Source organism: Xyrauchen texanus, chromosome 17 (genome assembly GCF_025860055.1).
Source record: "Xyrauchen texanus isolate HMW12.3.18 chromosome 17, RBS_HiC_50CHRs, whole genome shotgun sequence".
NCBI lineage: Eukaryota > Metazoa > Chordata > Actinopteri > Cypriniformes > Catostomidae > Xyrauchen > Xyrauchen texanus.
The window spans coordinates 36,268,311-36,377,958 of record NC_068292.1 but is presented as its reverse complement, the minus strand read 5'-3'; the positions used below and the strand labels follow the sequence as shown (position 1 = coordinate 36,377,958).

The 109,648-nt window shown below is 37.4% G+C and overlaps 5 protein-coding genes, 1 long non-coding RNA gene and 2 other non-coding genes across 10 annotated transcripts; 3 read left to right on the top strand and 5 right to left on the bottom strand.

Annotated features, from left to right (window-relative positions):
* Positions 1-6,529: 6,529 nt before the first annotated feature.
* On the bottom strand, positions 6,530-7,800 carry LOC127657513 (beta-1 adrenergic receptor-like). Its single transcript, XM_052146332.1, has one exon. The coding sequence runs from the start codon at positions 7,798-7,800 to the stop codon at positions 6,799-6,801; it is 1,002 nt and encodes a 333-aa protein (XP_052002292.1). The 3' UTR covers positions 6,530-6,798.
* A 1,851-nt stretch (positions 7,801-9,651) lies between these two features.
* LOC127658394 (pleckstrin homology domain-containing family F member 2-like) lies at positions 9,652-30,425 on the top strand. Of its 2 annotated transcripts, XM_052147664.1 has the most exons (3): positions 9,652-9,809; positions 25,269-25,329; positions 26,176-30,425. In XM_052147664.1, the coding sequence occupies exon 3, from the start codon at positions 26,176-26,178 to the stop codon at positions 26,917-26,919; it is 744 nt and encodes a 247-aa protein (XP_052003624.1). In that variant the 5' UTR covers positions 9,652-9,809; positions 25,269-25,329; the 3' UTR covers positions 26,920-30,425. The 2 variants fall into 2 exon arrangements, with proteins under 2 accessions (XP_052003624.1, XP_052003623.1); XM_052147663.1 differs by lacking the exon at positions 25,269-25,329.
* A 19,950-nt stretch (positions 30,426-50,375) lies between these two features.
* Positions 50,376-65,490, top strand: LOC127657447 (uncharacterized). Of its 2 annotated transcripts, none has more exons than XM_052146205.1 (9): positions 50,376-50,503; positions 51,914-51,982; positions 54,493-54,783; positions 55,532-55,597; positions 55,697-55,834; positions 58,128-58,244; positions 59,313-59,456; positions 60,802-60,915; positions 61,953-65,490. In XM_052146205.1, exons 1-9 carry the CDS (start codon positions 50,452-50,454, stop codon positions 62,060-62,062), a joined length of 1,101 nt encoding a protein of 366 aa, XP_052002165.1. In that variant the 5' UTR covers positions 50,376-50,451; the 3' UTR covers positions 62,063-65,490. The 2 variants fall into 2 exon arrangements, with proteins under 2 accessions (XP_052002165.1, XP_052002164.1); XM_052146204.1 differs by having other exon boundaries at positions 50,397-50,503; positions 51,911-51,982.
* A 2,378-nt stretch (positions 65,491-67,868) lies between these two features.
* trnas-aga (transfer RNA serine (anticodon AGA)) lies at positions 67,869-67,950 on the bottom strand. Its single transcript has one exon. It is a non-coding gene; the product is annotated as a tRNA-Ser (tRNA).
* Positions 67,951-68,177: 227 nt separating this feature from the next.
* trnae-cuc (transfer RNA glutamic acid (anticodon CUC)) lies at positions 68,178-68,249 on the bottom strand. The gene has a single exon. It is a non-coding gene; the product is annotated as a tRNA-Glu (tRNA).
* Positions 68,250-68,345: 96 nt separating this feature from the next.
* LOC127657448 (tRNA N(3)-methylcytidine methyltransferase METTL6-like) lies at positions 68,346-70,711 on the bottom strand. Its single transcript, XM_052146206.1, has 5 exons — positions 70,216-70,711; positions 69,955-70,089; positions 68,989-69,159; positions 68,748-68,889; positions 68,346-68,649 (listed from the first exon to the last, which is right to left on the bottom strand). The coding sequence occupies exons 1-5, from the start codon at positions 70,480-70,482 to the stop codon at positions 68,510-68,512; spliced, it is 855 nt and encodes a 284-aa protein (XP_052002166.1). The 5' UTR covers positions 70,483-70,711; the 3' UTR covers positions 68,346-68,509.
* Positions 70,712-72,280: 1,569 nt separating this feature from the next.
* Positions 72,281-90,881, bottom strand: LOC127658249 (R-spondin-3-like). The gene is made up of 6 exons (XM_052147450.1): positions 90,394-90,881; positions 85,303-85,497; positions 85,011-85,154; positions 84,416-84,562; positions 84,146-84,325; positions 72,281-73,164 (listed from the first exon to the last, which is right to left on the bottom strand). The coding sequence occupies exons 1-6, from the start codon at positions 90,485-90,487 to the stop codon at positions 73,043-73,045; spliced, it is 882 nt and encodes a 293-aa protein (XP_052003410.1). The 5' UTR covers positions 90,488-90,881; the 3' UTR covers positions 72,281-73,042.
* Positions 90,882-92,068: 1,187 nt separating this feature from the next.
* On the top strand, positions 92,069-98,144 carry LOC127657608 (uncharacterized). Its single transcript, XR_007972311.1, has 3 exons — positions 92,069-92,192; positions 93,031-93,087; positions 97,987-98,144. It is a non-coding gene; the product is annotated as an uncharacterized LOC127657608 (long non-coding RNA).
* Positions 98,145-109,648: the final 11,504 nt, after the last annotated feature.

The following is a 109,648-nucleotide window of genomic DNA, read 5'->3' as shown; positions in this document are numbered from 1 at the left end:
AAAACCTTTTGCAAATAATTCCTGTCTTCACACAGAAATGTCAGGGTCATCCTGAATAATTTTTTTAATTTATAAAACCATTCTTCAAACCAAGACCAAACATAGTGACCTTATCCAGACATGTGCTTTTAAGGGCCAAGTTTCTACTTTGTCAGATTACTATTTTGGAAGCTTATCCAATGGTTTATAGTGATGTTCCAAAGTGTTTCACTTAAATGAGTGTGTTAATTGTAAAAAAAAAAAAAAAATACACCACGATTTTAAATTGGACATCAAGTGGTGGCCCAAACCTTGAAAAAGGCTGATTTCCAAAACGTTGGTAAAAAAAATAAAAGAGCCTTTATTTTGAGTTGTGCAGTTATACTTTCTTGTTTCAAAAGGCCCAATTACCAAAATTGTACACTCAGTGATGACTTTATTAGGTACACCTACTTATTCATGCGATTATCTAATCAGCCGATCGTATCATGCAGATACAGATCAGGAGCTTCAGTTAATGTTCACATCAACCATCAAAATGGGTAAAAATGTAATCTCAGTGATTTTGAATATGGAATAATTTTTGTACCAGTTGGGTTGGTATGAGTATAACAGTTTACTCAGAATGGTGCCAAAAACAAAAAACATCCAGTGAGGGGCAGTTCTGCAGACAAAAACACCTTGCTGATGACAAATTTAAATTACACAGAATCAACTTTTAACAATTATGTGCCCCACCCACCACCCAACATACATCCCAGTGGTCAAACATTAAAAAAACAACAGACACACATATAAACAAACAGTCCAAAGAAAATTAATGACATAATAAAAAACATATACAATTAACCAACATAAAAGAAAAATAGTTCCACATCATTTTAATTATCCTCGTCCCTCTCCACTGCTCCTCTCTGGCAACCTTCTAAGAAGGCCAAATAAGTGCCCCACTTCTTCCCATATGCACCCAAACTGCCCAGCCGTCTATGTGACATCTCTTCACACACTGTCACTCTGCCCAGCTCAGTACACCACTCATGAAATGAGGGTGCATCAGATGACTTCCATCCCCTTAGCGTTGCCTTCCTGCCGATCCTCACGCTGGTAAGGACCCAGTTTTTTATATGTTAATTCATTATATGAATACCTGCCCCATCACCCAAAATTCAAAGTCTGGGGCAAAATAAAAATCTGAGTGCTCAAGACCTGACAAATAAAATTCTGAACCTTCGACCAAAACTATTATTTCTTTGTACAGAACCAAAAAACATAGGCTATGTCCCCTTAGGTGTAGTAGGTGTGACTTTAAGGCCAAGCCTATACAATGTGGAGGGAGTCCAATAAAAACGATGCAGAATCTTAAATTGAATGAGGCGCACCCTTGCATCTCTAGATACAGACTTGACATTTTTTTAAATCTTACCCCATTCTTCATCTTCCAGTACTAAATTCAAGTCTCTCTCCCATAACTTATTAAAGGATGTTAAAACCCTGTCCCTTAAATGCTGAATTAGCTAGGAATAGTACACTGAAGCCTCCTGACCCTTTCCAAAAGCAGCAAGCACCATCTCAAGAGTGTCTGCCGCTTTAGGGGTCTGCGTACTACACCCAAAGATGGTGCAAAGTATCCCAAACCGCTGTATAATATTTTCAAAAGATCTCAATGCTCCCAGCAGAGCAACTCGGGTCACTCAGCATTGTAACTCCCTTCTCAATCCATTCTGTCCAGCAGTAAGGGACTTGTTAATGCACAATTTAGGTTTAACCAAATACTTGCGGCAACGTTCAGGTAAATGTCCGAATTGAACACGTGGGAAACTTTTGTCCACACTAAATGCATGTGCGAGATAACGGGATGTGTCTTTACTTCTCCGGGAAGCTTGGTAGATAGACTTTGCAATGGCAAGATTGGAACAATGACCGCCTGTTCAATAAAGAGCCAGGGAGGGGCTCTCTCAGGTGACCAACACGCCAAATGCTTGAGACCAAAAGCATAATAGTAAAATAAAATCTTGGGGAGAGCTAATCCACCTTTGTCAATTGGCCTGTGTAACTTGTTAAAATGCATCTGAGGATGTTTACTAAAATATTTAGCTATACTATCTGTTTAGATATACTATCAAATAGCTTAAAATAAAAGAGGGGAACTTCAATGGGGAGAGACTGTAGTAGGTAGATGAATTTTGGTATACAATTAATTTTTATAACATTAACCTTCCCAATCATATATAAATGTAGTGAAGCCTACCTGCCCACATCACTTGAAACCCTTTTTTATTAAAATGTCAAAATGAACTCACATAGATTTGCTGGGAATAAAATACCCAAATACTTAATGCGCTGTTTGGGCCATTGAAAGGCACCCGGCTGAAAAGCTGTTACCGGTCAGTATGCTGTCAGAGCTAAAGCTTCGCATTTAGACCAATTAACTCTATATACCGAGAACTTAGAAAATTCAACACATTGTTTGAGTTCGCATTTTGTAATATTTTATGTTTTATTTATGTACAGTCGTTTAATTTGCTCACCTGAATTTGAGACATTGCCTTCCTTGCCTACTCTAAGAAATCTAAGAAAGATTAAGTTAGAGCATAGTGTTTGGTTGTATGCATGCATGCACAGCCTTTGACAGCAACAACAATATATATGTAAAGTATTTTCCTTCCCTTTTAAAAGTTGATCTATAAGGAGTTATCTATAACTATATTTTTCTTAAATATGCACAATTTTCTCATGCTGTCTGCAACCCTATCAGAACAGACCTGCGACCACTTTTTGGGTCACCACCAACCAGTTGAGAACCACCGCATTAGAGAATGGAGAAGTTCTTACCAGGAAGACAGGTTATTATTCAATTGTTTAGCTTTTTCTGGCCAGTGGAGATGTGATGCATTTTGAAAACAGTTTCTAATTGATGCACGGCACCTCTAAAATGTATCTGACAGCTTCTGTATTCAAAGCTAAACACTGTGCTCTTATCTGCTTTCAAATAAAGCTCAAATGCCTTGGTTGCCAGGGTAAATTAAGAAGTTTATTTGACTTATATGATGTTGAAAAATTTGCATGTTATTTATAAAGTGGCAAAAGCTATTCATCAACTAAATAAATAATTGGCTTAAGATAAACAAGTTGATATCAAAAACATGTCAAAAATTATCAAAAGTCCATCCACACCTTGTATGCTTGTGTTTGCTATCTCTGTTCTAATTAAGTGTTTCATTGAGACTGAATAACATTGGACAAAATTCCATTTGCGCTGTCAAATATTGGTTAAAGTGAATGTAAACCTTTCAGAATGAGCAGAAACTCTTTTCTTTGACCATTGATTTTCTTAATTGTTGAGCTCCAGCAGCTACAGTGGCAAGCTATTTTGATTTTGTGAACATCCCTTTTTTTCTGAATCTGCCTGCACTTAAAAAAGGCAAAGTTGACCTGTATGAAAAGGAAACAAATTATAATTAGTGTGAGAGATGTTAAGAATCTCATTGGCAATCTGTATACTACAGAATCACAATAAACAAAGGATCTGGAACCAATGGCTCCAGCTCCACAGCTGCTAATTGAATCCACTGAGCTCTCGCATTCAGCAGTAGGCTACTCATCTTGTTCTTCAAAGAATGTATCTAAAAGCTCACTATAACTATAGCCCACTCTTGGCAGTGGTTCTTCACAAGCTAAATCATCTCAGAACAGAGAATGAGTGTTATCTTAGAAGCCCAGAGTGTTTGAGGCTGTGACCAAAGAACAGCTCTGACTTATCAGTACTCCGATGAACTATGCCATACAATTAAAGAGACAGATCACCCAAAAAATGAAAGCTGTCATTATTTACTCACACTCATGTTGTTCTAAACCTGCATGATTTTCTTTTTTCCATGGAACACAGTCCCTAACATTTTGCCTAACATCTCATTCTTCCATAGGAATCAAACTCATTACTTTGACAATGCTAATGTCATGCATCACCAGTTGAGGTACACAAACTACTTACTGCTACCAACTCTTCATACTCGTATAAAGCCCTTAGTTATGTTCTTCTGCTCTGTGACCAACAAAGGCTCATTTTCATTAAATGACTTTGGCACTACTGCTGAGCCCATCTGCATTTTTACCAACCCGAATCAATGCTGAATATCCACCACTTCAGGCTTTTTGTTCTTTCAGGCACTTTTATGCTATTAGATTACTGTCATATGAATCCATTGAATGCATTTCATCCCCGGTATCTCTTCCATATGTAATGAGGGGTATTTTGTCACTGATCTACTGTTCTGACATTTGCTGTCATTACTCATTTTCGCATGGATTCCGTCGCAGTTATGTATGTAGGGTAATTTTCTTCAAGCAGGGACAGACCTGTAAAAAGTGGCAATGATTGCACAAATAGAGCAATTATGAAATCTGAAAAATGAAAAGACTAATTTCACTGGATTTAGTCATTGCACCACTTTTGTGTAGCTTTATATAATTATATATTTTTTGGTTATATTTGAAATACGTTTTAAATAAATGTTTACCAAAATAAAGATTTTTCATGTTTGTATGATCACAAACAGAACAATGTCACAGAATAAACCTATACATTATGCATGTATGTTCCATGGCACCATAAAGCCAACAGCAAAGAGAAATTAGTGTAATGCAACCTTCCTCCTAGTATAATGGGCCAGTTATTTTGTTATTTTGAGAGTTGTAAATGGACAACCAAGAATTTAGGATTAAAGAAAAACACTTCAGGCCGTCATTTTCTTCCTAAAAATGTACTGTTTTATATGCTCTTCATTGGGGTAAAATAAGGAACAAAATAAGATAAACTAGAGTGCTACAAATTCCGATTTAAGGGCTTTGTATTTTGTTAATACAATCTAAAAGGGAATTGTTTAGCATATCACAGAAACAGACCTTATAATCTTGCTCTAGCCAGCCAAAAACCTTTACGCAAGGGTATTTGAGCTATTCTTTGACCATAAAGTGAGAGCTGAACACAAACCCAATGGCCTCCTGCACAGACACGTGAATGGCATGCTGTCCAGAGGGTTCAAAACATGTGTATTGAAAAAAAAAAAATAAAAATGAAACACACTGTTTACCAGACGCCCTAGGAGTAAGGCAGCTGCCATATTTTGTTGTGATGAATAACACTCATGCTATTGCTCCTCAAAAATGCCATAGTGAAAAAAAAAAATGCTAAAGCCAGGCCATCTGCCCTCCTCTTGAGATCTTATGGGAATTGGACAGTCCTTGGGTTCAAAACTGGACCCTTCAGGCTTGTCAAATCTAGGAGACGAATGATTTGAGATTCATCAGACATTAATCTCTGAAACAAGATTACAAAAAAAAAATCAGATTTAAGATTAATGTCTGCAACATTTGCCTGCTCTGCTGGATCTTCAGATGCATGAGTAGTTGTTGCGTCATGCATGGATGAGTGGGTTTGCATGAGAGATTGTCTTTGACAGGTTTTCCATTTGAGCCAGCTAAAGGCACGTGTGAAACATTGAGATTGAGCTGCTCAATATAATTCATAATAAAATATGTATGTTTTATGCAATTATTAAAATAGGCAGATATGGATAATAGTTCAAGACAAAGAGGTTTTATAGTTTACCAAAACTTGATATATAGAAAATTAAGTACATGTTCATGCTCAAAGATGCACTTAAAAAAAACACCATAATTGAGATTCATTTCAATTTTCAATGTGATTAGATACAATTACATCAACATTTTTACAGAAAATAAATTAATAGTCTCTGAATGTCAACTATGGTATAGCTGGTATAATGTGTTGGCCCTTCTGCATTAGGAACTACAATATTATGTTTAAAATAGGCATAGGTAATGCATATGATGCAATATAATGAATGTGAATACACTGATAAGCAAATGTATTTGTCTTAGATGTCACCCCTTTGGCACTGTTATTGCATCTTTGCTCTTATGAAAAATCACTGCAGCCAAATACAATAAACCCCTATAATGGTTTGCTCTTTATCACCAGCAAGTGTTTATATTGGTCTTTTGTAAAGGTATCAACTCTTATCGTGTGTATTTCTTTTTAAAAAGAAATACTGAAATATTGAAGTCACAAAATATTTAAAATGATATCCGTGCTTCACAATAAAAAGACGCAATAAAAGCGAATCAATACCCAACACATGCATTGATGTACAAATATGTATCAAGATATTCAGCTTTATAGGTCCATACAATGCAAGTGAATGGGTGGCAACATTTTGAAGCTCCAAAATCCACATAAAGAGAGCATAAAAGTAGTTAATATGACCCCATTGGTTAAATCCATGTGTTCAGATGCAGTAGGTGTGGGTGAGAAATATCAATATTTAAGTAATTTTGGTCATAAATTCTCCTCCCTACCCAATAGGGGGTGATATGCACAGATAATGTGAATCACCAAAAAAAAATGTTATCTGTTTCTCAGCCACACCTATCACATCACTTCAGAAGTTAGCATTTTAACCACCAGAGTTTTCTGGAGTACTTTTATGTTGCCCTTATATAATTTTTGGATCTTCAAAATGTTGGCACCCATTCACTTGCATTGTATGGACCTGCAGAGCTGAAATATTGTTCTAAAATTGTTCATTTGTGTTCTGCTGAATAAAGAAAGCCATACACATCTTGGATGACACGAGGGTGAGTAAAGGATGAGATCATTTTCATTTTGGGGCGAACTATGCCTTTATCTTCAGGTTTATCCAGTGGGGTTGTCCCTGTAATATACTGTTGCGCGTCAGCTAAATGACGCTTAAATAATAAGACGCAGGTTTGTGTGAATTTTTCCCCCCAATTTTGTGTTCAGCTTTTTGGCGCATTCTTCAAGTGTGCGGATATGAGCATATGATTTGCGCGGTTTCTAAACTTCTGGTCTCTCACACCATATATAATAACATTACAACAGCTGTTTGTGGTCAAAATCCAAAAGGCAAAAAACGAAAAAGTGCACCATTCGTTTCCAAACACATTTCCAACAACAAACACGGCAATAGGAGTGAAAGACATGGTGAAAGCCAGTGTCAGTGTCCCTATCGTTTTGGCAGCCTTGATGTCGGAGAAGGTTGGTTTCGTTGCGCTTTGGCTGTCGGTCTCAGCGAGGTGCTTTCTTCTTTTTGAGTGCTGGCGAATTGTTGTGAGGGATATGATATTGATGACAATAGTGCCGCCGAGGAGGGTAAAGTCAAATGCAGGGAAGAGTAAGAGAATGTGCCAAGCCTGGGATGGGAAGTCGGTGCTTCCCAATGCGTAATTGCACATTCTACTGCAAGGATTGTACTCCAGAGTGATTTCATTGCTGAAAACTATCGGGGAAGTTGCCAAGAAAAAGCTCCCCATCCATGAAAAGACGATTAGTATGCTTGTTCTTTTTTTGGTAATGACAGATTCCTTGTGGAGCGGCTTCAAAACGGCGATGCTCCTTTCAATGGTCAGGAGGAAAATGGTTGTGATGGAAACCAAAGTGCATCCGGCAAACACCGGTCCGATAAATCTGCAAGGGTGAAAAGTTGTATTATTGGAATTGCGCACTGTCCACTCCGGTTTCGAATTGTGGATCATGAGAGATATTTCTGCGTAAACGGACACAGGAACAACGAAAATTCCCACCGCCAGGTCTGCCACAGCCAGCGAGGCTTTTAAATAACCCTGTGGGGTATGGAAGTGTTTAGTTCCAAAGACCACTGCCAATGTCAGAGTGTTTCCAAAAAGTATGGCAATTATGAGCGATATCATGAAGACCACCATGAATATCTTATTGGTCATGGTACAGCAACACAAATTGCAGGTTGCAAGCTCATCTGGCATCCTTGTTCAGCGGTACGTAAAATTCCTGTCAGTCGCACAGTGAAATTTCTCCTCTTGGCTCGGAGGCAAGACACGACAACCTAGTCATGTTCCAATGGAGAAATTCACGCCTGGCAAAAAAGAAAGAAAGAAAAAAAAAACAAACAAACAAAAAAAACCAAACAAACAAACAACGTTTGAGTTGAAATCACTGTTTGATCAAGATCTCTAAATGGCACTTGGAAAGCCAGAAAATGCGATAAGCGCAAAGGAAAATTATTGAAAACATGGGAAGCATCAAGCTGAACGTGTATGTGTATGCGTTGTTATGGACATACCTTAGACCGAAAATCAATTTCTCCAACTTCCTGGCGTCTTTCAACAAAACTGAGAATATATTCTGTTCTAGTCCGGAAAACCGATATAATGCAAAGATTTCTTTTTAATACAACCCTTTTTGATTAACTTTGTATGATTTGGAGAAATGATGAGATGTCCACTGAAGCTGCCTTCCTCTGACTGCGCGTATGCGCACGCTTTTAAATTGCGCGTATAGGAACATCATTGCGCGCGGACAGTGATGCCAGTCCAGACTGACGTGCACATTCAGCTGCATTCACTAGATTTCCCAATGGCTATTGTTTACATTTATACTGACCATGAACAACAAGCAATATGCTATGCCACCCTTGTGTCAATGATGTGATATGCATATGAAACTGATATATAAAACCACACATACAGTATGATGCAATAGTTTGTATCCAACCTATCAAGGGGTGGCAGGACTGCATCGGCTACCTTTGAGTTCACACAGTCAGGCACCTGGGGGCAGCAAAGAGTTACACGGAAATTTGTCCAATAAATAATACAATCTTCCATCTGATCTGTTATAATATATATATATATATATATATATCTCAGACGCTGCAAATGTCCCGCCCCTTACTGAAACGGAAAATATGATTGTTTTGCAAATATCCAATCGCGTCTGAAACGAACGTTCTGATTGGTGGAGTCCTACTGTCTGTCTTGCCAGTGCTGCCCGGCAGTGCATCTCCCTGCACGTTTGGAGAATGTCTGTACATTTTTTTTTAAATAATAATAAAACACAATTCAATCAACCGTGCTGCGGCATCGCGTTATTAGATTGAAAAAGTTCCGGGTCAAAAGCTTGTAGTATGGTTGTTCTGGGGGCCACACTCATCACTTATTTCAGGTGGGCATACGCAAAATCCTAAAAAAGATAGGATGGCATACGACGTATGCCTGCGTATGCCCTATAAGTTAACACCAGAAACTGTTTCTCTGATTTTCTATCATTACCTCTACAAGGCACTGATCTGTCTCGTTTGAATGAGTCTTGTGACGGCGCACGCGCTTGTCTGCTTGTGTTTTTCAGCATTTATGAATGCTAAGATGAGTGGAAGAAGAAACAGTTACAATCCTGCACAAGTATTTGCTAATATAGCCTAATCCATTTTATTTCACTTTGAAGCTTATGCTTATTATTCGTGGTAACCAAATAATAATGTCCCTAGTTAAAAAAAAAAAAATAATTCAGAATCTATATTTTTGTGTGAGGATCGATATTTTTGACATCAGTATCGGAAGTATCGAAACTTTTAGGATCGATCCGCCCATCTTTAACTCAAAGACACAACTAGAAGTATCGTTACATAGTGTTGTTGTTCAACAAGCACTGACACATAACCGAGGCGGCTCCTTATAAACAAGAAAGAGCAAGTTTACACCACGCTATGTATAAGGATGATTAGTGTTTATCCAGTTAAGTCCCTGCCCCTTTTCCCACACCAACCCCAACCCGGAGTCACGCCAGTGACGCTTACATTCCCTGCTCCTTCCCTCAGCCATATTGAAACTGTACTTTCCTACTTTGGCTGCCCGGGAAGAAAGAACTTTCAACGGTCGCTTTTTCAGATTTGGAATTTAAATAATTTGCCCGCGGGAAAAGTTACCATTGACTCGGGGCTTCTTGGCTTCTGCAGCCGTTGGTCTGTTGCGTTGAGGTAAGTGCGCGCGTGCCTTTTTCTCAATTTGCGGAGCGCTCATGAATCGTCTAGTTTAGTCAGGGCTAGTTTGTGGTGCATTCGACGAACAAGTACGCTGGTTTATTGTCTAATTATTTGGTTTAAATTAATGGCATTAAAATGTGTTTTAGTCAAATATGTTAAAGTTCGTCAAAATTCATACAACTGTTCGTGCCGTCTGGGAACTGAAATTGTCATGTTAGCTTTTAGCAGCATGCTAGCGTGAGGGGAAACTTTGACAACCATTTAAAACTAACTAGCAGCAACTTAAGAGATTTCCTGCTGGGAAATGTCTCTTAAACATCTCATTTAAACTTATGTAATTCTGCCAGAATCCAATTTATTAACGTATCTTTAACAAACAATATGAGTTTGGAGTTCGCTAGTTGAGTTTGAGTCTGGAGATCATAGAATAAAAGTTAAAGTTAACTAAGTTAAGTACAAAAAAGCCCAAATGTTGATCATCTGAAAAGAAAAAAAAGAAAAAACTGTTAGTATTATAGGCTTGTCATACTTTGGTAAACCTGTTTGACAGCCAGTGACGAAGGCAGTGGTGCACCTAAACTGCATAGTGAAAACCACCCAATCCTGTCTTTAGTAGCAGTCATATGGGGAAACCAAGGAGCAGCATTTTCCCCTAAGTAATTGCCTAAGGCAATTTCCAATAACAGGAAAGAACGTACTAAACAAATATTATATTAAGGATGCAGCCCAGGTCTGTGTTTTATCTGGATACAGAGCACGTTAGGTTAGTCCTACTTTTCTTTTGCTACATTTACTTATGTTAATTTGCTTTACTGTAGACATGCATGCACAACCATTTAGCTATTCATGAGTGACACTATTGAGCATTCATTTTAGAGCTGTCATATTAAGACCTAAGAGATTTTTACATTTAGGCCTATATCATGGAAGTTTCACTTCTACATTCAGTAGAGCTGTTTGATTTATTCGCACCTGCACTTACGAAAATATAACTGCATTCTGTTGTTTCACTTGGAGGCCTTCTTACATTCATGGGTGTGCGTGAATGATACTCTCCTAAGGAAATCCAAATTTGTTTCTGTATTTATGCTTCAGTGCTGCGTGGCAGTCTATGCAAAGCTAATAAAAGTGCATTTAGTGAATACACATACATTTCAGGATGAGAACAACAGATGTTAACCCTGTGCATTCCTTCGTGTAGCCATATTGCTTATCTTTAGTGCCATTTGTCCAACTTTGCACAAATGGCATAATAATAATTGAAAATGATTGTCTTTCTTTATTAGTTCTACTGGATACCTTCTACTTATTTTGAACTTATATTAAATGTGATATGACCTAATTGTCCTTGCAAAGTCCATATAGTTAAAACTTTCTTTAACACAGTTAACATGTAGTTGAGTTGAGTGCCTTAAAGCTTCATTCTGTCAGATTTAATAGGTTTTTTTTTTTTTTTAATTGCAGTCTTTGCCATTGGCCCCAGCTTGTCTGGTGCATTAGAATGATGTTGCTCAAAAATATTAAGGCCATCAATTATCTTCATGCAAACACGTTGTAGACGATAAGTCAGCCATTCAAAATATTCTGAATGAATCTTGCAGAGAATAATCCAATTATTTTTGTACATGCAAGGGGCAGCCAGTGCTAATGCAAGACTGTCTCAGTTGTCAAAGTAGAGGGATTTGAAATTTTGCTGACCTAGTCATGTCTGTAATAATGGGTTCAAACATATGGTAAAGTAGCAGCCTTGTGTCAGCACGACATTAAAGAAAGGAAGAAAAGTCAAATTAAAAAGTCTGTGGGAATGCTTTATTTTCAGTCATTCACTGAAGTTTGTCCTGTTGATGTGTATGTAAGAAGCAGCCATTTTTGTGATTGTGATCCTCACTTCAACTTATTGTTTTGTATTCTGCACAGATTCTTTTCATTTGCTTCAAAGGATGAAATTGGACCCCTCAGGATAATAAATGTGCTTACCACTTTTTGTCCTCCATTCAGGTTATTGGCTATTTAGGTCACTTGGTCACAGCGCAGAGTGGAACAACTCTTATTTGGTTTGAATATTTGCATATTAAAATATAGACCAGCAGATAGAAGTCTGACAAGCACATATTTAATCCCACCCATTTCAAGCTGTTCACAGTTTAAATTTAGTTTTTGTAGAGTTTAAAGTGTTGTAAAATCTGCTGTTTGAGAATTTTCCAAATTTGAGGCTCAGTTTGTCACAAAGATATCAAGTCCAATAAATTATGGCAAGCCATCAAAACATAGCCCTAACTCTTGGGGACTGTAAACATAGAACAGGTCTAGTGATTATTTGTAGGTTTCTGACTTAGCTCTTCATCTTAACAAAGTACCTGGAAACAACGTTTGTCGTCATTCCTAAACCCGGCTTACTCAAATGTCTTTGCAGCAGACATTGCATGTTGGGCTGGATTCCAAAGCTCTCTAGTAAACTATGTGTGAGCTGCACAAGGCTTAATCTTGTTTTGTGGGCTGAAATGCTTCATTTGGAGATGGTACACGCCTGGTTTATATCTTTATATAAAGTTGATGAAGAGAAACTAAAAGATTTGAAACTAATCATAGTTTTATCAGTTAAAAATATTCTATGGTGTAGCTGAAAATAGTACTGCTTTATATTTACTGAAAGGCATCATTTAACCGGATTTACTTTGCCCAGAAATTCACTATTCAGTAGTTTAGTTGATGCATTACAGTAAGGTCTGGCAAAGTGACATCATATCAGTAGTTATATTGTAAATGTAGCTATGGTTTTAGCATGATCACAGATGCTTTTGACAGGTTTGTTGAGTTATCTTGCCCTTTGGTGTACAAAAATGAAAATTCTCTAATTATTTACTTACCCTCATGAGGTGTATAACTTTCTTTCTTCACCAGAACACAGCTGAAGAAAATTGGAAAAATATCTTGGCTCCGTAAGTCCTTCAAATTCTAGTGGATGGTGATCTGATTTTTGAAGCTCCAAAAATGACAGACGTTATCAATACGACTCCAGCGGTTAAATGAATATCTTATTCATAGAATTAAAGTCACAGCATTTGCACTTTAATCTCAGATCAGCTTTATTTATATCACATTTAATACAACAGAGTTGACCAAAGTGCTTCACAGTAATACAAGTTAAAACATAACATTTCAAAATTTTACATAAACAAACACCATTAATCTAAAATACAAACACACCAAAACTGTCCTACATTCCAATTGTCAGACTCAAAGGTCAGTGTAAAGAGACGAGATTTCATACGTGACTTAGATGTCTTCAATAGACCTTTTTCACAGACTGTGATGATACGTTTCCCCTTATTTAGCAGCATAAATCTTGCAGATTTTTGCATAAATTTTTTAATCCTTGAGTGCAAAGTTAGAACATTTTTCTTTGTTATATTACCCTGGAAGTTATTAGCTTTAACCTTGGAGGAAATGTAGGTGTGTTTGCCGATGTTATACATGTTCATTTGAGAATGTAGAATGGCATAGTTTATTTCATATCACGATCTTCACACATGTCCTCGCTGGGTACCTCGTGGCCCTATTGGGTTGCTCCGTAACCAAAGTTTTGGCTTAGGTACGAAACCAGCCCTGGTACCTCAGTATCGATACTGAATCGATACTATAATCAACAGATAAAAAGACTCAGATTTTTTTATGAAATTACACAGAAAATGATGATTCAATTAACTGCATAATAGGGCTGGGACAAAATACGTCGACGCAAAATATGCGCGTCGATTCGTCAGACCCAAAACAAAGATGGCGTCGCCAGAGATTAGTAGCAACACGAGTGGCTCCTCAGACTATCAGAAGTGCAAGGCGGCACGCACTCGTTCCTCTAAAGTATGGGAATTATTTAATTTAAAAGGAAAAAAATTCCGTGATATGTCGTCTTTGCAAAATAGAGATGGCATTCCGTTCTAGCACCACGGCAATGCACCAGCACCTGAAGAGGCGCAACCCGGGAGCAGCTGCATGTTGAAATGCTCATATTCCTCCACTCCAATATATGACTGTACTTTTTTTTGAATGAGACACACACACACACACACACAGTATTCTTAAGGTGAAAGGAAAGTGTCAGAGTGTAAGTTGTTATTTGCATGTGAATGAAGATGCTTTTTTCAGTAAGGTAGGCCTATGTTCAACATAAATGTTGAATTCTGAATGTTTATTTTCATTATTAATTTTTTGTTGGAAAAGCACTTTCTGTATTAGCTTAAAGCCCCCAAGTTTACAATAGTTACTGTATTCTTTCAATAGCTCTAAGAAAGGGTGGCTGGGTGACCTTTTTATTTTTTTTATTGAATGCTAGACATCAGAATGCATTATTTTGCTCTTGTACACTTTTACTTGAATTTTATTTTTGAATTTTGAGTTTAAGAAAAAGGTGAGTGGCAGAGTGTATTACTATATGTTGTTGTTATTTTTATGTGAATGAAGAATTAAAAGATGCACTTTTTTCAGTAAGCTAGGCCTGTGTGTTTTCAAGGCTTCAAGGTTTTATTGAATGCTACCTCTGACTAAGAATGCATTACTTTGCACTTGTATAGTCTTTTATTTTGGAATTTTAAGAGCAATAAACATACATTGCAATGTTAAGGATTTCATGTTTTTTTTTTTCATTCAGATATGTAAATCAACATGTATAAATTGCTATTAGTCAATTAATCGATGCATCGAAAAAATAATCGCTAGATTAATCGTTTAAAAAATAATCGTTTATCCCAGCCCTATAAAGTCAGTTTAAAATTATTCATTTTCTGTTTGATTTTTTCTGGATTCCATGTTAAATGTTTAATTAAATGTTATGATCAAATGGTGTTTGATCAAATTGATATATACAGTTTTAATAAAATAAAAATATCATATATATATATATATAATTAAAAAAATTCAATTTTATTTTTGGTAAAATAAAATGCTGCACAAAAGAGCTTCACAGTATTAATGAAAACATTAATGAATAAAAAAAAAATCTGATTACCTGTGGCACAAGGCTGCTTGCATTTTTGACATTGCTTAAAGATAATAATAATAATAATACATCCAATTTGGATGACAATTGCTATTATGAGTATTATTGCAACTTTGAATATTACATTTTTATACAGTAGTTTTATTTTTCTGTCTTCAATTTCACACATTCATTTGAATAGAGCTTTCATGTGAGGGACTTTTATTTTGACAGTCCTTTGAGTTCTTCCTGTTTTTATGGTTTAGATATATAAAGCTTCCCATTAATGCTGGAATACTCCCATCACGACTCGCAAGCTGAAATCTCCTAGCAGCATCCGAGGAGTTAATTTAAGTGTTAACAGCTATTTATACTCTGAAAATTAAGCACCAACAGCGTGTTGCCTTTGTGTGAGTGTGCACTCGCGTGTGCACCTGTGTGTGTAGGAATCACATGACCGAGCACTTGGCCATATCCAGAGGATTTTATTTTCAAATTGTCATTGATTTCACCTAAAATTTGTCACATCTCATATAAATATGCTAATGACAGCATACTGTAATATGGTACTGATATTAACAACAAGATGATATCGTACCCTTTAATTATTTTAATTTTTTTATATCGTGGTACTTTGTTAGTACCGGTAAGCCACGCAACCCTAGTCCCAATATTTAACAGTGCACTGAGTAAGTTTTTAAAGTATGTCGAAGTGACGTAAATTGGCTTACATCTAGTGGCTTGGAAGCTGCATCATTCAGACACTAGTTTTCCGTTATCAATGCTATTGTAGATATTCACTATGCACAGTAAACCAGGATTAATTGAATCCATGAATGAACCTGTCCAATAACAGGGCAGTTACTGAGATTAAGCAAGTGTTATTCAAAAAGTATGATTCATTAATCAATTTGAATGGAGTAATGGACCTGGGCTGTACGCTAACAATTTTGTTTAGGAGCACTTAAAAATAAAACAATTGTGGCATGGTCAAACATTTAGAGGCACAGTTAAAGGAGAAAAAAAAAGAGAAAATGTAACGTTACTGTGTCACAATCCAATATATGCATTAGCAGGTGCTGAAAAACTGAATTACGAATTACTACAAAAATCAGAAAGATAATATATAGGCCTATACTGGATAAATTACAGCACATTGGACAACTTCATGGCTAAACTTTTTCAGGTTTATATTGTTCACATCACACTCACCATTGAAAAACAGCAGACAAGGCTGTTCACCTTATGAGCATCTCCCTTTCAAAGAAATCGAAACTAGCCGCAAACTTGACACGAATTTGCCGTCATTTTCACATGCAAATGAGCTTGTGATTCACCGCAAATGTTTGCCAGAAGTTTGCAGCTCAATTTGCTGCAAAGCTCATTTGCTTGTGAAAATTATCTTTGGCGAGTTGCCGGCAAATTTGCAGTTAACGCTTGATTTTTGAAAGGGTTGTCAAATAAGAGATGTCTTTATGCTGTGATTTAATCTGACTAAGGCAGGCTCGACGCTAGTGGTTGACCGATATTATGCCGAGGACGATAAATCGCCTGTGTGTACTGTTATTTCCTTCTTACTAATGTATTAATTTCTTCATGCAAATTATTTACAACATTTTTATGACTAACCGAAATCAGAAGAAACTGCTATCTTCCATTTAAATAAAAAAACTTTTTATAAAGATAATTTTGTGAAATTTAGTAAATATAGTGCTAAATAAGAGTTTATTTTTTATAAATGTTATGTTTGTTATTTACTAACTTAAATTGTGTGATATTAAATTGTGTGAGACCTTGCTCTCTGGACATTGGCATTGGCCATTTAAAAACCCATATCGTATGACTCTACGCTAAGGATTTTTTTAATGACACAGTAATTAAAAATAGCTGTTTTTACCATAATGGCTTTAAAATAATGTTTCCAAAGCTTTTTTTTTTTATATTGGCTATTTATTTCATTTCAAGTTCAAGTCAATTTCCTCCAAAATTTATCATATTTATAATTTTTCAAGATAGGATTTATGCCACATAAAAGCATTTTACAGATATACATTCATAAATACAACATATTAAACTCGACAGAATGCCGTTCTGTCATTCACACTTGTTTTTTAGCTAAGAGTTCTGTGGAGCAAATGATGGGGTTTTCGCTCACCCGTTTAGTCATGCTGTTAACTTTTGGGCCATGTGTATTGATCAAAAGCAGGATTTAGTCACTGAGTTAAAGATTTCTTTCATTGGCTTAATATAATAAAACATGAATTCATAATACAGGAGACCTTGCTACTAAATCAGTTGTGACGTGTACAGTAGGCAGATATCAGGCCTAAACTAGATTAAAAGTGTGGCTATAAACATAAAATTAGACAACCCAAATAAGACCGAAAATGACTGCTACTCAAAGCACAAAAAGAAAATGTATACATGCTTTAGAAATGAGAAATATACAGGTGTGTAATCAGGATGACTGTTTTAAGTAGTCACCTAGTCCTAGCTTACAGCTAGCTTTGAAAATTACAATAGCCATAGTGATTTTGCTTCTTTTCATATCAAATGTCATTATCATGTTGAATTAATGATTATGTTTTGAAACATCACTTAGGCTAATTAAATGTATTCTTACATTTTGGATACTGAGCAGCTCATGATTTCCAGCCATGTGGATAACCGGGGTTTAACAATGTTTATTAGGTTTCATTCAGCACTTCTTCTCTTAAGGCGAAATAATGAAAGATAATGTTTGTTTTTGTGTACTGTGGGAACGTTATTTGTGCTCTGTCCCTTTGCATGTGCTTGTGCACATTAAACAGTGTCTAAGCTGCATGGCGAGAGATAGACAGTCCAACAGAAAAAAACTGTTGATTTCTTGTGTACAAATGTGTGGATTACTAATTTTCACCAATATGTGCACATTGGTAATTGGAAAAGGGTCAGGACAGTTCTAGTAGTCTGCGCTCTATGTCTGCATGCTCTTGTGCACTCACGCGACTGTATCTTATGCGCTCGCACGTCTTTGCCTGCTATATATAATGGCACTCTCTTGTCTCTGAATGCTTGGTTGGAATAATGCTTGTGTTTTTTGTGTTCTCTCGCTAGTTGTTTGCTAGCACTAACATTATAAATGCGACCAGGCCAGTGACAATTCTTGCAACTGTCCCGAACATCTCTCGCACTGGTCCCAGGCCATCGGGCAGTCCTTATTGATGAGTCCTGTAAGGTGAAGGCTTTGATGATGAATATTGATTGTTATGTAAAGCAATGTTATGTCTTGACGTACGGGGTGATATGTCTGCTGAATGGTCAGTAGTCAGTAGTCATAGCATACTTAGAGCTAATTTGTGTCACACTGAGACACGCTGTGTTTGGAGTCTTAAACATGTCCTAATAAACTCAAGTAACAACTTGAAAAAGGTCAAGATGGTGGCACACTGATATTGTCATTTCCTCGACTGCACACAGTTGTGATTTGTTCAAATATTCAAATAAAATTTGCATCAGAGAATGCTGTCAAATTCCCATTATAGACCCATTTGTGTTTGCTCCGGCAGATGGACTATCAAGTTGCTTGGTTTCTGGAGGCCCAGGTGTTGGCTGTTAGACCTGCAATGTGTTAGCATTCTGCAGAAAAAGAGAGAGGTCTGGTTTGCACCTGCTGCTTCTCTTCAATCTCCAGTACAAGGCCATGAATGTGCCAAGATGCAATTTTCATAACAGCTGATGTACAGCACAGCATCTTCGTGAAATAATGGAGGAAGAACACATGACACCCACAATATATGCACTTTAATGTTTAAAAGTATTTGCTGGATATTTTGTTAATACAAGTCATGGAAATGATTGTTAAACAAAGAGGTAGAATATATATATATATATATATGACAAACCCTTTTCACCACTCCTTGATAAACATTCTGTTTGGGTTCTGCCGGCTGAATGGTGAAAGGGCTTTTGGAGGGGTTGAGTACTGGGTGAATTGGAGGCTACAGCCAATGCTGTAGTGACTCATACTGGAGAGTCTAATTATGGAGTTGGGCACACATCCATCAGACTCTGTCATGAAGGCTCACAGAATTAGAATGACATTTCTCTACACAGCCAGTGTATCTCCAGCATTGGCCTTCCAGGCCTCTCTTCCAGATCAGATTCAGTTAATCATTGCCAGAAGGCCATTTTGGCAAATTCGGTCAGGGACTTAATTGCAATTATAGCTTAAGGAATCTGTTGTGGTTTGAGAGGCTACAGTGTTTGATAGAGACTTGCAAGCATATTGCATTTATTATGATCTTTGCAACTAGAACATCTTTTTTCACATTTTGCACCAGTTTATCATAGTTTAAAATTTCAGACACAACAGAAAACCGTGTTTACGCGACTCATATAAAATACTTAATCTATTTCAATAGCCAAATTTGACACTAAATTCCACTGAAAGGCATCCTTTTAAAAATTTTAAGCCAAACATGAATGTGTAAACTACACTACCGGTCAAAAGTTTTGAAACACTCATTCTTTATTATACATTTTTCTTCACATTTTAGAATAATAGTAAAGTCATCAAAACTATGGGATAACATAAATGGAACTATGGGAATTGTGTTTTGACTAAACAAAATTTAAAATAAATCAAAACTGTGTTATATTTTAGCATCTTCAAAGTAGTCACCCTTTGCCTAGAATTTGCAGTCATGTACTCTTGACATTTTCTCAACCAACTTCTTGAGGTTTCACCCTGGGATGCATTTTAAACCGTAATGAATGATTTCACCATCTATTTTGGGCTCTTATTAGCTGCTTTTATTTATTATTTGGTCCAAGTCATCAATTTCAAAACCTTTTTTTATGAAGTAAATTTAGTTTTCAAATTAAATAAATTCATGTGGTGGCACAATTATATTTTTGTCTACAAAACGAATTAAAAAAAATTAAGCATACACCTACAGATAAAAAGATTTTTAAGATCATGTGAAACATTTCAGTCAAGTGTTTCAAAGGTTTTGACCAGTAGTGTATGTTAAACCGATTCATGGAAACATTTTCATCATGATACGATCTTGAATGGATTCTCTTGGCCTGCGATCAGATTTTTGCAGATACTTCAAAGTCTGCCGTGATACGATTCGATTCAGGGGCCTGCGATCGATATTCCTGTATTATGTGCCTGTTTTACACAATCAATTACATAAAAAAAAAATTTGCCCTCAAATGCAAGCAAAATATAATTTTATTCAGCTCTCTGTATACACATTGGGACATCCACAACAGAGTAAGGTACTTCAGATGTTGAAAAGATAATGTGTGTGTATGTGTATGTATGTATGTATAAAGTCACACATGTGATCATCACTTGTTTGATGATAGCTAATTTTTCAGTTTAGTTAAAAATAGGCTACTTACATACCCATGACTTGTTTCCAACAATCCGTAGTTTTCTTGACTACAACTTCCACAGTTGTAATGAAAAATTATGTTACAGTTAACTGGGATAAATGTTAGTAAGGTTGTTGATGTGTAAGTCTTATAACGGATGCTGGAGCTGAGCAGGTGATTTCTCTTTCCCTCATTAGTGCTGTTCAAAATGTTGGCGTTGTCAAGATGTTTCACATTCATGTTGAAATGCTCCATGGTACTTTAAAATAGCAAATGCCCATGTAAAATTCAAACGAGTCGCATGCGCAACTATATCGATGGAAATCCGAATTAATTGTGCATGTGAGCCGCTCTGCGTTTGTCACGAGAGCTGGCATTTGAAGAAGTGCCTGGTTGAGTGCACGCCGTATGGATAGTAGTGCACAATTTGGCTTCAAAGACCCTGCGCACATCTGTGTCCCACATGTAAAGCCTATTTTTTTTTTTTTTTTTTACCTTTATTTTACCAGGAAGTCTCATTGAGATGAAAATCTCTTTTACAAGAGAGACCTGGCCAAGGTAGCAGCCATACATAAACACAACATATTAAAAAAAAATAAAAAATTTTAAAAAAAAAGTTATACATATATACATACATACATACATACATACATACCTACAATCGTGTAAAATAAAAAATCATTCAAACACAATGGCCTCTCAAGAAAAACAAGCACATGTCTCCTTTACCACATTCTGTATTATGCTCTTAAATTTATTAATTGATATACTTAGCACTTATAAATTCAAATTAATGTAATAAGGTTGCTTCATTGCCTGACGGAAATGCCTACGGACGTGGCTGACATGAGGTGATTAAAATAAAGGTACATCTTAAAAAAAATGTAAAAAAAATTCTGTATCAATATTTGCGCTTTGTATCGATCACATTGGATCGTTGGTCATTGGATCGATGCATTGTTATACCCCTACTGTATATGCGCTCTGCACGGGCAGGTTCAGACATCGATAAGGGAGCGAATGCAAATGTTATGATGTGCCTTGAGTCACACTGCAGCAGTTAAATATCCTCTTTGGGCACTCTATGCCGTGAAGGACTGAAATCCTGCAGCGCCCCCAAGGTCCCCCTGCTCAAGAAAGCACATGTACAGTCTGAAGTTTGCCAATGAACATCTGGATGATTCAGAGGAGAACTGGGTGAAAGTGTTGTGGTCAGATAAGACCAAAATCAAGCTCTTTAGCATCAACTCAACTTGCCATGTTTGGAGGAGGAGGAATGCTTCCTATGACCCCAAGAACACCATCCCCACATCAAACATGGAAGTGGAAACATTATGCTTTGGGGGTGTTTTTCTGCTAAGGGGCAGGACAACTTCACCGCAGCAAATGGACCAAGGACGGGGCCATGTACCATCAAATCTTGTGTGAGAACCTCCTTCCCTCAGCCAGGGCATTGAAAATGGGTCGTGGATGGGTATTCCAGCATGACAATGACCCAAAACACACGGCCAAGGCAACAAAGTAGTGGCTCAAGAAGAAGCACATTAAGGTCCTGGAGTGGCCTAGCCAGTCTCCAAACCTTAATCCCATAGAAAATCTGTGGAGGGAGCTGAAGGTTTGAGCTGCCAAACGTCAGCCTCAAAACCTTAATGACTCGAAGAAGATCTGCAAAGAGGAGTGGGACAAAATCTATCCTGAGATGTGTGCAAACCTGGTGGCCAACTACAATAATCGTCTGACCGCTGTGATTGCTAAGTCATGTGTTGCAGAGGGGTCGAATACTTATTTCCCTCATTAAAATGCAATTCAATTTATAACATTTTTGATATGCGTTTTTCTGGATTTTTTTGTTGTTATTCTGTCTCTCACTTTTCAAATTAACCTACCATTAAAATTATAGACTGATCATTTGTTTGTCAGTGGGCAATATCATACAATATCAGCAGGGGACCAAATACTTTTTTTACCTCACTGTAACTTTGTTTCCTGTCCAGTATTTTGACAAGTGATCTTTAAATTAGGTCTCTCTTTTTAGCAATCAAATAGAACACAGATTACGAAGTCCAGGTTGTGCATTTGGAAGGTTATTGTGGTGTGGACAACTACTGTGGAAACATGTAAAACAGAGTTTCTACTCCTCAAAGAAACACTAGTTTGCACTGTTAAATTCAAATACTATGTTTGGCTTTTGTATGTTACCCTCCACATACAGTACATACAATGTGTGTGGAATGCCCTTGCAGTAGTTTTCATTTTATGTGAAAGGAGGAAGTGAGTCAGGAAAGTGCAGCTGTGTAAGAGGTGGTGGTGTCCTTTCAGAGAGCCATGCACACAGGCCTCAGAAACACAAAGCTTCTCTACTGCCCCTCACATTATTAAATGTAATAATTCTTTATTTTTAGCCTTGCAATAAAGAAAATAAATGTTCTTGCTTTTATTTAGAATTGTTCTTACAATGAGCAAAAGAGGTCCCGTTTCTAAAAACTCAGTTGACTCAGTTGACTAGCGCTCCAGTTTTGTGGCTTAAAGCATTTGGTGTAGAATAGAAATGGGCACACTACTCCAAAATGACAACAGTGATTAGTCAGTCACAAAAATGATGCCACCAACTTTTTCAACCTAAAAATCAAATGTTTTACTTTGTGGTTGATTTCAAAAGCATATTGGGTAATAACTTTCAGTCTAATTGGTTGGACAACAACTTGAATCATGTACACTGTGACTTTCATTCCAGGGCAGCAACAGCGTTTTAAGCAAAGCACACACTTGCCGTTGGTGCCCTGCAATGCACAGTCTTGTTTTCTGTCATGTTGGTGCGCACACTACATGACTGATTATTTGTTCCCCAATTAAACAGTGATCACAAAATTAATTCACAAACTCACGCACATACCAACGGGAAGTTTATTCATTATACATGTCATCAAACAACATGAAAGAAGCACTTGCACCCATTATTTTATTTTCTAATTATTTTTTGTCATCTCTTTTGTTTTCTCAATGTAATGCTCTCCTACTACGCGCTCTCTGTATTTCATTCGCTGTTGCTCATTGCTGATCTATCACTCGTCAGAAAAGGGTGCACACCTGATGACTCTTCAGCCAAAGTTGCATGATTGCGCACACTACACGACTATTGTTCGTGCGTTCTTGGACTACTAGTTATTGGTCAACCGATATATTTCCGAGGCCGATAAACCGGCTGATATTCTGACTTTTTTTAGTATCGCATCGGCTGATAAATGTTCCTGTTTGGCCGATTTGTTTGTTTAGGGTGCCGAAAATTGCCTGCTTGCATGTGAAGCATCTGAGACATGTAAATGACCAGTCACGATTAGTTTTGTTGTTGGTGCCATCGTGTTACTACAATAATAGACCTGTGTGCAACAGTCTCATTCATCAGACACGGCAGATGCGTTTGAACTCATAATGTTAAAGTGCTCGCCTGTTTCATTCTCCATCTCCTCATCAGTTTAACTTGTAATTTGTAACTGTCTTGTCTAATGATAAAAAGGCAAATATCATAAAAAAAATTGCATATACCATCTGCCAATATGCACATATCTCATTTTAACAGATGTAATAAACAAACCTCACAAAAGTTGAGCCAATCCAGCATCCTGTGGAGCGCTCATTTATTTACCTCCTAATGCACATGTTCTATCAGCCTCTCCTCAGCAGTTCCCTGTCACTTGTAACTTTCTTTTCTAATGTTAAAAGGCAAATGTCAATAAATCTTCTATTATAGACTGTTTGAAAATATGAGAAAGAAAATATAATAGATATCTCATTTAAACAGACGTAATACACAAACCTCACAAAAATCCAGCATTTTACTAATGCTAGTCGCCGACTCAAAACATCAAAGAAGGCGAATATTTCAAAATGAGATCTGGACCTTGATTAAGTAAAGAGCAAATACTGATAATGAAAAATAGCACCTGATTAATTGGCTTGGATGATATATTCATTTATCACTGGTAGTAACCACAGCTGATGAAGTTTAGCTGTGTGGGGAGGTTTCCTGCATAGGTGGGTTGTATGCTTGGAAAAGATTGCATTAGATAAATATGTGGTTTGTGTGTAATGTTGTAAACATACAGGCTTGGTTTTTCAACGTTGAGGTCAAAGTGTAGGATGTATTAAATATCATGGTGTTCCTCTTTTGGTGAAGGGGCTTGTTTTGTAAGACATACCAGCCAATTACTGATCATTTTGGACACAGAACTGGGGTTTGCATGATTCATGACATGATGAAAATGGATAAAATGCACAGTAGTGTTTTCTGATCTCTTAATCCCCCGGTGTATAGCTGATCAAATGAAGATCTCATGTGATTTTGCCATTGGTGGGTTCAGTATGCTTTACATTGACCCGATTTTCTTCTCCTAGGCCACTTTAGACCACATATTCTCCATATTCAAGCTCTCTGAATCTTGGATACACTGTCAATGTGAAGCTGACACCTTGCCGTTTGTAATATTTTTTTATTCATTCAGAGGAAACAATGTGATACCAGAGTTGTGAATTGTATATTGGTAGGTACTCATTGTATGTATAAACAAAACACCCTGCGGATGGAGTCCAAACATTAGAACATTTTCATTCTAAAGTTATTCTGCTGTTTAGATCGAAAAATGAACTTGTTACAGACCTGCCACTACATTCTGTTGGAACTCTGTTAACGGAAACTCACAATTCAGAAATGTAGTAGTGCTATTAAAATTATAAACTGCCTAGGTCCACCAATATGCAAAATAATTAAAATTATGAATTCAGATTTCACTGTGTTTATCATGTTTGTTGATCTCCTCTGCCATCTGAGCTGCCTCAGTGCAAAGCCCTGAATTGCGTATAATTTGTTTTGCAGGCTACTGAATAAACAAGGGTGGCACTATAACACAGGCTTGATTTTAGCAACTGCTTATTAAATGAATCAGTAATATTATGAGGCATTTATCATTTGCTCCCAAATTATTCTGAGTTGTGAATTGCACAGTTTCGTTTTTTAGACCTGCACAGATGCGACTAAAAAGGTGCACATACAGGATGTAATGTGAGAACCATCAGATCCTGTTGAATAGCTAATGTAGGTCTGTTTCTCTCTAAAGCACTGTGAAAGGTTACAGCTGTGTGGTGATGGAATCTACAGTTTGAGAATTTATAGAAAAGGTAACTAACCATGTCATTTTTTTCTGTTGCATTTTACCCTGTGTTCTCTCTCCCTCTACATGCCGTGCGCGCGCACATACACACACACACACACACACACACACACAGTTCTGTAAAAAAGTCTTATGCACAAAGATGTTTCACAAAAACATTTGTCTTAAGCTAAAGTTATAAATAACCATCTTTAGTGTCAATAAAAATATACGTTTTAGACTCTCAAACATTCCTTTTGCAAATATAATATAATGGAAGAACAGGGAGCCCTGCAACAGATGGTATAGTCTCCACAGAACATCATTGAGTCAGTCTGGGATTATTGAAGAGACAGAAGCAGTTGAGACAACCTGAATAAATGGAAGAACTGTGGCAAATTCTCATAGAAGCTTGGAACATTCTATCTGCAAACAACCAACACAAACTGTGCCCAGGTGTACCTAGGAGAATTGGGCTTGTTTTAAGGCAGAGGTTGTCAGACCAAAAATCTTTTTTTTTGCCGTTACTTTATACATTAAAACTATCAAAACAACATTTTCACAAGTGCCTAAAACTTTAGTGCAATAATGTATCTATTTATATTTCTAAAACAAATGTGTTTGTATTTACATAGGCAGCTGTTTATTTTCTTTGGTTGATATTGAGAACTTTTGGTGAGAACTATTTGAAGGGCATTCAGAATTGATTTTGCCATTACAAAAGGTCCCTGTGATAAACCAGAAGTGCTATTGTTTAATTTGCTGTGGTATATCTTAAGGGTGGTAGCATTGTCAGAAAAGTCAAACCATTATGATCAGTTCTTCCTTTTTCTCTTATAATAACATTTTATTTTTCTCTTGCATTTTTTCCCAGATGGTGGACCGCTTGGCGAATAGTGAGGCCAACTCAAAACGTATTGCAGTCGTTGAAGCCTGCTTCGGCACGGCAGGCCAACCGCTGGTAATCCCAGGTCGAGTGCTCATCGGAGAAGGCGTTCTCACAAAATTGTGCCGCAAAAAGCCCAAAGCCCGGCAGTTCTTTCTCTTCAATGACATCCTGGTGTATGGCAGCATTGTTATCCAGAAGAAAAAGTACAATAGGCAACACATAATCCCACTGGAGTTTGTCACCATAGACACCGTCGAGGATGAGGGCGACCTGCGCAATGGCTGGATCATTAAAACACCCACCAAGTCATTCGCCGTCTACGCCGCCACAGCTACGGAGAAATCCGAGTGGATGAGCCACATCAGCAAGTGCATCTCGGATCTGCTAGAAAAAAGCGGGAAATCTCCTACCGGGGAGCACGCGGCAGTGTGGGTGCCCGACTCGGAAGCGTCTGTATGCATGCGTTGCCAGAAGGTGAAATTCACGCCGGTCAGCAGACGCCACCACTGCAGGAAGTGCGGATTTGTTGTGTGCGGCCCCTGTTCAGAAAAGAAGTTCCTGCTTCCCAGTCAGTCATCCAAACCAGTGCGCGTGTGTGAGTTCTGTTACAAACAACTCTCAACGGGCGCCACCCTGCCCCCCCGCTCAGACTCCTACAGTCTGCATGGTTCAGAGTTCTCCACCAACAACCTCTCTGATGACGAAGATGAGGATGACAGCAGTGACTGAGGGCATCAGTCTGCATGCTCCCTTTTAGGACTATTGATAACCCACATATCCCAAAATGTTAGTCTCTCTAATTTTCCTTCAGGGTTTGCAAAGTTTTTTCCAACCATTTTATTCCTGTGGCAATAATACCCTTGACGCAACACAGTAAATGTACCCTAAACAATTAAGAACTCTGTGCATATGAAAGAAAAGGTTTGAAAGGAATTGTTGTAAAATTCCTGAACACTACTTGCAGACTCATTCTACTTTCTAGCACATCTCAAATGCATCTCTCGCTCATAGTTTTAACCTCTTATATGCAAAAGGCATGTCTTTAAGATTGTTCTCATTTGAGTATTCTGATCAAGTGTAATGTATTTCTCTGTAGCTTAAGCTACAGCCAGTTGAACTACAGAGACAACCTTCCAGTTGATCAGAATAATGCACAACATTGCAGACTGTTCATAGACATCCATTCAATGCACAAATCCTCAGGGGAAGGCGTGTAGTGCATTATAACAGGTTTAGTTGTTTTACAAAATTAGCTGCTTTTATTGCAACTAACCACTAACAAACCATAAAAGTGCATTCTGGAGAAGGTCTCCAAATGAAATTCCTCTTACTTTGGTTTGTGGACTGTCTTCAGTAATTGCAAATGACAATTCAGATAGATGCTCTTGTAAGCTTGTAAATGTGTATATAATGCTGTGGTGTAGGAAGCCTATTGCAAATTTCATCTGACAAGGTCGTTGCTGCCTCAGTGCCTTCAAAATTATTAATCCTCAGGAAGTAGATCCAGGTGAAGCAACTATTTAGGCTACAGTTTATTGATGCTTCTCTTCTGAATTGATCCTTGTATTTGAGACATGCCTCCATTTGATGGCATATCATAAGGACAGATTTATCGACATACCCTTTTTAAAGGCACACAGGTCCAATTTAATGACTTTCATGATATTCCATATTTTTAATGTGACTGCCTTTATGATCAAGACAAGATTTACAGATGTGTTTCAAGTGAAAACAGTTGAAATGATTACATTGGCTCACTCCAAATGGCTTTTGGACAGTATGATTATTTCAGTTGTCCAAATATGTCCTGTCATTGTTTCCGGGTCTTCGCGCAAGAGTTTGTGACCGCAGTGTCTTGCTTTACTCATGATATTGCATTAGTACCCCACAAGTTCTGAACTATGCTGGTGTCTCTTTTCAGCCCTGACTTGCACTCTACAGAAAGTTTGCATGCAGTTCACAGGAACTGGGAAGTGCACGTCACTAAAGCGAAGGATGCCCTATGCCTTCTCCCCACTGTCTCATTGGAGTCTTTGTGTTGCCGTTGTCACATGTTGGCTTGAAAGTCAATTATACTGTTTTTGAACAGGAATTGAAAGAATTATGAGGAAGTGACTGACACACAGCCTGCTTTTGTTTCAAGGCTGTTTCATACTAGAAACTCTGCACTAACATCTTTCAAAAGTGAAGGTTTTATTAATAACTGTGTCTGAAGACAAGACCGTGAAAGTGTTTCATTAATGATCTGAGTTCACTTCTGACAGGTTTATAGTCATTTTATATTTTAAATCAAGCTGGTGAGAGAATCAGCTATACTGCTAGAGAACCTTGTGTCTCAGTACTGAATACTTGAGCACCTGTAAAGATGGCATACGTTGTTTGTCAAAATAACAAAACTGACATTGAAAAGGGATATTTAGTTAACCTAGCTCTGACTAAAGGCCTAAGAATACTTCAGTCTTCAGTTAGCAGTGTGCTAACACAGATTTCATTATCAGCACAGGACTACTCACATGGTTAGTCTGCATTTTTTACACATGCACCTGCCGTTGACTGTGCTAAAAGATGATCACAAAGTATGATCACATAGTGCACATGGTTCAGACAAGGACCATATGGGTTTGCGGTCAAAAAAAGTATACTTTGAAAGGTTGAGCGCTCCACCATGCACAATACGTAATGGCATGCAGGAAAATTAAGTGTACCCCAGCCTTAAGAGTCCTGACTGTTTATAGACCATCTAATTCATATGCAAAGACAGATAAAGTATTTTTTGGCTTTTACAAATAGAAAGATAATTATTTGTGATTTAGATGTAGGTTTACAGTGATTTATCTAATAATCTAATCATACTTTTGGAATACAGCTATAGCTTCCAAAATAGTGATTGAGCAATGTTTGATTTAATTGTTTAATCGTTCCCAAATTTAACCTGATGATATTCTGAGATAATTTTTTTGCTTTGTTTTAATTACACTTCTGTTGTAATATTCTGAAATGGTTGCTTTTGTTTTAATTTTCCATATGTTGTAAACTTTGTACAGTATTATTTTTTTATATATACACACTTAGACAGGCTTGCAGCTTTTTTTTTTTTTTTTTTTTTTTTTTGCAGTGTTTCTGTGTGGTTCATGTGTGCATTTCCTGAACACCTCTGGATCAGATACCAGCACTTAACTCTCTCTGCAAACCAGGCAAGAATGGGAGGGGCTGGGGTAGGATGTGGGTGGGGAATGCTACATGTCTTCACTCACAAGAGGCTCACTTACTCGGTGGCTGCAAATGCATGAGAATATGTGGTTCCCTTATTTTTCAAAGGTTGGGTCAAACTTAAGCCAATGTTAGTTTGCCATCATATGACACAATTGGCAACTGATAAAGCAGAGAGTGAAGGGGTAACAGGATTGGCAGATACTTTCTATTTGTTTCTTTGATTTGATTTCTTAAAGATTTGTGCAATTTATGATTTCCTCTGATGGATTTTGGTGATTTTCTGTTTTCTTGTCAATTTTGCCATTTTAATTATCATTTAAAACTTTGAAAGAGCTGAAAACTGAATGTAATCCATCATATCATTGTTGAGATACTAACTTTGGGAAATATATTCATTGCTTAATCTTTTGCATCTTGTCTTCTGTCACATTTACCAAATCCTAAACTGCAAAATACCAGTGGCTAAGCCTCAGCAGTATTCATATTACAGATGGTAATAGTAATATTAGTAGCACTTCAAAACCAAAACACTTACACACCAGGGTAATGGTTAAGCCTGTCAGTGTGGTGTTGAATCTGTCTCTACAGCTCAGTTGTTATGTCATATAGTAGCAAAAGTGGATTACTTGTGGTGAGCTGTTTTCTTACACACACTGGGGTTAATGTGTAAAGGATCATGCACAGTCAGCCAGTTGTTATCACAATAAACCCAGACAGGGTGATCAAGGCTGTATCAGGTCTTGCATCACCCTGAAGGGATTATTTTGCAATAACAACTGACTGACTGTACATTATGCCACTTATTACATGGCTAATAACCAAATCAATTTATATTTTATTTTCATAAAATATTGACTTTTGTTGAAATGATGCATTTTGAGGAGAAAGAAATCACTGAACAGCTGAAATCCACCTCCAGTTTGCGTCTGAGTTCTGTTTGTGTTTTTTTTTTTATGTGTGTGTGGAAAATGACCATCTGACTCATCAATAATCACACTATTACAAGACTACTTGCCAAATAAATGGACACGAAACATGAATTTGCATTGAAATTATTTTATTAGCACAGTGAGCTGAGAAGCAGGAGCGCTGGCTCGCAGAATCCGGATGAGTGATCTGATATATCTAAATCCCTGGATGTGCAGTAGTTACAGAGCAACATCTAACTGCTGAATTGCATTCCTAAGAGCCGTGTAATGAGCCATTTTAAAACGGCACTAAATTCTGATCGGAAGAGCTGTGGTCAAACTGGTGAAATGCAAATACACACACATCTTGTAGCAAGTCAACCCTGCTGTAAAAACAAAAAAACAGCTAAACCCAGCCTAGTCAGGCTGATCAGTTGGCTTGATTTAGACCCAATTTCCACCTGGTATTAAGATGCGGTTCCAATCACATGTGGTCAGCTCTAAATACAGGTTGAAACAGGGTGTAAAATGTTTTGTGATCGGATCATCACATATGAGTTGAAAAAGCAGATATATATACAAGCATGAAAACTTCACAGATCTTCTTCAGTGTGTCTGACATCAACATGCATGGACACTTATGAGAACATCTTCAGCACAAGTTCAAACAGGCAATCCACTAAAATAATTTATAATTCTTCTCAAAATATTGCTTTTGTGCTTGGATTAAATTTCAGATGCATTTGACAGAAATAGCGCAGTTTAATTTTTTGCACTCTTTGTTCTTTAATGTCATGCAGTAACACACTGACATAGTGATTGATGTATGTCGTCATGATACAGAGTTCCTCCCCTCAACATCCAATCACAAGTGGTCACAGAAGATGCATTTAAACAACTAGAGGTGTAAACAGCAATGTGTCTCACATGGCCACATGTGATCGGATCACCCGGGACTCATCTTAATACCCTGTGTAAACGGGGTCTTTTGGACATTTTGTAGCTGGCAAGTATTTAGTAATGGAAAGTACTCGTGTTCACATCACTTATTGGCACGAGTCGGAGTTTGTATTTTCCTTCTACAATAAATTTTTTTACTTTACTGATGGTTAGATTGATGGTTGGGGTCAGGGATCGAGCATATAGTTCATAACATGACTTCCTCTTGACTGTGTTATATATTTTACAACTAAAAACAACCCTTTACATATACCTTCACCACCAATCTGCAGATATTTCCCCCAAAAATGACGCTCACATGTGCCCATACATAGAACAACACCTCCAGCTTCAGTCAGTGTTTAGAATTTCAGTAAACATATACCGATTTCATCTTAAGAGCATACTATCTTACTATTTCTGCCGTAGACATACATGGTAGAAGTTGTAAGAGTAAAATGGGAAGTACGCCATTCCGAACTCGGCCACTGTCACCAAATTCAGTCACTGCGTCCAAATATCCACACTTCCCTACTATAAAGGATGCCAAAAACAGTATGCCATTGTAGTACTACATCCGAAACCCCTGTATTTATAAAACGGGAAGCAAGAAATACCCGGATGACCTATGTCTGGCGAGATTTTGAAGTGCGGATCGACCAGACACTTTACAATTCCATAAACCCTTAGCAGCTGAGGCAATGTCACAGTCAAAACGTTGGATTAAAAAAAAAGAATGGCGGAGAACCGTGAGTCAGACGGCTCTTCTCAACTGTAAGTGCTACAAAGAAAGTTGTTACTTGTGGTTAAATGGTGCTTGTTTAACAAAATCAGTGTAGGTTATTTTCACAGTTGTTATCACGTCACATATAGGCCTATAGGGGTCAAGGGTCAATACCCACATCCCCGGATGATGTCTGAAATATATTTGTTACTTTCATGCATACTTAAAGAATGTACTGTTTTTATGGAATAGAAGTGCATCCTTCATCATATACATAACATACAGTGACAGTACACTATTTCTGACGCACCGTCTGAGATCAGTCATGTTACTGTTTCTTGCAGGCAACTCTTGGCCTTAATGTTATCTCACAGATTTACCATAAATTCGAACTCTTAATCTAATCCACTTTAAGGAGTGCAAACCTTTAATGTGGCAATGCCACACACTGACGCCAGCTCTCATTGAAAATGAACGAGATGAGGTCATTTCACACTGCCAGCGACACGCAGAGACAAGGAATGAAGGAGGTGGAAGCACTTTATTGTCAGGACTTTTCAGTGTAACAAAGACATTCAATACCACCGCTTTTCAGCTCCACGTGAACACACTGCTTCATTGGTCTCTCTCTTTCCCGGAGTCTCTCCACAGCTGGGCGAGATAATCCGCTGCAGGTGTCAAGCCCGGCCTCGCTCCGCACAGTCGCCGCTCGGTCCGTCCTGCTCTCAACTTTGTGGAGATTTTAAATTACTCTGGCCATCAAACAGCAAATAATGTTTGGGTGTGTTTGTACATAACATTTTTTAACTTAAGTGCATTTTGCTGTATAATCTGGGATAGGTCTATAGATTTCTTACAGGGCTCTGTTGTAGAAGTGTCAAACTCTCCTACACTGCATATGCAGATTATGCATCTGATCTAAATGATTATATATCACGTGCGTGTCTACAAAAGACAAACCTGTTTCTTCACAATGCAAGCTGTTCACAGGAACGTGAAATCACTGTGGAAATCTAGGATTAATGTAAATTCAACCATGTAATTTGACATGTAAATATGGCCTTTAAATACTTGGGGAGAAAATTCAATGACTGATTCCTGTCTGATGTTCCCAAAACAACTACTCCAGGGTCTCATCTCTGTGTATAACCACATTTTCCAGTCTCCAGAAATTTAATACGCACACATTTTTAGTATTGAATGATAGGTTGTGTTGTGTAGCCTAGGGTGTTTTCAACTATCGTTAAGATTTTTAAGGGCTCTATGTGGTTGTCATGTGTGTGGGTAATGGGTTATGCTATGCGGATTTAACTTTGGACTGAGTGATTATAATATTTGCAGCCTTAGTCTCAGAAGAAATGGCATTGTGAACAAACAACCTAAAACTAAAGAACAATGCTGAGCTTTTGAGTACAGAAGAGTTAGATTTCTTTCAAAGTACAATTACATTTAACTCATTCTATAAATTTCAATATTCTTAAACTATTATCTTAAATAGTTCAACCAAACATGAAAATTCTGTCATCATTTACAGAAACCCCATGACATTCCAATTCCATATGACTGGAACAAAAAGGAGAAATTTGTAAGAATGTTCCTGCAGCACTTTTCTATACAACAAAAACAGGCTGTGACCAGGGCTGTCAAGTTCTAAAAGACAAACAAAAGCACTGTAGAAGAAGTACATTCTAAGTCTTTAGAAGCCTTTGTGATACCTTTATTTGAGGAACGCACTGACATTTTTGTAATTTACTGAAAATCTTGCCCTCCACCGTACCTCTCAAATCTCATTAACGCATCACGAATCTTAAAGGGATAGTTCACCCCAAAATTAAAATTCTCTCATCATTTACTCACCCTCATGCCATCCCAGATGTATGACTTTCTTCTGCAGAACACAAATTATGATTTTTTTAGAAGAATATTTCAGCTCTGTAGGTCCATTCAATGCAAGTGAATGGGTGCCACAATTTTGAAGCATGAAAAACCACATAAGGGAAAATAAATGTAATCCAAATGACTCCTGTTTTAATCTATATCTTCCGAAGCGATATGATAAATGTGGGTGAGAAACAGATCAATATTTAAGTCATTTCTTTGCTAGAAATGATCCTACCTGCCCAGTAGGGGGCAATATGCATGATGAATATGAATCACCAAAATCCCAATGAAAAGAAAGTTAAAGTGATCTGTTTCTCACCCACACCTCTTATATAGACATTGATTTAACCACTGGAGTCATATGGATTATTTTTTGCTGACTTAATTACATTTATTTGAGCTTCAAAATTTTGGCACCCATTCACTTGCATTGTATGGACCAAAAAAGATGAGTTCAATCATCTTAATTTCTAAGTTCAGCAGATGAAAGAATGTCATACACATCTGGGATGGCATAAGGGTGAGTAAAGAGAATTTTCATTTTTTGGTGAAATATTACTTTAATATCTTGTATCATTTTTTGTCTTTTTTGGAGCTTCAGCTCACAGCCCCTGGTCTCCTTCACTTTTGTTATATGACTAGCTTTATATGACCTCTAATATTCTACAGAGGAAAGAATGTGGGTATAAAATAAGTAAATAATGGGTGAACTGTTCCTTTAAGGCTTTAATGACATGAGAAAAAGTGTGTATGTGTATACATGCAATTTAAGCAGCTTATGAATGTCCTTCCTTGTTAGTGCAAACAACTAATCGGTCTCATGCAGAGATAGATTTTTGTGATACTCTTGCATAACTTCAGTTATCTTCAGCTACATTAATTAAGATGTAGCTGAAGATACATCTTAATTAATGTAGCTGAAGATAACTACATTAATTAAGATGGACATAACGTGCATCCAGTGCCTAATTCATCTCAGTGAGTTCTCTCTGTTTGTGTGGGTGGGTGGGAAGGGAGACAGAACTAACAGAGAATCACAGCTTAATTGAGATTTACCATGAAAAAAAGAAAGATACATTTTACACTGTTCTATAATCCTAGCTAAAGTTTGCCACCTACTGGCAGTGAACAGCTGTGTGCTTTTTGTACATAGAGTCGTTATAGACGTTTGCTATATGTTTTAGTGCCTATTCGAGTTTTTAGGTCGAGGTGTACACCTGCTCTGTCATGGTAGGGCTCAACAATGAAGATGACCTTCTGGACTGGGCACTACGAGGGAGTTTTGGGTCAGCCAATGGAACTAAAATTTGTCCTATCGAGCATGTAGCGTCCTATAGTGCTGCGTTTTCACAAAATCTTGCATTTGTTGATCATGTAGATGTTTTAATGTCTTGCAAACTATATTTTTTCTGTAATAAATTCAACATTGTTGTTTCAAATTGTGCTGATTTAAAGTGATATTTCATAATTAGTTAGTTCTGTGATAAATTACTCACCCTCATGTCATTCCAAACCACAGTTCGATTATTTATATAATAAATATATATATATATATATATATATATATATATATATATATATATATATATATATATATATATATATATATGAGGCTAGTTATCGCATAGGCTATATCTTGGTAACAGTAAGATTTGAGTCAAAAGTCCAATCAAGTATGTGCGTTTTCTCTAGCAGAGATTTTGTTCAAAACAGTGTTAAATTGGAATAGTATTTGAGAACTGGAGCATCCGAAGTAATTTTTCCACTATTATATTTTTGTTATTGTGCTTGGGTAAACAACTGAGCATAATCAAACAACACTCTCATACATTCAAGCAAGGGCCAACTATATTTTAAGGCAGATTTTCACAATATTTTTTTTTTTTTACAAAGATTTCAATGTGTTCTTATGACAAAGGTTTTTTTTATTAAATTTTTATTTAATCTTTTTTTAAAGAGTCAGGTCATGTGTTCACATTTTGATTGAGAAAAGTTATCACATTGTTTAAATGTCATACTTTATGTAAGTTATGTAAGTTTTTGTTGTCTGTGTAAGTTATGATCACTCCTTGTCTGTTTGCTGATATTGCACATAAAATGTTGTATTATTTGTGGTATTTAAACCACAATATACCCCACTAATGACAAAAAGGTCAACGTGTCTTCAGTTAACTGCACATTTTTTCCCCAGGCATATATATATATATATATATATATATATATATATTACAGTAATCAAAGTCTATTTTCAATCCTATACTCCAAAAACAAGAAAAGACAAAAAGAAAGGTGAAATTAGTCCATGACTTTCAGATTGAGTCTCACTTTAAGAGGAGTGGGGTCATCTGCATCAAACTCTAATTATGAGAAGATGTGCACCCACACACTGCAGCCCTGTCTGTGTGTCAGAGACAGGTCATAAAGCTTTCTTCTGGGTGTTTTCTTTTCTAAGAAGCAGAACATGTTTTTGCACTTTGTGTCTGATGTCTGAAAGTGGGAGGAAGATAGTGTCTACATTCCTTAAACACCTTCCTTACTATTCAATACTCTATCCTAAGACTACACAATTTAGAACTGGCTGAGCTCTTATATTACTTATTTACATAGTTGCATTATTATAATACCCCAGCAACATTACCCAAAATGCTCTTTGCTGTAAAAACGACATATATACAGTCAAGTTCATTACAGTGATAAAACAGTATCAAAACATCTCACAAATGCACACTATAATTCACAAAAACATGCAACAGATCCACACACGCACATACACAAATGCATGAAACAGATCCACACATCAGCTCAATTCACAAATGCACGCATTATATAAGCTATACAATATCTCTGCTAATGGTCCTCAAATGTGCACACAAATACTGAGACCTTCACCACTGGTATTCTGCCTCAAGTATGTCTATGAATGTGCTTTTGCATTTGTGGATTGTTTGAGACTCTTGTACGCAGCCTTAATTCACGAATATAAGCAAGCTAATCTCCACATGTATGTGGATCGGCCTTCTTTGTTATGATTTGTCCCAATCTAGGTTGGTTAACCCTTAACAAGAAGGCTGTGGTTCCCCTCTCCCATCCCTCAAAAAAAATTAAATAAAAAAAATGACGTTTTTAGAATGCAAAACAAGGTAATTGTGAGATGAAACAAGAAAGGAGGCAAAAGGCTTCAGGAGGGGGCAAAGACCAAAGAAACAAACAAAAGTTCACAAATTCCTGAAGGGGAGTAAACTAACTTAACTATAAAAGAAAATTGAAAAACAACATAAACGTACCCAAACTCCCTCTCTTCCCAGAAACAAGAGAAAACCTATATTGAACAAAATGGCACCCACCTCCCTAAAAATGCTCCCAAAGTAATCAGTCCAAGGAACACTCAACTTAAGACAATAGCTTCTAACAATAGCTCACTCAACAATAGTACACAAGATCAAATAATAATTTTAATATGAATTGTGTAATTTCGGTACCAATGGCACCACCAAACTCTGTAAACATATTCATATTATTTCTAAATAGTTTTTCTGAACACTCTTGCCACTCTTATTCAGCTATTGTTTGCAAAAACGAGTAAATTCACAGCTAAACAGCTTATTACAGGTAGTCCCGCCCCAAAGTCATGCAAGTGTTTGAGTCAGAAGTTGACATGTCACTCAAACTAAGGAAACAAAGTTTTGAAAGTGCTACAGAGCCAGTGTTTACATTATTCAAGGGAAATATTCATACTAACAACCATTCAAGGGCTGATGTATTTACTATTTGTTCTATATTGGACAAGCTTTGTCAACTGACTATTTGTCATTGACGAGTCTTCTGTGATCAAATGCTGTATGATGGTAGTTTACGACACTCTGGGTCATGAGCGAATGTTTAGGGATGTTGCTCATGAATATTTATTAGTTTATTATGACGTTGATTAACCTGCGTAGAGCTGTAGAATCACGTGACCTAATTAATATTCATGAGCTAGCCCAGGGCACTGTGGAGGCTTAACCCGGCCCTGCCAAGGCCCCCTCAAAGTCTGAATCATCAGGAATGTCTAAAAGTTTAAACAGCATCATGGCAGATACTTAAAGGCGCAGCGTTAATACATTATGTGCAAAATCAGTGACTTATTTAGAAGTGAAACTTGAGTGAGCAAAGATATTCCATTTTAAACATGGACTGATTTGATTTCTTTCTTTGATTCTGCATTTGTGTATCATCCATGTGTAGTGAGACAGACTAATGTCTTGTAGTAGTTCCCCCCTAATGTTGTAATTTGTGTATAACCGTGATTTTCCCTGTTATGCATAATATTAACTTTAATGTGATTTGTATTATGCAGTGTGCATAAGAACAGCGCATCTGTCTGTTTTATTGTATCCCACCCCTCAGTATTCGGTGGTTTTGTTTTTTGCCTATCAGCGTGCATTCGTGGGCTATATTATGGAGGCTACTTGCCTCCCCCTTTTCCGGTATTGGGCGCTTCCGCTCAAAAGCGTTTGTTTGTGCGAGGCTTGTATCGAGCTCCGCTGACCAACTGCTGCCTTCCTTCAGTCAGCCGTTCCATACAGCCGTGTATTTGCGGCCGTAATTATGGCTGTAGCTTCAACACTTTTGATTAACTAATCTGCTCACCAGAAGGTGTCTGTCTGGATGGAAGCTGCAGGGCTGAACTACGCTGCTGTTTTGTTTTGTTATATATTTTTGTTTTGGTATGTTTACATTATCAACTCTTTCTCTGGCTCCAGAAGTGCTGTTTCCTCTCTCACAGAGAGAAGTGGGATCCGTCCTCTGTATGTGTATATCCTGAGCCACAGTGATCATCATTAGTGTTTGGAAATGGTGTTATTTTGTATTAATTGAAACCATTTTATTTTGTTATTGTTTATGTGAAGTTTGTCCTGATGTGGTGATTTGTCATTAGCTTTCCCCTGCCCTTCACACTGACATATTATGTGTTGTATTTTAAAAATCAATTTGCATCTTTGTTTTTAATTGTATGAGTATTTTGTTAGTTTTCCCTTCTGTGTTCTCAGGAGCTGAAGGCCCAGTGCCGGGGGCAAGCTGTTCCCCGCTAAATGGTGGTAGTGCCCCTTTCATAGGGTGACCATACGTCCTCATTTTCACAGACATGTCCTCTTTTTCAGACCTTAAAAATGCGTCCGGCCGGGATTTCTAAATTTGCAAAAATGTCCGGGATTCGGCTGTAGTTGCATTATGATGTGCATCTGGTCTAATACTATATTGTGAGTGTGCGCATGTTTGCATTTAACCCCTCTTTGTAAGCCCCGCCTTCTCGCACACCAATTGGTCGATTATAAGAGGCTTGCAGCAACTATTGGCCAAATTCCTGCCTGTCAATCTCGCCACGAACGCACGAAGCGCTGTTGTTTTCGGCATTAAACAGTTGCTTGACATTAGCAGCAAATGACAGCTGAGTGGAAACAATGCCCAAAGAAAAGTGCAAATTTACAGAAGATTTGCACAAAAAATTCCCATGCTTTCGTCCAGGTCGAGATCCGTAGGAAGCAGAATGTATGACATGTAAAGATGGCACTTATGTGTCAGTTGCTAATAAAGGTGCAAGTGATTTAGAAGCACACATTAGCTCTCACGTTCTGATAAAATGTCACTTCCAGTTGCTAAAGACGAAAAAAAAAAGTAATATATTTGTGAAACATTAGAAATTTCCACCCTCATTCTGACACTCTGTTGGAAACGCTTGGTGTGGTGCTGCTTCTCCTTTAAGACTTCATAGTAAACACCCACTGGTATGATTGGCTCTTTGCTCTTGACAGACCTGCTCTCTCTACTTGCTCTCCAAGTGCTAGGTGGGCTACGGAGGTGATTAGGTAAACTAGGCATTGATGTGTTGTTGTGGAGGCAGTCAAATGTCTACCACAGTTTGATATCACAATGTAGAGGAAGTAGAGAACGAGACGTTTTGGCAGCTTGGTTTCAACAAATGCTCTTTTTGGTGAGAGATGGAAGTTTTGAGTTCTGAAACTTACAAGTCTTTATATTGTGTGAGCAAAACGTGCTACGTCTTATCCAATTGTCGTGAGAGCACTTATTCTAAGTGCAATTTTCGTGACAGCGCAAGTGGCCTTGGGTCAGAGTGTTTGCACTATCTGTGGGTGTATGCGTTCAAACTTTGTGTGTATTCATGCAAACAATTGTTGTATTGTATGTTAATAAAGTGTGGTAAAGTGCAATTTGCTATTTTCCTTAAAAAATAGGTCATTGCGCTAAGACATTTCAAAAGCAGGTTTGTTTTCAGCACAAAGTCCAAACTCAGTTTTTGCAGATTCCACCAGCAGGTGGTAATAAAGTTCATGTCCAAACTCTTAAAATATAGTGGAACATCAAATAATGGCAGCAAGAGTATAGCAGCAGGCTTTTGAAACATTTTAAGAGATTTGTGTTGGACTATATGTCATGGTTTATTTTTCAATTATTATCTTTATATTAACTTTTTTATTTATGACCTAATTTGTATTGGTAATTTTCCACCTGTTGTAATGGAGTGATTTTGATTTTGATTGTGTCAATGTCAATCTGTATGTTCAGCTTTAAACATGTTTTGAATTCTATTTGGACAGCTTATACATGTTATACATTATGCATATACTGTACATATTTTGTAATATGCAAAAAACAATGATCTTTATACTGTGTCCTCTTATTCTCCATCCACCACAGTAATTCTTGTGAATTTGTTTTCTTCTACCCAAACTAAATTGGCATATTCTGAATGAACAAACACAATTTTAAAGCAATTATGTGCCAGGTAGAGCGTAAACCACTGAAATCTGTAGATAATAGTTTGGAAATTGCTTTTCCTCGAGTAAATGTGATTGTGTCACATCGTGGCAGGGTTCCACAGTGCAGTTTTATTTAGTCAAAGGAAAAAAATAATTCTGCAAAAGGAACTGATGAAAAAAAACTCCACACCTGTGGCTTGTTGAGTGCCATCTTATTAATGGAACATGGGTTGTGTAAGAGAAAAATTAGTTACAGACATCTAAGAGATTGAAGTTGAGTGAGGGGTTTTAGTGGCCTCATGTGTTGTGCATCACGACTCTGGCTACACAATCATGCACTATATATACTACTTTTCCATTCCAATCTTTACCTCCCTGCATTTTGCATTTAGAACATGCTGTTGATGAACGAATAATGAATATATTTTTGTACAAATCTGGACCTGACATCTGTGTATATAGCACAGATATTTACATAACTCCCTATAGCTTATCATAACTTTAATAGGTGCTGTGTTCCACTTTCACCTGGAAAAACAGATCAGGGGTTTTTAACGGTTTTCAGACCAAGGACCCCATTGTGGATAAAGAGACAGGGTTTCCCCCTGTTAAATATTGTATAAAATGAATAGTTGCATTTTTAGGCCTGGTCTATAGTGACATTTCTATAGACCATATTAATGTATTTACATACTTAATAATTCTTACATTGCAAAGCCATTAAAATATTAATTATTGATGTGTGTAGTCACATATGGGAGTGGCAATGAAACAAATTTAAAGGGTTAGTTCACCCAAAAATAAAGAATATCTTAGCTCTGTAGTTCCATACAAGTGAATGGTGGCCTTTTCAAAGCTCAAAAAGGCAGATAAAGGCTTCATAAAAGTACTCCATAAGATTCCAGTGGGTTAATCAATGTAATCTAAAGCATTCCAATAGGTTTTGGGTGAGAAAAGACCTATAATGTTATTCATATTCAACTATAAATCTTGACAGCAGTCTTCTTGGTGATCATGATTTCAAGCTGGATTAGACATCCTATAGCACCATCTAGTGCTCTGCACATGCATCAAGTACAAGAAAGTATAATCAAGCTTGAAATCATGATCATGCTATCGATTGAGCTTAACTTGCATTGAGCCCAGAATATCTCTTCACCTGGCGACTCATGCTTGCTGTGTTAATGGTGTAATCTGTTAATAGCGACGGTGAAACAAAAACATGCCACTCACGTCTTGCTCATGCCCTGCTTACGGAGGATGTGTGAACCCGGTGTGACAGGCTTGTGTTCGCCGCAGACACTGAACGTTAGCATCAAAATCAAAGTAAACTTTGGGCTTATGTCTGCACCACACAGGGTTAAATGGTGAATCCCCATTTAAAGATTCAAATCAATCTGGCACAATGATAATGTTTTGCAACACTTGTCAGTTTCACCAAATTCATGTTAACATCAAAATCTGAATCAGAATGAGTTTAATAGCCAAATATGCATAAAAGGAATTTTTCTTGGTGACAGAAGCTTCCAATGCACAAACAATACAACAAGACAGTGATCAAATTAGTATGTTTTTTTTTCTAAAAATAAAAAGCAAATAGAAATATACGTTTATATAGAAATGCGCAATAAGACAATATATATATATATATATATATATATATAATGTACAAATACAAATATGTTGTATACAGTGCAAAGGAATACAATTCAGAAGAGGTAGGATGTGTAATCACGTAATTATAATTTAATTTTAACTGTTCATGAGATGGATAGCCTGAGGGAAAAAACTGTTGGTTCTGGTGCTCAGTGATATGTAGCATCAGCCAGAAGGCACCAGTTCAATAAGGTAGTGGGCTGGGTAAGTGGGATCCAGCGTGATTGTTACACCCCTTTTCCTCAATCTGGAAGTGTACAGTTCTTGAAGGCAGGGCGGGGCAACCAATAATCCGCTCATCAGTCCAAACTGTCCTTTGTAGTCTTCTGATGTCCGATTTCGTAGCTGAGACAAAGCAGACAGTTAATGAAGTGCAGAGGGCAGATTCAGTGAATGCTGTGTCGAACTGGATTATCAGCGCCTGTGGTAGGTTGAAATTCCTCAACTGGTGACGGAAGTACAACCTCTGCTGGGCCTTTTTCACAATGGAGTCAATGTGGGTCTCCCACTTCAGATCCTGTGAGATGGTATTGCCCAGGTACCTGAATGACTCCACTGCTGCCACAGTGCTGTTTAGAATGTTAAGCGGGGTCAATGTTGGGGTGTTTCTCTTAAAGTCCACAATCATCTCCGCTGTTTTGAGCGTGTTGAGCTCCAGGTTGTTATGACTGCATCAGTGTCAGCCGTTCAACCTCCCTTCTGTATGAAGACTCATCATCATCTTGGATGAGGCCGATAACAGTGGTGTCATCTGCAAACTTCAGGAGCTTGACAGAGGGGTCCGTAGTGGTGCAGTTTTTGGTATACAGGGAGAAGAGTAGTGGGGAGAGCACACATCCCTGGGGGGCACCAGTGCAGATCATGCATGTGCTGGAAGTGAATTTCCCCAGTCTCTTTAGCTGCTGTCTGTCCGTCAGAAAGCTGGTGATCCACTGACAGATAGACGTGGGAACAGAGGGCTGGGTTAATTTATTCCATAGGAGAGCAGGGATGAAAAGGGTCAAGGACTAACTGCTGAAAGATGAGACATTTATGGTAATTATTATGTCAAAATCTGATGTATGTGACTGGAATAATTGTGTGTTTCAGGCAGAGGCATATCGAGGGACAGATTATGTCAAGGTGGTGGGTGGAATGATTTTGCTCTCTATCCAAAAGCTTTAAGATAACTTCTAATTAGCGGTTACAACTCTATCAGGTGCCCTCTTATGACCACACAGTGTTACCAGGGAGATTCATGTTTATATACACTACTAACAGAGAGCTGAATAGCTGGTATATTCAAGAAATGATTCTTCCCCATTAAATGCATCCAATGTTGTGTAAATGATTATTAACTGTTCTTTCCGTCATGTATACAAAACTTCTATATCTTTAGAAATGTTTTTATAAATGCCAAGTCAGTACCCTTGCTGAATAGGTGTATATATTGTAAATATGTCACTAAATAAAAACAGCATTATGTCATCCTTATCCACAGTATTGTACACACAAAAAGAATAATTAAACACACGTGTACTGGTTACATCTTAAACATGTGGAGACAGTATAAAGTGTTGCTAAGGGAACTACAGCTGTAGTACATAAAGGATTTATTGAACAAGTAAATAGCATTAGTTTGAAAGCTATAAAGATGTGGAACATGGCCCACTTGAAAATGTAATTTCCTTTCCATCAAGTGCCCTTGATGTGAAAAGACACACAATCGCTGTGTTTTACAGAGATTCCTTTGAAGTATCTGAGACACCTGGAGAAACAGAAACATAATTATAGGCTAAATTGGACATATTTATATTGCTGTAGGAAAGATAATTAATTCAGTTATTGTGAGAGGAGCTTGCTCTACTTTGCAATTGTAAAGTAATTACTGTTTTGTTTTTGCTGAGCAGAGAAGTGCCGCAGTATTTCGGTTGAACTGGCATCATTAGAGAGACATCATTAAAAACAAAGAACTTGAAAGAAAGACACATGCAACAGTTTGTGTTTTTCTCAGATTAATAGTTTACCTATTTTTACAACGATCTTCATCCTACCGAGGTCATTCAGACAGCTTTATGCTTAATTGCTGTGCTTTAGTATATGTCAGTTCCAGTTTTGAAAACATATGACCTTTATGAGACCAGTTACTTAAGTTATTACGCCATGTGAATTAAATTATCTTGCTGTTTTGTTTATCTGCTTACAAGTCAAGTTGATTCAAGCAATTTGTCATTCTTCTTTACTGTAATACTAATACTGTAATTACTAATATATATCCCATGTGACAGCTAGTCCCAGTCTTCCTTGTAGCTGACAAGTACATACACCTCAAAGAAGCTGTTTAAAAGACTGAAGCTTCCGTCACAGCTGAACCATTTTTGGAGTATAAAAAAAAGAGCAGTGGACTCACTGACACAAAACAAGAGAGCCAATTATGGAAACAATTCTACTGTAGATTCCACATACAATTTACTTCCATGGAACACTTGTTTTTGTGCTCCATATTTAACCATATTTTGTGCTCCATATTTGTGCTAAAAATATTTAAATTTGGTGTACCTCCAGCAATCTGTGTTTATATTGTGTTTATAGGGTCACCTGAAATCCTTATGACTTTATGTGCCATGCAACTATACAGTATATTCATGCCACAACTACAGTATATATGAGTGCAATTACCCAATATATTTAAAGGTATATTCCTAATTCAATATAAGTGAAGCTTAGTTAACCTAATTTGATGCATAATATTGCTTACCATAAAAATAATTGACTTGTTCCTGTTCTATTAAAAACAAAAAAATCTGTTACAGTAAGGCACTTAGAATGAAAGTGAAAGGTCCAGTCCATAAACATTAAAATACACATAGTTTCAAAAGTATAGCTACATTATTAACACGCATAAACATGTCCGTGTTAACATGATTTTAGTGTGATAAAATCGCTTGCTAATCTTATCATGTTAACATCTTTTAGCTATTATTTTGAAACTGTGCAATTTAGTGTTTTATGTACTGGCCCCAAACTTCCATTGTAAGTGCCTTACTCTAACCAAAACTTTAGCTTTTTACCTCAATGTTAAAGAGAGTAGAAACAGTTTGAAGATGTATTTGCCTTTCAAACATATCTACGGTTAAAGTCAGGAAAAGAAAAAAGGTTTGACATCTCAAAGTTCAAATATTGGTCAGGGTCTTTCTCCTTATGCATTATTATTTGAATGAATTCATTTGAATGATTTTTTTGTGTGTCAGTCAGCTATTTGGCATGTGAGAGTGGGAGCATCGCTTGAGGAATCTCAAGGGCCTTTCATTTTCATGCCGTGTCCTGTTATAATTACGGCAACCAACATACTATTTGTCATGTTTATTACTGTAAGAATTAATCACTTGAATTGACTGTCCATGGGGAGGCAGACATCACTAGCACAATGACAATACAATCTGTAGTGGCCAATTCAGTTGGACAGATTGCTTGTTATCATGCTGTCACTGCATAAATGGGACCAAAGAATGGAGAGGTTTGAATGACAACAAACTATATAGCAGGAGAACCATCTTTTCAGATCCATCTATTTTTCAAAAACATCATGCTTTCAAATTATATTTCTGTAATTTTTGCGAAAAAGTTTATATGAACCTTTTTTTAAATATTGTTGGCGTAAACTGCTCTTGGATTATACGTAAAAGCTAATACTTCACACATCTCAAGGGGACAATCGGCGACAGGAGGTCAAATTTATTTTGTCAGTTAATTTCGGTCAATGCGTTCCTAATTGCCCCAGAGTGGCTGAAGCAGAATCTACAGTCCCGCCCATGCACACTTTCAAGACATGAGTAAACTTTATATAAATGAAACATTTGAAACAATCAAAAGGTGGCGCTTGTCCTGCATTCGGCACATTGGGTCAGAATTTAGCTGGAAGAAATTCAGAACAAATGCGCCAGTTTCCTGTTATTTACTTGGAGGTATTAAATAAATTGACAGTAACAGTAATAATGACAGTGTTTTGTTATTTGTTTGCTTGAATGCTGAATGATCACCAAAATATAACCAACTTGGGCTTCATTGAAATATCTCAGCTTGTACTAATGCAGTAATAAGGGTAACGGTGTAGTTGACTCATTCAGACTTCAGAAAGTAGTGGGGCGGCTGTGGCTCAGGTGGTAGAGTGGGTTGGCTGCTAATCGCAGGGTTGGTGGTTTTATTCCCAGCCCAGCCCAAAACTTATTATAAGTAAACCTCAAGGAAAATATTGAAAGAATAAAAAAGGCATGTTTAACGACCCCTTTAATGATTTTTGACATCTACACTACTTATAGCCTACATTTTACTGTCCATTTATACAAAGGATTCATGTGCCAAATCATTTACCTGTCAATTGAATCATTGCAGTCGTTCAACTTTGATCCACAAAGTGTTGATGAAAACATCTCTTTTTCTTCTGCAGTATATCTGGAGTTTTAGATATTTATATTGGAAAACAAGCCAAAACAAAACAAAAACAAATCGAAAACGTATTTTGTTGCAGTGTATAATGGGGCGAAGACTACCCTCTCTCACCTTTCTGTTCACTTCAATCCATCTTTAACTCTCTCATTAATAAAGCTGCATATTGGCAATTTTCTTCACGATAAGATATGCACAGTGACATATATTATGATTCAATAAGTCGCAAGCCATCATGTTATATTCTAGCTGCATTAAGCGCGTACGCTCGAGGGATGAGCATCCCCGTGGCAGAGTGTGCATCAGCCGGATGCAGGTTCAATCTCTCCCCCTTAGATCGGGACATTCGCGCAACTCATAGAAGAGGCTTACCGCGCAGAATAATTACAGTTTCTTCAGTACAGTTACAGTTATTTACATGATCTGCTTCCGTGAATTCAGAATTTTAATAAAGCTATAATGCATGAAATAAACTGCATTTAAGATATAACGGTGGGGTGTTTCCGTTTAAGAGCTCCGGCTCTGCTTATTCCACAATAAGAGTGGTTCTGTATTTACTTATTTTGTATTTTTGCATTATAATTCACTCATACTTTGCGATCTAAATCACCTGAAGCTGTTTGGAAAGTTTAGAGTGCATCTGGACTGTGATTTGTGTAATTCTTCCTCTCCTTAGTCAGGCGCGAACAGCAGTGCTGCTCTCATGCGTCATCATTAGAGTTTAATGTGATCACATGTTACGTTAAATGAGATCAAACTACTATTCGTCAATGAAACTTTTTGTTGACAATTTTTTATCGTTGACGTTGTCGATAACGTTGACTAATTGTTTCAATCCTATTTCTGAAGAAGCCCCTCTGATTTGCTGAATCATGCATGCAGGAATCATGTTCTCAACTTGTGTTTTTAAAGTTTTATGAATAAATAAAGATGTGATTTTTGTTAATTAGACGCACACTTTAATTATGCATGTTAAAATATTTGAAGACAAAATGAACATAGTGAATCATTCAGACCAATTTGTGAACCAGTTCGACCGATTCATTGAAAAGAACACAAAAAAAAAAACAATTCACTCACAAATTTGACATTGCTACGGTTTGCAAATATGTTTTACTAAACAAGACTATATGTATAGCCAATAATGCACTTTTGAAATGTCCCTGATTTCATAATTCCATGACAACTCAAATGAGAAAAACTAATCTTGCTACTCACTTTCTTCAAAGTAGTCCCCAAAAGCTTTGCTGTTAGGACTGTATTCCATCACAGCAAGAAGCTTTCCTGACAGAACCATAATGGTGAGAAAGCCAAAGCTTGTTGCATGTTCCATTAACAAAGATGAGAGAGAGAGAGAGAGAGAGAGAGAGAGAGAGAGAGAGAGAGAGAGAGAGAGAGAGAGAGAGAGAGAGAGAGAGAGAGAGAGAGAGAGAGAGAGAGAGAGATGTAGATAGTGAGGAAGAGGCATTTGTGCTCTGAGAGGCCATCGTTTTTCACTCAGTGGTGTTTCTACCAGCAAATCATCTTGTCTGTCACTGACAGTGTAATCACAGCAGTCTACTTGAAACCTCATACCAATGTGAAATCTGAACAGGTGTTGGAATATATACACACACAAATAAATTTCACTGGGGGTAACGTTATGAGAAATTATGCAAGATGGAGAGTCTGAAGTTTTTTTTTAGACCAATAAGTTATGATTTCTGGTAAGCACCAGAAGGGTGTTATTTTCTGTAGGCTACAATAACATTGGATCTCCCCTAGCGGTACAACAGAAATATGTGGCAAGGAAAGGTACACTAAAAGAGCAACTACAGCATGGATTATACACTACTGGTAGATTTTTTTTACATGATCTATATGTTAAAATATTTGTATTTACATTTTCTTAAAAAATAAAAAGTCTTTGCTCATCCAAAAGTGACAGGAATAATGCTATGGTGGTTGCTAAAGCAGTGCTAAACAGTTGCTATGGTGTTCTGAACGTTTTTTCTTTTAGCCTAGCATGTTACTATGCGGTTGTTAGAGTGTACTGCATGGATGCTTACTGGCCCAAGTCAAAAAAGCCCATTCACATTGCACTGTACACTGCTCTGACAATATACACTATGCACTCGGCCATGTACTGTATGACATTTTTAAAGTGTAGTATCGTCCTGAATGGAACACTTAATGTTTTTTTACTACATGGAAGCATTTGCCGTTCAACAGCTGATGGAAGTGTCGTTTCAAACGCATCCATTTTTCTGCTAGATTTAGTGCGTTAGCCAAACTCAGTTCAACACTTGTAACTGAAACAACATACATATTCACACAGAGTGGGTGTTTGCTAGTTGGTTTCTTACAGGCCTAAGTCAAAGGAGCCCATCCACATGAATAGATCTATGATAATCTGCTCATATCTCCTTCAATGTAAGTGTAAATGGGAATTTTTTCAACCATTTTATCGTCTACCTGGCAAAAATCAAATGCTCAAACACTTAGAACAGTAATAGCACACCTCTACTTAACAAACTGAACAGTTTGAGGTATAAATAGTGTCACAAATGGGCCTTTCCCTAACCAACCCATATTTAACCACTTAGCCACTCCAGGGACTATTTAACCTGAGACGGATTACTTGTATTAAATTAATGAGAAGTTGGAACACCCAATATGGGGTTTTTTGAAAAGCTAGTAAACCCACTAAAAGAGCCAATCACCTTTCAGGTACAGAGTTATCTCGAGAATGTGCACGCTCATGAGCTAGATCAGCCTGAATAGGAGTGTTTTTTATGTGATCTGAGCTAAAGAAACAACACAAATGTTGTTAGATTTTACTGCTTATTTGAAATATGTTATTTGATTGGAATCTTGACCAACCATTTTAGAGATTTTGGTCATTACCCATTCAAGTAGACAGGAGCTGTACTGTTATGCCACTTTAATCCATAAAAATAGCAGCCTGGAAGTGTTCCAAGATGGCCCATGAGTGGACTGACTTGACTTGAAAGAAACTTTGGCCTCTCTTCCCCATAATGTTAATTAATGACATGGAGTGAAACACACTCTGCAACATTGTGTATCTATCTCAGTTTGAAAATCCCCAAAAGCCTAGAAATCACTTTAAATATTCATCCTTAAAGTCTACATGAAAGAAAGGTCCTATTAAGCCTTGATTGTCATAACAATGTGAATATGGAGCATTTACTCCTAAATGGTTTTGTAGTCAGATGTATGTACAGTACTACTAGCCAGTAATTGTGTTCAGCAAAAAATAGCTAAAGGATAAAGTGGGAAGTTATTTATTTAATTATTTATTGATTATTATTATTTTCGGTATAACTGAAGTCCACATTTGTATAGTGGGGATATGGCTTTGACGTCTTTTTTTTAAATATAATTTGAAGATAATGACAGACTATTAATTTACAATAAGATGTTCATTTTCATTAATTCATGCCGGGCCGAAAACTCATAAAATAAATTGCTAAATAATTTGAAGCATATTTTGGACCAAACCTATTAATATTAAATAAAAGCATATACATCAGAGCATCATTTGCACTTGACCTTTGACAGAAGCAAAATAGTTTGCGTGTTTGTGGTAGTTTGTGTATGTGTGAGGCTTGAATTTGCCCCATAGTGGAAACCACAGCCAGCAACTGCACAAACATCATGCTGAAGGAACAGGGTCACATACTTTACACTGTCTCTGAGACTAGAGGAACTCTCCATAAGGAACGAACAGAAAGAATTCTGGCTGTCAGACTGAGAGATGCTGCCTCTGCTGCTGTATATTGTTCTCCAAGTTTTGTCCCTGTCTCAAGGTAAAATGTACGGTTTGTGTAGGCAGACTGGTTTTTCATCTAGAATGTGTTCAGCTGCGAATCTATCATGTCAGTGTATTTAACGTTTTGCCTAATACTGTATTTAAAAGGACACCAAAAAACAAAATCTAGTGATTCCTGAGGATATTTGAGCAAAACGTGCTGCACCGTGACACATAGGTTAATCAAATAAGCCTAACTTGATTATTTGCTAAAAAAACATTTTAATTGTAAGACTGTAAATACTATTTGAGTTTGCCTTTTTCATAGGATGGCTCAAAATCAGAACACAAAAAAATCATAAGGCTGAATTTTCTCCTAATAGACTGACCTTTTTAGATGGAATTCATTCAGGCTGTGTAAGGAAAATAGGTTACGCATAAAGTTGTGTATGCAAAACAGGTTATGCATTAAGCATTTGATATGAACTTCATGTCTTCATGACAGGCATTCATGTCTAAACTTATAAGATTAATGTTAAGTGTTTCTATACAGATTTGCTGTAAAGAATGCACCGCAATGGCAAAAACCTGACAGAAAGAGAGCACACTGTATTTTGATGTATAAGATTTCTATAGATTTGTAGATCTAAATATTCCTGGAAGCTTTAACAAATATTCTCAGCTTTTTAAAAAAAAAAATAAATAAATAAATAAATTCCACAAATCATTGCAAAATAATTATATAGTTAATATATAGTTCATTACACTATATCTCTATATTTGTATGACCATAAATCCAGTTTCCTAAAAAACATTTAAATATAATTACAAGCTTAAACACTTATTATAATTTTTATAATTTCAAATCATTCTATTCCCAGTTAAAATTGCATATTAGAATGCAGTAAGGTTACACAGATGTCAACAATGTACTTTTTTTGTCCTTTGATAAATTTGGTCTTGAGTTATTTAACTGTACTTGAAAAAGATAGGCTGTCCTTACTAATATCTAGTTTGATAATATTTCGGACTCATCTGCAATCTCATTAGCAACAAATCTGAATAAGTTTGAATGGAGTGTTGCGTGAGTGTATGAAGTACCATTTTCTGGTTATTTGTCTTAATAGGTTTACAAAATGATGTTCATTAATCTAATTTTTCTTATTTTGACAGTCCGCCTTAATTACACATCAAATGCAAGCCTGTGAATTTAACAAGCTTTGCCGAAGCTTCAGTGAACATCGTTTTGCTTGTGTTTATGTCGTGCTGAGACTCTTTTTATGCAACTTGTTGTTTGCTGGCGGCTTTGATGATTATTGTTTTTGCAGACTGACAGCACATTGAAAGGCTGTGGATCATAAATTTCGAGCACTATGTTCTACTTTTACAAACAGATCTAACATGTATTAGTGTGCCAGTGTCATCCACTGGACCTCATATAACATTTCTCTTCTTTTCATCTCAGCAGGGCTCAACAGTACAGATGACCATCCTCGTAAAAGTGCGGTAAACCATGCTGATCACTCGGACAAACAGAGTGAGTTAAATGATTACTTTTAGTCTGAAAATACTAAAAGACTATATCCTTCCATTGGAAGTAAAATATCTAGTTCAGTGTTTGCAAGGGTGCAGTCATTGTCAATCTTTTTACGTCTCAGGACGATAAAAAAAGGCTTGCTTAAAGGAATGTTCCGGGTTCAATACAAGTTAAATACTGCTCAGTCAACAGCATTTGTGCCGTAATATTGATTTTCCACAAAAATTTATTTTACAAATTTTTTATTACAAATATGGCTTACAGTGATGCACTTACAATGAAAGTAAATGGCGGCCAATTTGTGAATGTTAAAATACACACAGTTTTAAACATATAGCCACAAGACATAAATTAAGGCCCATTTGTGGCTGTAAAAATGTCTATTTAAACACCTCACACCTCAAAAAATACACATGTTTTAACAGAAGAATTAATGCAAGGGCTTTTGTCAAATTATAAGCTTCACATTTTTGCCGTTAAATCCCCCAAAAATTGGCCCCCATTCATTTCCATTGTAAGTGACTCACCGGACCCTATATTTTTGCCTTTTTTAGAGAAAAAGAGGGAAGAGTCCAAATGAATTGTTGTGCTTATCAACATTATACCACAAATGCTGTCCATTGAGCTTAACATGTATTTTAACCTGGTACATTCCTTAAACATTCAAAGAGAATGCCAATTGGCCCTTGGGCGAATCAAGCAGTTAATCAAGATGTTAAACAATGTGCATGAGAACCGTGTTTGGTGTAAGACTGCTGAGACCCCAAATCATCAAACAGAACAAAGAAAAGATATCATCAAGACCACTGCAAGATTGAACTGTGAGAACTGTGAGAGCAGTTTACCACCCCAAAGATAACAAGTTCATATATTTTTAGACACAGTAACATTTATTTCATACTGATTAATCACCGGTTAAAAATATATTTCACCTTCAAATGAAAATTCTGTCAGCATTTACTCACTCTCATGTATTTCCAAACCCATATGACTTTCTTTATACTTAGAACATAAAAGGAAGTATTTATAGCCGAATGTCTAAGCTGCTAGCCATTGGCCTACAGGTTTGGAAAAACAGGTTGGTGGTGAATAAATGATGCCAGAATTGTCATTTTTTACTGAGCTATCCCACTGAAATGTGCATTGTTTTATACACACTCACGCAGAGCAAAAGGATTTGAAGAAAATGCCCTTGCATTCAAATGGGAGTCCCTTACCATAAACAACATGCAAGTGACCCCCTGACCCTATTCTTACATTGGGTCAGGCTAAAGCAAGATATTCAGAATGAGTCATTATTCCACACACAGTCTGCAACCTGTAGTCATACATCTGGAGAATTTCATAAGCTTAAACCACAGTGTGTGGAGGCAATATCATAAACTTTCTAAAAAAATCATTCTTTCCCCAGTGTCCTCCATGCCACCGTATGACATTTCCACAGGAAGTGACTCACGGGATGTGGCTGTGTTGCAGTGTACTGCTACAAACATTTGCAACACAAATAAATGCCCCACAGTTCGCATATTCACTTTTTTTTTTATGTGTGTGTTTATCTATGTTAGATAAACTATTATGTGATATAAAATGAACCCAGCATGAACATTAAGTAGTTTTAAACACATCAAATGTCTCTAAAATAGTGATTTTGGCCTGTACCACCTACAACGTCTTGACCTTTTCGACTGTATCAAACATTTTAAATCAACCAATTAAAATTTCAATGTCATAATTTTAACATAAACTGTTGTAATTATATTAAATGCATTAAAGTAAAAATATTACATTAATTATTAACATATTTGAATGACCAGAAAGAACATATTAAGCCATGTTACACATTTTACAAGCAACTGGCCGGACGTCCCCTAATTGAAAATATTATATAAAATTGTGGCACCCAAGAAGTAACATGATTTTTTATGAAACATGGTGGGAAGACAAGTTAATAATTTATTTTTCAATTTGTACACAAAGTTTGAGTTTGGATTTGTCTGTTTTCAGCAGTCATCTTGCTCAGCCATTCAACCAAATATTTTTCTTTACTTTGTGGGATTTATATGTTAATCAGTTTAATTGAGGACTTTTTCTACCTTGTTACCCTATCTGGTGGGTGTTTTATTTAAAATGTATCTTTTTATTTATCTAAAATGTGTCTATATATTTTTTATGTTTATGTATTTGTTTCATTATTTATTTTATACGTTTTAGAAAATATCGAAATCGGATTTTAAACTGTTTTCTTACAATTAAGTAGGTCACATAATATTTAGTTTGTCCTCCTGAGATGGACGATCAACAGTTTCTGAAGATTAAGCACCTCCCTTTCACTGTACATTTATTAAAATGATGACCTGATTTCATTTTTAAGCCATATTTCTATTCCCTATTATAAAGTGGCAAGGTCAGTATAGTGATTGAGTGCAGTGAGAATGATAACGGCTAGTAGGCGAGTTCGTGAAATCTTTTATTAATTACATTAATGACATTCTACTCTTTCTAAACTTTAGTTGAGCTCTCCATGCTAAGCCTGTCCCAGGGCTGCTCTGGTGTTGTAAGGGCTTTTTACCAGAACACTACAGTGGATGTGACCCTGAACCTGCTGGATTCTGAGGAAAAGAAAGAGCTTTCCACCCAAATCTGTGAAAATCTGGGTTGTGGCAAAGTTTTTAAACATGGGGATTCTGCAACAATACGCAATGGCGTTTGTCTTGCAGGCTGCATCCTGAGAGACTCACAACTGCACAACTGCACTACAGCTGCAGAACATGACTGCATAAATGCAACTAAAATAATTTGTGGTGAGTGTTGAAATCTAAGGGCAAGATTTTGAATCTTTTATAACTTTTGTCTCACCCAAAAATAAAAATTAATTTAATCATTTATCATTCATTTACTCACCTTCATGTCATTCCGAACCCATATATAATCATGGGCTGAGTTTGAAATGGCATACCACCCATACTACGCTTTCTACTTCCATATGGCAGATTTAGTATGAGTAGTATGGTAGTATGCATTCCAAGGTTCATGTCTGTGACTGTTGGCTACTTAAAAATAGGGGGTGTCAGGGGGTGCACAAACTCCCTGTTTTAATTCAATCAGCACAGGAAGGAAAACTGTGCTCGTCAATTGATTTTATGGGGTCTTTAATGTCATCATCACTACATTGGTTGTGCACACAGCAACTTTATTTTTGGGGTCAAAAATGTTACATATCAACAGAATTTTTCTAGGTTTCTGAGGTTTTCGTATGTGACCTCTTGAGGTGGAATGTTACTATAATCTGTTTCATATCTTGTTTTTAGGCAATTCGTGTTGGTCAGATATATAGTTTTTGGGTTGGTGGTACATGCTGCCGTAATTGCCATGTCTGTTGGTTTAAAAATAAGGTAAAAATGTGCTGAATGGGGTTAAAACATAGTACTGAAATGTCAAGGCACAATTATGTAAGCTTTAGCCTGTGAGCATATTTTTGTGAAATCCAGATTGTTTTTGGTCATTTGTATTCCTTTGATGTATCCAATGGATTAAACATTTTTCATACAGAAAGTACTGAGATCTCACCCACAGCAGTCAACACAACTGACTTGGGGTTTATAACACATACTGCAGGTAATGCTTCAGTTCCTTCTGTTGTACAAGAGAAAATACAATATTAAAACTTGGTGACATAGCACATTAAACAATTTTGTATTTTATTTTTTGCTTTAGAGTCAACTGCAGGGATGGCTACGAAACCCGGCAGTGGAGTTTCAGCAGCAGCGACTGGCTGCTTCGTCTTATCTTTAGCACTACTGCTGCTTATTTTATTAAATGCTGCTGTCTGTGTGCATTTCAAAAGAGGAAAGGGCAAGTACAACCACTTTTTCCATACTACTCTTTTCACTAAGCTTACAATAGTTAGAATGTCACAATAGAGTCTTTGGAAGGAAATACTGAAGTCCAGTTAATTTAAATACCTAATAACTGGGGATATAAACATATAAATTAAGCCGGACATGAAGAGAATTAATACAGTATGAAACAATATGAACTAACAGTGAACAATTGTATTTTTATTAATTAACATTAATATTAATACATTTTGTAAAATATATATATATTGAATATATAAATAATGCAATAACTTATGTACAGTTGAAGTCAGAAGTTTACATATACCTTAGCCAAATACATTTAAACACTTCCTGACATTTAATTGTACAAAACTTTTAAGAATGTGAAATGTCAGAATAATAGTAGAGAGAATGATTTATTTCAGCTTTTATTTCTTTCATCACATTCCCAGTGGGTCAGAGGTTTGTCAGTATTTGGTAGCATTGCCTATAAATTGTTCAACCTTGGTCAAGCGTTTTGGGTAGCCTTCCACAAGCCACAACAAATTGCTGGAATTTTGTCCCATTCCTCCAGACAGAACTGGTGTAACTGTGTCAGGTTTGTAGGCCTCCTTGCTTGCACATGCTTTTTCAGTCCTGCCCTCATATTTTCTATCGGATTGAGGTCAGTGCTTTGTGATGGCCACTCAAAAATACCTTGACTTGATGTCCTTAAGCTATTTTGCCACAACTTTGGAGGTATGCTTGGGGTCATTGTCCATTTGGAAGACTCATTTGCAACAAAGCTTTAACTTCCTGGCTGATGTTTTGAGATGTTGCTTTAATGTATCCACATACTTTTCCTTCCTATATGCCATCAATTTTGTGATGTGCACAAGTCCCTCCTGCAGAAAATCCCCCCCACAACATGATGTGCCCCCCCATGCTTCATGGTTGGGATGGTGTTCTTCAGATTGCAAGCCTCTCCCTTTTTCCTCTAAACATCATCAGACCAGAGGACATTTCTCCAGAAAGTAAGATCTTTGTCCCCATGTGCACTTGCAAACTGCAGTCTGGCTTTTTAATGGTGGTTTTGGTGAAGTGGATTCTTCCTGGCTGAGCATCCTTTCAGGCTATGTTGATGTAGGTCTCATTTTACTGTGGATATAGATACTTGTCTGCCTGTTTCCTCCTGCATCTTCATAAGGACCTTTGCTGTTGTTCTGGGATTGATTTGCATTTTTTTACACCAAATTAGGTTCATCTCTAGGAGACAGAATGCATATCCTTTCTGAGCAGTATGATGGCTGCGTGGTCCCATGGTGTTTATACTTGTGTACTATTGTTTGTACATATGAACAAGGTACCTTCAGGATTTTTGAAATTGCTATGAAGGATGAACCAGACTTGTGAAGGTCCACAATTGTTTTTTCTGAGGTCTTGGCTGATTTCTTTTGATTTTCCAATGATGTCAAGAAAAGAGGCATTGAGTTTGAAGGTACACCTCCAATTAGCCTATCAGAAGCTAAGGCTCAACATAATTTTTTGGAATTTACTAAGCTGCTTAAAGGCACAGTTAATTTTGTGTATTTAAACTTCTGACCCACTGGAATTGTGATATAGTCAATTAAAAGTGAAACAATCTCTCTGTAAACAATTGTTGTAAAAATTACTGATGTCCATGGAACTGAAATCTGTGGAGTTGTTAAAAAATTTTTTTAATGACTTCAACCTAAGTGTATGTAAAATTCTGACCTCAGCTGTAACATTATTGTAAAGTGTTACTCAAATTGTTGTCAAAGCAAATTTTTACACCCCTACTCATAACCAAAATATTTAGTCTTAAATGATTCAGTCTTAATAATACTAATTCATGCATTGGTGTGTATTATTGTTGCAAAGACAGTAAAATAGACTATAGACAATATTTTACATCAACAAATGTAAAACTCCTACACTGCACTGGTTAAAATCCTCTTCATTTCAAATATCCAACAAGCAGACATCTTATTATTTTTATTCTTGTCTGTCTTAGAATACATCTCTGAGTTTGAGTTCAACACGGACATCTTGCAACATATTGTATTGTAATATAATTCAAATGAATCTTCTGACTTCTCTTACAATTTCTGGACACTGTGTTTTAATACATTTCTTCCATATACCAGGAAATATTTTTTCAAAGCGCATGAAAAGAGCCCAAACTTTTGCCTCAATGTAAATGTGAACTTGTTCTTTTGATATTAGCTACAACAACAGTAAAGCTTAAGACGGCGGCTTAGTGCTGCATGACAAAGTTTAAGCCTATTCATCCTCTGTGCCAACAGCATGTGCGATTCGTCGATGTCACAATAATTCCCACATACGCACAGAGTACCAGCTCAATGCACAGATGGGAACCTACCAGCAATTTCTCCCAACTGTGGAGGCAGTACATCAGTTGGGTGTGTTCACACATTTTGTTACCTTCAATAAACACTGGGGTTCAAAAGTCTGATAGCCTACTGCTTTGGGGAATGCGTCTAATTAAATTTTTTCTAATTTATTACAGTTTCTTTTCAGTACAAATAATATTAACAGCATACCAATTTGAGTGAGAAGTTTAAATGGAAAAGAAATATGGCTTTTAGAATATCCAAGTATTTGGAATGTAAAGCTTGTATAGACTCCTCAAGTTTAGGCAAAACCTATTACCCTTATCCTATAATGATTTGATAGTGTTCCAAAGAGTATATTGCGTGCTTTAATGGAAGCAATGAAATCTGACATTTTGTACAAATGAGTTAACATGGTGTGGCAGCGGGGGCGTGGTCAAGCGCCCGTCCGGGAGAGAAAAGCGGTAAGGGCGCTCACACCTGAGCTAAATTATGTCTAACACCTGTCTCTAATTGCAGTAGCATGAGGACAGCGGCATAAAAAGCAGCAGCAACAGAGCCCCGAGAAAGAGAACCGGGCTACGAGCAATAAATGTGTGATGTCTTGTCTTGTGATTTTTAAAACATTAAAAAGAAGCTTTACCTTGGAAACTGACGCTGTTCCGACCCTTCGGAAAACGTTACACATGGCCAATGTTGATTAGTGACCTTGAAATAAAGCAGAATCTTTACATATTTCTTATTCACTTTATGTCTTATACTGTAGATTTAAATCAGATGTTGAGTCCCATTTTAAATGTAATATTAGACTTTGGACCCCACATAAAATAATTTTCTACAATTGTTTGGTATTTCATACATATTGCATTTTAAAATGTATTTTAAAACACCTAGCACTGCCTGGAGTTCCTACAATTGTAAATGGAACAGTTGGTTAACAAATGGATAATATTTTTCAATGTTATTCCATTCTATTGTCTAACCTGCATAGCTTTTTAATACGTGGTTTCTAACTAACTAAATGGTTAGAAACGAAATATTGTTGACTAAATACTGTAATTATCATGAAAGTAATCTGTAATGGTCAAACCTTTGCATGAATTGAAGACTCTTCTTTCTCGTTCTTTTGTTCCACAGAAAGTCTTGGTCCAAGACTGACCTCAAACCTTGGCTATAGAATGGCCAGGATAACAAATCAAACCTCTCACGACTCAGATGATTCAAACAGCGAATATCAAAACAGCTATCGAGCACAAAGACTTCACCAAAACTACTCGCACAGTATGCTGGTTTTCACTGACAACATTGCTACAGCAAATGGCCAAAACAATTATTTCCCCATAAAAAAGAAAAACAGTCAATACAGGAAAATGCATTCAAATTTTTTTGGTTAGCATTAAACTTGGTATGTCATCTGAGAGAATGTACACAGGAGATGACATCCAGAAATAGCGAATAGGGCTTGAGCATTATGAAATGAGTTTGTCAGAGTATACCAAAGTTACATAATGTGCAAGGATGCACAAAGGTATTACAGACGGTCTTTCTTTATGGTGGTGAAAAGGTGAGTTCACTGATTCAGAGAGTATCTTCTCAGAGGAGTGTTATTAAAACAGACTGACAAGATCAGCTGGATTTGTGTTGCATTTCATATTTCAAATAAATTAGGATTCAATCCAATGTAACAACAAAAGCAGTAAAAACAAAGTTCTCTTTTTATATTCAACCTCTAGAAGACATTTTTCCCTACCATAAGAGACGAAACAAACAAATTGTGAATAAGAAATCAAGAGCTGACTTTAAGCTGACACAGTATGGCTGAAGTCAAAGCTGCTCTCAGTAACTATTTGTTTAATTTGCGTTCGCCGATTTGGCAGTTGTCTTGGACTTGCACTGGTGCCTAGCAGTGATGTCACACTGTGGTAGACATTTGCATATCAGCACCTCGACAACAACAATACATCAATGCTTACTTTACATTATCACTTCAGTTGCCCTGCCCAGTAATGGTGAGCAGTGAGAAGAGAGAGCCAATCATAACAGTGGCCGTTTACTGTCAAGACTTAAAGGAGAAGCAGCAACAAAACTTGTTTCTGACAGAGGATCAAAATGAAAGAGGAAAATTATAAATGTTTTAAAAATAAAATACTGTTTTTTTTTTCTACAGACAAATAGTGAAATAAAATATAAAATAATAAAGTCATATTTGCCACAGATTTTCAGTAAGTTAACACCAGGAAGAATAATATTTAATCATTTTCATCTATATGCACCAATACATGATAATAAAAAGCAATTTTTGTTTTTTTACTAAAAGTTTTACTAAATTATTTTTGAACAGGTTGTGCAAAAACAACAACTTCATTTACTTTTGGATCCCAGCTGACTATTATTATAATATTGAATAAATGCGTACCAGTCTGATTTATTATAATACAAAATTATTATTGTTTTAAATTAATTTAAATCCCAGATTTTGAATGTGGTCTCAGATTTTATGCCCCACATCAGATTTATTTAAATTATATAATAAATAATTGTATTTTAAACTGCCTTATTCTGCCAAGAAGGGCATGTCTAAATGTACCTACAATTCAGGTCTCTTCTCCTGTTTTTTTATTTGAAGGTAAGGAAAGTCCATCATTTCCTGAGCAGATACCCCTGAATCACCACAGTACACAGATGACAGGAAGTACTGTCGGTTACAAAGACCACCATGTACCTAGAAACCTCGGTCAAGGTACCACTTGTACTTAACCATGTGACTACCATATTTCTCCACTCTATTTCTCTTCATTTCTGAAACCCCCAACTTAAAGGAATATTCCGGGTTCAATACAAGTTAAGCTAAATTGACAATTGATGATTTTAGTGTGATAAAATCACTTAAAAACCTTTTCTGTGCAAAGTTATAGCCAGTTTACAACTTCGATGTAATGTCAACAACAAACCCTAAAATGCTAATGACTGTAAAAATAAAAATTAAACAACTTTACAGCTCAAATAATACACAAGTTTTAACAGAAGAATGAATGCAGGTGCTTTTATAAATTATAAGCTTCACATCTCTGTTTAAACACTTCAAAAATTGGCCACATTCACTTCCATTGTAAGTCCCTCACTGTAACTTTTTTTTTTAATTATCCCCTTTTCTCCCAATTTGGAATGCCCAATTCCCACTACTTAGTAGGTCCTCATGGAGGCGCGGTTACTCACCTCAATCCGGGTAGCGGAGGACAAGTCTCAGTTGCCTCCGGTTCTGAGAACTTCAATCCGTGCATCTTCTCACATGGATCGTTGTGCATGACACTGCGGAGACTGCCAGCATGTGGAGGCTCATGCTAATCTCCATGATCCATGCACAACTTACCATGTGTTCCATTGAGAGCAAGAACCCCTAATCACGACCACAAGGAGGTTACCCCATGTGACTCTACCATCCCTAGCAACCGGGCCAATTTGGTTGCTTAGAAGACCTGGCTGGAGTCTCTCAGCAAACCCTGTATTAGAAATCACAACTCTAGGGGTGGTAGTCAGCGTCAGTACTCGCTGAGCAGCCCAGGCCCCCCGATTTTTTTTATTTTTTAAAGAAAAAGAGGAATGAGTCAAAAATATATTTTTGTAGTACAAATGCTGTTGATAGAGCTTAAATTGTATTGAAACTGGAACATTCCTTTAACTCTTCTGAAGTCTTCTTCTGTACATCAGACCTTAAAGAAGGCAGTATAAATTTGGAAGCACAGACACTGATGAACAAAACGTTTTTTTTATTTTTAGAAACGGATCACAGAAGCACAACATCGGAGGAATTGTATGCAAATGTTCCAAATAGTAAATATTTTTCTGAAAGAGATTCTTCTGTCTCATCAGACAGTGACAACAACTAGGCTGAAAACTGGTGAAATCAACATGGCTACTAAGAGACTATCAACAAGTAAAATATAGAGAAACTCAAAACAACATCCAAAAAAGAAATGCATACTTTACTCAACATCTGGATGTTGTTGTGCATTTATTCTTTTGGAATAAGGTTTCACAACAATGCTATCCTCAACATTTGAACACAGATGTGGAATGTAACACAAATGGTACTTGCAGCAAACACATATATTATATATACAGTATACATTATTATTATTTTGATAATTCCCAATGGTTTAAAGAATACAATTGAAATTTCTTTGTCAACAATTTCCCAATTAAGCATTAAGTTGGGTCCTTTTTAAAAAGCCAGTAGAGCAGAACAGTGACCGTCCAATTTTTCGAAGCATAGGTCATAGTGGAACAATAATGGCCGTTTCTCAATCTGTGGGTGTTTTCTAATCAGAATGGCCGTTTTTCAACTATCCAATAAAAGTAGTGAATCTCAATGTAGTAATCAGTGAGCGTTTCCAAACCTGGATGGGCGTTTCTGAACTATCCAATGAAAGTAGTGAATCTCAATGTAGTAATCAGTGGGCGTTTCCAAACCAGGATGGGCGTTTCTGAACTATCCAATGAAAGTAGTGAATCTCAATGTAGTAATCAGTGACCGTTTCCAAACCTGGATGGGCGTTTCTGAACTATCCAATGAAAGTAGTGAATCTCAATGTAGTAATCAGTGGGCGTTTCCAAACCAGGATGGGCGTTTCTGAACTATCCAATGAAAGTAGTGAATCTCAATGTAGTAATCAGTGACCGTTTCCAAACCTGGATGGGCGTTTCTGAACTATCCAATGAAAGTAGCGAATCTCAGTGTAGTAGGCAAATTGTGTAAAGAGGTTGAAAAACACTCATCCTGGTTAGAAAACACTTATTTTTGCTCTGCAGAGACACAAGTCTCACTTTTTCAGTCGTACTGGTTCTGGAAGAATATATTTTTTTCCATAGAAACTTCATCAAATTCTTCATAAAAGAGTTCTAAGGCATGAACCAAACCAACCAACTCTGAGGTGAATCTCAAAATTACATGTTTTGATTTTAAGCATAAACGTATTAGAAATCATATAAAAAGAACAAGGTACATGACTGTGTACTTGACGTTTTTAATGAGGGAATGAACAACAATCCCATTAAAACCATGGAAATATATAAAATTACTGATTTTTAAGTTGACGATAAGACGTATAGAGACAATACATTTTCATTTCCTTACAAAATATTCAGATGTATAATAATACATTTATTTATATAAGTAGTTTGAGAATGTTGGGAGACCGACTACACAGATACAGATGCCATGGTTTGATTGCCGTCTTCAGGATTCACACGTAGTGTAATTTTTCACTTGGAATTCTGCTACTAATTATTATTATTATTATTAAAAAACTAATTTTATGTAGTTGTAATAATGTGAATTGATGGCTTCAACCTATGCATATACAATCGATTAACAACCCCAGACAATTTTAAGGTAGGTCTGTCTTTAAAGATTGATCTATAAATGTATCGTTTAAAAAAACTATTTGTCTATGGAGAAAATGTTTATGGGATTTTTACTTCCAGAACCAGACTGTTGCGCTATATAAACTTCAGTTTACGTCACAGCCCGGCAGAACCATGATTTGCTACTTGCTATTGCTAGTCAGTTGCAGGTGATATTAGAAGACGGGATTTTGTCATTCTAGACAGCAATTTATCAGAGAAAACATTGCACATGCCTCCGAGCAGGAGATTATGTCATCTACATTATATGCCACATTTATGTAAATGTAATTATGTAAAAACAAAACAATACTACATGCACAGTACACAGAAAAGTAAAAAAAATAAACAACAACACTTTGTTATTTAGCCTCAGAGATTTCACAGTTATGCAAAGTTTTGAAAATGGCCAGCATTCTCTATTTTTTTTGCATTTCTCACTGGAGGACAAAAGATAAACTGTCAAATGTCACTTTCATTTTCATGCTTTGTGTTTGCCACAAACCCACTTTAGTTGGTGTTGATCTCTCAGGTCCGAGAGCGACACGGCAGACTGCCAGCTACACTTGCAGGCATATGCCCTCTCACCCTTTTTCCTTCTCAGTTTGGCTCTTAATTTGTGATAGTCCGGCATGTTATTCCTAAAGAGAGTAAAATGAGAGAAGCTCTGTGAGGATTTGAATAAATGTATACATGTATTTCAAAGATATCCAATTAAACCTGGTCACAACGTTCTAGGGCACGTTGGCCCACTGTTTGGTTTATCCCTGGCACGTTATCACTGACTGCAGACCTCATCCTTTTTTACATTTAAATGCTTTTCTGAGGAACAAAATGTCTTTGTGTCAGTTCTGTTCTCTCACTTCAAATGGACAGTGGCTGTTTTCAACAATAGCAAACATACTGCATGTCAAGTAGGCTCAAATATGTTCAGATATTCTGGTGAATCCTACAGAAAAGTCTGGGTCATATTTCATCTTCAAATAAAAATAAAAAAGTGAGAAATTGAATTTTGAATAAAGAATATTAAAGAATCAGATTTTTGTGTATAAAAAATACAAACGGTCAAAAACTGATATGCCGTGTTACTCATTAAATATATTTGAAGATAATACACTTAAAAGAATAGTTCACCCAAAAGTGAAAATTCTCTCACACTCATGCTATCCCAGAGGTGTCTGACTTTCTTTCTTCTGAAGAACACAAATAAAGACATTTAGAAGAATATCTCAGCTCTGTAGGTCCATAGAATGCAAAACCTTGAAGCTCCAAAAAGCACATTAAGGCCGCAAAAAAGTAATCCATAAGACTCCAGTGGTTTAATCCATGTCTTCTGAAGTGGTTTTGTCAAAGATCAGACCAAAATATAACTCCTTTTTCACTGTAAATCTGCCATTGCAGTCTCTAGGCCTGATCATGATTTCAAGCTTAATTATACTTACTAGTGCTTGACGCATGGGCATATTGCTAGATGGCGCTATGAAGAGTAATCAAGCTTGAAATCATGATCACCAAGGATGTCAAGATTTATAGTGTAAAAGGAGTTACATCTGGTCTGTTCTGTCATATGGATTACTTTTATGCTGCTTTTTGGAGTTTCAAAGATTTGGTCACCATTCACTTGTATTGTGTGGACCTACAGAGCTGAGATATTCTTCAAAAAATCTTCATGTGTGTTCTGCAAAAGAAGGAAAGTCATACACATCAGGGATGGCACGAGGGTGAGTAAATGATGAAATAACTCTCATTTTTGGGTAAATAATTCCTTTAAGAGCTTTAAAGATTTCTTTCTTCTTTGTTAGACTAGAGCACGTAATATCAGCAATGGAAAACATGCAGAAAATGTTTAATTTATGAGGTACTTAATTACCTATTTAAAGGGGAAACCTGAAACTGAATAAAAGCCTTCAATGTCAACCTCCAACCATGTGCTATCCTAATTAAAGTTGCAGGCTTCAACAGCTCTAAGAAAAGTAAAGCTCCTTCAATTTATGAGCTTGGCTTTGTCTGAGTATTTAGCAAGGTGCATCATGGCATAAATACAGAAGATAACATAAAAGTATTTTTAATGCTAAAGTTGAGCGAGGGCCTGCAAGTCTCTACACAGAAGATAATACGGATATGATGCGGTCCAGCGGAAAACAGGGTTAACACAAAAGTTGTGGCGCATTGCATTGTTGAACGCTTGTCTTCAAAAGTAGCTCTTCATCAGTGTTGGGTGTAATGCATTACTAAGTATTAATTACTGAAATTAAATATCTTTTCCCTTTAAGGGATTTCTCTTAATTTTTCATTAATTTAATTACAGTTACTTCTGATGTAATTGCGTTAAATGCTATATAGACTATAGAGCAATTCTATATAAAACAATAGTGAATTTAAAATCAAAATTTAACGTCTAATGTTAAAATATATGTTTTCTAATTTAAAGGCTGCCCCGTTACATTCTTTGTCCAGTTAATTAATAATTTATTAATTTTATATTATTTATTTCAAATAATTTAAGGGACAATTTTATGTCTATACTTGTATTTTTCATCTGGTTGAGGTTGATAAGGGTTTTAGAAAGTAATTAATAATAAGTAATGCAATTTCTTTTCAGGCACAGTAATTAATACACTAATCTAATTACACTGTAGAAGATGTAATTAGTAGTTAGTAATTAATTACTTTGTAGAGTAACTTATCAAACACTGCTCTTCATAGGTCACTTGGGCCTATAGCCTATAGGGCTTATCTATAGAAGTGCAGCATGATGACCACAACAAAGGCATCTTTAACAGGCATTCAGAGGTGGGTAGTAATGCATTACATTAACTCCGTTACATTTACTTGAGTAACTTTTTGGGAAAAACAATTACTTTGAATAGGTTTAAAAGTGGATACTTTTTAATCTCACTTAAATTTCTAATGATTTTTTTTTACTTTTACTTCTTTACAATGGGTGGCGTTACTGTCGTTACATTACTGGGTTTAATTTTAATTAATGTGTAATTTATTAAGAGATTATTGAATGAGACTTTTACAAGAGCGGAAGTTCACAGCTGCGTGCGCTGAACCGGTGTCACAGATTGTCACTCAATCAGTGCAGCAGCATCAAACTCTTCAAAGTGAAACACTTTCTTTGCTCCACACAGTGAAAAAAATAATAATAGTTTCGTCATGCAATGCCTTCATTTAACACCAAGTCAAGCTGATATTTCAAGATTAAAATCACAGCTCCAATTTAAGGCAGCATACTGTGGTAAATTTTGATCATATGCAAAACAACGACCGGATGTGTGAGGCATTCTAAGAATATATTTTAACTGATAATGAACAAACAATATGTCCTTTCTGCGGGAGTGGGAGAGCTGCTTGTCTTTGGTAACATGGATCAATGCTGCCCTCTACTGAATAAAACATCCTCCTGCTATGGCTGTGAATGGCTCACCTGAAAAATAAATAGCAGGATAAGTCCCACTCAAGTTCGTCAAACATGGCATTATTTTATTTTTTTGTTGTGGTAATCAACATCATGCCACAAATTATGTCAATTGGAGACCTAAACTTTGATTAAACTTCTGGTATTGCTTTACAGACTACTTTTCTAGTAAATAACTTCTAAAGTTAAGTTTGAGTGTTTTAGTCCAAATAACTATTAAATTGGAATCATGGACATCGTCTGAAAACATTAGTCACTAGTGGAAATCTTTTCACCTATCCATTTCATAAGAGATTTTACAGAATATTACAATATGTATACTGTAAACAACAACAGATAAAAATAATAAAGACCGTATGATTGCCCCTGATCATGACCATAACAATGAGTTATTGTGTTTATAGGCTGATAATCATCTTCCAATATTTCCTGCAGCACAGCATCAATATACAATAAAATGCCAGAAACTGCCATGCGAAAGCCATCAATGTATTGATTTTTCCCCCGTTTCATTCAGACTAAGGAATTAATTGCACGGCTAAAATAGTAGTAGCCTAAGTGTCAGTAAATATTTTTGTTTAAAGTTATTATCCTTTAATATTATATAGTTATATTAGCTTAAGAGGCTAATATAACTTGGATTCGACTTCAAGTAAATTTTCCAAATCATCCGCCATGATTAATATCCGGACGAGACGCATGTTCCCATAGAATCTCGTGGACCATTTCCTGTCCGCTCAGCAGGGCAATCTAGTTACATTTTACAAATTCGACTATTAAGTTTTATAATAAACATTATGATGATGGGTGATGTCTATGTGATGCTTCAGGTATGCCGTTTTGTGATCTATAACGCAAAACGATACCGTTGTCGGCAGGATTCGAACCTGCGCGGGGAGACCCCAATGGATTTCTAGTCCATCGCCTTAACCACTCGGCCACGACAACTTACATACCGCTGAAGAAAATGTCCAAAAATAGTGCAAGAATATAGCAGGTACCGCAACAATACAGTAAAGACATACATATTTAGCATTAACAAAAGTTAACAATAAAAATAAAGAAATGTTCTACACATATCTGAGAAGGCATTAACACGTCTTTCTGTCTTTGGGTTAACTTTTCTTTTTAGTTTATTTCATAGGACAGACTCGTATAATAGAGAAAAACATATGTTCCCTGACCGGGAATCGAACCCGGGCCGCGGCGGTGAGAGCGCCGAATCCTAACCACTAGACCACCAGGGACTATGAATTGCAACTTTCATACATTGCATTTTCAACAACTTTCAACAAACAATTTTCAACAAACTTTCAACTATTGCGCCCACACATGCATGAACTTTGTACGTTTTACCCCACCCAGGAGTCAAGAAAATAATCAAACAATTGAAAACGAACATGCTTTATTTTATCCTAAGGGAGTAAACATATGCGCTGTATAAAGAGAATAAGTTCGTTCAAAATACATAAAACAACAACAATATATGGCTTGTTTATCTCAGAGGTTATGAGGGCTTTCTGAATTTACTTTGCAGGAACACTCTGGGAACACACAGACCATCTTTTTTATTCACTGTTTCTCTCAGCACATACTCGTTAACAAGAGCATCGAATCCTGCCTGATGGAACAAACTTGCCAGGTATTCTACAAAAACGGAAAGAGAGAAATAAAATGAATGTAAATAGCGCAGTAACTTCAATGCAGTAGCACAGATGACAAAAACAGGCAAACGCTAAACTAACCTCTGGAGAAGAAAAAGGAACGAGTTCCATCCTGCCTCACATAGAAATTTTGTCCCAGCTTGTGGCCTGATTTAAATCTCAGCATGGCATGATCATACAGTCCATAGTCTCTAAACAGCACAATGCCTCCTGGTTTTAATATCTGTTAAATCAAATGGTAAACATACCATTTACTAACTTTGAAAGTGAGCAGAAATCTAGAACCAGTCTTAAATTTGTTTAAAACCTTTATCAGCATTACCTTAAAAATGTTTCCTAGGGCTTGTTGCATCTTGTCAGGGTGAATTGCAGACAGAACAAATATGAGTGTGGCTACATCCACTGTGTCTGCCTGTACAGTAGCATGCAGATCATCCTTAGTGAGGTCACACTGAAAAGCAAGGCATCGCTCCGAGCAATACAAGGCATTTTGCTGCAACAATGATGCATAATCATTAAAGGGTTAGTTCACCCCAATATGACAAATGTATCATAATTTACCCACCCTCATGTCATCCAAGATGTGAATGACATTCTTTCTTCAGCTGTACACAAACAAAGATTTTTAGTAGAGTATCTCATCTCCATAGAATCGCAAGTGAATGGTGGCCAGGAATTTGAACTTCCAAAAAGGACATTAAGCCAGCATAAAAGTATTCAATATGACTCCAGTGGTTTAATCTATGTCTTCTGAAACTATATGATAGGTGTGGGGGAGAAATAAATCAATATTTAATCTCTAAGTACTCAACCATAAATTCGCCTAAATTCCAAGTAGGTAGTATGCACGAAAAATGCGAATTGGCAAAAACAAAAGAAGAATGTGAAAGTAGAGATTTATAACATAAAATGATTTAAATATGGATCTGTTTCTCACCCACCGCGCTCATATCGCTTCTGAAGACACAAATTCAACCGCTGTTATCATATGGATACCTTTTATCCTGCCTTTATGTCTTTTTGGAGCTTAAATGTTTTGGCCACCATTCACTAACACTGAATGCACCTATAGAGCTGTGATATTCTTCTAAAAAAAATTGTTTGTGTGTGTACTGCAGAAGAAAGTCATATACATAGAGGATTGTATAAGAGTAAATAATAAGATAATTTTGATAATAAGATGATTCATTTTTCAAAAAGCATTTGAATGCATACCATGATGTCTTTGAGCATGGTTGATAACAGTCTTTATAAGGATGCAAATGTATATTTACATTTATTTATTTACCTTCACAAACTCAACAGCTCGTGGAGAGAAATCACAGGCATAGATGAAAATGTTGAGATCCTCTTCCAACAGAGGGAAAATGCAGTTCCCTACTCCACAGCCAGCCTCCAGCAACACCAACTTCTGTCCTTCGGACTGGGGAAAATAATTAATAATATTACATATACATATATGTGTGTGTGTGTGTGTATGAATGATAAATTCAATAATCTATACAGACTCCAGCATGTTCCATTACAACAAATGCCTAAAATCTTTTACCTCTCTGCAGTTTTTCAGTTCAACAAACTCTCGGGTGGTCCAGTGCCTGTCTTTGAAAAAGTTGGTTGAATTCCTTTTATAAAACAAGTCCCAGTTTTTCTGAGCTTCTGTTTCGAGTTTCAGCTGCTTGAAGTCTGACACCAAGACCATGTCATTCTTCAGTTTCTCCATCTCTTCTAGCGTCAGCGTCCTTTCGCTTTGATCACTGGACTGATTGGGAAAACCAGTGGTGGATTCAACCGAGTCCAACTCACCCGTCAATGACATGATTGTTTGAGCTCCTTGTCGTTAAAAAAGGGTTCTGATCAAAATATCCGATCATAAAAGTCTAAATGTTTTATCTTTATTAAAAAGTTCCATGAAACTAACCATGCCGATGATAAAGCGCGGAGAATAAAGTTGTCAGCAAACTAAATGTAACTAATTAAAATATTTATCCATCTAAATATGAAAAATGTACGAGAGCGTCTAATCAAAAGGTTACGTCTGTATCTGTCTTGTTCACGGGGATGTAATTGCTGTTATGGTCTAATCTGATAACCGTCATCGCCACCTACTGGAGTGGCGAATGCTTTCATGAACCTTGTAATGATTGTGTTTTTTTTGCTCTTTATAGTGAATTGTGTTATCGTTCATTTATCAAAATAAAATATTCAAACAATGTTGTGAATGTGGAGATAGAGAGAACAAAAATAGATAAGCTTTATTATATGTTATGCTAACAAACAGTTAAACCTCTGTGGTACAAATTGTGTTTTTAAGAACTTTGCTAACACAACTCTGTAGTAACCACATCACAAAAGGGTATCAGTTTCCATAAATTTATATATAACCAGTTAGAACTTTTACAAACTCAAACTGAGTGAATCATTCTCATTTAGCCTATACTTTTACATTTTTCCTAAAAGACTTGCTCATCAACACTGTTCATGTCTTTTCAAAGAACATCAAAGAGATGGCACATAAATCATATTTATGCAGACATACAATTATTTCACTCTAAACTGCAATAATTGACCAATTCAGTCATTGATGCCAATGTGTGTTAAAATCCTCAATAATTGAATTTACATTGCTTGCATTACTGCAATTACATTGTGACTCACAGTTGCCAAATTACAATATTAATATTTCAGTGCTATATAAAGGTGATTTGCAAACATCTATTTAACTATCCATTCCTCTATTACTCTGCATATAAAATTAATTTATGTCAAAATGTATTCAGAGTTCTTTCTTGTGAGTTTTTTTTTATTTTTTACAAATGGTTGGTTTAATATCTATGTTAACACAACTGGCAATCTTTTTTTCAGTATTTTAAAGTAGACCCGCTTAATATTGAAAAAAGCTCAAATTTACAGATAAATTAAATTGATAAAAATATAGGTTCTGTGTGCATGAGGTATAGAGATGATTGTGGATGAGCTTTTGTTATGTGTGTATCAATACAATCAAAGAGCAATTTAAGTTCAGATTTTATAGTCCTTATAAATGGATAAATTGCATATCATGGAAAATATCACAGCTTTGTGTCACCTAAGATTTATACACATTTTTTTCTGAATGGCACGTCTCAACCTGTTTTCAATTAACAGTCTCGTGTTTTTACTCACATCGGCATATGTTATTAGCAGATAATGTGATGTTTAGACTAGTGTATTACATTTGTAAAAGTTGTCAAAAGTTGTCCTCGTCTTAGTGGGTAGAAGACATGAAGCGATTGTCAAAGGTTAGTTATGTTTACAGTATAACATTAACTACTTTGAGTTGTTATGACACCCAATAACTGCACAAGCTGAGCCTAAAATTAATTTTTAATCCAGTTAATAGTGAAATGCTTGTTGCTCTCCATCTGGATTGCTCATTTTGGTAGTTTTTACATTGCTTCTTAATTGAGACCAGAAACAGAAAACAGGCAATCAGAATCATCATGCTCAGAAAAACTGTGAATAGCTCTTCTACTGTTGTGTTATTCAGTAATAATTACTGTGTATTTATATTTTCTATCGAGAGAAGAAATGACAAACAAATACAAACTCAGTATTGTTTATTTGACATACAGGTGCATTTGATTTCTGGTCAGATGGCTTCATGGAAAGCGCAGACCCTGTTTATATAGACAGGCAAATCAACACTTTGTTCAGAGGAAAATGAACAAAAGTTAATAAAATATTTGCAGCAAGAGTGATGTTGCTTATCCAGTATTAAGAAAGCCAGTCCATTAGTCTGGTCCATTTACACCAATCAACATGCAGTCTCAGCCTTTGGTGGCAGGCAATGTCCATGATGGCAGTAAGCATGCTCATTTTTAATTTACACAGCCGAAAAAATACAGAAGTTTATACACCTCTACATAAAGTCTCAAAAAAACCTACATTCAAACCATGATACAGCGTTGTACCTGGACTCCCGTTAAAAAAAAAAAAACATTCCACAAGCAGAACATCATCTGATCATTGGACTGCATTTTCTCAAAAGCCTCAACCACTCTATTAATTGCAGCCTCAATCCAGCACCAGACCAGTCCCAAAGGGGTGAAGGGTGCCCTCTCAGAGGAGAAGTTCCAGGGTTGTCCTCACTGTCTGCAATGGTGTGGAAGACAAGCACCCCCTCTCTCTTGTGCATATACAGTATACGTTTCAATTATACAGGTAGCAGCAACACCCCCTCGGCGAGGGGTTAAGAGGGTGAAGGGGTGACATGGACTGAAAGGGGAAAGAAAGGCAGGGGAGCGATGAGGAGCACTATGACTCTATACTGTTCCAGGGTCTCTGCTCTGGTCCCTCCGACGGTGGTGTTCTGTTTTGTTCCTGCTTTCCGAGTCCTCTCAATTGCTCGTCTCTTTCTCTCTGTCTCGTTCTCGCTTCCTCTCTCGACGACCTTCGACGTTCTCTTTGTCTTGGAGGTTGAAGCGTTTTTTCTTCTCTCCCCGCCGCTGCCCTGGCTTACCTGAAAAGGCAAATGGCAAGAAATTGAGCTTTTGCTGTGGATCCGTATGCCACACTCACATTGTCCACAGTGATTCAGTTTTTGCTCTCAGATTTCTATTTTTACATTTTTTTTTTTTTATATAATTGCTAAACGTTTAAACAGAAAAGAATAGTAATAGTAGAAAAGTGTTTTTGAAAATATGTTTAAAACAATGTACACTTGCATAAAATAAATACTAGTCATATCAGAAAATGCTGCTATATTCTACATGTGGTGCTGGCCGCACATTCATGAGCACTGCCATATTGAGATCATATGATCTGTGTCTCAATAATCCCTTGTAAATGGATGCTGTCACTCACAGAGTTAGTTAATCATGGAAAATAGCAAATAACGACTGCAAATTGTGTATTGCGAATAGTGTAAAATTGCATTTTTACAATGACATCACTAACTGAGAACTTCATTTTGTGTGATGTTGCATGTACACTGCATGGTGTCAGTGCAACATCCACACAAGTTTACCTGAAAAATGTATACATTTAAAATGACAGTATAGCTCAATGGTGGTGTGTAATTTCTGCATCATTGATGGGCTGCCCTGTGAATGTGAGCAATGATTGACAGACAGAAAGTCTTCTGATTGATCTGACTGCTGCCTGACAACATTTTTTACACTGCTGTTTACCCATCATTGGTGTGTTACAGAGACAGGTGGGATACATTTAATGACACACATTTCAGTGAAATTTGAAAGTTAATAGAGGCATTTTCTGCATGTCATTTCATAAAAATAAATAAATAAATATCACTTTTTAAAAAAGCAACTTTAATGTAGGTCTAAGGGATTTTAGGGATTTTTGATCACCCGTTGTGCAAAAAAACGTATTACCAGTTAGAAAATCAAAGCAACCTAAGTCAGAACAGTCTGAATGTCTGTGCCAAGTTTATTGGATATACCTTGAAAGCTCTAGAGTCAAAATTCAATGTTGCTGTGAACAGCTTGTTTTGATGCTCAAACAAAAAAAGCAATGTTTGATACCACCACAAAGCCAGAGTGTTTAACCTACAAATTATTTACTTATAAGTATAGCAGTCTCTGCATTTTAAGTTGGGATTGGAGACACTTCAGTATAACACACAGTAGAAAAAATGACACATATCGCTTTTACCAAAAATCAATCACACTAAACAGTCAGAATTTGGCAGGCTACTGTGCTGATGTATTTTCCATGCAGGCTTGTTCAATCATTCTATTAACCAGGCTTAGTGATTTCCCCATATTCCCTCATCTCTCTCAGGTTCCATATGGCATTGCTCATTCAAACAAAGATGACCACTGTTCTGACATTTCTGCTGTTTTGCTTGGGAGAAATCCCTCCAGTAATCATCACTTCATTAATAAGTAGTTTTAATAAATTATTAAGGGTTTGATGGAATCCAGGTTGAATGAATTACAAGAGCCATCTAGAGTTGTGAAACAGCAGAACCATCTGGTGTGTTTCATGATGGTTGTATTCTGGTCAACCACAAGATGACAGTCTTGTACAACAATGTTGTCCATCACATTTTTCCATCTTTCAAACTGTCAAGGGATGATTGATTAGTTTCAGGGTTCCCACACCTTTTGATCAACATTTCCATGACTTTTCAGTCATTCATGATTACTGGATAAGGATGTTTTATTAAAATAATCACTCCTGAAGTGCAATTTCTTGATGCTGAAATATATTTGAAAGCTTAGCATAACCAGAAAAAGTTGTATTAACTATACATATTGTATTAATTTCCATGACTTTTCCAGGCTTGGACATCACAAAGGTTACTCAGGTGGGGTCACCCATCACTTGAATTACACCTCAAGAGTTACACCAAGAACTTTATAACCATTGTGCTCTTGAGCAATAACTCTCAGTTTCTTCCTGGAATATATTGTTCCTGCAATTTGCGTACTGTATGTCTCTTACGAATGAAACTGTTAAGCTGAGCAAGCAAGGTGAAGCCGCTCAGCTGATTGTATAACACAAGAATAAGCTAACGGATAAACTTGTCTTGCTTTTTTAGGCCTTTACCATAACAGAACTCTTCTTTATTGATGGGGCTTGTCAAAAATAGAAAGCCATAAAGTAAAATTTCTGTTAATATTTTGTTATCTCCTGTTGCTCAATGCTCACAGCAAGCCAATTTCCATTATTGTCAGGGGCTTATCGGTGATTGAGTGGGGCACGAATGAGGACTGGAAAAATGCTGAGGTGGACAGCCACCTCTCCCCCGCCTCTGCCCCCACCCCCCTACACTGGCTCTATTAATCAGCCAGCTGCTCTTTGCTCTCTCTGGTGCTGGGGGAGCGCAAATCCCTGCCTGCTGCAGCCCACACTGACCCACACATTCCTGGTGTCCAGCAAGAGCGATAGGAGGCCACCGCAGCCATGGTTGTATTGGGTGATTTTCACGAAGCATGTAAAGAAAATGTCCTGGTCATGTATGAGCCAAATAATAATAATAAAAAAAGTAATTATATTTTGCATAAAAAAATCGAGCCAACATTTAGGACCATTAAATGTTTTTTGCATTGTGGCCTCATTTTCAGGATACCCCCCCAATCCTCATAACCATTACACGTTCAAATATTCTACTTTTACTACTCACATTGTTTTCAATGAAGATTCTCACTATCATAACAGTTTTTTTTACTGTATTACAATCATGGGCGTAACCAGCTATGAGGTCACTGAGGTCCGGACCTTGGTAAATTTTTCATTTTTAAAAATACATTTTGAACTGAATAACATGCGATTGAATTGCCTCAGTTAATTTCATATCAGACAGTTTAGGTTAGGATGGACCAATCACAGTCATTTACTATCACTGGATGAGAAATGTTTGTATAGATACTGCAGTGGCAGATTTCCATCAACATGTACGAATCATTGCAATTCTCATTAATTGCCTGTAAATGACTGTCCATAGTTCCAGACCGATACTAAAGTAGCACCTGTTACTTTTCTCAGCGCTGGTTAGGATGGAATAATCACAGTCGCTTATGATGAGAAATTACTGTATTCATACAGCTGCGGGGGGATTCCATCCACAAATATGAATCTCTGCAATTATCGTTTTCAGTTAAAAATTACTTTCAAGTGTAAAAATGTCTCTAATTAGATATAAAAACGTCCTGAGATTTGAATGTGGATCAGTGGAGGATTTGGTTTTTCTTAGCCGTCAAGCGCCCCCTGGAGGAAGAAACTTTTGTATCTCAAAGGTAACAGTTTCACAATTTTGGTTCGTTCCAGCAATTGTATGCCTTTAGAAAATATGGAAAGTAGCACATGAGTCGCTGAAGAAAACAAACCTCATTCCTTCTATTAGAAAAATCTATTTCCTCATGCCTAGGAGCACTAAGGATCTTAATAAGGCCCTAATGATCATCATGACATGTAAATAAATTCTTTAATAAGAAATGTTCCAATAATCTGAACTCAATCTTGATGTACCACTTTTTTGTTAATCTGTGGCAGTAAGGGGTTGTCAGCACAACTCCAGGCTGTACAAGCAACGCACCTTGTCAAACCAATGAGAGCAAGTAGCAAAGCCTTTCTCAGACTACGTGCTCTTTTGCTCAAAGACAGCTGGACTGAGCACAGCAGAATGCAGGGATCTAAAAGCACATTTGTTTAACATTTAATATGTAACTTGTTAGTGTCCTAAAAACACAGCGCTTATGACAAGAGATGCTGAAAACTAGTGAGACGTGATGCAACCAAGTGCATCCATCTGACGCATTAGTACATAGTCCAACAATTAAAAACAGCACAGACAGAAGTAAGCCAGTAATAGGGTTATGTTCAATGATATGAAAATAAAACAAACAATATTTTGAATTTAAAGTCACTTTCTAAAAACATCTAAAAATATCTGTCTAAATGCTTTACTTATTTGCTGCCATACTCTATGTATTTGAATGATCTGATTTATAATATTTATTAATTGTATAATATTTTTAATTATTATATGAAAAATGATCTTTAAATGCGATTGATTGCAATTAATTTGATTAATCTGTAAATCATTTTATAAAAAATGTTAATTGCTTGACAGTCCTAGTATAAAAACTGTAATTTTATATATATATTATTATATATATATTTTTAATAATTATAATGACCTTTTATTTCGCATTGTGTTAACGAGAATAGGGGGATGAAAAGACATTGAAATTAATGCCACAATATAAAACATCTTGATGGCCAAATATATGCAAACATTACATATATATAGATGGCTGCTCTCCACCTCTCTTGTTTTGTGACTGAAATTAGGGGGATGGAGTGAAAACCCCTTCCACACCTCCCACAGGCTCGAGCCTGTTGTGATTGCACAATGTATTCTGAACGGGCTGACTCATGAGGGGTGTCTGAACGATCAAAACATACACATGCGCGCACTCACACATTTCCCTCCCCTCCCCACCACTCACTGTCATCACCTCCCCTCTCGCTATCCTGTCTCTTTAAACACAGGAAGTTCCCTCTGCGCACACTGTTTTCTTTGTTGTAACGATTTGGAGATCAATGGATTAGTCATAATCCTCTGACTTTCCTACAAACCAAGGCGCAACAAGACTAGAGTGTTGTTGAGATTATTATGGATATGTTTACTGCCACCCTTTCAGAGCTGGAAGTCTATGAGGTTTTTTAATAAACTGTCAAGCGAAGATTTTGATCCAGCAGTTTCCTCTAGTTTGGAACACATCTTTTGAGCATCTGTCCGATTTTAGGACAATTAAAGGAATATTCTGGGTTCAATACAAATTAAGCTCAAATGACAGCATTTGTGGCATAATATTGACTACCACAAAAATGTATTTTGACTTGCCCAGCAAGCAAAATAAAACAACAAATCTGGGTTACAGTGAGGCACTTACAATAGATGTGAATTTGGGGCCAATTGTTATGCATGTAAACATAATTTTAGATCCAATTACTTACAAACATTTTCTGTGTAAAGTTATAGCCAATTTGCATCTTTTTCCAGAAAATAAAATCTCCTTTTGTGTTCCATGGAAGAAAGAAAGTCATACAGATTTGGAACAAAATGATAAGTAAATAATGAGAGAATTTTTACTTGTGAGTGAACTACCCACTTGATGGAGCTCTCGGTTATGTTGAATTTAAGTTTTAATTTTGTCTCAGATGTTTTTTCTAAAATTCCCTTAGATAAATATAAATAGACACAATGAGATGTTGCCATACAGTATGAGTAAAGAGCCATACAATTATTGTTGACAGCATTGCTCAGAGAAATTTGATGAGAAATGTTTTGGGTTCATTTTGAAATCTCCGACTTTTGATTGCAGACTTTTGGTGCATAATCTGAGCAGTTTTAGACATTTTTAAATTCTCTTCTGAAACTTTAGAGGAGACACACGAGATTAATGAGGTCTTTTTCTCAGGAGAGAAATCTGAAAAGCAGAAGTCATGCAATTTCTTCCTATTTGTTCGCCATTTTATTTAATTGCTGTCTGTGAGAAACAATTGAGACATTAAAGAGATCTCCTTTGTTATTTTTCTTTCTTATGGGTTGTTCTTTGGCTGCTCTGATGGCAACAAAGAGAAACTAATTTAAAGTTGGCTCCGAGCCAAGTTTACAGGTGCATTAACTACCCCTAAAAATAAGCACATTCGTCATTTTTCCTATCAACAAACTGGCCGAATCAATGGATTGCAGTTCCGTACTCATTTGAGATATTTTGCGAGCTTGGAACGGAACTTGCGTGTTTGGAATGACTTCAACTTCTCAGTTGTGTCTATCTAGATGTTTCAACATAGGCAAAATGAGGGGTCATCTGGCTATGATTATGCATTATTCTTGAAAGAGTGGTTGAGAGCAGAGAAACTAAAGAGATCTTAGAAGAGGAGGGAAATGAGAAGGTAGAAAGTGTGTCAATCCAGATGGAATAGTGGGGGGGGGCATAACAGATGCACAGGCAATAATATGTGAAATGCTTCAAAATGAACCCTGACGGAGCAAATCATCTGAGCCTATTGGTGTAGTAAGACTCAAACGTGAAATTGGTTGAAACGGAACATGATGGCGGGCACAGTGGGGCACAATTTCATTAATGAGCCCAGGGGGTGAGGTGGAGGGGGTCACATCCTCCTGTGCTGTCATGCAGGGGCTTTTAGCAGGAGCCAGGCAGGGATTAAGGGCTCTGGCTAGTCCCACAGGCTTAGAAGGCCCAGTATGGCTGCTCTCCCTTAGGGAGGTTGGTGCTAGTGTGCATGGCAGAGGCAAGCAGGACTACACACAGAGGCTGAAAGTTCAGTTGGTGATTGAAATACACACACAAAAAACAGTGCTGGTTGAAAGCCAGACTCTGCTCTTGCATTAAACCTATAAATTACACTTTCAAAAATGTAGTGGTGCTTGCCAAAGTAAAACTGGCCATCCTGATTGTTAAAGGGCTGGTTGCTAGGGCATTGCTAGGTGGTTTCTAGGGTATTAAGTGGTTGCTTACTGGCTCAAGTCATAGAGCCCACCTCCAAGTCTCATCTCATGAAAATAATTTGACTGTGGCAACATTTTTGCAAATTGATTTTACATGGCTACATATGGTAGTTTCAAGGTGAAATAGCCACTGTGTTGTGCTAAAAGCAAGTTAAATGTTCTCCCAAAACAATTTTTAAAGTAATGCTCTATCAAGTTTTAATTTAACATAACCAACCTACTTCCCTAACATAAACCTTAAACCTAAACCTGACCAATAGTGTAATAAAAGAAAGTATGAAATAAACAAATAAATAAAAATCAATTGCTGAAGCAATAAGATCATTTTGTGGTGCTTCTATGAAATTTTCAGCTCAGGTGTCAGCTGAGTTAAATGTAATTGATTATGAAATGCAAATGTTCAAATGTATTGAAAAGTTGGCATTTATGAACTGATAATCTGATGTTTTACTTGTGATGTGTGAAATTGAATAAAAGGTGTTGTTGTTGTAGAGCCTCTAGTGTTTATGTCACCAGGAAACTGCAGCTATACATACAATGAGGCACGTAAAATGTTTTCTATTTTCTAAGTAGTAACATGATTATATGAGACCAGTTTGGATAGTAATGTTTTACGCATTTTATTGTCTGCTAGGTCAAATCATAAGACTAATCACTATTCACTAATTACTAAACACAGCATTTCTTATTTTGTTCGAATCCCTAAGCCTATGTGTGAGCAATAGCAATGGTGATGTGAGCACCTCTAAAAATGCATTTTGACTTCCATGCATACACTAACACGGTTTTACAATGTTGGTTTTGAAAATGGTACTATGATGATACCATGATTTTTGACATGGAATTCTTCTAAATGGCTTAACAGTTCTTTTTTGTAAGTTTAAAAAATGGTACCCCTTTGTGCACCCCAGTTTTGAAAAATAATCATTATTTTTCCAAGACTGCATTAATATATCCAATTTTACAAATGTTCCTATGCTCCTGAACAAACCCGTGACGTAGAATGGGTACAGTAAGAATAGTTGTTCAGGCTCGGACAACAGGTAGAAGTTGTGAGAGTTCTGTGCTGCCTGAGAGTAAAGAACAGGGTCCAGACTCAGGGAGCCCCGCTGCATTCAAACAAGCTGTGTAAGAAAAAGGTCAGGAGGAGTCAGAGGGAGAACATGTAAGACAAACAAATTACAAGTAAGGGGAGAAGAACAGAGAGGGATTTGGCTGGGGCAACAACGGTGGGGGGTGGGGGGGGGGGGGATGTATCAGTGTCAGAGGGCAGCTTGGGAATACTTTGAGCTGGCGGGGGTCAGACCACTGACCCTACTGGTGTATGTAGAACATAAACACGGACGGGACAGAGCCCCAGCATATAATTAGTGCTCAGTTAATTTTCCAGGAGTTGGGGCAGCTGGGTAATAAGCGGGGGCGAGGTCGATAACCGAGCCTGCAGTGTGTAAAACACACTCTCAGCCATGGCCATGGCAGATCAACATGACACTGACTCCAAGCTCAGATTTATGCAACAGAGTATTTATTGGCACAAAACATTTTACTTACATGTTAGGGCTGAAAAAAACAGAATTGCTGGTCACCAGCTTATGTTGTGTTTTTTATGCTGGTCCCCCAGCATGGGATGCTGGTGTGCTGGTTTCCCACCAGGCTTTCAAAACTAGCTCAACCAGTTTAATAAGAACGACCATGCTGGTCAACCAGCGAGACCAGCGTTAGGCAGCATATACCAACCTAGACAAGCATTGGAATGCTGGTTAAGAAGTCTTTTTAGCAGGGAGAAGCAGATGGTCATGGAACAACATTTGTGTCATAGAAACTATCCTCATCCATAACTTTAACTATTTAAAGGGGTCACGTCATGAAGAATAAAATTTTCCTTGATATTTTGACATATAAGAGGTCTTTCTACAATAAAACCTACTGTAAATTTCAGAATTCTAAATTTAAACCCCAATCCAATAAAGGCATTTATTGAAACCAAGCTGCTAAAACATCTCGTTCTCTACTTCCATAACTTCCCTATGTCACTAGGTCATTAATTCATGACCGCCTCTACAGCAACAACATCAATGCCTACTTTACATTATTGTACCCTTGGACCCTCCCACTGGCACTGTGGCTCAGGCCATAAACAGAGAGAGAGAAAGCAGGGCAAACAGTATAGCCTAGTGTGGACTAACTATTCCTATACACCAAAAAGGACCCATCTGGACAATTCTGAATATTTTTTGTAAATAAACATGGACTACACAGACACCTTTGGCTGTTGTCATGTCTCTGGCTTAACTTTTAAATGATGCGGTGTCAAATTACAACACAGTGTTAAGCCATTTGGTTACATTCAGCTGCTGCTCAACATACTGTTCTTTCGCCCATCTGTGCTATTTTTAATTGTTAGTGTATTTAAATACACACTAAATGGACATCTTTAACCATTTTGATGCATTTCTGGCAATGTTTCTGGCACCTTAGTATAGGATAATTTTGGAAACTGGATGTGTGCATCTTCATTGCCCTTTGGACTAGCAATGTGCATCATGTGAATGTGTCTTCAGTGTATTTCATAGTGGATTGCTTGTGAACCAGTCATAAAAGGATTGAAGCTTTGCATAGGAATTGTCATTGAAGAATGGGGCAGTTAAAAACACTATTGGATCAGATAAAAAATGTAAGTAAACAGTTCCATTCATGAATATTTCAAATGTCATGACTGTTTAATAGTTTATGGTACTGAAACCTTGTTTACACCGGGCACGTTTGTTGATGCATGGCAATGGCTTGAGGCTGCCATGACCACATCGACATTAACTTGTTGTTGGCAACAGTAGTGCCAGTGCAAAATGCAACTGCATGGACGCTTCCATGGTAGACTGCATCATTGATTATAATGAGTTCTATTGCTTTTGACGTGACACGCCTCTCATGTCCAGTTGTGCTTGAGATGAACAGTTTGATATATTCAGATGCAATATATTCGGATGTGCATTATGTGTAAATCCTGAAATGTAGTTTTATAATATTGTGTGGTTGTTCATATTGTTCAATTCTCTTGAATTTCAAATATGGCTGTATTTGAGGGGCTGCATGATGTTAGCCAATCAGAACAGTGGGCGTTTACGTTGACATTTAAAGGAGGAGTTGAGGCCAAAACTGAGCATTTAAACGGAGAGCAAAAAACAGGTTAGAAAATGATCATATATTTCTAAATTATGACTGTTTCTGTAAAAAAATAATTCACTAGCATTATCAGTGGACCTCAGGGAAGGTAATAAAACAATAAAAAAAGCATTTCTTGGCCCCTTTAAGGAATAGCTCATCCAAAAATGAAAATTCTGTGTCATGCTGTCATTACGTTTGGTCACAAGATGCTAAAGAATCGATGAGTTGAGTTTATGTGAGTTGATTAATAATTTGATTTGACTGATTGAATTTAAATGTAGTTTTGGTCTGTTCATTTTTGGGTAGACTATTCAGAGGAAATCAAAAGAAACTGATGATAAACTTTTTTAAAAGTTGATAAATAAAAAAAAGCTGGTCAAGAATCAACCCCAGGTATAAGCCTGACATTAACCATAAACTAAAAAGGACATTTCACCTAAAAATTACATCTGTAGTTTTGGAAAACATTGTTTGTATTCCACAGTTGAAAGTAAGTAAGTACTGGTTTTGAAATACCATGTGGGTGAGTAAATGATGGAAAAATTTCAATTTTTCGGTGAAGTATCCTTTTAACCTTAAAATCTAATTGGGTGATTGGAATTTTGTTCCAAGACCAGCAAGGATGTTGATCCTGGAACATGCAGTCCTACTCTCTGCCATCACTGCCATCATAAGTGGGCTTGAGAAATATAGTGAACAAAAGGATGCACGTTGAAGAGTCTTGATAACAAATGTAAATCATGGGTGCTGAGTTGTAAGAATTACATGTGGCTTTTGGGTTCATGTGAGTGATTAAGCCATTTCATTGTTCTCTGAAGTTGGATAACTTAGCTCACATCTTTTTAAGTCTCCACACCCCTTTATTCCCCTCTCTGTTTCTCGTCTCTGTGCTGAGGCCCTGAGTGTTTATGAGGTGGAGAGCAATGGGGCGTCGAGTTGGCCTGCTGTCTGTCATAAAGCAGTAATGTCCCATAAATACCACTACACAAATAAACATTCAAAACACTGTCCAAATATGGTTAAGCTAAAAACGCTGCACTTCTTGAATCTGCTCCATGTATTTGTTTTGCATTGGTTGGAAAATATTTCTGGCTCATATATTTATGATTACATTTCAAGACGATACAAAACAAGCAATTTTATGAAGATAAAATGGGCATAGTCAATGTTTTGGTACTAATAAATTGGAAAATGGGTAACAGCCTACCAGTTACTTGAGGTGACCCATAATTAGCGGTGCGTTCTAAGGCAAGCATCTCTGTTATTATTGCTCATAATTAGAATAAGAGTTTTGTTCTAAAACTCTAATTATTAAACTACCACTTACATCTTCTTCTTTTGACAAAGCATTCCCTCTTTTCAGAAATTGGGGGGCAAGGGGTCCCCTTAGAAGTGGGATTTTGTATGACCTTCCGGGTCCGTGATTCTTCGCCCCATTTGAAGCCGCAGGTTTTCCCTGAACGTGAGCAGGGGCCCCACTCACTCCAGTCGCTCACTTCACAGTGCACTGAAATAGAAACATTAAGAGTAGAATGAGTCAGAGAAAGCTACTCACAAGCATTGAATCTCTATGGCAAGTGTATGTGATAGTACTAACCTGTTGCGATGCACTCCATAATCTGGTCATTGGACTCAAACTCCTCTGGGCAGACGTGGTAACATTGCCCATGCAGTAGGTAGTGTCCCAGTGCACACCTTGTACAAGTGTTACTGTTCTGACAGGAGTCGCAATCCGCCGGACATGCTGTAAAGCCAGTGCAAGCACACCATCAGTTGACAGCAATACTCAATACCAGACTAATTTAGGCTCAGTTCACACAGCAGCAGAATATGGTTGTCAGTCCCTTTTTAGAGGACTTTTTTATGGATCTAATTTTTGGACATACATTACACAGAACAAGTGAAACACAGATATTTTATGTCGCATAGCTCAAATTTTGGTCACATGTGTGAGTGATTTCCTTGCATTGTATAGAGTTGCACATATAGAAAAATACTGATCTAGGGATTTTAAGAATCGATATCAGATCGTGATTCATCTGAAAATCAATATTTTTACCCAACCCTAATAAATACAGTCAATCCCAAACACTATCTGTGTGAATGTAGCCATGGTTTTACTAGAAGTGGAAAGAAATCACAGAAAAAACAAAACAATGCTGTTAGACCATTTCTGTAAACTGGCCACTCACCAGGGACACACTCCTTCTTGGTGTCACTGGGCACCAGCCCATCTGGACAGCTCTCCTGACACTTGCCCTTGTGCAAGTACGAGCCCGCTCTGCAGCGCAGGCAGAAGTTCTTGTTAAAGCACGAGTCACACTCTGACCCACACTCTGGAAGACAGATTACGCACACGTTAACATGTTGCATGAGCTGAAAAAGGATGCATTAGTATTCATGTCAACACCCATAGCTTTATTACTGTAAATAAGACATAAAGTCCTAGGAAATATCATATAGTGGAAATAGCATGTGTCTTACTTATGCAGTCGTTTCTGTCGGGGGAACGGGTGCCGTAGAAACCATTGGGGCAGGAGGCCAGGCATACTCCGATCTGTCTCATGCCGTCTCTCTCCAGGTGAATGAAAAGCTTGGGTTTGCACGTCAGGCAGCCATTGTAAACCGAGCAGGTCTGACAGCTTCCCTGGCATCCCTGGGAGCTCACCCCCGAACCCTCTGTGATATAAAGATCATTTTTTGCATCAGGATCAAAGAGAGTGATCAAAGATTCATGTATCTCTAGCTCAATTGGTAGAGAATTGCACCGACAACATCAAGGTCATGGATTTGATTCTGACAAAATATACATACTGACAAAATGTTTATTCTAAATGCACAGTAAGCCATATGAATAAATGTAAAATTGTCACTACAGTCTCACATTTCGAGAAATGCTAAAATGCCTGAATGTAGAGTGTGAGATCCCAATAAGTTTTGTATATAAATGAAAGTAGGAAAGAAAAACATAATAATAATAAACTGCCAGTAACTCTAACATCATAATAACACCTTCATAACCTTCAATACTTGGCATGTCTTTGGATATTCTCAACATTTATAAGAGCATACAGGAATAGTGGGTACAACTAAACGGTTCCAGGTTCACTGAGGGAAGAACAGAACCATCAATTAAGGCTAAAACATAATGTAGTGTAATAATAAACACGACAGGAAGCACAGTCATCTGTGGATTATCCCGGCAGAGAAACTAATCAACAGAGACACGTTGCATACCGGGGTTTGCACGCGAACGGCAGCACAGTAGCCTTTGTGTGCATAAGTGCGCAAACAGAGGGGCCTCACTGTGACAAAGACCCAGACAGAATCAACTCGTCTCCCCCGGAGATCTCCAACCGAGAATACGTGCTGATGTGTCCCGCAACAAATGCATGATGAAGAGTTTTCTCAACATCCTTGTGACATATTTAGAAAACACTCTCACTCCATGGACTCCTTTAACAGTAAGATTTACCCTTAAATCATGAACTTACTTGACCACTGCCCTGTTGTACAACCTAAGGACATTTTGGACTCAGCAACTGAATAACAGAGTATGTAGCCATTCAGACCATATGTGTTCTTCTGCTAAAAAAAAAGCTATACTCATCGCAACAAATAAAAAAGAACATGTGTGCCTCAAGACATGTTCTCTTAAACATGACACAGCATCTTAAAAATGTGATGCTCCTGCATGAGACACTGAAAAAAAAGATATGTCCATCTTGTGAAAGCTTACATAGAAAAAAATGGAAAATGGCAGAGACAGATGCAAAAACAAATCAAGTGTGAACGGTCCCAAACAGATATTGTGTGTTTATAAGGCCATGTCCTAATACTAATACTATGCACTAATACTTTTTAATTTGATGAACATGCATTGATTTTGCTACCTTTACAACCCTCACCCATACTAGAATGCCTTTTTTGAACACAGAAAACCTCCATTCCAGCACGCTTTGGAAAACAATTATGTGATGTGATGTTCACATGAAACTGAAAAAGAAAATGGATTAGTGTGTTTGTGGCCTAAGAAAAAGGCTTTGCAAGGAGAGTAAAAAGTATGTTTTCCTTCAGAGTTCCAGTTTTTGCATCAGGGATTGTGAATAATATATATGCACTGTGGCCTCATTGTTTTGGCTTGAGAACTGCAGAAGTCACAAGTGATCAAGTTCACAGTGATGGCAAAGAGAACATATATTCACTGATCTAATCACATAATACTGTAAAGTACAGTGTAATACCTCACTAAATTCTGCAGTTTAGAAAATGGAAGGTGCTCCTTGGCTGCCATAGGGAGCATCTCTATTTGAAGTCAGTTGGTTTCAGGTGTCTCACACAGGTCAGTTACAGATGGTTTAAGGCTCTGGATTTAAGGCGCGACTGACCCGGTCTTATGGCATCTGGACGAAGGCGTGGTTGGGCAACATTTTAGAGTAAAAAAAATGGCCACTGATGTTTAATCAGAAATGAAATGGATTGGAAGGATGTTATCTACTGAGGGGTTGGATCATTTACAGCCAATAGCAAAGTTAGTTAGTAGCTAGCTAGCTAGAAAATGAAAAGCTGTTTTCAACCTGCTCTTTCCCCTCTTACATTCCATACTACTGAACTGGGCTAGGGCATCATTGGTGATTTTTCTATTTCCCTCCCCTGATTCCCAAAGTTCACTCTTAGCCGCCAGATTGCCATAGATCAAGGATATTCTGTTTGACATATCTAAGCAATCTTTACAACTGCTGTCCATTTGCCCACATGTGTTCCTGCCAAAGCTCTCTAATTCACAGAACTCTTTACACTGAGGAATTCTGCCTGCCCTTGCACTGCCACAACCCCTGGGTCGACTTGGATAACAACCGCACGAGCACTCCTGAAATCGGAACATTTGAAATCGCTTTGCCACGGTTCAAACTTGATGACAGCAAAAACAAGTATTCCCAGAATCTATCGGTAAAGCGGCACAGTTAAATGTAATGAAATTACAAAATGTCAGATATATAAATGAAACAGCAGAGTTTGCTTTGTGACCAAAGACTTGTGATCTGGGTCGGTGAAGCATGTCGACATAATTAATTTCCAGTGATACTTACAATGTGGGGACTGGGGAGGCCACACACAAGCAAATTGAGAAAAGATGATTTATTAAAAGCTAAACAGCCATGACTTTGTTCACAAGGAAATTAGTTATAACAATTAAAACAGAACACACTGCCATTGACAAAGCTGTGTGGGGCTTGTTTTGTAAAAATGTAATAGCGACTTCACCTTGAATATCCCCTGTGACCAAGTGTATATACTACAACTACACACACATCAACACCAAAATATATGCAACATGCTTAGTCTGATTTTAAAAACACACCACTTTCTGACCAGTGGCTTACAAACATATGATCACACACACGCACGCACGCACACAAGATATCCATGTTATAAATCAATTTGGCAAGAAATATGTGTCTATATTGCATGTAAATTAAAGCCCTGTTGCTTACAGTTGTCAACACGGATACAGACACACACACACAGAATACTGGAAATGTTTGAGGTCAGGCGACCGTTTGGTCACTCGCTGTAAACTGATAAATTATTCATGGTCATTCACCCAGATTTCTGTCCATCATTGGAGTTTCAAAGTCTCTTAATTAGCAGCATCTGATCTGCTAATAGAAACAGACTGATGGCAGTCAGCAGTCTTAAAAGTTTGTCACATTTTCTTGACATGGGTCACAGTGTCTGCCATCCTTATAACTGCGCATACACATTGATCCCCCTGCATACTTCAGCTCATATTTTGCAAGAACTATTTTGGTCAAAATTATGATGGCATGAATTAAACTATTCTGCTCTTGAACGACAACCTAAAATTCCTCCCTTTTTAAATGAAATCTGAGGGTTGAGTATTGAAATCATTAGCTGTCAGAGGGATGATTAGATACAATACACTGAACACAGTCTTAAATTCTGCCATAATCTGTTTTCAAAAGAAAATATGGTCAGTGGTTTCATAGTCTGAAATCCTTAATATAATTTTCTATAGTATAGTGAAGGAAAGGGTTGTTTAAATAAGCATCCCATAGTCCCAATGGCATTTTTGTGGCTCCCTCACAACAAAAAATAAACATCTAATTGGCTTTATCATTAACTAATATGGACCATATGTTTATGCGTTCATTCTAATCATGCCCCTTCACTAATAATTGTAGATCAGATATTAACTTATTAAAATAAAAAATCATACACAAATTGTAGTTCTAGATGGAACTAGAATCTAGTTCTAGAATTGGTCACGCATCACTTTCAGAGGCAGATCTCTCTCTCTCTCTCTCTCTCTCTCTCGCTCTCTCGCTCTCTCTCTCTCATAAAAACCACAAGTGGTAGCCTAGTTGGAAGATGGCCCTTTTCAATTAATTGAGATATTTTATCAGGTTACTTGGTCAATAAACCTTTTTAAATTGTTTACAACTTTCATACTTACCACTAATGTTCATGTTATCATTAATGTTACCATTAAGTGTAATTATGTGTCACTATTTTCTGAGGCACCTTGTAACGACACATTGTTGCAGTTACGTACTATTATCATTTATCGCCTAATGTTCACATCATTTTTGTTACACAAACACTGTAATGGAAATTGAAACCATATACCGACTCATATTTTATATTAGCTCAACAATTGCTTCCCGGCAGGATCTGGACATTTGAATGAGTCTGTTCTGAGTGGAAAAGGTGCTAAAAAAAAGCATTCGCGAGACAAATATGAGAAAACGGAGCAGATCCAGTTCTGTACTGAGTCGCAATCGAAAGGGGCTTCTGTGTAATGTAGTGGCCGCTAGAGAGCAATCCAAACAAGAGATTAGACAGACCATCTATGCTGTACTATAGTGGAGAGGAGTAGCAACTTAAGCATAATAATTATGTACCTATTTTCTTAGAGAAGTTTTGTTGCAAACTGAGTAACCGCATGCCCACACTGACCATAATAGTGAGAGACACTGAAATGTGTGGCGGGGTGGCAACCTCCCACCCGTCCCCCTGGAATCTACGCCCCTGCTATAGTGAGTCAGTTATTTAATCTAAAAAAATTTATTGGCATGTACAAAGTTAATAATATTTAGCCACTTTGTGCAATTATGGATAAGGATTATTTGCCAAATAACAGGGAAGTTTTTTTGTTGTTGTTGAAAATGCGGTTCTTGATCAGTTTCTCATAGTAATGAGGGTTGTCCCCCTAAAATATCATTAAAATATGTGTATTGTAAATAATATAATGATATATTCTTAAAATAATTGTTTAAGAACTAAAATAATACAAATGCAAACGGGGCAACAACAAAAAAAACCTTGGTGTCCCCTTCAAAAATTGCTCTTGAGAATTGTTATGTTTATTGCCCCCCGCATACCTAAAACAATAAATGTAATTGTCCATTCTCTTAAAAAGGAAAAATAAAATGTTTAAAAAATATATTCACTCTAAAAAGTAATACGCACACATTTTCAAAATAAAAAAGATAGTTTTAGTCACGGTGCAGGTGTGCGTAAATCACAAAACGAGCAGCGCGCGGAACTTACGTTTGTGTAGCCGGTGCCTGGAGGCGTGATGCTGACAGTTTGTGTATTCCATACAATGCAAGATCAAAACAATGGAGATCAGTTGTAATTGCATAGTAATCAGAGGAATGATGCTTGTCTTGTCAATAGCAATGTCCTCGACCAACCTGTGACTTGTTGCACTGTTATCTGTGCAACACTCAATGTGTTATTCCTAAAGCGGGCTGAAGCCCCATCACTGCTCAGACGCGATAGAAACTGAATTTACAATGGCCCAAGAGCATCTGGGCCGTTTAGGCAGTAACATCCTGGAGGCAATCCACATAAGTGCCACCGAGAGATATCCGTCAGGGAGAGGTACTCATTCCATGGAAACGATGAAAGTGTTAGTTCTCCATCCAGCGCTCTGTAAGCGAAACGTAAAGATGGGGAAGAGGGGGGAAATCAAATTAAACTGTCATGGTGATAAAGTTGGATTCTCCTCCTGAATGAATGTTCCGCTGACTGTATTCCTCTCTGCGATCCACCAAGGCACGTCCAGGTGTGAAGGTAACTTTATTTATTGAGCCTGACATGAAGGCGGTCCTCGCGTCATCATCATCATCGCACCATCTCCAACAACTTTCAGCGATACTGTTGCAACTTTCAGTGATACTGTTGCCTCTTTAGTTGTAAATAGTCGCCGAAACTTTCGTCCTGTTACATCCAGCGTAATCTCGATGGCTCAAAGGTTTACGGTTGAGCAATTCACTATCTCTGCCTGTCTCTAGCCTGTTCTCAGCGTTTGCTCGTTTGGTAACTGATGACTTCAGCTCTCTGTCGTCTTTTTCCCCCTTCTCTGAACTCCAAAGTTTATTTAGAGGGCGAGCCCCCCACGTCAGACACCACACGAGCTACCAACACTTGCAGAAAAAACTCGATTGTGATTTTTTTTTTTCCAACAACCCTTTCCCAAAATTTTGAAAATAAAATTATTATTGAAAATAATTAGAAATACAGATAGATAGATAGATAGATAAATAAACTAAAATCAGATAATAAATTAACCAAAAACAAATGTTAACATTGTGTCGAATATTAGCCTACAATTGTAGGCTATTAGGGATACAGCATATTGCAATGATGTAAAGAAATGCTGTCTTTTTAAACCTGTATTAAAAGATTTACGAAAATTTAGTTTTTCAGTCTGTGAGAATTGTGTAAGAAAAGCATATAACACTGGACTTTTCCAAATGAATCATGATCTTCTTTCAGGAGAAGATCCGTAAGATGGATACAGTATACAGGCTTTCTATATGTTTGTGTATGTGAATGAGCATATCTAATTTATCTTTAGATTAAGGGATTATAGTTGCATGAAGATATGTTTGTAACATGTTAAATGTATGCATGTTTGCATAGTTGTTGTAAGCTTACTATTTTCTTTCTACTACTTTACACTGAGGTTCAGACTCTCTTAAAATACTCTGTGAGGCAGTGCAGAATGATTGTAATAAGAAGGAAAGGTACAATTTTAATCCTCTAGAGGGGGTCAGTGCTAAGAGAGTCACATTGCTGGGCACAGACTGTATGTGAGTAAATAAACGGTGGGCATTTTGTTTGTAGACGTCTGAGACGCATTCTCAGATGAGGCAAAGGCCATGTAAAGACAGATTTACGCATGTGCGGTCTCAAGCATAAACAATGGTTGTGATTACTGGTAGGCCTATACGTGAGAGTTCTGCTCAGTGAAGTGGTTCCCTCTCTTCCCACAGGGAAGCTTATTTACAGGCCTGGCACTGGGACGGAGAGGGTTGTTAAAGCTCAGAACCGCTGGAGAGGTAGGTTGGCTTTCAGATTAGAGGGATTTAAGGGCAGTTTTTGTTCTTGATTATTCATTAATAAGTAGTCTTTGGCAAATTCAACTCTAAGGGATAAAACTTAGTGTGTGATTGTCGATGTGGGGGGTGGACCTTCCAATAGAGTTGATCTTCATATTGGGAGGTGGGGGGCAGAATAAAGCCCCTCTTTGTGCCCCCCTACTACTCTGATAAATTAGTCCCAGTGACAAGCTCTAACGGGGAGTGGGAAAGAGGAGGTGAGGTCATTTGGTCACTCTATGCGATTGTTGATGAGAGAAGCCGTCAGCAGCCTGAAATGAAGCCGGGCAGGTGCACTGTGCCGACACAGAGCAAAGGTAACTGGAAATGTGTGAGGCCTGCAATATATCACACATGTAGCAAAAATGACCACAAATGTCTCCATGTATGCTGACTGCGGGAACTAATCCTAACACCATTTAGGAAAGAAAAATCCCAAATGAGATATCTTTAATAATTCAGCCTTTAATATCTGCAAAGAGCAAAATATCTGGGCTACGATATCATTCATTTTATAGCTCTATAATCTTACTTTATGTTTAATTTGTGTCCATTTTTATTTTTGCTAAGGATTTCAGTAGCAACATCAAAGTTGACAAAGTTGATACTTCAATGAAACTTCATTAAGTCTCTTGAGCTATGAAAGAGCAACCTCTGAGAAATAAAAGGATGCTCTGCTTTTTATGGAGTATTTGACATTCCAAATGAAATTCTTCCAAGACCAAAGTATCTGGGCTATGATATCATCAATGTAATGGTCCTATACACTCCATGTATGTCTCCTTTTTATTTTCCCCAGGGATTATAGAAGCAAGATCTGATACGAAGTTGATGCTACAACTGAGAACTCCATAAGGTCTGTGGCGGTGTAAAAGAGCAACTTCTGAGCAATCAAATTTTCCTCTAAGAGTGTGTTGGATGAAGTATTTAAGAAGACTAGACTGACAGCATATTTGATATTTCGGGACCTAATTTTAGACACTTGATCCAAGGGGTATTACAGAGCCAAAGATGAAGCAGTGCAGCGTGTGCAGGGTCTTTGTAGCATCAGTGAGTGGACTACATGGCTCCATCCACTCTCATCCACCCTAATCCTCTCACATTCTCTACCTATAAATTCACTAAGGAAAGATCCCTGCAGAGAGAACAGTATGATCTACATTTTGTGCAGAGCTGCCTGATACACAGGCAGTTGCGTCATGAAATTCTCTTAGTTGGAGTCAAGAGGATTAAAACAGCAGTGCATGAGGTAGTTAGTGTTATTGAAGCAGGACGGATCAAGTTTGGTGGGGGGAGATGAAGGCTAAATTGAAGATTGTGTCATGTGATAAGGACAGATAATCAAGGGTTTTGGGCCTGTCAGCTGTTTAAGCAAAGTGTATAAACACTGGCAACTTGTATGTGCACGTGCGCTGTGGATCACAAGTTTATGTTCACCTGCTCGCTGAATTAACAGAATTAACGGTCTTTTGGCAGACATTTTGAAGGCATTCTGCAGACGTTTTAACTGGCCCAGAACAGCACACACCTTGCCATTAAAAGAGCACTGAACAATCTCTTGCCAAGCCAGACTAATTTGAGCATGATTGCGGCATTAACTGCACAATCCTTCTGATGCAAACGTCATATTGGTGGACCAAAAATCTGAATAAATGGAATATATCCAAATATATTTGACTTTCCATGGAGCACAAAAGGTACATTTTTGAAGGATAGTTTGGCAACTTTTTTCCATATAACAAAAGTGAATGATGACTTAAGGCAGGCATACATGGTGCGATTTTCAGCTGTCGTGCGAGCTCCCGACCAATTTTTTTCAGCAATGGTAGATTTCACTTGTTTTGACTATAAAAACTCTGCCAGTACAGTAAGACAAAATACACATGTTAAAAATACATTCTCTGGAAAACCTAAATATCTTAGGCAGTGTTGTTTCTAAAACAAGATCAATCAAATTGGTCTTTTTTTTTTTATTTTTAGATATTTTTACAGGAAAACAATACAAAAACTATTATCAAGAAAAGATTTTTGCCCTAATATCAAAGGTCTTACTTAAAAAAAAGAAATTATGATCAAACGTGAATTTTCTTGTTAAAATTATGATCGTGACTGGTAACATGTGCATGTAAAATGTCTAGAAATAATATTTTAGCTTAGCGTAAAGCTGACAATTTACACAAGGTTTATTTCTATTTCTTGTGCTCCAAACTTACTTCAAACTTCTCTGTCTGCTCGTATGAATGTAACACATCATAAGAGTGTTTCACTACTGTTCAAATAAACTTTGGATTGCATCATTTATATGTATAAATGTTTTCCATCTGAAAGGACTAATTATTAAATGAAACAAATTACAATAAAATACAAAGTAATCTCCTCAGTAATCAAAATACTTTTTGAATGTAACTGTATTATAAATACCAATGATTTCAATTGTAAATGTAGTGGAATACGGTTATTTATATTTTGTATTTGAAGTACGTAATCCCGTTACATGTATTCCATTACTCCTCAACCCTGACAATTGCACCTGTATGATTTCAGATAAATTGACTCGTAACTTGTGCTGGGGCTCACAACCTCCTGAGTGTCAGAATTCGGACCATGTACGCCCAGCCTTAGGCTGTAAAAGAGTAAATAAAGTAGTCCACACAACTTGTGTTCTATATTCCAAGTCTTCTAAAGTCATACAATAGATTTGTGTGGGAAACCAACTAAAATTTAATCAGCTCATTACTGATAAACTTTCTTTCCAGTGAGCTGTTACCCTCTGCAACTGGACTGAGTCAGTAATTTGAACTTGATAAATTCAATTTGAGAATGAAACATTCATAACAAGATGAACTGATTCATTGAAAATATCCCACTTATATAAATTACCAATTCACATTTTGGACATCACTAGATCTCTTAGGAACTCTCACACCAAGTAGAGCAGATGTGTATTTTTTTTTAGTATACCGTTCTGCAGCGTGATGCGCATGTGACGTAACCTCATTGGCATTGGAAACGCTAGAATTGATGTACGATGTCTTAACCGAGTGGAGAATAAGAGATTATGTCTGTATGACCATTTGGACACAACCCTCTTGTGAAGCCTAATGGAAGTGATGATTTATAGTTAAAATGTACTTAAATATTTATATTTTTTTGCACCAAAAGTGATTGTATTTTTTTTTAGAAGACATTAATTTACCAGCTGGTGTCGTATGGATGACGTTTATGCTGACTATCTGTGATTTTTAGAGCTTCAAATGAGAACTCTCCATTCACTTGCATTTTAAGGACCTACTGAGCTAAGATATTTTTCTATTTTTCTTCAAACGTTTTCTGGTGAAGAAAGAAAGTTACACACACCTGTGATATCATGAGGGTGACTAAATAATGAGATAAATTAGATTTTTGAGTGAACCATCCCTTTAAATTTCAGTCTGTTCCTCACACAAATCAATTATATTACTTCAGAAAGTTGTATGGACCAGTTTAATGATGCTTCAATGGTGCACTTTGTCATTTTGGAGCTTGATAGTACCAGTCCTCATTCAGTTTCATTATATGAAAAAAAGAAAAGTAAAAAAAGTCAAGTTATTCTTCAAAAATTAACTTTTTGTCTTCCAAAAACAAAAAGTCAAATGGATTCGTAATGAGTGTCAATAACAGTGTGTTCTTTTTTAGGTGAACTATTACTTTAAGCGTGACCACTGCTAAATGAAGCACATGTACCAAATCAAAGTGTGAAAGCTCTTTGAAATGTATCTAATCTGAGAAAACAGACTGAGCAAAGCCTACAACATATGCAGACTAGAGTGGGATTTGCAGGCTGATGAATTCCTGTGGTGAGACAGCTGCTTGGTACAGTGGAGTCGAACCCACACAGCTCTACAGCTTTAATCATGCCAGTTCCAACACTTCATTCAGTCACTTTGTTGCTGAGCAAACCCTGAGCCAACCAGGGTCGTTCTGAGTTAGGTGATCGGGGGTCTATAAAGGATCTGCCAAATTAAATTAATCAGCATGATGCCGTTAGATTCTTTCATTTTGATTAAGGTTTCCCTCACCTCCTGACAGGTGGTCTGTCTGTCAAAAGCTGCCCCTATTGTCCCACAGTAATCACTCTCTGTCCTGGACATGGCCGGAAAAAAATGGGGAATGGTCACCCCGGTGTGTGAAAGTCTGCAGTTTTTCTGCCAACCTTTTTCAAGAAGGCCACTATAAGTATTGTGTCCCTTGACCTATCTCGCGATTGTTTGTTTGCACTTAACCACTCCTTATTGCAGGGATTTTATGATGCCACACACAACTTTTTACAGCCTCTTAATGAGATGGAGAGAGAAAGAGCAGGGACATCTGGCAACACAGCTGACATCCACTTTTATTTAAAAAGTAGTTAAAGAATCAGACACTCTACAATAGAGGGATTAGTTAATATGTCAAAACTTATCAACCACATTAACAGACAGTTTTTACCTGTTTTTCTGTTCTGATAAACTTGCTCACCAATAACTCAACCTTGAGGCTAAATTTGACATTTAAATTCTCTGCTAGATTTATTTCTGACAAATCTGAGAGTACAGACTTATATGCAGAGAACAAAAGATTTAAAAGGAATAGATGAATAGAATGTTTCTACTATTCTACTAAAATTCTACAAAGAAAATTTTTGCCAACTGACTTTTACCTGCCGAATTCTACATTTCATCACAGTTCCCCTTCTGCCACTCACTCGAGTTTGGGTCGATTGTAGTGACACAAGGGGCTTCTTTCGGGGGCTCGGATACCTCTGAAAATGAAAAAGGACAATGCCAAATTGCTGAACAGAATTTGCATGTCCGCCCCCGGACATACGGGAATAAAAGGAGGGGATCGTGCATTTGTTCAGTCAGATTCTTTCTTCGGAGCCGAGCAGTTGTGTGTGTTCAGCGAGCTGAAATCTCACTCTGTTCCACTCAACTCTAAAAGAGAGCTTTCCTGTTGGATCTACGGCGCATTGCCAGCGGCTTTCTCCCTCCTCTGCATGCCAGTGCAGTCCACGCCCCTGGACGCTTCAACTGTTTTATTCTAAAAGAGCAAACTCCTCTAAAAGAGAGTTAACGCATTGGCGTTGAAAGACGCGTCTTTTTCAAGATGCCCTTCCGCCTTTGCGTTGTTCCTGGATGCAGCAGATATCTCTCCGCTTCTGACGGTCATAGGTGCTGCCTTGTGTGTCTGGGTCGCAATCAGGCATTGTTTGAGGTTGATTCATGTAGTCTTTGCGAGAACCTGACCATGGCCTCGTTGTGGTCGTGGCTTTCCTTTTTCAAATTTTACTGGGTAAATCCCCATGAACCACCTGCCCCCCCTCCCCCCACTCGTTTGCTTCCGTCCTCGCCTCACAGCCAGTCTGATGTCATCTGCGCTCCATCGGAGAGCATGTGTTGTCAATATTGTCTATTGAAAGTCAAAACGTTTTAGTTACGAAGCATTTATTTGTAGGAGTAACGCTAGTTATTTCTGAAAAAATTACATGACCTTCGCCATTCATTGGACAGGCAGCTAGCCTCTATTTCTAAGCAAATTTCTGTGAAACTTGCTAAATAAACATAAGCTATCAATACTATGTATTTTTTTAGCTAAATATCAATAACCTTTTTTTGCCAATTTTGTCGCTTGTGAAAAATCTGCCTGGTTAGTCTGCAAGCCTTTGGTGACAATTCAGTGTATGGATTTCTGAAGAACACACTGCTGGCTACCAATTGTGTAATTTTTTCTGTTCTAGAGATGGATAGAGGCTATGGCTCGCTACTTTTGAGGGCATGAGCACACCGCTGGAGATCTGCTGGACCAGGAACTACTGTAGGAAGACCCGGACCATGAGGAGATGGAGAATGAGATGGAACCTGATCCCCAGCCAATTTACATGGGATTTTCAATTCTCCCTGATTCCCATCGTCATTGGGGAACCAAGTCACTTCAGGGCTTGTGAGCGAGGGGATTTATGTCTTGTAACCACTACAAGGCTCTTTTAGCAGCTCTACATATTATAGACCCTACCACAGATGATAATCAGGATTGCCTTAGGAAGTTGCGTTATCTTATGGACCACCTAAAACAAAAATGCCAGCAGCTCTTTCAGCCTAACCAAAATCTTGCAATAGATGAACATATGGTCAAGTCTAAAGCTCTATCAGGATTTAAACAATAAATGAAGGGCAAGCCTATTCAGTGGGGTTTTAAATTATGGGTAATTGCAACATCAGACTCGACTTTAATGTTTACACAGGTAGTCGTGATGGGCGTGTCACTGACTTGGCCACCAAAGTAGTTGAATCGTTACTGCAGACATTCAAAGACACAATGTTTGGTTTGACAACTTTTACACATCCCCAGCTATTATGGTTAAGTTGTTAGAAATGGGATCTAATGCCAGTGGGACATGCAGGGTGAATCATAAACTGTTTCCTGCAGAATTTAGAGGCATCAAAAGATGGGAACGCAAGATAGCTCGTGGGGAAATGAGGTGGTGTAGGATTAAGGGGAATATACTTGTAATTCAGTGGAAGGACATGCGTGCAGTTACATGCCTCTCCAATTTCCACAATGCGAATGGCTCAACCGAAATTACTAGGTTTGTAAAAAATTATGGCAACTGGACAAAAGAAGTAGCCCTCCATGGGCAGTAGGTCATAGGTCAAACCAAATGATTAAATTGTATGATGTCCTACAAAAACAAAAAAGTGGTGGAAGACTCTTTTTTTCCACTTCATAGACATTGCCGTCGTCAATAGTTTAATATTTTTTAAGAAATGGCAAGACATTAATGCGGTACCAGGGGATGAGTGTAGACTGGTGAAATTAACCCAGATAGATTTCAGAGAGATATCGATATTCACGCACGTTTCCCTTTGCATACACCAAAGCCTGTAGTCCCTCTTTCGTCATCACTCCACACAGCCCATGTCCCTAAATTTGAAAAGTCCTCTAAGAGATGTTGGCTATACTATCGAAAAACTAAGGCAGCTTGTTGCATGCTGGAACGTAATGGCAAAATGACTTTGCTTGGTTCGCGATAGGAACTGTTTTCATTCTTGGCACTTAGCTGAGTGTGACAAGTTTTGCAAAGAGGCCTAGGTTGGGCTGTATTTACTGGTGTTGTTGTCCTCCCCCTTCCCTCTTTTCTCCCTATTTTCTCTCCACAGATATTGCAGTTGTTGAGTATTTATGACTTTATATATATTCTGTTCCTGCACTCTTTATTAAAAATGTATTTACTGTAGATATTTCGAAAGTTTTACACATCCCCAGCTATTATGAGGCATCAAAAATTATGCAGGAAACCGATGGAGTGCGTACTCCAGGTAGGGAATGAGGTATTGCCCCAAGTGAAGGAGTTCAAGTACCTCGGCGTCTTGTTCACAAGTGAGGGGACAATGGAGCGGGAGATTGGCCAGAGAATCGGGGCAGCGGGGGCGGTATTACACTCGCTCTATCGCACCGTTGTCACGAAAAGAGAGCTGAGCCGGAATCTACCGGTCAATTTTTGTTCCTACCCTCACTTATGGTCATGAAGGCTGGGTCATGACTGAAAGAACTAGGTCACAAGTACAAGCGGCCGAAATGGGCTTCCTCAGAAGGGTGACGGACATCTCTGAGAGTCAGTTGAGGTGCTTTGGGCATCTGGTAAGGATGCCCCCTGGCCGCCTCCCTAGGGAGGTGTTTCAGGCAAGTCCAGCTGGGAGTAGGCCTTGGGGAAGACCCAGGATTAGGTAGAGAGATTACATCTCCACACTGGCCTGGGAATGCCTCGGGGTCCCCCAGTCAGAGCTGGTTAATGTGGCTCAGGATAGGGAAGTTTGGGGCCCCCTGCTGGAGCAGCTGCCCCCGCGACCCGACTTCAGATAAGCGGTTGAAGATGGATGGATAGATGGATGGATTTCGAAAGTTTGATTTTATATGTTTTGCTGTGTAATTCATGTGTAATAAATTAAATAAAGTGTGTGTTTCATTGAACACATAACATTTATTTTTCAGTGTTTGTGTCCTTCAATTTCAGATGCAATCTCAATTTATTATTGTGAATATGTGAAATGTATCTTATCTTAACATTCTAAATGTTTGTTTTCATTTTGTTTTCCCACTAATCACTAGAATCGTCATAACTTTTAAACAATAGATTATATTTCTAATCTGTCTATTCTATGATATTCTACATTGCCCACACAATTATTTGTAAATAAATATAATTATTTATATTTCATACACTCTAAGTGTCCTAGCTTGTAATTAAAATGGTTGAAATTGCAGTTGTCTGATGACGTATGGTGACTTGAGAAGATTTTTGTAAAAATTGTTGTGTAAAATATTATTGATAAAGGATGATTAGCCTTAAATAATCATACATATATTTATATATCATTTGAAAGCCCTAGTTCTTCTCTTCAATATGTTTTATGAATATGAATAATGACAGAATTTTTTGGATGAACTATCCCTTTAAACTATTGTAATAAGTGAACGTGAACGCAAAATGCCTGTTTTATATACGAAAGAACTTTTGTACCATTAAGTAGCTCGATCTTTGTATAATATAAAAGTGCTCCAAGTTGTTAAAACTCATTTGCGCTAATTACACACTACATGTACTCATTGAACATTCTCAAAACCCATCATATAAAAAATATTCTGAAGACCTATAAAACAGTGTGATTCAAGGAATGCAGTTTAATTGTCAAAACCTACTGAATAATTAAGACCAACATTGGTGGAAACGAATGGGCACAAGGCAGGCCTCTCTTGCACTTAATGTCTCGTTGATGTAACAGAGCATTGATCAAACTTGACGGCAGAAGGAAACACATGTGTACCTTGTGTCAGGTGCAAGAGGCCCTGTAAAAAGACTGCTGGGGTGGAGAATGGTGAATTTCAGCTGTTTATGGCGAGTGATAATAGCCCCTCTATAAAACAAACCCTGTGCTAATTATGCTAGTGGTCTCACAACACCACCTCAGTAGTAAGTTTAGTGAGTTACTGATGCTACTGCAATTGAGTTAAACTTTCTGGGTCCAGTATACATAGCATACATAGATCCTAAAGGAAATCTAGATGTTTACATAATTGTTGTAAAATTGCAAATCAAAAAATGTTGGTCTCTAAAAACATCAATTAACATTATCAAAATATTGGTATATTGAGATGTCATAGAAACTAGATTTAATGTTTTAGGTACATTTTGCACAATGATTCTGCAGGTGAAAGCGGCACAGGCAGCTAGTGTGAAACACGCAAAAACTACTTGTCTCTTTTTATGCTGCAATTAATACTCTGGGAAAGTGAAGTTATAAAGAAACTCACTCCTAAAATAATTTCCACGTCCACTGTGAATATTCAGTGTAGCTATGTACGAAGCATTGCCTGAGCAACTTGCTATTTTTGTCAATGCTTCCAATTTGTGTCAAAGTCAAGCAAACCTGAACTCCATGCAAAATGTACATTTCTTCACCACCGAAAGTCCAACAGGCAAAATTCTTGATTGTTCACATTCCAATTGAGATTCCCATTCCCATTGACTGTATTTTGCAATTCAATGGTAAATGTGACTGAGCCTTTAGGCTTTGGTTTTGTGAAAATTAAATGTTGTGCTACTTTGCCATTTTCATTACACTGAGCATACATCCTGTTTTCCTGGCAGATACATTTTCTTAATTTTATTCAAAGTATAAAGTTTACAAGAACTTTTACAACACACCTTACGCTGAAAATATCAATGTAACAAATTCTGAATCTGTACATTCTTTGAGTATTTGAGAGTCTTCATGTTATGCGGATCAGGCTGAATTATGCAAACAATTATTGTAGAAGTGGAATACTTAGGGTTATGGATTTAGAGCAAAACCTAAACAAGAATATCAATACAGTGCTGTCTTCCAATACTGTATGAATTTAAATACAGTATGCAGTGAGCTGTGTCTACAAAGTGCTAAACCCAGAAAGATCTTCTGGATTCAAAACAGATGAAATCTCAGCACCAGAGATTCACCAGAGAGAAAACAGTTCTGATGATCTGACTAACAACAATCTGGGAGTGCTCTTTAAGATCGACCCGGAGATTAGCAATTTCCATTATAGATGATTCATGTTTCTCGTATTTTTAAAATTACTGGAATTTTGTAATGGCCAACAGGTGGCAAAGAAAGAATATGATGGAAAATGAGAGTGAGTTAGAAATCTTTCTCTTTTTGAGAAGAACTATCCTCCATGTTCGCTTTTGAGAAGTTTACCTCAATGATGTGTCAAAAGCTGGTGCTATGGGAGAACCAGCCATTGGGTGGGACTTTGAAACTCTATACCATCATGTCAATTTGATTGGCTGGTGAAGATTAGCACTTTGCCTATGCTGATGTCATTTTGAGCATATAAGCAGAAACCAGCGTCTGGATATTCTGACTGAAGGGAAGAGCTTCTCTCTCTTCCAATAACAGTGAAAAATCAGTAGCTGAGACAGCGTCTTGTTCCCTCCTTTCAGGGAACCAAGGTTACATTGTAACCTTTCAAAAAGGTAACTTCAATGCTGTGATAGAGATGTATACCATAACAGCGCATAGGGCTGGGTATTGATATAGATTTCCCGATTCGATTCCGATTCACAGGCTCTCGATTAAATTTCGATTTGATTCGTTATTGATTCATATGGGTATTTTTCAGTTATAATGTCCCCTTTGCTTACATATGAAATAAATAATTGTTCAGCTAATGCTGTTAATTATGAAGGGGACCTTATAACTAAGTATATTACAAAAATATAAATTGTACTAATTATATTTTAGTTTTTCATCATTTGTCACATTTTAGCTTTTAAAAATTAACAAATTAATTTATTCAATCAATGTATTTGGGATATAAGAGACACTAGCCATACTGTGTAGTGGAGCAATGTTTAAACACATACAGTGTTCCCAGTTAGTGAAACAAAGCTGTTTGGTTCTGTAAATACACCATTATATGGTCAAAAATATGTATAAATGTTTCTTTATTAATGGCCTTTTAAATATAGCTGTGTATTCTGCTGAAATTTGTTTTGCATGCGAGATCATTTGCAAATATTTCATGATATTATAGAAGATGATTTACCAGTGCCAGTTTTTCTAGGGTTTTTAAAAGCAGCATGTTGTATTTTTGTATACATTTTGTTTCCAACTTGACTCAGAATTAGAATGAGCTTTATTGCCAAGTATGCTTACACATACAAGGAATTTGTCTTGGAGACATAAACTTTCAGTGCACAAACAATACAACAAGACAGAGATTATAAAAAATCTAATAAATATGAAAAGCGAATAGAAAATATAAGTATATATAGAAATACACAATAAGATAAAAACATATATTATATATTGTGTATATATATATATATATATATATATACACTCACCTAAAGGATTATTAGGAACACCATACTAAAACTGTGTTTGACCCCCTTTCGCCTTCAGAACTGCCTTAATTCTACGTGGCATTGATTCAACAAGGTGCTGAAAGCATTCTTTAGAAATGTTGGCCCATATTGATAGGATAGCATCTTGCAGTTGATGGAGATTTGTGGGATACACATCCAGGGCACGAAGCTCCCGTTCCACCACATCCCAAAGATGCTCTATTGGGTTGAGATCTGGTGACTGTGGGGGCCATTTTATTACAGTGAACTCATTGTCACGTTCAAGAAACCAATTTGAAATGATTCGAGCTTTGTGACATGGTGCATTATCCTGCTGGAAGTAGCCATCAGAGGATGGGTACATGGTGGCCATAAAGGGATGGACATGGTCAGAAACAACGCTCAGGTAGGCCGTGGCATTTAAACGATGCCCAATTGGCACTAAGGGGCCTACAGTGTGCCAAGAAAACATCCCCCACACCATTACACCACCACCACCAGCCTGCACAGTGGAACATGGATCCATGTTCTCATTCTGTTTACACCAAATTCTGACTCTACCATCTGAATGTCTCAACAGAAATCGAGACTCATCAGACCTGGCAACATTTTTGGTTAGCTCTTGCAAATTGTAGCCTTTTTTTCCTATTTGGAGTGGAGATGAGTGGTACCCGGTGGGGTCTTCTGCTGTTGTAGCCCATCCGCCTCAAGGTTGTGCGTGTTGTGGCTTCACAAATGCTTTGCTGCATACCTCGGTTGTAACGAGTGGTTATTTCAGGCAAAGTTGCTCTTCTATCAGCTTGAATCAGTCGGCCCATTCTCCTCTGACCTCTAGCATCAACAAGGCATTTTCGCCCACAGGACTGCCACATACTGGATGTTTTTCCCTTTTCACACCATTCTTTGGAAACCCTAGAAATGGTTGTGCGTGAAAATCCCAGTAACTGAGCAGATTGTGAAATACTCAGACCGGCCCGTCTGGCACCAACAACCATGCCACGCTCAAAATTGCTTAAACCACCTTTCTTTCCCATTCTGACATTCAGTTTGGAGTTCAGGAGATTGTCTTGACCAGGACCACACCATTAAATGCATTGAAGCAACTGCCATGTGATTGGTTGATTAGATAATTGCATTAATGAGAAATTGAACAGGTGTTCCTAATAATCCTTTAGGTGAGTGTATATACGCACAAATACAAATCTGTTATATACAGATAGTGCAAGGGAATGTAATGGCAGAAGAAGTAGGATATTTTGGATAGATATAAATAGACTAAGCGTGTATTGCACATAATTATTGCTCAATGGGGCAGTTTTAACAGGTCATGAGATGGATAGCCTGAGGGGGGAAAAAACAGTTCTTGTACCTAACGGTTCTGGTGCTCATTGCTCTGTAGCGCTGGCCAGAGGGCAACAGTTCAAAAAGGTAGTGGGGAACCAATAATCCGCTCAGCAGTCTGGTCCGTCCTATGTAGGATATTGATGTCTGATTTCGTAGCTGACTCGTAGCAGATTCAATGACTGCTGAGTAGAACTGTATCAGCAGCACCTGTGGCACGTTGAACTTCCTCAACTGGTGAAGGAAGTGAAAACTCTGCTGGGCCTTTTTCCCAGTGGCGTCAATGTGGGTCTCCCACTTCAGGTCCTGTGAGATGGCAGTGTTGTTCAGAAAGGTGAGCAGGTCAATTTTGGGGTGTTCCTCCTAAAGTCCACTATTATATCCACTGTTTTGAGCATGTTCAGCTCCAGGTTGTTTTGATTGCACCAGACAGCCAGCTGTATGCAGAAGGGATGAGGCCGATGACAGTAGTGTAATTTGCAAACTTCAGGAGCTTGACAGAGGGGTCCTTGGTAGTAAAGTAATTTGTGTACAGGGGGAAGAGTAATGGGGAGAGCACAAATGCCTGGGGGTACCAGTGCTGATTGTAAATGTGCTGGAAGTGAATTTCCCCAGTCTCACTAACTGCTGCCTATCTGTCAGAAAGCTGGTGATCCACTGACAGATAGTGGTGGGAACATAGAGTTTATTTAATTTAGTCTGGAGAATAGCTGGGATGATGGTGCTGAAAGCCGAACTGAGGTCCACAAAAGGATCCTTGCATAGGACCATAAGACTGTAATTTTAAGTTCTAACTTTCCTTGTGGCGCGCCGAGTAATATTGCTTCTGCCTCGGTTCCATCCCGCATACTCAATCCATGCACAGCTAGTAGTTTTTCAGCTGCTTTTAATGTCTCTTCTTTTTTTTCCTTGACCGAGTCACACTCTCCCTGTATGGGTTTGGAAGAGTTGGTCGATCAGTTTAATTCTTCTTGTTTAGAGATTTTAGATGTTGTGGCTCCTGTTAAAGTCAGGGAAAAAAAGTCAAATCACAGCCCTGGTTGAACAGTACTACCCAGCTCTTAGGCAGGAGTGTAGGAGGGCTGAACGCAAATGGCTCAAAGATAAATTACAAGTCTCTTATGAGATTTTGAAGAACCATTTGAACGAATTTCAAAGAGCTGTTAAATTGGCTAGATCAAATTATTTTTCTGATATCATCTCCAGAAACTGTAATAATTGTAGAGTACTTTTCTCGACTATAAATGCTGTTCTTCATCCGACTACTACTCCTCCATTCACTCCTTCTGCTAAGATGTGTGAAGAGTTCTTAAACTTTTTATTGGTAAAGTTGATGGAATTAGATCTCAGATTTCATCTGTTCTCAATGTTTGTTTTACTCGTGTTGACCCTACTGAATCAATTAACCTGTTTTATGCCTGTTTCTTTGCAGCAGCTTAATGATATAACTGCTCATATGAAGCCCACCAGGTCCCCTGGTGATGTGCTCCCTTCTTCCCTGTTTAAGAAGGTACTTGATTCCATTGGCCCAAGTATTCTGTCTATTATGAATACTAGTTTGTCATCTGGTGTTGTTCCGGTTAGTTTTAAGCATGCGGTTATTCAGCCCCTTCTAAAAGAAACGGCTTAGACCCTTTTGACATGAGTAGTTTTCGATCCGATTTCAAAATTGCCTTTTATTTCGAAGATACTGGAAAAAATTGTGCATGCACAGCTTAATGACTTTTAATGAGGAATAACATCGCCGATAGATTCCAGTCAGGTTTTAGAGCTGGTCATAGTACAGAATCTGCTCTTTTGAGGGTCTCTAATGATATCCTACGAGGTGTTGATTCTGGAAACCGTGTTGTTCTGCTTTTGTTAGATCTTACAGCGGCATTTGATACAGTTGATCATAACATTCTCATTGGTCGTCTTAGGAATCAGGTTGGTATTCAGGGCTTAGCCCTGAAATGGTTCTCTTCCTATTTGAAGGATAGGACTTTTTCAGTCAGTTTAGGGGATTATTTTTCTTCTGTTGCCCCTCTTGTGTGTGGGGTTCCACAGGGCTCTATACTGGGACCAATTTTATTTTCCCTTTATATGCTCCCTCTAGGCTCGATTTTTGAGAAATTTGGGATTCAGTATCACCTGTATGCGGATGATTCTCAAATTTACTTACCACTGAAACATGGCCATAGATGTGCCATTCAGTCTCTTCGTGCATGTTTGGCCGAAGTTAAGTGTTGGCTTACGAATAACTTTCTCCAATTAAATGAGGATAAGACCGAGATGATTTTATTTGGAAATAAGGGCTGTGTGGATGATGACTGCCTGGGGTTGTTTCCTGGGAAAAAATTGTCTAGCGTGAGGAACCTTGGTGTCATTTTTGACTCTGATCTTAAATTTGACCGGCAAATCAATGCTGTCGTTAAGAATAGTTTTTTCCATCTTAGATCAGTTTCTAAATTGAAATCTATCCTTTCTTTTGACGATATGGAGAAGGTTGTTCATGCCTTTGTGTCATCCCATTTGGATTATTGTAATGTATTGTATCTGGGTGTGAGTCAGGCTTCTCTCTTCCGCTTGCAGCTCGTTCAGAATTCAGCTGCCAGACTTTTAACGGGCACTAAGAAGAGAGAGCACATTACTCGGTTTTAATTAAATTACATTGGTTACCCATACGATACAGAATCCAATACAAAGCTTTGTTGTATGTTTTTAAGTCTCTGCATGGCCTAGCACCTGAGTATGTTAGTGATTTAATCAGCCGTTGTCAATCAAGTAGATCTCTGCGCTCTAACGATCAATTGCTTCTCATGGTTCCGCGATCATGTTTAAGATGTAAAGGTGATCGGGCATTCTCTGTTGCAGCTCCTAGGCTCTGGAATGACCTTCCTCTGTCTGTAAAAACTTGTCCTTCATTGGGTGCTTTTCAGAGTGCGCTTAAAACTTACTTGTTCACTTTAGCTTTTGACAATGCTTTGTAAGTTTTTATGTAATATGTTTGCATTGTTTTTATGTCTTTGTTTTTACTTTTATACCTTCTGTACAGCACTTTGGTTCCACTTGTGGTTTTGAAAGTGCTCTATAAATAAAGTTGAGTTGAGTTGAGTTGAGTCTCTGGTCTGTCCAGATTTCACAGGGTATCATCATACATTAACTACATCACTCACAGACCTGTTTAACTGATAAGCAAATTAAAGGGGATCCAGTAAGCATCCAGTGATGTCCTTCAGGTGGGCCAACACCAGTCTCTCAAATTACTTCATGACTACAGACATCAGAGCGACGGGTCTGTTGTCATTAAGTCTTGCGATTTTGTGTTTTTTGGGACAGGGTTGATGATGGAACATTTGAAGCAGCAGTCTGGGCCCTGTGCTTTGCTTGTCGTTTGTATCCAGAAGACCCGGCACACATCCTCTTCCTAGATCTTAAGTGCAGGTTGAATAGCAGGAGGAGATAGGAGGGGGGTCTAAGGAGGTATTGATGTTTGTGTGAAGTGAAGGTCAGATTGGGTGTGGGGTGTGAGACTGGGCTTTTCAAATCAACAGTAAAACACATTCAGGTCATCAGCCAGTTGTTGATTCCTTACAGTGTTGGAGGCCATAGCTGACATTTTTTTTCATCTTCTCAGATTAGCTTCTTTTAGCCACTCTAATCCCTTTTGTCAGTGTGTTTCTGGCCTGATTGTACAGGATTTTATCCCCACTTCTGTAAGCATCGTTTTTGGCCTGAGGAAGCTGCCTGAGTTTTGCTGTAAAACATGGTTTGTCATTGCTGTATGTTAAATAAGTTATATTAGGGATGCACATATTCTCACAGAAACTGATATATGATGTCTCAGTATCTGGGAGCTCGTCCAGATTGGTGTCTGCAGCTTCAAAAACAATCCAATCACACTCCAATCAGTGCATTCAAAGCAGGCGTGTAGTTACAGCTCTGTTTCATTGGTCCATCTTTTTACAGTCTTTACTACAGGTTTAGCTGATTTAAGTTTCTGCCTGTAGGTCAGAAGAAGATGAAACAGACGGTGATCAGAGATGTCCAGCAAAATGTCTGAATATTCAGAAACCGGGAAAAGATTGTCTGGTATGTGCTGCCTAATGTTCAGCAGTTCGTCCCTTGTAAAACGGATTGGAAAAAAATCACTATCGACTAAAACAGGACAAACAAACAACAACAACAAAAGAATTGGTGAGCTCCACATCGAGGCTGCCATCTACGGCGCCATCTTGAGAAGAACACTCAAGATGTCATTACAATGTCATTACAACTGCATAACATGTTGTAATAACGAATGCCCAACTCAGACATAGGATCTACCCAGATGCACTTATAAGCAATTTCCATTTATGTGAAGGGGAACTTGTCGTTGCTGACAGGTGTCAATATATAGACCATTGTTGTTTGGAAGTTGAATAAAATACAAGAAAACATAAACCTGTATTACTTACTATCCTTTAAATAAGCATTCTAGAATTTGACCTTGCATTGTGTTGCTTTGGAATTGTTCAAAGACAGAGATGGGCAATTCAGTTTGAAGTCCATTGAACTCTGAACAGAGAAGCCATCTCTATTTCTATCCCTCCCATTTGTTTTAAAAACACACAACTCTCAAATTAACAGTGTTAACAAGAGTTTCATGTTTCCTGTTTAATGACAACATCATTATAGCATTACCAACAATATG

Coding starts and splice junctions, on each gene's coding strand:
- LOC127657447 (XM_052146204.1), top strand. CDS start 50,452: ATGCTGCCTCTGCTGCTGTATATTGTTCTCCAAGTTTTGTCCCTGTCT. Junction 55,598..55,696: donor GTTTATAACACATACTGCAG/GTAATGCTTCAG, acceptor TTTTTGCTTTAG/AGTCAACTGCAGGGATGGCT. Junction 60,916..61,952: donor ACCTAGAAACCTCGGTCAAG/GTACCACTTGTA, acceptor TTTTATTTTTAG/AAACGGATCACAGAAGCACA.
- LOC127658249 (XM_052147450.1), bottom strand. CDS start 90,487: ATGCAATTACAACTGATCTCCATTGTTTTGATCTTGCATTGTATGGAA. Junction 85,155..85,302: donor CGACAGAAACGACTGCATAA/GTAAGACACATG, acceptor TCTGTCTTCCAG/AGTGTGGGTCAGAGTGTGAC. Junction 73,165..84,145: donor CTTTGTCAAAAGAAGAAGAT/GTAAGTGGTAGT, acceptor TTGCCTTTTCAG/GTAAGCCAGGGCAGCGGCGG.
- LOC127658394 (XM_052147663.1), top strand. CDS start 26,176: ATGGTGGACCGCTTGGCGAATAGTGAGGCCAACTCAAAACGTATTGCA.
- LOC127657448 (XM_052146206.1), bottom strand. CDS start 70,482: ATGTCATTGACGGGTGAGTTGGACTCGGTTGAATCCACCACTGGTTTT. Junction 68,890..68,988: donor CCCTAGGAAACATTTTTAAG/GTAATGCTGATA, acceptor TTGATTTAACAG/ATATTAAAACCAGGAGGCAT. Junction 68,650..68,747: donor TTCCTTTTTCTTCTCCAGAG/GTTAGTTTAGCG, acceptor CCGTTTTTGTAG/AATACCTGGCAAGTTTGTTC.
- LOC127657513 (XM_052146332.1), bottom strand. CDS start 7,800: ATGCCAGATGAGCTTGCAACCTGCAATTTGTGTTGCTGTACCATGACC.